At 45.2% G+C, this 144,179-nt stretch overlaps 2 protein-coding genes across 2 annotated transcripts; one reads left to right on the forward strand and one right to left on the reverse strand.

Moving 5' to 3' along the window:
• Window positions 1-38,618: 38,618 nt before the first annotated feature.
• On the reverse strand, window positions 38,619-105,680 carry cubn (cubilin (intrinsic factor-cobalamin receptor); the record flags this gene model as incomplete). Its single annotated transcript, XM_079576273.1, has 68 exons — window positions 38,619-38,726; window positions 39,939-40,174; window positions 41,882-42,047; window positions 42,311-42,492; window positions 42,795-42,939; window positions 43,480-43,688; window positions 44,166-44,328; window positions 44,405-44,604; window positions 47,072-47,289; window positions 47,493-47,622; window positions 48,066-48,248; window positions 49,378-49,527; window positions 49,606-49,762; window positions 49,987-50,174; window positions 54,265-54,490; window positions 56,656-56,777; window positions 56,988-57,137; window positions 58,273-58,476; window positions 58,582-58,753; window positions 60,273-60,457; window positions 61,107-61,247; window positions 61,315-61,530; window positions 62,966-63,144; window positions 64,604-64,778; window positions 64,859-65,024; window positions 65,099-65,286; window positions 66,977-67,123; window positions 68,001-68,198; window positions 69,033-69,225; window positions 69,364-69,545; window positions 70,215-70,420; window positions 71,620-71,752; window positions 71,830-71,958; window positions 72,041-72,151; window positions 72,759-72,875; window positions 73,927-74,083; window positions 74,253-74,434; window positions 74,903-75,071; window positions 75,182-75,363; window positions 75,644-75,803; window positions 75,880-76,070; window positions 76,733-76,889; window positions 77,198-77,379; window positions 78,252-78,412; window positions 78,694-78,779; window positions 78,856-78,959; window positions 79,103-79,233; window positions 79,702-79,927; window positions 81,605-81,770; window positions 83,961-84,136; window positions 84,219-84,375; window positions 85,901-86,091; window positions 87,055-87,217; window positions 88,636-88,817; window positions 89,298-89,532; window positions 91,130-91,248; window positions 91,333-91,525; window positions 91,774-91,898; window positions 93,275-93,370; window positions 93,449-93,580; window positions 95,400-95,568; window positions 96,235-96,361; window positions 99,352-99,455; window positions 102,265-102,366; window positions 102,559-102,597; window positions 102,822-102,917; window positions 102,998-103,127; window positions 105,565-105,680. 68 exons carry the CDS (start codon window positions 105,678-105,680, stop codon window positions 38,619-38,621), a joined length of 10,881 nt encoding a protein of 3,626 aa, XP_079432399.1.
• An 8,769-nt stretch (window positions 105,681-114,449) lies between these two features.
• Window positions 114,450-120,397, forward strand: hccsb (holocytochrome c synthase b). Its single transcript, XM_079576214.1, has 9 exons — window positions 114,450-114,566; window positions 116,150-116,273; window positions 116,774-116,821; window positions 117,282-117,329; window positions 117,951-118,060; window positions 118,235-118,383; window positions 118,475-118,594; window positions 119,183-119,269; window positions 119,807-120,397. Exons 2-9 carry the CDS (start codon window positions 116,171-116,173, stop codon window positions 120,000-120,002), a joined length of 861 nt encoding a protein of 286 aa, XP_079432340.1. The 5' UTR covers window positions 114,450-114,566; window positions 116,150-116,170; the 3' UTR covers window positions 120,003-120,397.
• The last annotated feature ends 23,782 nt before the right edge of the window (window positions 120,398-144,179 follow it).

Consider the following 144,179-nt stretch of genomic DNA (forward strand, 5'->3'; position numbering starts at 1 on the left):
TAAACCCTCCAGCAACCTAAACACTCACTCAGAGCTGCCACTAAACTCCAACAGGGGGTCTGTGAATGGAGCCACTGATGCTCTAAGTCACTGCAGCACATGAAGCTTCGTGGGCCATGTTGTTCATCCATACCTTTATCTCCTGAGCATGTCCTTGAGCTGGTCAGGACGAGGAGCACCTGTTTTTCACATCCCAAATCAGGAGCCATATCAGCCTTCACTGCCAGACCAGAGACTAGTAAAAGTACTGAGCCAACTACTGCTCGATAAGTCTTTCACACAGCAAGAAGGTCGCAGGCTCAATCCCCAGACGGGGCCTTTTTCTCCTTGTATGTCAGGATGGGTTTCCTCCGGGTGCTGCCAGTTGATTCTGACTATTGGCTTGACTGCTCAGCTCACTACTCCTTATGGGACATCCCAGTGACATTGAAGAATGGGTCAAATGCAGAGGACAAGCTTCCCTATGGGGACAATAAAACCTTAAATATTCTGAAGGTGCTTTAAGTAAGTAGCTTTTTATGCGGAGGGAAACAAATAATATTAGTGTGTATTTGACTTTTCAGTGACCCAGCAGCTGCATGAGAGGTTAGCAAGGTACATTTACTTTCTTTTATGATAGACACGACAGACACGACAGACACAACACAGACAGACTGAGCCGAGTGGAAACCAGATCCTTCCTCAGCCGATCACCTTCGCCAACTAGGCCTGATCTAAATATAGACCGGCTAAAAACAGCCCTATGTGGGCCACTAATCAGGACAGAAAAAGAAAAGTATCTTTACACACGCCTCACAGCGCCATCACCTCACAGCGACATCGCCTCAATAAGAATTTTAGGGACCCGGTAAACCGCTGAGCCGTGTGTCAACTGGTAAAGCTGAAGAGACGGTGCCCAGTGTTAAATCCACCACCAAACGTGATGTGACGTCTGATCCAAAAGAAGAGTCCCAAAAGAACCTTGTGCAGCTGCAGCATTGTTATGTCACGGTAAAAACAAAACTGCTCATGTAGATCAGCTGATGGTTCACATGTTTAGGAACTCTTTTGTTATCAAAGTGAATTCCTGAGACACAGTGAAAGCAGAACAAATGAAGATCACAGGCGGAATGTTCAACTGGTTTTCAAACAACCAATAAATACAACAATGTGCAATATCTTGTTTCTTTTCTGTGAACATTTAGACAGCACCGTACAAGTTTGGAGAAATTCTCAATATTTTCACCTTTAATTCTGATAATTGTAGGGATTTTTCCTCAGAATAATTGTGACTCAAAAATTTGGAATGGTGACATCCCTACTAGTTGCAGATATCTGTATAATTAATACAGTATATAAATACGTTCTCTCTGAAATGGATGACCTTCAATAAGCCAATGGATCTTTGACAGCAGTGTGGACGCACAGACAGGAATAACCACTGTCCTGCTCTACTGCTGGGTTTCAGGTGACATCACAGCGTTCTAAAGGCCTAGAATATTTACACAGGTTTTGTTTTTCTTAAGAGATTTTTGATGTTGTACAGAGAGATCACAGACTCAGTAAATGATTTATTTTTTGTAATTCATAAACTTTCTTTTTAGATACTACTTATGAAATTGTATTACCTACAGGGCAGTTCATAGGAACAACTGGCTCCTGCCTCCCCATGGGAGTGTGACATCATCATATTCTAGAACCTGAAAATAACCAATGCTGTATTTCAGTACACAGTGAAGGAGAAGAACCTAAAAAAGAGGATTTTAGACCAGTGTGTTTCATATTTTGCTTCGAATCACAGTTGGTGATGCAAGGTAAGACTATTTGCTGGATGTCTGCTCTTCCCCCCCTCGGATGTTTTTAGGTGATGCAGATTGAATTCTAACATTGCAACAGCATTACAACGCGAGCAAAATGATTGTTGTGACTTCATTTTTCATTTGACACTCCGTATTGAATGTTGAGGGTTCTGTTTGTGGTTAATTACACCACACTAACCCTTACAGCGTCTTGTTATTTTCATTCCAATCAATTAACCATATAGGCACATTCTGTTTTGATGTCATTAGCAACACTAAGAGGCATCGACTTTTTTTCTCTTTACATATTAAATAGGCTATAATTATGTAATAAAAATAATAAATAGAATAAAGATTATGTTTCAATTATGCCACAACTAAAAATACAAATGTAGCATACAGGACCTCCACATATGGTTCATACACTTATGAACTTCTAATAAATGTATCAAAGGTCCAAAAAACAGTGACTAACAAGTTAAATACAGATTATACTGTAAAAATACAATATAAAACACAACTTCTCTTTATGTGAATGATGTCAGCCTTTGGAGCCCTGCAGTGCCTCCAAAAGTCCTCCCAGGGGCTCCCGAACCCTACTTTGGAAACCATCGGACAACCAGATCCCGAATCCCAGCTCCCGCAAATGCACACTATCGTTGTGTCCTTGGGCAAGACACTTCACCCACTTCACTTGCCTCCAGTGTCCGCATACATCGGTGTATGAATGAGAGAGTGAATGGGTGACTGGTTCCTTACTGTAAAGCGCTTTGGGCCTGATAAAGGTAGAAAAGCGCTATATAAGTTGAGTCCATTTACCATTTACGTCAAGGTCTTCAAACATCACGTCCTGTGTACTGCCAGATGTGCGCAAGCTAATGAGAATAAAGCTACTTCCAGGTGAATTATGAAGCGTACCACGTTTGAACCAGAATGTTTAACACTGTTACACTTACTATATCGAGTGCATCAAAGCTAATCAGAGCTACTGTTAGCGAGAGGAACCACCGCCCAGTCAGTGTATCAAAGATAATCAGAGCTACTGTTAGCGAGAGGAACCACCGCCCAGTCAGTGAATCAAAGCTAATCAGACCTACTGTTAGCGAGCGGAACCACTTCCCAGTCACTGCATCAAAGCTAATCAGACCTACTGTTAGCGAGAGGAACCACCGCCCAGTCAATGCATCAAAGCTAATCAGACCTACTGTTAGCGAGAGGAACCACTGCCCAGTCAGTGAATCAAAGCTAATCAGAGCTACTGTTAGCGAGAGCAACCACCTCACAGTCAGTGCATCAAAGCTAATCAGAGCTGCTGTTAGCGAGAGAAACCACCGCTCAGTCAATGCATCAAAGCTAATCAGAGCTACTGTTAGCGAGAGGAACCACCGCCCAGTCAATGCATCAAAGCTAATCAGACCTACTGTTAGCGAGAGGAACCACTGCCCAGTCAGTGAATCAAAGCTAATCAGAGCTACTGTTAGCGAGAGGTACCACCGCCCAGTCAATGCATCAAAGCTAATCAGACCTACTGTTAGCGAGAGGAACCACCGCCCAGTCAATGCATCAAAGCTAATCAGACCTACTGTTAGCGAGAGGAACCACTGCCCAGTCAGTGAATCAAAGCTAATCAGAGCTACTGTTAGCGAGAGGAACCACCGCCCAGTCAATGCATCAAAGCTAATCAGACCTACTGTTAGCGAGAGGAACCACTGCCCAGTCAGTGAATCAAAGCTAATCAGAGCTACTGTTAGCGAGAGGTACCACCGCCCAGTCAATGCATCAAAGCTAATCAGAGCTACTGTTAGCGAGAGGAACCACCGCCCAGTCAATGCATCAAAGCTAATCAGACCTACTGTTAGCGAGAGGAACCACTGCCCAGTCAGTGAATCAAAGCTAATCAGAGCTACTGTTAGCGAGAGGAACCACCGCCCAGTCAGTGAATCAAAGCTAATCAGACCTACTGTTAGCGAGAGGAACCACTGCCCAGTCAGTGAATCAAAGCTAATCAGAGCTACTGTTAGCGAGAGGAACCACCGCCCAGTCAGTGAATCAAAGCTAATCAGAGCTACTGTTAGCGAGAGGAACCACCGCCCAGTCAGTGAATCAAAGCTAATCAGAGCTACTGTTAGCGAGAGGAACCACCGCCCAGTCAGTGAATCAAAGCTAATCAGAGCTACTGTTAGCGAGAGGAACCACTGCACAGTCAGTGAATCAAAGCTAATCAGAGCTGCTGCTAGCGAGAGGAACCACTGCCCAGTCAATGCATCAAAGCTAATCAGACCTACTGTTAGCGAGAGGAACCACCGCCCAGTCAGTGAATCAAAGCTAATCAGAGCTGCTGCTAGCGAGAGGAACCACTGCCCAGTCAATGCATCAAAGCTAATCAGACCTACTGTTAGCGAGAGGAACCCGACCGCATTAGCCACTGTCCAACTACAAGCACGATCGTCCTGAGAACATTACTCAGTGCTTGGGTCTACATGTTACTGTTCCACACTGTCAAACCGCTGCAGCATTTCTCTGACTTTTGAACAAACAGGCAACAAGTCCCCCCCCCCCCCCCCCAAAGAAGCAGCTTCACTCTAACAGCCGTGTGTACAAGAGGTTATATATGAAAAGAAAAGGAAAAAAACTAAACATGGCAACTCTACTTTTGCAGCAATACAGTATTATCTGAATCCATAGATTTAATATACATTTTATTCTAACCAGGTTTAATTTAACACAGAAGTGAGCTTTTTGTTTGAAATATTTAACCAGAATAATATAGATGAAATATCAATATTATCATTGCGGCCATGTCTATGTCTACAGAGGACAAACGTTACTACACCTTGCAGGGACAATGCATTCACCAAAAGTAGACATAGATAATTGTATTGTAATTGTTTCTAAGGCATTTAAATGTGTGTTACAAGGTGGCATAATTGTAAGGAATAAACATGAACACGTTCGATTCAACCTCTACTATAATCAATAAGAGGAGTTTCCATTTTCCATCCCTGGGTAATTCAAGTCTATAAATAGGACTGAAGCCAGAACACAGCCTTGTGGAGAGACCGTCTTCTCTTCACTACATTAACCAAGACGAACCCAGGACTGACTTGCTTCATGGCGTGTTGGAAGCAGAGCCACCAACAACAAAGGACATGGCTTTTGTGAATGGAAAAATGTGTGTGAATGTGTCTGCTCTATTTTCGTCGGTGACAGAGGGGCAGCAGGTGCAGCACAATGACCAACTGTGACTGGGCCAACACAAGACGCACCGGGCAACGGCACCGCGGCTTATCCGTGCTGAGGGAACGCCAGCAGCGGCCATGGGCATGTTAAGGACTAAAGAACAGTCGGGCTGGACTACAAAAACAAGCTTATTGTCCTTAACAATAGGGTATAAATGGTTTAACAAGCAATACACAGCGACACCCAGCAAATGGTCATTGCTGACTACTTTCTGAAAACATGTCTTAAGTAAAGAAATGATTCAGGTACTGACATGACACCTACTGCCGTTTAGAGAGATGACTGTCACCATGACATCAGTGAGAACAGCTGTTGGTCCATGTTGGGTTTCTTCCAAAAGAACAACGCCTGAATCCACAGCTGCCAGGGCTCAAACTCCGCACTCACATGACCTCAGACTTATTTATCAAGCATCAATGTTAGTCACGTAACTGTGATATCAGAGCTGCTCATAGTACAGCTCAGCCTGACAAAGACTATTTGATCAAACAAAACAGGTAAACTACACTTGACTAACGCTTTAAACAATGACAGCAACAGCATTTCACCTTCACCTTTTAAGAATAGTCCAACCAACGACTTGACTAGGGAAGGCAAGACCCCCGACATTCATTTGAGTATGATACAGAGTAATAGTCCCAAACTCTCCATATCTCTCACTTCTCACCTACTCAATCTGAAAGAAAACTTCCCCAAAGCACTTTGCAATCCAAAAGTTGACCACAGCTCTGAGAAAAATCCAAGATTTAGTTCATTTCACTCATTCAGCACCTGAGAAGTCGTACAGAAGGAAAATATTTCAATTCGTAAGTAATTGGCTCCTTTTCTCTCACTGTCAAAAGTCAGAACCAAATCGAGGCTAAATTAATGTAAATTGAGACTAAAACTGCTTTGCTAAACTACTTTTGCGCATATTAAAAATCCCATGTGATTTTGCTTTGGGCTGTTTTAACAAAAAATGGTTCGATCTCAGTCAAATGAAAGACCTCAAATGGAAGACCTAGTAAACATTGCTATAATAAAGTCGCGGTAGCCCAAGTAAAAAACAAACAAACAAGAAGAATCTACAAAATCCAATAAAAGGCAAATTCGGCCACAACCTCCATGTCACAGACCTCAGTGTCGCCGCTCTTGACTTCTGGAACATCCCGGCTTGGCACAGTCCTGGGGAAGGGCAGAGCAGTGGACCTTGAGGGACACAAAGATAGACTGCCCCCCAGCCACAGCCTGGGCCTGTATTTGGGGGGGGAACATGTGTTGTGGGTGAGTGTCCATTGGATTGGGGGTAGGTGTGTTAGGGCGTATTTTTAGTACGGTGCTTTCCCAGAGACATCAGCCGCACTACAGGCCAGATCAATCAAGTGACGAAAAGGACAACTGCTGGTCAGGAGCACATACAGCAGGCGGGCAAGGCCAGGGCAGAGCAGAGCGGGCACGGCCAGGGCAGAGTAGAGCGGGCAAGGTCAGGGCAGAGCAGAGCAGAGCAGAGCGGGCAAGGCCAGGGCAGAGCAGAGCGGGCAAGGCCAGGGCAGGGCAGGGCAAAGCCAGGGCAGGGCAAAGCGGGCAAGGCCAGGGCAGGATCATCTCTGAACAATGAACTGGACTGGTTACACAACGCCAACGGTACAAGAAGGGCTAAAGTCCGAGTTCCTTCTCAGGAGACGGAGGTCCTTCAGAGGAGACAGTAGAGGAGCTGAGCGGCTCCTTCAGAGGAGACAGTAGAGGAGCTGAGCGGCTCCTTCAGAGGAGACAGTAGAGGAGCTGAGCGGCTCCTTCAGAGGAGACAGTAGAGGAGCTGAGCGGCTCCTTCAGAGGAGACAGTAGAGGAGCTGAGCGGCTCCTTCAGAGGAGACAGTAGAGGAGCTGAGCGGCTCCTTCAGAGGAGACTGTAGAGGAGCGGCTCCTTCAGAGGAGACAGTAGAGGAGCTGAGCGGCTCCTTCAGAGGAGACTGTAGAGGAGCGGCTCCTTCAGAGGAGACAGTAGAGGAGCTGAGCGGCTCCTTCAGAGGAGACAGTAGAGGAGCTGCTCCTTCAGAGGAGACAGTAGAGGAGCTGCTCCTTCAGAGGAGACAGTAGAGGAGCTGCTCCTTCAGAGGAGACAGTAGAGGAGCTGCTCCTTCAGAGGAGACAGTAGAGGAGCTGAGCGGCTCCCTCAGAGGAGACAGTAGAGGACCTGAGCGGCTCCTTCAGCCCCACTGCTGTTAAGACTGTAACACTACTATAAAGTGACTCATGGGGAATATCTCTGATGCAAAACCACGTGCAGTCACCTCTATCAGCATCACTTCATGAGTCACCTGCACTATGACTGTAAAGTTTGTGCTGCCAATGTGGATTTTGATTTATAGTTTTCTATTCATTGTAGATACGATACCTACTTACACATTATCCTGATCTCCTGAGTGTTCTTAGAACTGATGTAACAATGCATTTCTCCATTGTGACAGCAATAAAGGTATTATTTTATACATCTCGGTTGGTTCTGTCGGTGAATCCTCCAACGCTAAAGAGTATAGATATATAAATTCTTTATGGAGAATGATTTGTTTTTACAGAGGACATACACTGCCCGACCCCAAATAATAGTTGGCAACATCTTTCACACTGCAAACAATTAATGAAAAGTTCCATATTCAAATTTTGAATATTGTCCACAAACAATTTGAATATTATACTGAGTGAAATGTTGAGGTAAATGAATCAGAGAGAAACAAGAACCAGGTTTAAAAAAATGAACTACTGAGCAGCAGTATACACTCCAGCTTCAGACAATACCTCCCTCTAGTGTTGAAGAGAGGTACTTCTCCAATGTACTGCACTCAGGCATCAGTATCCTACAGAACGTAAAGTAAATTAAAGTCTGCAAGAATGTTTGGAAAGGTATTAGATTGGGATTTTCATGACAAATATCACAGTATATTTGCGATATAAAAAATATAATAAAGTGTGTAGTGCTCACTTTGAAGCACTCCAGGAGCATTTTAACATTTGAGAGAAAACTAAACTTTGAACAACTTAACCAAAATAAGCTAAGAAAATGAAAATCCTGATTGAAGTGGACTTGGCTGACAGGTTCCTCATCACCGCACCCACATGTTGTTCCATAAACACTGGCCACAGATAAACACAACAGAGGAGCTGAAACCTCTATGAGGAGACCTGCTGATACAGCAAAGAATCATCAGAGTGGGAAAGTGTGTATGCAGCTACAGTTAAAGTAAAAAGTACAAGTAAAAAGTACAAATCACAGGTACTTTTAGTTTATTTAAAGAGGGGGTATTATGCTTTTTTCAGCCACATAGCACCAGTCTATAGCACACTACAATGATGACGAAACCTTCTGTTGGTCTGTCAATGCAGTAAATTAAAATAACTGCCTTGTATAAAATTGCTCTTTCAAAATGGCGGTAGCGAATGACTTGAAATAGGCCCCTGTCTCTTTAAGAACCTCTGACCCTTTAGACACGCCCCCTCCACACGCTGTCTGTGGCATCACAACACTCCGCTCATTGTCTCCACAGTATTGAAACTACGATCGGTGCATTTTTATTGTTAGTAAGGACCTACTGTTTATCACTTTGTGAACAATGGCCACACAGGATATTATTTGGAGACGAACCTTCCACACCGGACGCTTGGAAGGGGCTCTTGCCTGAAAACTAACTGCTGTTTGGAGGCTCTCTCTTTGTAACTGCCAAGCCCTATGGATCTCTAACTATACCCCCATGGACGACACCAGGATCTGCAGGAGCCCATACGATTCAAAGACGGACATTATCTGTGCAGGTGGACAATGGTTTTTCGAGGTTACCCGTTAGCTTGTTATAATTGACTACAGCTCATTGTTGATGAAAAGTCTGTAATAAACCACAAATGTGTAAAGCCAGGCTCATTGTGTGATCATCGTAAAGGCTGCTTCGAGTAGTTGCTGCTTTATTGGCGTTATTTGTGCATAATATGCTGCCTGTTTTCAATGAATGTTGCGAAGGTGAAGGTTGTTAGCTTGTCGCGGCTAATAGTGCCTTAGCTCCGGGAGAAAACCACTCGGCTACGACTCACTGTAGATGAAATGTGAGCAATAAACTACGAAATCAACAAGTCCGGCTCAGTGTGTCATCATCGTAAAGGCTGCTTCAAGCAGCTGCCTGTTTTAGTGACGTTTTCAATGCATAATATGCTGCTTGTATTCAGTGAATTTTCCCGTTAGCTTGTCGCGGCTAGCTTGTTAGCTCCGGGAGAAAACCACTCGGCTACGACTCACTGTAGATGAAATGTGAGCAATAAACTTCCAAATCAACAAGCCTGGCTCCGTGTGTGATCATTGTTAAGCGGTTCTTTATGTGTGTGGTGGTTTTATTGACTTTATTTGTGCATATTTCTCGTTTCCACGTGATGACTCGAGGTTTAGCTTAGCATTAGCTTTCTCCGGAGGCTCTGTGCATCATCAAGGCCCAGCGCAGAACCAGACACTGAAATAAGTGTTCTTGTCACCGGGTTTAATCCTGGGTGTTTCGGTAACAGAAACACTGATGTGTGTCTTTGTAAAAGTCTGCTGTGGCTCCGGTTCACAACACATGAAGCTAATCCTCCATGATGACTCTGTTTACATCTTAGGGCTAGACACTATCCTGGAGGTCGAGGGCGTTCCCTGAAGGAATCAGGCGTTTTATCCCTAAAATGGCTGCCATCAGAGTTTTTACAGATTATACGAAAATACGTGAATGTGCCAAGGCAACACTTCAGGCATGTTTTTTATGAGAGAATGACTTAATAACATGATGTAAAGCTTGAAAAAGTCGATTTTGCATAATACCCCCCCTTTAAGTACATTTTTGATGACTTCTTTTTACTTGTACTTTCATTTTTGGTTTAAAAGTATTTTATTTTATGTGACTTCTCTACAATGAACTGGTTAAGTCCCAGTTTAGACTTGGTTTAGTGATTTACTCTTTTAGACCTGGTTTCATTCAAATGATTAATGTGCAGGATTTTTTTAAACTCTTAAATCCTTTTTACATATAAAGCATATTTTACAATGAATACTTTTATATTTTTCTCAAGTAAAAAAACTAAATAAATCAGTTTTTAATTTTACTTAAGTACATTTTTGGTCCTGTATCTGCACTTTAACTTAAGAATAGTGAGTGCTTCTCCCACCACTGACAGCTGGTCAGGTCTGTCAGCCACATTATGTAGCGTGTGCATAGTCAACGCTCACTCCATTAATATTAATTACTCCATTTGAGAGAGAATCCACGCTGCAGCTCAGTCTCCTCCCACAGAGCATGTTTAACAGGACACGCCGCCCTGTGAGGCGGGCCAAGCAGTAGCAAGCCTCCATAGTGCTCAACTGCCTGTCAAAGTCTTGAAAATATATATACCACAAAACAATTATACGCTCCTCAGCGGGAATAAACACTATTTATAGAAGCTATAAAGTCTATAAAGGAGCCAGGCTTTTAAGTTGTGTTTGAAATGTGCAAAGTCCCCAATAGTTTCCATGTATTACTGAATTTTCTGTAGCCGCCCCTGGCCACTAGGGGGTGGTATCGCAGCAATGCCAGCCCCTGCCATGAGGACCACGGGCTCAATCCGAAACCATCAAATTGTAGCCTCTAAGCACTAACACTAGCAACTAACTCCTTAACCTTTCATGGGGTCGACTGTTAGATCTATACAGTTAGGGAACTAGAGCTTCAGCAGCATTTGAACAATCCGTCCGTCCTTAAACAGGGGAAAGGGAAGTGACATCACCAACAGCTGTTTTTCTTCTTCTTTAAAGTTATTGGTGGAGTGCAGGCCAAACAAAAGTGCATGTCGCCCCCTAGTGTACAGTGTCCAACAACAACATAGTGTCCAAACAAAGACATTTAAGGAGAAAAATAAATCCAAATGATCCAAACATTTCCCTTTAGTCTTATTTTATTTCAACAGCTGTTTCATAAAGCTCCATTATGCAAATGATCCATGTGGCTTAAGTTTCTACTAAATAAAAACAAAAGCATTTAATCTGTTTCCTGAGTTTCCTCTTTAACACTGACATGTGACTGAGCTGTGGGGACGACAACATGGATTTATCACTTTTATAAAGTTTGGCTTGTGCAGAATCTTAATTTTTTATTGTTATTATTTTTATTATTAAATGTGCTCCTGTCAATCAACAGTGGTTGCGCATGAATCACTCCAGGGTGGGGCCGAGGGGGGTGGGGGGATTGGCGCAGTGGCTTGTGGGATGGCGCAGTGGCTTGTGGGATGGCACATAGCTCCTAATCACCGGTTAGCATCAGAGGTCCCTATGCTAAAGTGGCTATGATAGTTAGCATCAAGGCTCCTTTTCCTAACTACTTCATAACTGACAGACCAATTCGGAAGCAACTTGCCATGGCGGACGCTGACGCACATCCGGTTTGGCGTAAGAGCTCTTAGCAATCTGATGTTTCAGAAGGAGCCAAAGAGTCCTTTCCTCGCCCATTCATAGTGTGACTGGACGGCCGTGGATCTACTAGCAATGTTTAAGATTTAAAAATTATTACAATAATGCAAAAAAAAATGCAACTGTAATTATATTTATACTTTCAAAAGAGTGAAGACAGGTCCAAGAGATACTGCATTTGTTGCCATTCCATCTCTCACCCCAGTCACAGACGAGGTATGACCTGGTCAGAGCTGGGACTGAACCCAGGACTTGGCTGTAGGACGACGGCTCGACCGCCTGAGCCACGGTCGGCCTGAACACTGGCCCAGTGCCCACTGCCGCCCGTACAGTTGGAGGCTACATAATGAAGCGCCCCCTCCTCGGACAGGGTGCCCCCCCACACACACACACACATCCCAATTCCCAGTTGCTCTCACTGCGGGCCCCTTGTACACTCGGCTTTTACCGTGACCCACTTTTACCACACAACCGCCATTTTTCTGCAATATTTCACCAACATGTCCGTTTAAAACATGCACGACATTGTGCTGGATTATAGGCTGGTCACAATAACGTTTGAAGGTCAACAGAAGGTCAAATAATATTATTGTAAACCATTGTGTGAAACTGAAACTAGCGTTAACACATGAAAGTGTCCCTGGCTCTGATTTAAACACATGAATGTTTGCCTTGACAAATACATGAAGCACAAGACCACACAACTTCAGTGAAAATACATACAAATAAATATCCAATCATTCACAAATATATTGATCATCATTATGGAATGATTGATGCGTTTAAAGTAATTACTGTGACACACTAAACTTAACTAAAGCTACTGAACTTCACTCGGAGATGTGCACAAAATATACGACTAGATTAGCAGTTCATATTCCATCACAGTCATACTGATGTTAGTGACTATAAGCACATAGAGCCTGAAGCCTGTACCTCTCATAGCGGCCGTGCTGGAGGAAGAGTCCAGTCGGAGTCCCATGTGGAGGTAGAATGTGCCGCTGAACTGGTCTGGGCTGACAGAGGGATCCTCCCTTCAGCCCTGGGACGTGTCTAACGGACTAACGGACACCAGGCGGGACAGATGAACTGTTGGCCTCATTCTGTGTCTATTCATACTGTCCTGAAGGCTCTACCTTTAAAGCCGTACAGCGAGACAGGGACTAGGGCTGGGTAGAAAAAAATCAATGTATCGAAACCTGGAATCAAAAAAAATAATTATATCTTTAACTCCAAGTTTTGACGCTGTTGGTCCAGGGACAGCATCTGGTTGTTTATCTCAAACAAATGATACAAATTTAAAAGAAATGGTCTTTTATGGCACAAATTAACAATATTGTTCTGTTTTATGGTTCTGTAACAAAATATTTGTTTGTGTAGGTATCAGAAAAAGCATCGTTCAGGTATCGGTATCGAAAACAAAGTATCGTTAAAGTACCGGTATGGGGAGAATAAAAAATCCTCTAACACGGACAAAGACTAAAATTCTAACTGTTGTACGACCAAAGAAAAGCAGAGTGAGCCTCCACTCGCTGCAATAAGACATCAACAGGTCCAGTATTTTGTCCTCGCACTTGTCCGAATAAACATCACTAACTACTGGAATACATCACCAGAAAGTACTGGGATGTTTCTTGTATCAGAGGATACTGAGGTGAGTGCAGCATTTAGCCATGAACTGGAAGGCCCTGGGTGTGAGCCCATATCCAGGCCTCATTGTTTCCCTGCAGCCTCCTGTCACAGTATTACACAATGTTGTGCTGTAATGTGAGGACAGGAGCCAGAGGGTGGGGCTTCCTCTGCAGACCAGGACATGGAGGCGCAGCAGTCATCCCAGTCACTGTCGGCACCAGGGCCACACGCACTCAGGCCAAAGAGCGGCTTCATCTGACTCTGAACAAAACAGGACCACAGAGGACCACAGAGGGCCACAGAGGGCCACAGTGTTTCCATCTGACTGGGAAAGTCTAAACAGGACAAGTCTAAAAAGGGATAAAGAAACTACAATCAAAATATGAACCAACACGAGGCTCAAGAGGGCCATGGGTGTGAACAAAATTAAACCAGGACTAAACCAGGGTTAAACCAGGACTAAACCAGGACTAAACCAGGACTAAAGCACTGCCGTTGTGTCCTTAGGCAAGACCTATCCTCCTTGCCTGTGCACATTCGTGTATGAATGGGAGTGTGTGGGTGACTGGTTCCTGCTGTGACGCGCTTTGGGTAAAATTTACCATAAAAAGGCTAAAGAGAAAAACTTCTGGGCAATTTTGTTTCAGCTGTTTTAGATCAATATTTGTGTAAGGTGTAAGGTAGTGATAAAGACGTCACATTATGACACCTGGAAAAAGCCGAATGTGCAGTCTTTAATCTAAACTCGGTATCAAAATGTATATTGCGTAGTGATGCACAATAACGGAAATTTTAACCAATATAGATAACTGATAATGACACCGATAATATGTATATATATATATATATATCTGCACTTTATTTTGTGGCAAACGGTTCACAGTTAGGCCCAAAATGTACAAACTCTACCAACAAATATACAAATGTATAAATATAGATCAAATGATGAGATTTTACCTTGGGTTTAGGTCTCCACCTTTTTCTAAAAGCTCAGGGTTTATACTGTCCAATCATCTGAGCAGGTCTGTCTCTGTCTCCGCTCATCTGTGTCACATCTTATTAAATAATAATAATAATAATATTTTTCTTTTTGTTGACATCATATTAATGAATCCAATATGGACAAAATATTTCACTGCGGCGTCGAGAGGCGTGTCTTTGTGTCCTCCCTGCCGTTTGTGCAGTGCTGCTGTAACCTGCCGCTGACATGAGAAGCGATCTGGTAAGTTTGCACTGCATATGATGTAGACACAATGGCACCAAAGCAGGACTCGCTCTCCTGCATTAATCTGTGCATCGTGTGGCAGAAAACACCAACTGTGTGGCTCAGTTCATCAATGTAACACTTCTCTCGCTCATAGCGCTTCGATCGCGGGGCCCTTCGCCTTTATTCTCTCAGAAATACAAGGAGCCGCTCTGTTCGAATGTTAAACTTACTTGAGTGCGGGTCCGCGGTTTGCATTTCCTCGTTTTTCACATTTTGTGGCGGTGAAAATGTTAAAGTGACTTGGACGGAAAAAGTTCCTTCATCTTCGTATTTTACAGCTAAAACAGTGCAGAAGTCGCCATGACAGAACCTAATAATAACATCTGCTGCTGTCATGAATCTGCAGCAGCTCCGGGCTGCAGTAGGAGCCGGGCGGTGAGAGAAAGGCAGCGGGCTGGAGCCGCAGATTCAACGCAATTTGAGCTTCTAAACTTTATTGTCTTGACACCATTTCCAATCCCAGGCCCCTGAGCTGATTCGGCTGTGCTGCCTGCATTGTGCACTGGTCACTGGTCAGCATATCTCAGAGATGGACCTGGGGGGTTTCCTGTAGAGTTGGCAGAGTGTGAGGTCTATTGTGTCAACAGAGCAGCAGCACCGGCCTGAGACAAAACAGACGTCAGAGACTCAGGCTGTGTCCGAATGTCCACCCGAGTCCCTAACACCTCATTCACCGTATCGGCCCACACTATATATAGTAGATATATAGTAGGGTGGCTCAAAATAATGTTCATTTGGAAAAGTCAACCTCCCCATGTGGATCCTTGTTCCTTTTGGGGTAGAAGGTCATGTGATTTTTATTCTTTTTTATTTAAAGATGTTTAGGGGTCGCCCAGTGCAGAGGAAATTTTACCATATTTTAAAAATGGATTAGATGGAAGTTTTCATTTTTATACTCGTTACTGCCACCTCAGGTCTTACGCATAACTGCAGTCTCTATATCAAGCTCATGCATGACGGTCCTTCAGGCCCGAAGTGACAACTTTTTGCCGTTGTGGTAAATAGGTTGGCCTCATTTTACACATTAGGACATTGCACGAGCAAGTAGGGGGTGGAACATACATCATTTTAACATTTTAAGTATAGGCATGAATATGGTAATTTTCACTTGCATGAAAGTTTTATTTTGCAAAAATTGAAATTCTTAATTATGGTCTTCAATTAACCTCGTAAAAATAATTTACTCACAATTTATAACATCTATATGTAAGAACAGAGCTCTGTAAAAACCCGTTTTCAGCGATATATCCTTATGGTTTTCTTATGCTTCAGAGAACTGGACAGTTTGTTCAGATCAGTTGTAATATGACCTGGACACATGGACTTCTGAGGAACTCCAACTTTATTAAACTTTAAAAACAATCAGGTTGACCTTAGTGCTACAAGGTAAAGATCATAAACGTCGCACTCAAACAGATGATTGTCTACATTTTGGAGCTCAGTCTTATTCAGCCTCCCACGATGATCGCTACAATCCACTGAGGGCCCGATCTTGTGTTTCAGAACCCTGACTATAGCGGAACATTTTTGCGCTGAGTAGGAGCGCACTTCGTGATCTCTCAGCTCCTCGACTTAGCACATTTAAGTGGGAAGAACGTGCGGTGAGGACACACTTTTTCCTCCGACCAGATCTGACCCTTAAAGTTATGTGAAGTTGCAGTTACTCAGCAGTCAATGTGTCCAGGTCACATTAAAACCGATCTTAACGATGATGATGAAAACCATTAGGATACAGAGCTGAAAATGTTTTTTTACAAACTAGTTTTTGCATATAGCTGCTATAAACTGAGTAAATTATACCCATTATAACCAAAGTGCATTATAACCATTATAACCAAAGTGCGCTAAAACCATAATAACCAAAATGCATTATAACCATTATAACCAAAGTGCATTATAAGCATTATAACCAAAGTGCATTATAACCATTATAACCAAAGTGCATTATAACCATTATAACCAAAGTGCATTAAAACCATTATAACCAAAGTGCATTATAACCATTATAACCAAAGTGCATTAAAACCATTATAACCAAAGTGCATTAAAACCATAATAACCAAAGTGCATTATAACCATTATAACCAAAGTGCATTAAAACCATTATAACCAAAGTGCATTATAACCATTATAACCAAAGTGCATTATAACCATTATAACCAAAGTGCATTATAACCATTATAACCAAAGTGCATTATAACCATTATAACCAAAGTGCATTAAAACCAAAGTGCATTATAACAGTCTAATGCACGGCTCCTTGTTGTTTAATCCGCTTATTCCATGGTCCCGCAAACGTAAAATTTTATTAAAAATGTTTATTTCATTTACTACACTCACTATATGCCAGACTACCGGGACTATTTTATGTGGGTTTTTAGCCGGTCTTACACTGTCTGAATGTTAATCTCAGATCGAGCCATTCTCTCGCTGCTACGAGGATCTGCGTCAGGCGCAACCAAACATCAGCACAGAATCACAACACAACAGGACTAACCCAGCACTTTTCGGTGGAAGTAAACTTTTACGCTGTTTAACCTGAAGCTAGCTAGCTAGCTACCTGAAGCTCAACTGTTTATGGAAACAGCTGCAGTGGAGTCGCTTACACCTGAGCCCCACGAACTGAAACTTTTATATTTGACTTTACTACTCCCTACTCCCTACCTATTTACTAACCCTAACCCATAGTGTCAAACAAGAAGAGCACCACTTGTAATGTAATGCCTTACAGCCGGATTTTAATTTATAAAACAGCTTTAAAAAAAATTAAAAAAGGAAGCGCTTCCAGGTCAGGGCTGAAAACAAATGCAAAACAAACTCACCCCTGAGTGTCTGAACAGACGTCATGTTTACGCTGAAGGATGTGAAGATGGAGCTCTTTCTAACCTACTCTGGACACGCCTGTTCTTTATTCTTACCTAACGATAATGTCGCAGAGAAAAGCACGTTTGGCTACGAGAGGTGCAGGACTTTTTCAACCTTCCGAAAGTAGAGGCCACTCACCAGAAGTTGGAATTTCTTTCTGGGATTCAGTGACTTTCACCAAAATAGTGTTTTTCTGTGACTGTCTCTGATGGATGTTTGGTGAATCTTCTCAAAGTGGATTTACTTTTATAACCAACACGAGTCCCCAATGTGATGGAGAGGCCAGGACAGAGCGGTGGTGAGTCAAAACGCGTGCTAGCGTGTGCGTTAGCCCGGGTGTTAGCGCGGGTGTTAGCCATTTATGAAGCTGTGTTGCAGATGTCAACTCCTTATAACTGCATCGTGAAGTAACTTCACTTTTTCTGTGATATTTAAATCGAAGCGTCTTGTCTTCCGGGTTTGCAAAATACCCCCAGAAAATACTTATATTTCTCACAAAAAATAGTGCTCTATAGTGATAGAGGTACAATATATCATATAAATGCCTATACTTTACTTTGGGATGGCTAAAATAGCATGATGCAGATCCTGAATCAGTTTTGTTTTGGCCAAAATTTTTTGAAATTAACCACAAAATCCATCTCATTTGTTCCTGTCAGTCAATAATGGTGCGTTCATGTGGTCCTCGGGAACTTGGGTGACGACTTCCCCAGTTGGGGAGTGCACGTGAACGCTCGCTCAACTGGGGGAAATGACTGGGGGACCCGGGTCAAGACGAGCTCCCCGACTTCCACACCTGACGTGGCGGAAACTAGCTGATTTGTTCTTTTATCGTCTAACGTAAGCGTTTTAGTTAAACACTGCTACCCTTTAGCGTTAGCTGTCGGCAGCCTCGTAGTAACAAAATTGTGAAATGTCCAACGTTAATGCTAGAAAAAAGTGAATTTACTTGTTGTTGTTTTTTAAACTAAAGAAACGTTTAGCTATTGAGATGCTAACAATACATTTAAATGATTAGCTCAGCTTAGCGCTAATCACTGAAAAAAGACAGTTTTTATTTGATGATATCAAAATCCCCACTTTCCCACATAAAAACCACATGAACACAAACCCACTGGGGACAATGATGCCACAGCTCCCCAGTCCACTTGAACGCACCATAATTAAGCGTTTATCTGATTCAGCTGTGTTATGCGTTGCTATAGATGCCCGCAGTGGAGGGATATCCCAGTGATTCAACTACCGTACTACGTGTGCGGTTATACGAAAACAATGCAGGCCTGTTAGCACCCACCAGCCAATTCACCCAGACCATGGTGTAATTATGGATAAAGGTTAGCTGCTAACATTAGCAACTTTTCACTGTAACCATTTATATCCAGGTGGTTTATTCATGAAAAATACACAACACAAACAGCTGTTTTCATTCGTTCATGTTGTGTTTAGTTCAAAGACCTGTCTCTGTCTGTTCTCCTCTGACTCTTACAATGCATTGTGGTCTATAGTGGACATTCGGACAGCAGGACAACATGGCGTGACCATGATAGTCACTGTAGGGAACAGTGTAGAGGAGACGGCGCTGAAATACGCAACATGTGGCCTTTACTGTCAATCTTCATTCTAGCAGAGACACATCATGCACATTGTACTCTATATAGTACAGTATAGTATTTTATAAGGCTCAATTATGCAGGATCTGTCCACTTCAAGACGAGCCATGAGTAATGCTATAAAGCTAATGAGTCAAAGCTGTGTACATGGAGGGTGGGTCGTCCAAATCCAAAACACTTGAAAATGACTAATATGTGGTGTGTGAGGAAATCCTATCAGCCTGTTACACAACGCCGAGAGTCCAGTCCAAATGAAAAGTGAGGGAATAGTTGGCCCTCAGACAGAGCACATGAAATAACACTTTACAGAGACGTAGTAAAACTACACACCCTCTGCCCAAGTCCAGAGGAAGCAGCCATCTGTAGAGCGGCACGGTGGTTAGCGCCCGTGCTTCACAGCTAGAAGGTCCTGGGTTTGATCCCTGGGCACTTTCTGTGGAGTTTACATGTTCTCCTCCAGTTTCCCCCAACCACTAAAAACTTAACAAGTACGGCCGATGGCACAGACTGGTAGCCTCGCTTCGGTCAGTCTACCCCAAGGGGCAGCTGTGGCTACAATGTAACTAACCAACTTCTAAAACTGCTGTTAAAGATTGCGGTACTCATTTATTACATTTTAGCTGTCAGAAAAACATCCTTAGTTTTCATTCTCTAATCCAGGGCCTGGCGTGTGTCGTCTGAAGAGATGTTACAATTACGTGTGGCTTAAAACAATGACACGCGCACACGCCGATAAGCTGAGGCTTTTTGTGACCACCCAAACTCACCAAACAGCCGCCCACTGAATAAGTTTGCACACTGCAGTGTTTTTATGTGGCTCTATCGGACTCTGCTGTGGAGTTGTTAAAAGGAACACGGTCCATAAATCAGGGCTGTTTACGCGCTTTCCTCCGGGCGCCATGACAACCATCCACAAACCCCAACGGACAAAGACCAAAGGTAGGGTTCTTTTTTCGACCCACACAGCTGCTTCCAATAGACCCCATACGGCCCCTCAGACGGACCCCAAAACACGGACAGTAACAAGGCACAAAGTGATGTCAGCGCCGTTTTATGTAACGGCCCTGAGAGACGAGAGGGCGGAACCCCCAACTCCTCCAAAACAACTGCCTTTTATTAATCCCATCCCCACGACGTGCTGCGGCGCTCAGGGCTGAGCACTAACGTGCACTGTGGAGGCACATTCTCCTGTGAGATCTCCACTATCTCCCTCTTCAGATGGACACAACGTCATGTTTTGTGATATATGGTGAGGATATCAAGTCACTGGCTCCAGCCGGGACACGGTTTGCAATTGTATGGGACGCCAGAGCACTGGAGGAAACCTACGCCAGCACAGGAACAACATGCAAGCTGCCAACACCACTCACCCTGTCCCGCCAGAACACACGCTTCTCCTCTTCGTTACAAAGACACGGATCTGGGCTCAGGGGGGATTTCCTCGAGTTCCCGATGGCCGTGATTGACAAGCGTATAAACAAATCAGAGAAAATATGATGCATAGACCTGCCACAATAACAAATGTGAAGTTCGATATATTGAGGCAGGAAAGTATCGCGATAAACAATGTTATTGACTCTAACGATACTAGATACTGTCAACTGGTAACTATGGTGACAGGCCTTATGATGCAGGTGTATTTTGTAAACAAGTGACTTGCTGGTTTTACGAAGCATCGGCCGAAGAGTAGACACTAATGATCTACTAAGGAACAAGGAGATTTTAACTGAGAATTCAACATGAGCAGTTTCAATCACTGTTCGTTTACAGAAAGACAAACATAACATACAAGATAGGTTGCAAAACTTCCAACAACAGCAAAACAGATAAAAAAAAATAATGTGCATTCTATAGTTTTCTGAGACTTATCAGACTAAATGTCCTGACTTCTGTCCAACCTTTACAGGAGCAGTGGATACTGAGGGCTATAAAGACCTTGGCTGTCGTTTTATTATGCTTCACATTTATTTAAACTCCAGAGTTAAAGTTGTTAAGTTATGTTTAAATACTGTTAGAGCAAGGGATTCTGGGATTACCATGCGTTCAGGTTCTAGTTTCAGCGATGGTCTGTAATGATATTAGGGCTGTCACGGTATGAAAATTTTACCTCACGGTTATTGTGACCAAAAGAAAGGTGTTCAGAAAGCATTGATAGTCCTACACAAACGGAAATCGTTTCAAAAAAGTTTAACTGTGCTTGTTACATAAAAAAAATACAGACAAAGCCTTTTCACATCAAAGTAAAGGAACTATAACGATGTGTTGTTGATCGTTTCGAGGGTATTACATGGACTATTTATAGCGTCAGAAACGAAGATAAACCGTCTATATCAGGAACATTGTTGTTGTCCTTCCAGTGAGCTTTCGCTTTGCAGATTTAGGAAAATGCCATCATTATTACATTCATAAAACTGCGGTGAGAGTGAATCTATTGCAATCTGCCACTGGGAGCCCCGTAATGCATTGTGCCATCGTGCGGAGGTATCCGGACACGGCTTATGCTGGCGGTGGCGCTGCAGCCGCACTATGAGGCGACTCGTTACATTCTCCCTCAACCCAAAGTCCCACATCAGCATTTCAGCTAAAACGCTAACGTTAGCTTACTGCTATAGAGCTGTGGGAGACGGTCACGCTAACGTTAGCTTACTGCTATAGAGCTGTGGGAGACGGTCACGCTAACGTTAGCTTACTGCTATAGAGCTGTGGGAGACGGTCACGCTAACGTTAGCTTACTGCTATAGAGCTGTGGGAGACGGTGACGCTAACGTTAACTTACTGCTATAGAGCTGTGACGGTCACGCTAACGTTAGCTTACTGCTATAGAGCTGTGGGAGACGGTCACGCTAACGTTAGCTTACTGCTATAGAGCTGTGGGAGACGGTCACGCTAACGTTAGCTTACTGCTATAGAGCTGTGACGGTCACGCTAACGTTAGCTTACTGCTATAGAGCTGTGGGAGACGGTCACGCTAACGTTAGCTTACTGCTATAGAGCTGTGGGAGACGGTCACGCTAACGTTAGCTTACTGCTATAGAGCTGTGGGAGACGGTCACGCTAACGTTAGCTTACTGCTATAGAGCTGTGGGAGACGGTCACGCTAACGTTAGCTTACTGCTATAGAGCTGTGGGAGACGGTCACGCTAACGTTAGCTTACTGCTATAGAGCTGTGGGAGACGGTCACGCTAACGTTAGCTTACTGCTATAGAGCTGTGGGAGACGGTCACGCAGGTGAGTCAGAGGTTCGAAGTATTGCTGCATTTGGAGACACTTTTTCCTGCACGCTCCGCAAACTGAACTCTGAGGCTGACAGATCCTGCGCTGTCGTGTCGGACATGATTCCAGCTTCGAGAAAGCTTTGTTTGGGTTGCAAACAACAAAGTGAAACTGCAGCAGATGAGACGGTGGCTGGTGAGGCTCACCGGGCCTACACCACGGGTGCGGTTATTCACCGAGATAATAATAAAAACACAAAACAAGACTGTCATTTTCACAGTCAAAATTTTTACCGGGGTTTACCGCTACACCGGTTACCGTGACATCACTAAATGATATCATTTATTGCAATATCTTCCAGCCTTGACATACTGAACTTCAAATGCTGTTATTGTGACGGGCCTGTGAGAGAGAGGGACATTCTGCACGTTGATAATGCTCCTACTGTTTGTGGTATTCGAAATAGACTGTCACAGACTGTCAATCTATTCTATGGACTATGCAAAAATAAGTTCAGTCTAACAGTTGCATCCTTTGCCTTCTTCATCCAGTGGATTTTTTGTTGTTGTGGAAATCCAACGTTTCCCAATGTTCCTCAAACATTCCATTAGTAGCTCCAGGTTCAGTGAGCTCACATCCTCGTCAGGTCAACAACGTGCGGCGTCACTAGAAACACGAGCCACCAGACGCTTGTGTTCTGCATTAAGGATTGCCAACTGAGAAAGCAGCTAAAAGTATCCCATGGGGACCAGCTCTGTTAAAGGCGGACGCTCATGAAGAAGCTCATGATGCCCGGTAACAGCAGAAACCCACCCAAAAGTTTCTGGGGAAAAAAACATGCGGGGCAACTGTACTTTCCAATGTTTTTACTACATTATTGCGCCTCTGTGCTCTGTGCTCCCTCCTCCACTCTCTCACTCTCCAAGAACCCTTCTGTTTGTCTTCATATGGACTGCAGGTGGTTAGCACTGGTGCTTCACAGCAAAAAGGTCCCAGGTTTGATCCCTGTCCTTTCTGTGTGGAGTTTGTACTGCATATTCTCCAAATGTCTGCGTATGTTTCCTCTAGGTACCCCGACCACTAAAAAAACATGTACAATAGGGCAAGATGAGTGAGAGTGTGATTGAGGGTGCCAGTGGCGGACGATGGATAGAAATTAGCCCATGGCTACAATCATGTCTACATGCATGAGGCCCATGTGTGTTCATCAACATACAGTGAACCGACCAAATAAACCAAGAGATAAAAAAATGAAGCTCTGCAAAATCCCACCGACCTGCAGAAAGCCTCAAACATCCACCCATTCTGCGGGAATACCTGCTAACCCTGCAGCACAGCCAGACCACCCCAGCCTCCTCACAGAGCATGGGGAAAAGAGCCACAAGGAGAGGGCAAAAGTGTGATAGAGGAGCCAATCACTATTCAACTCAAATGAAAGCAGAAAGAATGAGCGCTGCTGCGGGTCCAGAAGTGTGAAAGCAGTAACCTGGCTAACGCCAGGCTGCCGTGTGCATCGAATCATTTCGAACTGCACAACAGCCTGGGGACCATGGCCGAAATTTTCGCATGGATTTGGGGACCAATCACAGAACGAGGAGGGACGGCGAGACGATGATGAGCTATTCGATATACGGAAGCTTGTAGTTTATTTACGGATTAAAAAAAAAAAAGTTTATTTACGGATCAAACATGACAGCAGCAGACGCGACGCTATTTTTCGATCAAGCTTTAGGCCGTGTTCTAAATAATTTAGCTCAAAAGTTTACAGCGGGTACGTCATACGTCATCTCATACAATGATACGATTGGCTGTGGCTACATACAGACACATATGATAGACATTCGTGCGCCCAATAAACGACTATGGACGATCGTAAACCACACCTCTCCTACGAGAACATGAATTGGTGGTCCCCAGACTAATATCACTTGTGATTTTAGTCTGGGGTTAGCCAGCCTAGGAAAGCAGATAGGTTTAACTACTTTGACTGATTGGTCAAAGAGACAGCCCTGGGGATTCAAATTAGTGTCCGAGATCAGCAAAGGGAGGGACTCTAGAAAGCTATATTTAACATAATATATATATACGCTCAACTAGGCAATATATTCAATTTCAACTCAACACCACTGAACTGGACTTTCACATTTCTAAAAGAGGCCATGTGTTTTAGTTTTCCACATCTCATTATGAAGACACAGCGATTTAGTCAAATATTGTGGCTTCTTGTGATGTGGATATCACATCACCCAAGATCAGGATAAATAATGTTCATTTTTTTCATTCTATTGCGCAGCCTTACACTGAACAAAGTGGATTTTTTTTACTGTGACATTAGGATCACAGCGGAGCAGCTTTGTGGAGCCGTTATTTTGCATAGGGAAATGCTGGTCACATGGGGCCGGTGACATACATTCTGGTTCCCATATAAGGCCTAAAGAGTAAAGAAACACCTCACAGTTAATGAGTGCACCAGGTCAGAGACACGGGTTTAAATCCAGGACTAGGACCTGCAATAGTCTTCAAACTGAAGTCAAAGCCAGGCATAGGTCAGGAAAGCTTCAGTACACTAAACCAGGGCTAAACCAAGACTGTACCAGGACTAAACCAGGGCTAAAAAAGAAAAAAAAGAACTTCAAACCAGGGCAAATTTGGGACTAAAATAGAACTTGAGACAACGTTGTAAACCAGGCAGGATAGGAGAGAGAAAATGTAACCAATGTTGCAAATTATGAGGAAAATCAGGCAAGAGTTCTATTGTATGAAGATAGTTTTGGTATAAGACCTTGGCCTTTAATCTTATGGGTGGAGTTTATTGTTGGACGGGTTCAGTCATATTGTATCGTGACAATATTTGGGACTGAATACGTTTTACTGTCAGGAATTTCCCACCCCTCTAACAAGCCTTCAACATGCTCTGATACTTTCCACTTCGGCTGACAAAAAGAAGCTGCGTAATAATCCTGCACATGATCCATATCGACCCTCAGTCGCAGACGCTTCAGTCCGACTGACTTTCAACTTTGCAAACTTTGAAGCAGAAAAATGTTGAGAAAAGTAACAGCGATCGTTCGGAATGTGGTGTAAAGGACTTTAAAAATGGCACGAGAGCAAGAAGTAAACAACACGTGGAAGTGAAGTGTAATTCAGGAGTGAAGGCGAGAAAGACAGAACTACAACAGGACTACTCCGGGTCTAAACTAGGACTTTTATTGTAACATACATGATCACGGACCTCTGTATTCCAGCGATGCAGAGTGGGCAGAGTGAGCACAGTGCAGCCGCCCGCTTGTCGCTGGAAACAAACGAGGCATTACTGTGGTCCTGCTGCCGGTATACAGTGTCATGTACAGCTGTAACATAATCACCATACCCTCCTCCGACAGACAGACACGGGCAGTGTGTGCACACATTAAACTGGCGCATTGTCCCGCGCACCACGGCTCGGGTTTCAAAGACTCACCACAGCCCTTTTACTTTCCCGCTCGGGGTCAAAGCCACGCTGCGGAACATTTGACCCGGGAACGAGAATGAAATAAAAGTATTTATTTATTTCAGTTTTTTCTTTTTTTTGGGGGGGGGCATCTCCAGCATGACTGAAGGAACCCAGACATTTGCTTTTAATAAGTTTGGTCTTCTTCCAAATGCCATGTTTGGATCACTCGCAGCAGAGAAAGCATAGTTGGCGTCAAACGGAGAGGTAGTGTATGACTTAGCGACGTTTAACCTTGAATCTTCTGCAATGTGGCTTTAAAGGGCAGATTAAAGGGGGGGTATTATGCAAAATCGACTTTTTCAAACTTTACATCATCATTATGTCACTCCCTCATTAAAAACATGGCTGAAGTGTTGCCTTGGCACGTTCACGTATTTTTGAGTAATCTGTAAAAACTCTGATGGCGGCCATTTTAGGGATAGGTTTGCCTGAGTCCTCCTAGGAACGCCCCCACCTCCTGGAGACGCCTCCGAGCTTTCGTCACCAGCCGAGTAACCAACCACTGCCCCTCATTAGAACCCCCTCCCCACTGATGCCACAGACAGCGTGTGGAGGGGGCGTGTCTAAAGGCTCAGAGGTTCTTAAAGAGACAGAGGCCTATTTCAAGACATTCACTACAGCCATTTTGAGAGAGCAATTTTATACAAGGCAGTTATTCTAATTTACTGCATTTACAGACCAACAGAAGGTTTGGTCATCATTGTAGTGTGATATAGACTGGAGCTATGTGACTGACAAAAGCATAATACCCCTTCTTTAAGGAACATACAGTATTTCAATGATGGATTACTGCAGAATAGGAGTCCAAAGACAGCCTATGATAGTCCCATCTCAGTTAGTGGTTTTTCAAACTCTTTTCAAGATGTTTAAATGTTTTTTCTCATCACTCCTTTGTTTGGTGGTTCAAGCCTGTCGGTATTAGGCATAGTTTCCACAACCGGCCTCATTTCATTCAGAAAAGTTTATGAAAAATTGTACAATGTTAGTGAAGCGCGTTATGGTTGCTATGGATTGTAATCTCTCATGTCACACCCTGTGTCCAAGGACCAATAAGCATCACCCAATCTCCAGCATCATGACAAACCTTTAACAAAGTGAGTAAATAAACATAGACCATTCAGTATTTAGTCGATTGTTATGTTCGAACTGTAGCTGCAATACTCTCAAAGTACAGAAAAACATCATTAACCTCTTACCGAGCACATTTTCTCCAGTTTGGCTTTAACCGAATCTAAACGAATCTAAAAAGGGACAAGAAAGCGGCAAAAGATTGACAAAAACGTGCCGGAAAACTGACAATAACACAATGGAAAAGAAACACATAGTACAACTAAAGAGTGATGACAAAACAAAACGTGACGAAAACGCAATAAAAAAGTTGCATCAAAGCGTCAAAAAGGCAATGAAAAAAAGTGATGTTAAAACGACAAACTACAAAAACATGACAAAAATGTGACAAAAACACAGTGACAACGCGACAAAAAAAAAATGAAATATTGCTACACTAAGAATAGTTCCTGTAAAGAAAGGGGCATGTAGTGATAGGCAGGGTAGGAACCTTTGTAAGCCCAGCATGTTCCTGAGGGAAGACAATAAAATGTTCCGCTTTGACTTGAACCTGCCTACCAGTCGAGAAGCTTTTAGATTTGGGTAAAGCCGAACAGGAGAAAATGCGCTTGGTGAAGGCGGGGGTTAAAGCAGCACCATGTAACTTGTTCACCTTAATAAATCCATTCGTAGTCCCTCTGCGGATAATACAGGTGTTAATGGGATGATTGGGGGGGGGGGGGGGGGTCTTTCATCTCCAATCTCAAAAGTGCAAATAAACTGAACTTCCTACATCAGATAAACCCTTAGTTAAAGTGCACGCCTGTTTAACATTCACTGGATGGACTCAGAATCGTAGAAAACGTGCATAAGCGCACCTGTCGTCTCCGCTCACCTGGCCTGCGCTCAAACCCCGCCCCTTCGCTCATCACCTCTCTGAACGCGCCACATGTTGCCACTTAAGTCAGTCCATTTAAGTCTGTGCGACTCTTTAGCAACGACATGTTTTTAAAAGCTACTAAAAGTGTCTTAACATTTAAAAGAAAAAAAAGCACCGCCCGTTTCCATTTGGCGCCTGGTCCCCAAACTCGACTGGAGAGAAATTACACGCAAGGCGGACAGCAAAGTTTCCAGGCTCATAGCGGGTAAAACGCGCTCACCAGCGGGTACAGGAGAGGGCAGCTCCGCGGAGGCTCCAGCGGGGAGGGGAGAGCAGTCCACGCCGCTGTCACGCACTCGTCTGTCGGCGTCTGTCCTCAGAGCTCTGCGCTCCTCCAAACTTCGGTTGTTCTGCCTCCTCCTCCTCCTCCTCCTCCTCCTCTGTCAAGTTTGGATCAAGTTACCTGCGTTTCCGGTGACGGCTGGCTTTTCACAATAAAGCACCAGAGGTGAACGCCAACTCATGACATTTTCTATTTTTTGTCTTTCATGTTTCAAGAAATATCTGTCAGAGATCTGTGGAACTAAAAGTGCATTTTTGCATTAGGCCATATTTAGGGAATCTTATGTCTATAGCACTTTTCAGTAGGCCAAAACGTTTAACACAAGGAAAGAGAAGTTTTCATTCACTCCATAGCCGGTGGTGGTTAGCGATATGTGGTCATAGTTTCCCCTGTGGCACACTGACAGAAGCACGGCTGTCCACATCTGACCACTGACCACCAGCACTAGTGAAACTTGTTAGTTGCATCAAGGCCTGGTTTTAACCCTACCCCCTTTTGAAATCCCCTACAACTCATACATTAAAAAAGATATGCAGCTCAAATTGTATTCACAGAATATTTAGTATATCAACATCAACCGTGCCAAGTTTGAAGCAAATCCAAAAAGGTGAAGTTAAACTGTCGTCCTAAAAGCTGTAACTTCACCATGGAATGTTCTCACAGGCCTATATGGACAAATGCATGAGGATCCACAGCTCTGAGAGGGAACGTGGACACATGTTCTGTTATAGCTGCTGATCCGTTTGAGGTACTGAGCTCGTCTTGGGCTTAATGTGAAGCTAATGAGTCGGGGCAGTTTTCTGTTTACATTTGAAAAGGTAAAGATAAACACAAAAGACAATAATGCACTCATTTGTGAAGCGCTTTTCTTTTCTATGACATTTATTTAGCATTTTTGTAGATATGTTGTTTAATATATGGAAAAAGAAAAAGCTAAAGCCCAAAACTGTCATATTCCTTTGTTCCTCATCATGTCAGCTTTCTTTGTTCTAAATTTCATTAATCTGTGACTCTGTTTGAGACCACAGCACTACTTTGGAGAGAATCACAAAGTTCCGTCTGAGGCCTGTCCCGTTAAAGTGGTGTTTGGGGTCCCACAGCCGAACGGGGCCGAGTTGCAATGGGGGGTCCCCACTGGTAATGACCCAAGATATACTCTATTGAAAGATACTAGTTTGGAAAAGGTAGCAAAAATGAGGAGGAGGACCCCTGAGGTAGGGGGGGCCGGCTCCCGGTCTATACCCACTCACTCCGTCACACCGACTTCCTGGTATTCTCCTGTGGTCTACCGGGCCCTGGCCTGCTTAGGTGCCTCATCTGATGAGATCGGGCAAAGCAATGGCCTTTTAGAAATAAAAAATGCTGTCGCTTGTTACGACACAGAATCATTGTTGCTCTATTTGTTTTTCTAAGTTGGCTGTAAAATTCTATATGGTGCAGTGATGGTTCTATGGTAGCCTATATATTGTTTAATAATAAAAACATGGTTTAAAAAAGTTAGGAGCAAGAAGTTCTTGTTTTGTATTTAATCTACGTATTTCCATTTTTATTCATACCTATTATGGCCTAAACAGAAGGTCAGGTGCTCCACTGACTGGGACAGAACTCTTCTGAAGTACAGACACTGAGGTGCAGTGTGTCTCCAGGCTCGTCGCCACGGAGACGAGCTGGTGGCAAACAAAAATGAGAGGGAGAGGCAGAGAAAGAGATGGGGCGGGAGTTCACAGATAAGGGAGAGAGAGGGGTAGAGAGAAAGCGATGAGGGGGAGAGAAACGTGTGTGAGAGAGAGGGAGAGAGCAGAGAAAGCAAGAGAGAGGTGGTTGGAGAAATTGGACACAGAGGAGACAGAACCTTATATGGAAAACACGTGGCTGAGAGGAGGGAGAAACAGGCTACTTTTGTGGCACCACTATGTTGCAGGTCTGTGGGGAGGGTGGTAATGTGGGGAAGGTGCAGGACGGAGAGGGTGGTTAGTGTGGTGAGTGTGGTGAGGGTGGTGAGTATGGGAAATGTGGTAAATGTGGTAAAAATGGTAAATGGGGTGAGAGTGGTGAGGGTGGTGAGGGTGGTGAATGCGACGAGTATGGGGAGGGTGGTTAATGTGGTGACTGTGGAGAGGGTGGTGAGTGTGGTAAATGTGGTGAGGGCGGGAGGGTGTAAAGAAGCCAAAATGTGCAAACAATAAGACACTAAACCAAAAGCAGTTCATTAAACATGGATTATTTTACTTGTATGAATAGATAGATATATTATCATTGTTTTTATCACATGTTAAAACTCACTCTGGAGGCTGTTTCAAATGCGGTGGTGGTAGACACTCCCAAGGAAATCAACGTAAAGATAATAAAGATTCAAGCTTTAAATTCTGTTGATTGAATAATAATCTGGTTCTGTTCATTACCTTTATGGACAGAATTTCTAGGCGCAGCCAGGGGCCGGAGGGTGTTCGGTTTGGGAACCTCGGGATCTCATCTCTGCTGTTTGCGGATCATGTTGTTCTGTTGGCTTCAACAAATCAGGACCTTCAGCTGCTCTGGGGCGGTTTGCAGCCGAGTGTGTAGCGGCCGGGATGAGGATCAGCACCTCCAAATCCGAGGCCATGGTTCTCCACCGGAAAAAGGTGGCTTCCCCTTAACAGGTCGGTGGGGAGTCCTTACCTCAAGTGGAGGAGTTCAAGTATCTCGGGGTCTTGTTCACGAGTGAGGGACGGATGGAGCGTGAGATCGACAGATGGATCGGTGCGGCGTCAGCAGTGATGCGGTCGCTGTATCGGTCTGTCGTGGTGAAGAGGGAGCTGAGTCGGGGCAAAGCTCTCGATTTACCGATCGATCTACGTTCCCACCCTCACCTATGGTCATGAGATGTGGGTAATGACCGAAAGGACGAGATCACCGATACAAGCGGCCGGAATGAGTTTCCTTCGCAGGGTGGCTGGGCGCACCCTTCGAGATCGGGTGAGGAGTTCAGATACCCGAGAGGAGCTCGGAGTAGAGTCGCTGCTCCTTCTGGTGGGACTATGTCTCCGAGCTGGCCTGGTGTGGCCTCGGGGTCCCCCCAGAACAGCTGGAGGAGGTGTGTGTGGATCGGGAAGTCTGGGCATCTCTGCTGAGACTGCTGCCCCCGCGACCCGGCCCCGGATAAAGAGGAAGAAAATGGATGGATGGATGAATAATAATCCGTAATTATTATGATTTTAAATTAGCATTTTAATCAGAATGTAGCATTGAAGAGAGCGGGGGCTTCGCACATCAGATTCATACCAGGTGCATTGGAGAAGTCGTGCGTGAAGCTCGTAACATGTGAAAAAAGGTCACTCCCGCACACTGTGAAAGTTAAATTATTTCACGATCCACGAATGTAGCAAAAAGAGCTCCAGTTCATTAGCCCTGCTCAAATCTGCAAACTCTATTCATGTCTAAATTTTTAGTTACAATATAATCTCGTGAGCTCAATCTCGTGTCTCGTCTTGTGGGATTTGTGTCTCGACAGTGAGTTTACTTTATCACTGCCCCCAGTAAAACATGTTTCAGTATAATGAAGTTGAACATTAGCTGCCCTGTCTGATGTGCACTGACCTATTCCACATGTCCACTCCATTACAGACTGTCCCCATAAAGCTGTCCCGGACCCCCACACACCAGACTCTCTTCAGCACCTGTTTGGGCCATAGAGACTGAGACAACAGCGCTGCACTAACAGACTCCATCGTCAGGAGCTGCCCAGGACAAGAGGTCGACACAAGGTACATGAATCAGCTTCATCCATAATTGCATTGTGTTCTTTGGAAATATTCATGCTAACAAATAAAATGGACAAAACTAACTTTATCCTGCTGCTAGAAAAAAAAGATTATGTACAGGCTTCTATTAAATCAGGCAGTTAAACCTGTCTTTTCTAGAGTTCCTTTGTTTTCAGCTGATCCTCCAGGGCTGCTGCACCTCTTAGGGTCCCTGTCTGTGAAAAGACTGCAGTGACATAACAGTTTGAAAAGTTGTTGCGGTTTGTGTCTAAGTGAATGAGCTCATTGTGTTCTCTGCACATGTCCCTGTGGTTTGTTCTAATGAAAAACATCTGTATCACGTATCCAGTCTTCTCCTCTACGTCCCAGCCTTCTCCCCTACGTCCCCAGCCTTCTCCTACATCCCCAACCTTCTCCTCTACGTCCCAGCCTTCTCCTCTACATCCCCAACCTTCTCCTCTACACCCCCAGCCTTCTCCTCTACATCCCCAACCTTCTCCTACATCTCCAACCTTCTCCTCTACGTCCCAGCCTTCTCCTCTACATCCCCAACCCTCTCCTACATCCCCAACCTTCTCCTACATCTCCAACCTTCTCCTCTACGTCCCCAGCCTTCTCCTCTACATCCCCAACCTTCTCCTCTACACCCCCAGCCTTCTCCTCTACATCCCCAACCTTCTCCTCTACGTCCCCAACCTTCTCCTCTACACCCCCAGCCTTCTCCTCTACATCCCCAACCTTCTCCTCTACACCCCCAGCCTTCTCCTCTACATCCCCAACCTTCTCCTCTACACCCCCAGCCTTCTCCTCTACATCCCCAACCTTCTCCTACATCCCCAACCTTCTCCTCTACGTCCCAGCCTTCTCCTCTACATCCCCAACCCTCTCCTACATCCCCAACCTTCTCCTACATCCCCAACCTTCTCCTCTACGTCCCCAGCCTTCTCCTCTACATCCCCAACCTTCTCCTCTACACCCCCAGCCTTCTCCTCTACGTCCCCAGCCTTCTCCTCTACATCCCCAACCCTCTCCTACATCCCCAACCTTCTCCTACATCCCCAACCTTCTCCTCTACGTCCCAGCCTTCTCCTCTACATCCCCAACCCTCTCCTACGTCCCCAACCTTCTCCTACATCTCCAACCTTCTCCTCTACGTCCCCAGCCTTCTCCTCTACATCCCCAACCTTCTCCTCTACACCCCCAGCCTTCTCCTCTACATCCCCAACCTTCTCCTCTACGTCCCCAACCTTCTCCTCTACACCCCCAGCCTTCTCCTCTACATCCCCAACCTTCTCCTCTACACCCCCAGCCTTCTCCTCTACATCCCCAACCTTCTCCTCTACACCCCCAGCCTTCTCCTCTACATCCCCAACCTTCTCCTACATCCCCAACCTTCTCCTCTACGTCCCAGCCTTCTCCTCTACATCCCCAACCCTCTCCTACATCCCCAACCTTCTCCTACATCCCCAACCTTCTCCTCTACGTCCCCAGCCTTCTCCTCTACATCCCCAACCTTCTCCTCTACACCCCCAGCCTTCTCCTCTACATCCCCAACCTTCTCCTCTACGTCCCCAACCTTCTCCTCTACGTCCCCAACCTTCTCCTCTACATCCCCAGCCTTCTCCTCTACATCCCCAGCCTTCTCCTCTACATCCCCAACCCTCTCCTACGTCCCCAACCTTCTCCTACATCTCCAACCTTCTCCTCTACGTCCCCAGCCTTCTCCTCTACATCCCCAACCTTCTCCTCTACACCCCCAGCCTTCTCCTCTACATCCCCAACCTTCTCCTCTACGTCCCCAACCTTCTCCTCTACACCCCCAGCCTTCTCCTCTACATCCCCAACCTTCTCCTCTACACCCCCAGCCTTCTCCTCTACATCCCCAACCTTCTCCTCTACACCCCCAGCCTTCTCCTCTACATCCCCAACCTTCTCCTACATCCCCAACCTTCTCCTCTACGTCCCAGCCTTCTCCTCTACATCCCCAACCCTCTCCTACATCCCCAACCTTCTCCTACATCCCCAACCTTCTCCTCTACGTCCCCAGCCTTCTCCTCTACATCCCCAACCTTCTCCTCTACACCCCCAGCCTTCTCCTCTACATCCCCAACCTTCTCCTCTACGTCCCCAGCCTTCTCCTCTACGTCCCCAACCTTCTCCTCTACGTCCCCAACCTTCTCCTCTACATCCCCAGCCTTCTCCTCTACGTCCCCAACCTTCTCCTCTACGTCCCCAACCTTCTCCTCTACGTCCCCAACCTTCTCCTCTACGTCCCCAACCTTCTCCTCTACGTCCCCCACCTTCTCCTCTACGTTCCAGCCTTCTCCTCTACGTCCCCAACCTTCTCCTCTACGTCCCCAGCCTTCTCCTCTACGTCCCCAGCCTTCTCCTCTATGTCCCAGCCTTCTCCTCTACGTCCCCAACCTTCTCCTCTACGTCCCCAACCCTCTCCTACATCCCCAACCTTCTCCTACATCCCCAACCTTCTCCTCTACGTCCCCAGCCTTCTCCTCTACATCCCCAACCTTCTCCTCTACACCCCCAGCCTTCTCCTCTACATCCCCAACCTTCTCCTCTACGTCCCCAACCTTCTCCTCTACGTCCCCAACCTTCTCCTCTACATCCCCAGCCTTCTCCTCTACGTCCCCAACCTTCTCCTCTACGTCCCCAACCTTCTCCTCTACGTCCCCAACCTTCTCCTCTACGTCCCCAACCTTCTCCTCTACGTCCCCCACCTTCTCCTCTACGTTCCAGCCTTCTCCTCTACGTCCCCAACCTTCTCCTCTACGTCCCCAGCCTTCTCCTCTACGTCCCCAGCCTTCTCCTCTATGTCCCAGCCTTCTCCTCTACGTCCCCAACCTTCTCCTCTACGTCCCCAACCCTCTCCTACATCCCCAACCTTCTCCTACATCCCCAACCTTCTCCTCTACGTCCCCAGCCTTCTCCTCTACATCCCCAACCTTCTCCTCTACACCCCCAGCCTTCTCCTCTACATCCCCAACCTTCTCCTCTACGTCCCCAACCTTCTCCTCTACGTCCCCAACCTTCTCCTCTACATCCCCAGCCTTCTCCTCTACGTCCCCAACCTTCTCCTCTATGTCCCCAACCTTCTCCTCTATGTCCCCAACCTTCTCCTCGACATCCCCAGCCTTCTCCTCGACATCCCCAGCCTTCTCCTCTACATCCCCAACCTTCTCCTCTACACCCCCAGCCTTCTCCTCTACATCCCCAACCCTCTCCTACATCCCCAACCTTCTCCTACATCCCCAACCTTCTCCTCTACATCCCCAACCTTCTCCTCTACGTCCCCAACCTTCTCCTCTACGTCCCCAACCTTCTCCTCTATGTCCCCAACCTTCTCCTCTATGTCCCCAACCTTCTCCTCGACATCCCCAGCCTTCTCCTCTACATCCCCAACCTTCTCCTCTACATCCCCAGGATTCTCCTCTACATCCCCAGGATTCTCCTCAACATCCCCAGCCTTCTCCTCTACGTCCAAGCTGTTGTGGATTTTCTTGCTTAATAAAGCTTAAGAGAAGTTTGTCTAGTCAACGTGTGAAGTTTTTTACGCATGCGGAGAGGGTTACCCATAACGCGGGGGTCATGTTTAAGCTCTGGCCTGCTCAGCTTTGGCATCTTCTTTTATAAGGTGAGCACCACAGACAGAGCAGCAGGACAGGGGTCATGCACAACAAAGGGAAGCCCAGAAACACAGAGAAATGGTAATACAGTTGGAGATGTTAATGCAGCCACCAAAAGGCACTTTGCATGGGAATGAAATCACGGTGGCGTTTGGAGGCAGAAGGAGATCTTTGTGCTGTTGGGGAGATGGGCCATTTGGGACCTTTGTCTAAAGGTGCGAGGGCCTCGTCTGGGGTCCAGGAAAGGCCGGTCTCTCTACCTGGTTTAGTCAAAGGCCCAGCAGGGGACCCAGCAACAGGACGCCAGTGTGGTCACCAACTTAACTAACTAAATGTGCCATAACACTAAGCCTACTTCTCTACATCCCCAGCGCGTGTGCGTGCGTGTGTGTAGGTGTGCGTGTGGGTGTGTGTATGTGTGTGTGTGCGTGTGTGTGCGCGTGTGTGCGTGTGTGTGTGTGTGTGTATGTGCGTGCGTGTGTGTGTGTGTGTGTGTGTACGTGAGAACATTCTTTGGGTAATGTAGCTCAGCTGGACACGCTTAGGCCCCTGTGATGCAATGGAGATGTGCTTTTCATCAGGAGTGTGCACGTCACAGAGGGGCGGGGCATCAGCAGGACATGTCAAATATTACACATCCAGACACGCTCTGCAAGTCGGCCACACTGCGTAACCTTCCACAGGGGACACAGACTAAAATGCCAGCCTTGGTTTCCCGCTGGGTGTCAGAGCTGACCCGTTGGCACCAGCTCGTCTCCATGGAGATGTTGCTGCTTTGCTACAGGTAGTTTGGCTTTTACCCAATTCTAAAAGCTTCTTGAAAAAAGCATCAAAAACTAGGATGAAAACACAACAAAGAGACAAAAAGTGACAAGTCAATAAAAGATGAAAAAGCAGCAAAAAAGTGACAAAGGATCAACAAAATAGTTGCAAAAAAGAAGCAACAAAAACGTGCTGGAAAAGCAACAATTTTTAAGAAGACGTTCTTTTAAAAATGCCTCTCTGTCATAAAGGTCAGATTTTTGTAGTGTACGACTAATGTTGTTCTGTGGACAGTTTCCCCCACCTGAGCTGTGTCTCTCTGCAGTTCATCCAGGGTCATCATAGGCTTCTTGGTAACAACTGTGGTCAGTCCTTGTTCGGTCAGTAAGTTTAGGAGGACGGCCGGGTCTTGGTGGTGTCAGTGATGTCAGACTCTTTCCGTTCCTGGATGGTTTATTTAACTGTACTCTGAGATGTTTTTCTAACCTAACTCAGCTTTATACTCCTCAATAACTTGATCCTGGACCTGTCTGGTGTGTTCTTGGACTTCATGAAGCTTCTGCTCCACAATAGTCTCTAACAGACCTGAGACCATCACAGAGCAGCTGTGTTTGAACTGACATTAGACACACAGGTAGACTCTGTTTAGTCATTGGGTCAACATGTGATTATTCAGAAATCATCAGGCAACTTCTGACGGCAAGTGGCTGCACTAAAAGGAAAGGGGGACCAGCACTTTTGCACATCACACTTTTCAGTTTTTTATTTCTAAAAAAAAATCAAAATCATGTATACGTTTCATTTCACTTCACTATTGTGAGTCACTTACTGTGTGTCTTTCACATACAACTTCAATGAAATATATTTATGTTTATGGTCCAGAGTATTGCAAAATGTCGAAACGTTAAAGGGGGGCCCACACTTTTGCACACCACTGTATGTAGCAGGTGAAGCAGCAGGATGGAATCTAACGCAATCAGATGTCAGTCTATTATTAGTACTTAGACTAAAATCAGTTTCAACTACTTTTTAATAGCTGCTGTAAGACTATTGTTATTTATTCAATTTACATCATGCATTATTTATGTCCATAAAGTTGTTGATTTGGTGATAAGTGCTGTTGTTGAGGATGCCCTTCCGTATCGTTTGTTCTGGCCCACTTTAACCCCTGTACTGTTAGTAAAGTGAGACAGTCTGTAGATTTCAAACATCTGTGCACTTTAAAGCCACTGTTGGAATAAAATAAACCGATTTGCATTGAGGTGATCGACTTTTGAGCCGTTCAAATGGTTCCGCCGTTATGGAAACTTTCTCACGCACACATGGCTAAAAGTCATCCAGTTTCTTCATGGCTCTGGGGAATAACCGGGGCACTCTGGATAGAGCTTATGTAAAACTTGGAACAGGAATGTGGGTCAGATTGCCCAAACCTGGGACTGTCCTGGTTAAGGGGAGACACTACAGGCAAAACTTAATTTTTTCAGTTTTCAGGTTTTGGGCCAAATTGGTCTCTGAACATACAAGCTTTCACCCGAAAACCAAAAATATGCCTAATCTTCACAATAACATGTTTAAATATTGCGCTGATTCAATGTTCCCCCATAGACTTATATGGGAGAAAACAATATCAAGGGCCTTTTTCTCAAAACACATTTTTCTGTCATTGTGGCGACACTATGTCCACGTCAGTCGGACCTAAAGACTTCACATTTTCCAGCCTTGGACTGAACAATATTTGGAAGATTTTTTCAGAGGGATTTTTTATTATCTAATCCCTTAAGCCCCATTTATTGAGTTTTGAATGTCAAAAAATAAGGCGAAAGTTACATTTTTACAAATTTTTCCACTAAAAAACAGCTTATTTTAAAACTAAACAAGAAATCCTAAATCCCCTCTGAAAAAGTCTTAGCAACTCATTCATCAATAAAATGAAACCATAAATTTGAATGTAGCTCTATCCATTATTCAGATTTAGAGGAAAAATGTGTAAAAAATTAATTTTCGCCTCATTTTTTGACATTCAAAACTCAATAAATGGGGCTTAGGGATTAAATAATAAAAAATCCCTCTGAAAAAATCTTCCAAATATTGTTCAGTCCAAGGCTGGAAAATGTGAAGTCTTTAGGTCCGACTGACGTGGACATAGTGTCGCCGCAATGACAGAAAAATGTGTTTGGAGAAAAAGGCCCTTGAAATTGTGTTCTCCCATATAAGTCTATGGGGGAACATTGAATCAGTGCAATATTTAAACATGTTATTGTGAAGATTAGGGATATTTTCTGTTTCCGGGTGAAAGCTTATATGTTCAGAGACCAATTTGGCCCAAAACCTGAAAACTGAAAAAATGTAGTTTTGCCTGTAGTGTCTCCCCTTAAACTGGGACATTAGGTCACCCTCCTTTTGGATCCTGTGGGACACATTCATGGTCACAGCCTGTGAAGTGTGGTTTGTAATGAATGTATACGGACGTTTTAACTCTCCGTCGTTCAAGTCCTGATAAATAATTTCACTCTCACCAAATCATGCACATTTTGGATCATTTTATCTCATTTAAAAGTTCATAAATACAAAGTACAACAACATGGCTCCGATCAGAATGAATCTCATTACAAAACAAATGTCATTATTAAAAACAGGCATGAATCATATAAAGTGCAGAGGGTTGTGGGGGCCTCAGCTGCTCCACGTCAGCCTGAACCCTGAAGGCAGCACGGCGGACTGGGCCTCGAACACGAAGAACAGCTGGTGCGAGGAGCCCGTGTACGGAGCGATGTTCGTCTCCTGCAAAACGTCCAGGGATTATCAGAAGGAATCATTCAGCTTTATCAGCAATGTCCCCGTTTTAGAGCTTCTCGTAGCTTTAATGTGATTTGTGGTTGTCAAAGTGAAGCCGTGACCCTGAACCCCAGGCCCCCATTTCCACAGACACTACACTTTTGTTTTGATTAAAAGATTACATTTAGAACAGGCTTGGAATTAAAAAAGCTTGTTTTTTAATTACCTCTGGAACCGCTTTAACTCTTTTAACTTTTGACTAAAACCACAATCTGTGCTGTAATACTGTGCAGCAGTGTTTCCCAACCCGGGGTCTGGCGGGCCCTGGGGATAAGCGTGCACTTAGCAGAACACTGTATGAGTTTGGGAGGAGTTGGACAGTCGGAAAAAAAACACACTTAAAAGAGGAGATTTCTAAATGTAGAAATATGGACAGAAAAGCAGATTATCTTTGTCTCCGCCCTCTCTGTATCCATGGTAACGTAGCCATGTGACCCACCATCAGCTGTAGCCCGGGTTTGGACCTGGTCTGCTGTTAATGAACTGTTACGAAACCTGGGAAATATCTGACTTCATTCAGAAACTTGCCAAAGAGGGTTGTGGTTTGAGCACATCTGGCACACGCGGTCTGTTGGCTGAAGGGCACATCTGGTGAGGTGCTGTGGTGCGTGAAGGTGTTTATGGTTTGATAGTGCTGCGATGCGCTCAGGTGCTAAAGCTGCTGCATTGACGTGTACACACAGATCATAACTGCCATTGATAAATGCTTCTGATATCAGTTTATTTACGAGACAAGCGGAACAGCTCTCTTTGCTGTTTACAAAACTATGTTAACTTTGTTTGCCATCTGTGCTGAAACAGTGTTTATTAGTTCAGGCTGGTGGAATGTTTAAATAGATGTGGAACGTTGCATCATTTGTTGTATAAAAGATCTGTCGTGTTAACAGAGATTTTTTTTATACAGTTGCAGAAAAATCTGTGTTTATAAAATGTCAGGGTTTGTGTAGCCAGGATCTTAGTGGATCACTTCCTGGAGGTATTCAGAGAATTAATGAATGTGAGAAAAAAAATCCTGAATGGAGTGGTTGTTCTCAGTGAATGTTTTTTTTATTTGTGTTGCTGCTCGATAAGACATATATGGAAGGTTGGCCCTGAAGGTCCATCATTTGAGGACCTTGGGTCTATGGTTAAGCCCTACAGAACAGAATGTGTTCTCACCAGTCCACAGTAAGCTGCCACGAAAGGCGAGGAGGCGTCCGGACCGTTGTATAACTTCAGGTAGTTGCTCTCGCAGGAGCCCTCATCGTCGATGCTGATCTGAGCGAACGTGACCGTCACCACTCTGCCTCTCGGAGCGTTGATGACCCACTCACAGTGCGTGCCGTTGGGGTACGTGCCCGGGAAGTTAGGGCTGGCGAAGGAACCGTGGTCACCAAACAGAGTCCCACCACAGCCTGCAGAGAACGTTGAGAATGTTAGAGAACGTTAGAGAACGTTAGAAAACGTTAGAAAACGTTAGAAAACGTTAGAAAACGTTAGAGAACGTTAGAGAACGTTAGAAAACGTTAGAAAACGTTAGAAAACGTTAGAAAACGTTAGAGAACGTTAGAGAACGTTAGAAAACGTTAGAAAACGTTAGAAAACGTTAGAAAACGTTAGAGAACGTTAGAGAACGTTAGAGAACGTTAGAAAACGTTAGAAAACGTTAGAAAACGTTAGAAAACGTTAGAAAACGTTAGAGAACATTAGAAAACGTTAGAAAACGTTAGAAAACGTTAGAGAACGTTAGAGAACGTTAGAGAACGTTAGAGAACGTTAGAAAACGTTAGAAAACGTTAGAGAACGTTAGAGAACGTTAGAGATCGTTAGAAAACGTTAGAAAACGTTAGAAAACGTTAGAAAACGTTAGAAAACGTTAGAAAACGTTAGAGAACGTTAGAGAACGTTAGAAAACGTTAGAAAACGTTAGAAAACGTTAGAAAACGTTAGAGAACATTAGAGAACGTTAGAGATCGTTAGAGATCGTTAGAGATCGTTAGAGATCGTTAGAGAACGTTAGAGAACGTTAGAGAACGTTAGCTCAGGTGAATCCCACAGAACACAGGAGGAGCTGGACTTTAGACGTCTCAGCTCTGGTCCAGAAGGCCTCCCAGTCAGAGTAAAGCAGTGTGTGTATGAGAACACATGGGGGGGATTCGAGAACTGATATTTTACTAAATCATTTCCAAAGACTTCTTTTAACATCGTCATCATCAATGCTGACTCATAGTTTGGGATTTAATCTTCATTTTGACTCGTAAAATATATGTATTTTGTGTTTTCTTACTTAATTCCTTACAATGATTCATGTTTTCATGGGATTTTCTTTGAAAATATAAACATTTTCGCATTGTTTAATTTCTCATAATTCATATCACTACTGAAACATGTCAAACTAACGCAAATTGAGTAAAATCTTTTTTCACAAAATCTCAAGTATAACTGGGTAAACACATTGAGTGCTGCGCTGTTTTGGGGATTTAGCTGTTGAGAGGCAACAATCCGGACCATTTCTCATGATATTTGTAGCACCACAGCGTGTTCACAGCATGTTTCATTCTACGTGTCTCGGTTCCTGAGAAATCTAAGCTAAACAGAGGCTAGTTTGGATCAAAATCACAGATTCTTTTCTGGATTCGGAGATAATTAGTGTTTTATGAAACACTCTTCTTTCTGATGAACTCCTCTCTCCTCTGTGGACGGACACTAACGTTAAGTGAAGAGGCAAATGCCTAAATGTATTTGTTTCAAGTAAATTTTCAACGACAACATTGTTTGAAACATTGCGTCTTGAAACACCGCGTGTTCTCGATCTCTTTTTATGGCGTCCGCATTTAAACAGCCTGGTTCTCGGATTGAAGACTTTAACAGGATGTTTCTCAGCCGTCCTTGGAGCGATTTTGATCATTTAAAAACCCAGAGAAACGTTAAAATCTCAACTGTTTTCATACATGGGAAGCTGCTCTGCTTTGTCAAACGTGCTCCAGAGAGCGAGAGACAAATGTCGGCTTTACAGCTGTTCGCTACGCAACACACTCCCTCGGACTAAAAAAAGAAACCGTAATATATACATAAAATGCCCCGATACAGCCCCATCGGTGACCGTGCATGAGTGGCCTGACCTTGGGGCGAGGAGGTCCAGGTGGCCTCGAAGCCGTCCATGGCTGAGGAGTAGTCGGACTTGAAGCGCAGGTACAGCTGGTTGGACTGAGGGAAGACGGGGCTGGGCACAGAGCTGCCACAGAACTTCCCGAGCAGAGGGGCGTCCGCGGTGCTGCCGTTACGCACCTGGAGACAAGAAAGCCCTTACAAACGGGAAGGAATCCACTACTGACCGCACTGACCGCAGCACTGGACACATGTTTAAGACCAGACACTGCAGGAGAAAAGATTTTAGCACTATGCAACTTTTTATGTGAAAAATAATAATGCACTCTTTGCTTTAATATCAGAACATAAAGTGACAGAAAGCTTGCAATATTTTGTTTTCTCACATTCATTCTCATTTCTCACTATTCACCTCCAGCGTCTCGCCTGAAAGCGTGTATTACCTCCAGGTAGTCGTAGTTGCACTCGGGGTGGTTTTCCACATTGAAGCTGTTGAAGAAGAAGGAGATGATGTGGTTGGCGGGAGCCCGGAGGATGATGGTACAGTCCATGTTGTGGGGGTAGATGTTGGGCCAGCCTGGACTCTTCAGGTACCCATACTCCTGCTCGTAGGTCCTGCTGCAGCCTGCACACACACATACAGGACCAATACAGCCTTAGAAGGGAAGACTGTATCCACCTGTGATCTGACAGGTGAAGACTGTACCCACCTGCGATTTGATAGGTGAAGACTGTACCCACCTGTGATCTGACAGGTGAAGACTGTACCCACCTGCGATTTGATAGGTGAAGACTGTACCCACCTGTGATCTGACAGGTGAAGACTGTACCCACCTGCGATCTGATAGGTGAAGACTGTACCCACCTGCGATCTGATAGGTGAAGACTGTACCCACCTGCGATCTGATAGGTGAAGACTGTACCCACCTGCGATCTGATAGGTGATGCTGAGGCCATTGCCGGTCATGTGGGCGTCTGATTTGAAGTTGACGTGGATGGTTCTGCCGTAGCTGTAGAAGTCTGGAGGATGAGCGTCCTCTGCACAGAACTTGTGGGACTGACCATAGTCTCCCTGGAAAACAGGCACAATGATATTTAATCTACTATATTAGCTGTGATCCAGAAGATCTAAAAGTGTAGGGAACTTTGAGTTTTCTAAAGGCATACTATGAAATATTTTTGACCATTTGAGTCCAGAAACACAAACATTCTTCCGAATGACCAGCGATTTTTGCAGTAAAAAATGGACTTGGATGCGGACCTAGCTTTAATTTAAACTCATATTTGGCTGCCTTTAGTCAACAAAAACGAGCTGGAGGTAATATGAGTTTATATGGTATTGATTGATGAGAAATTGAAACGGAATTTGCACATAGCATATGCAAAAAGGTCTGCATAGAGGAGGTATGGGTTATTTCACATAAAATTAATTTATAGTATAAAAGAAGGTCCTAAGAATAACAAAGCTGTACTACAGGATTGTTTCTGAAGGCAGGATTAATAAAAGGAAAATAATTTATTGTTTTGATCACGTTTTAATGCAAACATTTCCTCGAGCTACATGTTTCCATTTCTTTCCTCCATATTGAGTGCAGTGAGAAGGAGCACCCACCAGAGGCCAGTCCTTCATCTCCAGGTAGTTGGACGAGCAGCTCTGACTGGGCTGGAGCACAAAGATCTGCGTGGCCACACGGATGGTCTCCTGTTGAGGAGCGTCCAGGACCCAGCGACAGGAGGTGAACGGGGGGTAAGCGCTGGGGAAGGATGGGGAGGTCAGCGTCTGCACGTCTGTGGTGGCATTGACCACTCCTCCACACAGCACTGAGGGCAAACACATGGACATAAGGCATGACTAGATGTCTTTAGAAAGGGTTAAGGTTCAAAGTGTTCTGAGAGATACAAGGCTAGTTTCATTACTACCGGTATCGAAAAAATGAAAGTATTAAAAGCAGGTTCCTAATTTTTTTCTCCACATTTTTCATTTTTTGTATTTGGTGCATCTTATGTTGCACCAATGTTGTTCTTGTTTTGCCTTTTTCCCCTCATTTTTGGACCAACTTTTATTTTCTATTTTTAATTCTTACAAAATATTTTTTGCCAAAATTTCCCCCCCAAATTAATCCACATTTCTTGGAAACCTGATATTGTAAATTTGCAGATCTTCCACACATTATGGTTCTGTTTTCTGATTCTAGACGACAAGTATTTTAGTGTAAGTATCAGAAAAAGTATAGTTTAACTATCGATATCGAAAAAATGTCCTGGCACCCAACCGTATGCAGGGCAGAATGGACTCACGTGGCATAGACATGTAGGTAGCGTTGAAGCCTGCTCTCTGCACTGAGCTGTCTGTCTTGAACACCACAGTCAGGAAGTTCCCACTGGACACAAAGAAGGAGGGCACAGAGCTTCCACAGAAGGTCCCCACCAGAGGCCAGTGAGTGCTGTCCCCATCGTACACCTAAGGAGAAGGAGATGCAAGGCCATACTGACGTGCTGACCACTTGATGAGCTGTTGAGTGTGTGTCTGCACGTACCTTCACGTAGTCGTAGCGGCAAGTGGAGGAGCTCTCCAGGTCGAAGGAGGTGAAGCTCAGGTTGACCGCTTTGTTGACGGGCATCTCGATGGTCCAGGTGCAGTCCATCCGCGGCTCGTAGCGTCCATCCAGGTTTGGGTCTGGAGAGCCTAGCATCCCCATAGGCATGGACAAGTAACCTCCGCAACCCTGCGCTGGACCTGGGGAGGGATGAGGACACGGAGGCTGAAGAGCAGCGCAAGTAAAGGTGAACCCGTTCACTGATAATGGCAATACAACCGATTCTGATTCTTAAGTGGACGAGAGTGCAGAATGAGATCGGAGAAATAATGGCAATAACTGTCCTGAATATAGGACAATATTATTGCTCTTTTTCTACAGTTTCAACACAGCATGTTCCATTAAATGTGTTTTTACTTAGGCAATGGTTAGTAGCAAGATTTAAAAATGATCAACAACACTGAAATGATTTTGCAATATAATGTGGCTTCTTGCAGTAAGAATATTATGTCACCGAACTTTGCAGTAACGCAAACCAACATGCCTTTCTCTGGTTAGACACTGACTTCCACTACCATGGTAAATGGTAAATGGTCTCAACTTATATAGCGCTTTTCCACCTACATTAGGCACTCAAAGCGCTTTACCATCACGTCCTTTCTCTGGTTAGACACTGACTTCCACTACCCTCGTGTCCTTTCTCTGGTTAGTCACTGACTTCCACTACCCTCGTGTCCTTTCTCTGGTTTGTCACTGACTTCCACTACCCTCGTGTCCTTTCTCTGGTTAGACACTGACTTCCACTACCCTCGTGTCCTTTCTCTGGTTAGTCACTGACTTCCACTACCCTCGTGTCCTTTCTCTGGTTAGTCACTGACGTCCACTACCCTCGTGTCCTTTCTCTGGTTAGACACTGACTTCCACTACCCTCGTGTCCTTTCTCTGGTTAGACACTGACTTCCACTACCCTCGTGTCCTTTCTCTGGTTAGTCACTCACTTCCACTACCCTCGTGTTCTTTCTCTGGTTAGTCACTGACTTCCACTACCCTCGTGTCCTTTCTCTGGTTAGTCACTGACGTCCACTACCCTCGTGTCCTTTCTCTGGTTAGTCACTGACTTCCACTACCCTCGTGTCCTTTCTCTGGTTAGACACTGACTTCCACTACCCTCGTGTCCTTTCTCTGGTTAGACACTGACTTCCACTACCCTCATGTCCTTTCTCTGGTTAGTCACTGACTTCCACTACCATCACGTCCTTTCTCTGGTTAGACACTGACTTCCACTACCCTCGTGTCCTTTCTCTGGTTAGACACTGACTTCCACTACCCTCGTGTCCTTTCTCTGGTTAGTCACTGACTTCCACTACCCTCGTGTCCTTTCTCTGGTTAGTCACTGACGTCCACTACCCTCGTGTCCTTTCTCTGGTTAGACACTGACTTCCACTACCCTCGTGTCCTTTCTCTGGTTAGACACTGACTTCCACTACCCTCGTGTCCTTTCTCTGGTTAGTCACTGACTTCCACTACCCTCGTGTCCTTTCTCTGGTTAGTCACTGACGTCCACTACCCTCGTGTCCTTTCTCTGGTTAGTCACTGACTTCCACTACCCTCGTGTCCTTTCTCTGGTTTGTCACTGACTTCCACTACCCTCGTGTCCTTTCTCTGGTTAGACACTGACTTCCACTACCCTCGTGTCCTTTCTCTGGTTAGACACTGACTTCCACTACCCTCGTGTCCTTTCTCTGGTTAGTCACTGACTTCCACTACCCTCGTGTCCTTTCTCTGGTTAGTCACTGACTTCCACTACCCTCATGTCCTTTCTCTGGTTAGTCACTGACTTCCACTACCATCACGTCCTTTCTCTGGTTAGTCACTGACTTCCACTACCCTCGTGTCCTTTCTCTGGTTTGTCACTGACTTTCACTACCCTCGTGTCCTTTCTCTGGTTAGACACTGACTTCCACTACCCTCGTGTCCTTTCTCTGGTTAGACACTGACTTCCACTACCCTCGTGTCCTTTCTCTGGTTAGTCACTGACTTCCACTACCCTCGTGTCCTTTCTCTGGTTAGTCACTGACGTCCACTGCCCTCGTGTCCTTTCTCTGGTTAGTCACTGACTTCCACTACCATCACGTCCTTTCTCTGGTTAGTCACTGACTTCCACTACCCTCGTGTCCTTTCTCTGGTTAGTCACTGACTTCCACTACCATCACGTCCTTTCTCTGGTTAGTCACTGACTTCCACTACCCTCGTGTCCTTTCTCTGGTTAGTCACTGACTTCCACTACCCTCGTGTCCTTTCTCTGGTTAGTCACTGACTTCCACTACCCTCGTGTCCTTTCTCTGGTTAGTCACTGACTTCCACTACCCTCGTGTCCTTTCTCTGGTTAGTCACTGACTTCCACTACCCTCATGTCCTTTCTCTGGTTAGTCACTGACTTCCACTACCCTCATGTCCTTTCTCTGGTTAGACACTAACTTCCACTACCCTCGTGTCCTTTCTCTGGTTAGACACTGACTTCCACTACCCTCGTGTCCTTTCTCTGGTTAGTCACTGACGTCCACTACCCTCGTGTCCTTTCTCTGGTTAGTCACTGACTTCCAGTACCCTCGTGTCCTTTCTCTGCATGCTGAAATGTGTGTCTGTCGGCATGTGCCAGAGCAGTACCCAGTGTCTCGCTGTAGGCGGCCCTCCAGCCCTCGCGGCTGACCGAAGAGTCTGTCCTGAACACCAGGTACAGGTGGCTGGTGGAGGACCTGAGGTGGGGGGGCAGCTCAGACCCGCAGAAGGTCCCGAGCAGAGGAGCCAGGGTGTTCGGCCCGTCGTACACCGCCACGTAGTCATAGCGACAGGACGAGGACGACTCCAGGTCGAACCAGTTGAACCTCCGCGCCAACACAAGATAGTATTTAAACACTTTGGAGGCACCACAATGGAGTCTTTACACAATTATGTCAGGCTGCTTCTGGTTCATTCAACTGTGTACTATTTTTTCTGTTGAGTATTGTGACTGAGATTAGGTTTTCATTTAAATTGTATTTCTTGTGCTGTATTTTTGCGTAGCATCGTGCTTGATGCAAGCTCTTACTTGAGGTCTACGACCCGGTTGTCCTGCACCTGGATGTGGTAGGAGCAGTTGATGTTGTGGAGGTAGTCTGTGAGGGACAGGGCTGGGCTGCTTATGGTGCCAGAGGTGCTGTTGAAGAACCCTCCACAGGCTGAAAGACGCACAATATAACTGTTATTGCTAAGTAAATAAATGGAAATAAGGCCTGGGTGCTACCAAAATATTGACTACAGCATCACATCACTGCACCGAGTTAGCCAGAACACACGCTCTTCCCTTTCTTTACAAAGACGTGTATCTGGGATCAGGGGGATTTCTTCAAATTCCAAATGGGAGTGACTGACATGCACATTAATCAGAGAAAAGCCGAATACGACGCAGGCGGCAGGCAGTGCTATTTGTAAAGAAGGAAGTTAGTGTACTTTTAGTGTAAATTGTACCATTAAGTGACGTATCCAGGTATTCAGACTTTAGTTCAAAACATAAATATACTATATAACTTTGTGGATTTAATAGTACCCAGGTCTAGTAGGAAGCAGAATTAATTCATTGATGTTTAGACGAATAGAAGAGGGTGGACGGATCCAAACTCACCAAAGGTATTGTACTCAGCCATGAAGCCCGTGTCACTGACCACAGAGTCCGAGTAGAACTGGAGGCGCATGGGCCCGAGGGTGTAGAAGGGCCCGGGGATGGTGGAGCCGCACACGGTGGCGACAGGAGCACTAGAGCCCTGGGTGAAGATCTTCAGACCGTCAAACCCACACGAGGAGTGATCTGAAAGCAGATGAGAGATGTTTTTTTTTTAGAAAATGTTCATAGTTATTTCCACCCTTTATCAGGTGTGGGCCGAGACACAAAGCCCATGAGACGAGACAGGAGACCGTGTTCACGAGAACGAAATAAATAAATATTGTGTTCTTTGTTTGAACTGAGTAGTTTGTACCTAAATTAACAATCAAGCTGAAAACATAGGGACGGTAATGCAATTTACTTTTCCTCTGACTCCAGTTCTTTCTCAATTCGCTAACTGATTCCAAACAGATTGCCATATTTTATGTCCACGCATGTAGTTTTATAACTGAAAAGGGTTAATACATTGGGTCCTTTTGAAGCATTAAAGTGATATTCTGTACGTTTAAATGGTTTACAAATTTAATAGATGGTGTATAAACGAGCGCCTGGGCCTGAAATGAAATAATAATATTTTCCCTCCCTGAATCCCCGGGCTAAAACGTATAATCAATGAGACGAGCTTTCCTGTCAAATGTCACTCTCACCGTCTCCTCACTTTAATTAACATTTAACAGTTAATAAAATGCTCATTTGACCAAACGTTCTGTATGAGACAAAGATGCACAGAGGATGGGTTACAGTGACCTGGTGGACACTGGACAGGTCTACTCTTCCTTTCTCAAATGTCCCACTGAAATGATCATTTGTTGAACATGTGTACACCCACATGTGTGTAGTGCAGTAGATATGCATGTGACTCTCCCTGATGTGCTGCGTGGATCTGAACAACAGCCTTTGCTTGTAATGAAAGTGGAGCCTGGTGTCGGGAATCTGCTGCAGCTCCGTCTGTAGGATTATTGTTTTTTAACTCTCCTTAAAACATTAAAGTGTACACGCCACTGAGGGCCACAGACAGTGGTCAATGCTGTCAAACACACACAGAAGGTCCTGACTGTTCCCCACACCTTTACTTAGGCTTGGAATCATAATGCCAACAAAAAGTTAGTCTAGTTTTACTTGTGTCAAATGATTAAACTCAATAAGTAAAAAGGACCATCTCTGGCAATATTTGGCAATTCAACAAGAAGCCTGAGGGCCACCAGAAACTAGTCTGAGGGCCACATTTTGACCTTGTTAGATCTCGGAGTGGTTCCTGGGTAGTGTCTCGTACCTTCCACTTGGAAGACTCTGAAGGTGAGCACCACCACGCTCTGCGCTGCTGCGTCGATGTTGTAGTTGCAGTTGGCTCGGTTGGGGTAGTCCGAGGGGTAGTTCGGAGACACCACGTTCCCCCTGGAGCTGGTGAAGTTGGCACCACACCCTGAGGGAAAAGGATGTTATTTACTGACCACAGCCCAGCACACAACATGCTGGAGTGTGGATGTCTGAAGTCTCTTACTGGTGAAGTAGGAAGCAGAGAAGCCCTTGCCGGTGGCCCCGCTGCTCTGGAAGCGTACAGTAATCATGCTCCCAGGGGCCACTACAGGCTGAGGGGTCACAGAGCCACAGGAGGTGGATAAGAGGGCGTTTGAGGCCTGAGTACGGCCTGACCACACCTGCACAGAACACCAGAGTCATGGACTGAAGAAACTTGTTTTCATACACTTTGGACAACTCAGCCTTGGTATTTGTAAACTCAAAACCATCTATATGCATTTAAGCTGCAATAATTAGTTTAGACCTGGCTAATTCTGGTCTTGCAGCAAGAAGAAGTTAGCACTGTCCCTGATAAACCCAAAACATGTATAGTAGGCTGCTGCAGTAGGCCGCCAGACCGTACCTTGACGTAGCTGCTGGCGCAGGTCCCGGAGGTGTCTGGGATCTGGAAGTCTCCGCTGTAGCTCAGCTCCAGGTGGTTGCCCTCGTGAGCGATGATGTGCCACAGACACTCGGAGTTGGCCGGGAAGTTCTGAGGGTAGTTTGGAGACTTGATGATCCCACTGTCAGCGTGGATCACCCCTCCACAGCCTGCGGTACAAACACAGAGGTCAACTGCACCGTTTGACCTCTGCTCCCTCTGATCCTCTCCTCTGCCCCCGCTGATCCTCTCCTCTGCCCCCGCTGATCCTCTCCTCTGCTCCCTCTGATCCTCTCCTCTGCCCCCTCTGACCCTCTCCTCTGCCCCCTCTGATCCTCTCCTCTGCTCCCTCTGATCCTCTGCCCCCTCTGATCCTCTCCTCTGCCCCCTCTGACCCTCTCCTCTGCCCCCTCTGATCCTCTCCTCTGCTCCCTCTGATCCTCTGCTCCCTCTGCTCCTCTCCTCTGCCCCCTCTGACCCTCTCCTCTGCTCCCTCTGATCCTCTCCTCTGCCCCCTCTGCTCCTCTCCTCTACTCCCTCTGATCCTCTCCTCTGCTCCCTCTGATCCTCTCCTCTGCCCCCTCTGATCCTCTCCTCTGCCCCCTCTGATCCTCTCCTCTGCTCCCTCTGATCCTCTCCTCTGCCCCCTCTGACCCTCTCCTCTGCCCCTTCTGATCCTCTCCTCTGCTCCCTCTGATCCTCTGCCCCCTCTGATCCTCTCCTCTGCCCCCTCTGACCCTCTCCTCTGCTCCCTCTGATCCTCTCCTCTGCCCCCGCTGATCCTCTCCTCTGCCCCCTCTGATCCTCTCCTCTGCTCCCTCTGATCCTCTGCCCCCTCTGATCCTCTCCTCTGCCCCCTCTGACCCTTTCCTCTGCCCCCTCTGACCCTCTCCTCTGCCCCCTCTGATCCTCTCCTCTGCCCCCTCTGATCCTCTCCTCTGCCCCCTCTGACCCTCTGCCCCCTCTGCCCCTCTCCTCTGCCCCCTCTGATCCTCTCCTCTGCCCCCTCTGACCCTCTCCTCTGCCCCCTCTGATCCTCTCCTCTGCCCCCTCTGACCCTCTGCCCCCTCTGATCCTCTCCTCTTGCCCCTCTGATCCTCTCCTCTGCCCCCTCTGATCCTCTCCTCTGCTCCCTCTGATCCTCTCCTCTGCCCCCTCTGAGCCTCTCCTCTGCTCCCTCTGATCCTCTCCTCTGCCCCCTCTGATCCTCTCCTCTGCTCCCTCTGATCCTCTCCTCTGCCCCCTCTGATCCTCTCCTCTGCTCCCTCTGAGCCTCTCCTCTGATCCCTCTGATCCTCTCCTCTGCTCCCTCTGATCCTCTCCTCTGCCCCTCTGATCCTCTCCTCTGCCCCTCTGATCCTCTCCTCTGCTCCCTCTGACCCTCTCCTCTGCTCCCTCTGATCCTCTCCTCTGCCCCCTCTGATCCTCTCCTCTGCTCCCTCTGATCCTCCCTGCTCCCTCTGATCCTCTCCTCTGCCCCCTCTGATCCTCTCCTCTGCTCCCTCTGATCCTCTCCTCTGCCCCTCTGATCCTCTCCTCTGCCCCCTCTGATCCTCTCCTCTGCTCCCTCTGATCCTCTCCTCTGCCCCTCTGATACTCTCCTCTGCTCCCTCTGACCCTCTCCTCTGCCCCCTCTGATCCTCTCCTCTGCCCCCTCTGATCCTCTCCTCTGCCCCCTCTGATCCTCTCCTCTGCCCCCTCTGATCCTCTCCTCTGCCCCCTCTGATCCTCTCCTCTGCATCCTCTGACCCTCTCCTCTGCTCCCTCTGATCCTCTCCTCTGCTCCCTCTGATCCTCTCCTCTGCTCCCTCTGATCCTCTCCTCTGCCCCTCTGATCCTCTCCTCTGCCCCCTCTGATCCTCTCCTCTGCCCCTCTGATCCTCTCCTCTGACCCCTCTGATCCTCTCCTCTGCCCCTCTGATACTCTCCTCTGCTCCCTCTGATCCTCTCCTCTGCCCCTCTGATCCTCTCCTCTGCATCCTCTGATCCTCTCCTCTGCCCCCTCTGACCCTCTCCTCTGCCCCCTCTGATCCTCTCCTCTGCTCCCTCTGACCCTTTCCTCTGATCCTCTCCTCTGCTCCCTCTGATTCTCCCTGCTCCCTCTGATCCTCTCCTCTGTCCCCTCTGAACCTCTCCTCTGCTCCCTCTGAACCTCTCCTCTGCTCCCTCTGATCCTCCCTGCTCCCTCTGATCCTCTCCTCTGTCCCCTCTGATCCTCTCCTCTGCTCCCTCTGATCCTCTCCTCTGCTCCCTCTGACCCTCTCCTCTGCTCCCTCTGATCCTCTCCTCTGCTCCCTCTGATCCTCCCTGCTCCCTCTGATCCTCTCCTCTGTCCCCTCTGATCCTCTCCTCTGCTCCCTCTGATCCTCTCCTCTGCCCCCTCTGATCCTCTCCTCTTCCCCCTCTGACCCTCTCCTCTGCAGCCTCTGATCCTCTGTCCCCTCTGATCCTCTCCTCTGCTCCCTCTGATCCTCCCTGCTCCCTCTGATCCTCTCCTCTGTCCCCTCTGATCCTCTCCTCTGCTCCCTCTGATCCTCTCCTCTGCTCCCTCTGATCCTCTCCTCTGCTCCCTCTGCTCCTCTCCTCTGCCCCCTCTGATCCTCTCCTCTGCTCCCTCTGATCCTCTCCTCTGCTCCCTCTGATCCTCTCCTCTGCCCCCTCTGATCCTCTCCTCTGCTCCCTCTGATCCTCTCCTCTGCTCCCTCTGATCCTCTCCTCTGCCCCCTCTGATCCTCTCCTCTGCTCCCTCTGATCCTCTCCTCTGCCCCCTCTGATCCTCTCCTCTGCCCCCTCTGACCCTCTCCTCTGCTCCCTCTGACCCTCTCCTCTGCTCCCTCTGATCCTCTCCTCTGCTCCCTCTGATCCTCTCCTCTGCCCCCTCTGATCCTCTCCTCTGCTCCCTCTGATCCTCTCCTCTGCTCCCTCTGATCCTCTCCTCTGCCCCCTCTGATCCTCTCCTCTGCTCCCTCTGATCCTCTCCTCTGCCCCCTCTGATCCTCTCCTCTGCCCCCTCTGACCCTCTCCTCTGCTCCCTCTGACCCTCTCCTCTGCTCCCTCTGATCCTCTCCTCTGCCCCCTCTGATCCTCTCCTCTTCCCCCTCTGATCCTCTCCTCTGCAGCCTCTGATCCTCTGCTCCCTCTGACCCTCTCCTCTGCTCCCTCTGATCCTCTCCTCTGCCCCCTCTGATCCTCTCCTCTGCTCCCTCTGACCCTCTCCTCTGCTCCCTCTGACCCTCTCCTCTGCTCCCTCTGACCCTCTCCTCTGCCCCCTCTGACCCTCTCCTCTGCTCCCTCTGACCCTCTCCTCTGCTCCCTCTGACCCTCTCCTCTGCCCCCTCTGATCCTCTCCTCTGCCCCCTCTGACCCTCTCCTCTGCTCCCTCTGACCCTCTCCTCTGCCCCCTCTGACCCTCTCCTCTGCCCCCTCTGATCCTCTCCTCTGCCCCCTCTGACCCTCTCCTCTGCTCCCTCTGACCCTCTCCTCTGCCCCCTCTGATCTTCTCCTCTGCCCCCTCTGATCCTCTCCTCTGCTCCCTCTGATCCTCTCCTCTGCTCCCTCTGACCCTCTCCTCTGCTCCCTCTGATCCTCTCCTCTGCTCCCTCTGACCCTCTCCTCTGCCCCCTCTGATTCTCTCCTCTTCCCCCTCTGATCCTCTCCTCTGCTCCCTCTGATCCTCTCCTCTGCTCCCTCTGATCCTCTCCTCTGCTCCCTCTGATCCTCTCCTCTGCCCCCTCTGATCCTCTCCTCTGCCCCCTCTGATCCTCTCCTCTGCCCCCTCTGACCCTCTCCTCTGCCCCCTCTGATCCTCTCCTCTGCCCCCTCTGATCCTCTCCTCTTCCCCCTCTGACCCTCTCCTCTGCTCCCTCTGATCCTCTCCTCTGCCCCCTCTGATCCTCTCCTCTGCTCCCTCTGATCCTCTCCTCTGCTCCCTCTGACCCTCTCCCCTTCATCCTCTGCATAATGTTGCCCTTTCCTTGACATCCTCTGCTCGCATGTCTTCATGTCTTGACCACACCCATACTTTGGTCTTCCTCTCTGCTTTCCATCTATTGGCTACTCTAACCTCAGCGTTCTTCTGCCCGTATACTCAGTATCCCCTCTCTGGACATGTGGAACTCATTCATATGCCACACAGCTCTTCTCCTAACATCATCCTCTCAGACACCATCATCCTTTCTGCTCTGCTGCTCTGGTTCCAAACATACTCAAAAGCACATTGTAGGAAGTAGCAATAGAAAACACCAACAGGAGCCGTCTCACCGGAAGAGTCAGCTGACCACGTGGCCATGAAGCCTCCATGGGACACACTGTGGTCGGCCAAGAAGACCACGGCCAGCTTATTGGAGCCCGACTGGACCGTTCCAGGAGACGTGGTCCCGCAGTACTGTCCGATCACGGGAGAGCCCGCGGAGCCGCCGTTGAAGATGGTGACCGAGTCCCAGCCGCAGGTGGAGTGGGCCTCCAGGCTGAAGTACGTGAACGTGAGCTGACGCAGCAGAACAGGACAATTACTCCACGGGTTACATCAAATATGGATGGAGTGCATGTGACTTCATTTAAAAACAATTTACTTTTAGACAGGCTAAGGCTGGCCACACACCGCAACGTTTAGTTTAATTTCGATCTTCTCACAATTTATTTTTCTTTTAAAAGGCGACTAAAGCCATCTGCTTCTCCTTGGGTTTAGACCTGGTGTTGTCCTGGTTTAGTCTGAGTTTGAGTCCTTACATTGTTGTGACATGCTCCTCTCATGGGTTAGTCCTGGTTTAATCCTGGTTCAGTCTGTCCAGGTTTAGACCTGATATAGACCCAGTTTTCTCTTGGGTTTTTTCTAATCGAGTCCTTGCGTTTTGACCTGGTTTAGTCCTGGTTTCGCCCAGGGCAATACTCGTCTCACTCTGTCCCTGGTTTGGTCCTTTTTAGTTTGGTCCTGGTTTAGACCTTGACTTCAATCTCTGCTTTAGTCTGGTTTACGTCTTAGTTTAGGCCTGGTTTAATCCAGGTTCAGTCCGTGATATTGTACCTGGTGTAGACCTACTTTCTCCTGGTTTAGTTCTGGTTTAATTACAACAGTAGAAGCAGTGAGTGTGGAAAAGTGTCAGTATTTGAGCTCGTTGCTGCATAAAACATGAAAGTAAGTGAATCATGATATGGCGATGACACCAAAAAAGCAGATGGTCGTGGAGGTCAGATCACAATTCGATTTTTATCATCATATCGCCCAACACTAATCCAAACACAAACTCACTTGCCACATTTCAAATCCAAATACACGTACAGTGGCGAGAAAAAGTAAGTACACTGTGTGGAATTTCTTCTGCATAAATTAAATGTGGTCTGATCTTCATCTAAATCACAAGAATGATTAAACAGTGTCTACTTTAACTAATACCACCCAAACATTTACATTTTATCATATTTGTATTGACCATAACATGTAGACTTTCACAGGAGAGCGAGGAATAAGTAAGTACACCCCCTGAATCTTGCTGAACTGCAGCAGTTTTGACGAATGGTCCAAGATTCATCCTGATCATTGTGAGTGTCTGATCTTCAGCTACAGAAGAGCAGTTATTGCTACAAAAGAAGGATCAGCAGATATTTAATACAGGGGTTCACTTACTTATTCCATACTGTTGCGAATGTCTCAGGTTTTTCTCTAAAATATCTTGATAAACTTGTGAATTCATTTTTCTATTGATGATAGCACGTTGTCCAGGCCCTGAGGCATCAAAACAGCCCCACACCATGGTTCTCCTGCTCCAGACTTCACAGTGAGGAGAGGGTTTTGATGTTGGTGCTGTTCCATTTTTCCTCCACACATGACGTTGTGTGTTCCTCCCAAACTATTCAAGTTTGGTTTGCGAAAGAGCTCTTGGATGCTCCACAGCACTACTGGGGAAATACACTGAGGACTGTTGGAACTAAGTTGAACAGTTTGGGAGGAACACACAACGTCATGTGTGGAGGAAAAATGGAACAGCACCAACATCTAAACCCTCTCCTCACTGTGAAGTCTGGAGCAGGAGAACCATGGTGTGGGGCTGTATTAATTTTGCAGAAAAAAAAATTCACAACAGTGTGGAATAAGTAAGTGAACCCCTGTATTAAATAACTGCTTTTCTGTAGTTGCAGATTAGATGAGGATGAATCTTTACAAAACTGCTGCAGCTCAGTGAGATTCAGGCGGTGTACTTACTTCTTCCAATAAGTTATGGTCAGTAAAAATATGATCACATGTAAATGTTTGGGTGGCATTAGTTTAAGCAGATACTGTTTATTCATTGTTTTGATGAAGATCAGACCACATTTAGTCTCCAGTTTAGGCAGAAATGTGATAAATTCCACATGGTGCACTTACTTTTTCTCACCACTGTATCTGACCATAACTGCACCACTGCCCCTCTGTGTCCATGTCTGCTCTTTAAAAACAGTTATTTTGCAGGTTTCTTGTTGACTCATGAAGTGCTGACTCTGACACAGCTTTCTAATTTTGATTCACAAAAACTGAAAAGAAAACGTTGTGGAGCACATTTTAAAACATCTCAGCAGATTAATCATTAAATCCGTTCAGTCAAGAGAACAAAGTCCGTCCCTCAGTTCCGTGTTTGTAGGCTGTAGTACAGAGGAGAGAACATGGCTGATACTCACTGTGATTGTGTGTCCTGGAGGGGCCTCTAAGAGCCAGGCACAGCGGCTGGGGCCGGGGTACACACCAGGGTAGAGAGGGCTGGACACCACCCCCCCTTCACCCATCTGCCAACCTCCACACTCTGAAAGAACCCTCCAGTCAGTCACATGCGTCATCGTTTCTGTCAGTGTAGTGTCTTTGCTAAAACGATGCAGTAAGTGAATAATGTAGAATAAAACTAATGTATATTTCAATTCATTAATAAAACGTGCTGAACTCAAAGAAATCAAACATTTTCTCGTGCTCAACCCACTCATTTCTCTCTAATCAAAGCGTGAAGTAAAGGACTTGCCGGAGAAGGAGTACTGAAGCTTGAAGCCCAGGTCGCCCTGTGACGAGTCGGTCTGGAAGTGCACGTACAGCTGGGGGGTGAACACCACGATGGGGACCGGGGGAATGGTCTGTCCACAGAGCTTAGCCAGCTGCTCTCCACTCCCATCACCTGAACCAATGTCAGACATAAAGAATATATGAATCTCCTCTTCAGCATTTAGAGAGAACAGAGCAACAGTGCAGTGTGCCAACCAATGGCCGCTGGCTGCCCTGCTTTTTCACAACGACACTGGGGGGCGCCATTGCTGTAGTACCTCCATATCACCGCTAGTTCCCCATTGAAAAGCATTGGAGTTGAGACACTTTAAAAACAACTTTAACGCCTGGTTTCTATTTTTTAGAAACTAGATATTCCTCCTGTGATAACGCTGGATTAGTCACAATTTAACCTCTTATCTCACTCCTGAACCGAGCACATTTTCTCCAGTTTGGCTTCACCCAAATAGAAAAGCTTCTTGAAAAAAAGTGTGAAAATGGCAACAAAAATTAGATTAAAATAAGGATGAAAATGCAACAAAAGAGATGAAAAAGTGACGAAACCGCAACAAAAAAGCATCAGAAAAGTGACACAAAGTAATGAAAATGTAGGAAATAAAAGTCATGAAAACGCAGAGTGACAAGTAACGTGTAGGTTAGTTTAATAGGTCTTTTTTTAGGCTTTCAAATGAGGCGTTACACTGGCCTATAGGCTGTGCCCTTTTAGATTTGGTTAAAGCTGAACTAGCGAAAAAACACACTTGGTGAAGGTGGGGGTTAAGAGGTTAAGAAACCAGGCTGGTTTTCGTAAGAAGAATTTTGAAAATCTCGCACTTAATGAGGCTCGGACTGTTAGCATTGGAGCAGCGCGAGCTACACGTCACGCAAGGGCCGAGTCTACGGTGAAGAACCCGCCCGTATGTCCTTTTTAGGAACATGCTTCGTCAGAGCTGGGGAGTGGGAGTCTGTAAATCCGCCATGAATTCCCCCGTGAGCGTGGTCATTATGGTAAAGAGGGAGGAGTGAGGAGAAGCTGTCCATTCATATATACAGTCTATGGTGCCAACAAGACGTGTGTCCCAACACAATTACCAAGGAACATTTAGGGTGAATGAGTATAAAAAAAAAATCCCAAATTCCACATTTTCCCGTTGGCCACTGACCTGCACAGCACCAGAGACATGTTTATTGGAAATGACTTTTGACCATCATTCTGTAGTTTTTTGTTGGTGTGACCTTGACCCATCTCCTCTCTGATTGTTCCTTACCCAGTCTGAACTGGAGGAAGTCCCCCTCGCAGGTCTGGTGGCTCTGCAGGTGGAGGTCCTGGATGATGACCACGATGGAGGAGTTGATATGGTGGTGGTTCTGGATGACCCACTCACAGTTCAGGTTGCTGCTGTAGTTGGAGACCAGGTACCCAGGAGAGGTGATGTTCCCCCCAGACTCACTGCCCAGGATGCCCCCACACACTGGAGACACACAAAGTTTGATTTATGGAGACACATGTAGATGGCTGTGTGGGACAGTGTGGGACAGTGTGGGACAGTGTGGGACAGTGTGGGACAATGTCGTACCTGCGGGCAGGTCAGTAGAGTAGGACGCGCTGAAGCCTCCGTTGGACACCGAAGCGTCTGTTCTGAAGATCACAGTCATGGTGTTCCCTGAGGACTGGACCTGAGTACCAGCCGGGACCGTCCCACAGAACCTCTGCAGGAGAGGGGCGTCCTCAGCCAGCCCATTTCGCACCTGCACAAGGCGAGTAGAGGGTGAGGTTAACAGGCACGCAAATATGAGCTCACTCGGGCTCCAAAGTACACGTTTGGTCTACTCAATATTTACTGGAAAACTTACAAAAGACAGGAGTTCTGCAAGTTTTTAGAGTAAAGAAGTAGATTGAAAAAGGGGAGGAGCTGGGGCGTTTCTAGGGGAGCTGCATGAGGAAGAATATTAGGGGTTATTAGAATATTTAAGTGGCAGAGCGCCCCGCCCCACCATCAGCACACCCCCCCAAGATCCATTATTGTCTGTTTTAGTGCAATTATGTTTCTTTCATACTGTGCCACGTTGCCGTTACCACAGCTCTGTAAGTATTTAGACAGTTGGCATTAGTCACTGGCATTCGTTCCAAACTTTGTTGTGCTGTTTTGGCAGCTTAGGGTTTTATTCAACACATAAGGTAGACCTTATTAAATGACATCTAAAACAGCCTATACAAAACACATTTAAATGATTAATTTGGTCAAAAATCTAGAACAATTAGAAAGTAGGCCTATTACAAATGGATGTTTCACAGTCCTCATGCCACCGCACCCCTGTGAAAAGAGGGGCGGGGCGAATTTGTGAAGATTTTTGTTACTTCGGCTTCCTCCTGTTTTTAAATACTCACTTTAGTCGTGGGAACTTATTTTGGTTAAGGGGATGCTCAGAGGCGTAGCTTGCCGTTAGGCCCCCAACAGGCAAGGGCCCCCGTGAACAGACCCATTTTTTTAATAAACTTGCATCAAACACAGACTTCCTAAGATTTTGGAGCTGCAATTCCAAATGGGGTCATGGTTCCCGATAATGTTAACTTATAATGAGCAGTGGACAAACCTTTTACTCATGTGTCCACCAGATTATATTTCTAAAGTGAGACCAGTTTACTGTGACACTCATTATGACCTAAAGAACATCAGCTTTCTGCCCTGAGGGAAACTTATGCAGAGAACTGCATTATGGGAGTTGTCAGGTGACCAACTCCTGCCCACGAGACGTCCTCTCTCACAGTGTGCAGTACACAGGGCGGCCACCAGAGGGCCCCCTACCGACATTCTTGATTGGGGCCCCTTGGTACCTTTGCTACGCCACCGGGATGCTGAGAGACAGGATTTCCCCCCAAAATATTATTATTTCCTTTTTAATAATATTGCTTGCAATACACAAACTATCCACCAGGGCATGCTGCAGCACCCTCAGCACCCTGGGTTCCCACGGCCTTTTAGTCAGTACTTATGAACAAAATTTCAACGGACAATATCCAGATGGCTATTATACGGTGATCGCCAACTGGTCCCTACTGTTGTTACTGTGAGGCGACTGGACCGCAGGGAGAGGGACAAGTCGGGTCAATTTTCTACACGGTGAACTCAATGTCAATGATCTTCATATTAGAAAATCATTGGTAATGATCTTGTCTCCTTTTATACTCTTGATTTTATGTTTGTAACTGAGACGTGGCTGGACAAAAACATTGATTAGGTCAGTGTGTGGATGACTTCCTCCTCACCTCCACATAGTCGCTGACGCAGTTGGTCCCGGAGCCCTCCAGCCGCAGGTCGTTGATGGTGAAGGTGACTCTGCGCCCGGGGACAGCCACCACCTCCCAGCGGCACACCCGGCTGTGCGGGTACAGGTTCGGGTAGTTCGGGGACGAGATGGTTCCAGACGGGGCGTTCAGTTCTCCACCACACACTGCGGGGAACAAAACAAATCATTAAACCAACTCTCAAGTTTCGAGAAACACTTTTTAAAAGAAAAGCACCATGAACAAGCAAACTTTGGACACTCAGCACTTTTTATTTTACTTTTGTTACTTATTGTTAAAACCCAGCGAGGAGAGGAAAAGGTGTCGAAAGTGTTTGTACTGGTTTAGAACATTTTTGCAACGTAGAATCTGAAAATGGTCAAGCGGATTACAAAAATAAATAAAATCTACTTTCCACTAAATTGGATGATCTTTTTATGTTGGGAATACGTTTGTTAAAGTATGATGTCCCAGATCCAACAGCGTTTTAGCCTCTTCACTATGATGGGATTTAGATGATTTTCACCTGCTATAAAGCCTGGCCCAAACCAGGACTTAAACCAGGTCACAAACTGACACTGTAATTAAAGAAACAGGATACAATTTACTTTCAATCTTTTCAAAGTAATTTTCTTATTATTTACTGATTATATCAAAATCTGATTCTGATATGAATGTAAACCGACCCTGTAATGTCTCGGACGTTTGCTTGACACCATCATTCTTGAATTTGGCTTTTTGTCCATGACCTCTGATTTAAACCGTCTTTTGTTTTTTCTTATTCAGTCTGCCGACAGAAGCAGTTCAGAAGTTTACCTTCCACACTGGCGTCGAACCTCAGGCTGAACCCGGCGGCGTTTCCGCTTGAGTCGCTCACAAACTTGACGTAGGCAAAGCTGTCGGAGGTGTCGAAAGGAGCCGGGAGTGAAGTGCCACAGTGACGGCCCAGCGTCGGCCCTGAGGGAGGAGGAGGAGGTATGTTTAGTCTGTAAAAACCGAGGTGAAAGCGTCTGCGTGTGCTGACCTGAGGTGTTGTACTCCCGGACCTCCACGTAGTCCTGGGAGCACGTCGTTACTTCAGAGCTGACCAGGTTGAGGCTGAGGTAGGTCAGGGTCAGGTAGTGTCCGGTGGGGCCCTCCAGGTACCACTCGCACAGGGAGCCGTCGGGGTAGTTGGACCCTGGGAACCCTGGGCTGTGGATGACCGCGCTCTGCCCGATGAAGCGGCCTCCGCACGTCGCTGTGGACCAGAGTCACACTTTAGACTCAGCTCTCTCATGTTTACACCTTTCCTTTCTATGTTTCTGTTTTCTACTTTATCATTATGTAGAGCCGCATTTTGGAGCAACACTGGATTATGTGGTAACACAAAATGTGTGTCATATCACTTCATTTTGCAATAAAGTTACATTTGTAATAACTTTCTCTTTTTGAGTTTGCATGTTCTCCAGTGTCTGAATGGGTTTGAATGAGGTTTGAATGAGGTGACTCCTCCAGCCAGGTGATTCTGCCCATTAGCCTGGCTCTCCATCTGGATCCCACTGCTCCCCCTGGGTCGCCCCATCGGCATCGAGGGATGGGTCAAATGCAGAGGACACGTGTCAGTTCTATGACCACTAATAAAGCACCGTAACCTTAACCTGGACCTGACACACTCCAAATAGTACACACTGTTACTATGGCAACGGTCAAAGTGCTAATTAATGGTTAAGGTAAATGGCTGCAGGTGAATAGGGGAAAAAATAAACTTAATGATATCAATTTGAAACTTTTGCTTTTACTGATAAAAATATGAGAAAGGAATAAGAAAGATATAGACATAGGAAAGATTTTTTCAGAAAGAATTTTGAATATCTTGTTTCGTTTTTGAATAAGCTATTCTTAAGAGAACCTAATCTAATTTTGCCTTGTGTTTTTGTTTTTTCAAAGCTCAATAAACCAGGGAGGAATTAGATATATAAAAACCCTTTAAAAATAAAAACCCTTTAAAATATTGTTAATCCCAAGACTGTAAAGTTTGGAGTCTGTAGTGACTATGTCATTTAAGAAAACCAACCTTGAAGTTTTGTAGCATGTTTTGTAGCATGTGTAAGAACATGTATGGAGGCTCTCAGAAAGGATATCACCATAATTGTGGGCGCGACAGCGCAGTGGTTTGGGCTCGGGAGCCTTCAGGAGACGTGGATATAAAATAATAATATTTGTGAATGAATGAATGTTACTTCCAGGATATCTGTGCCTCACTAACGACAAAACCTCATATAATAAGCAACATGAAAACTAAGACGTATTTTCACCTGTTCCATGTCTGACCTTCGACCTTGGTTCGAATACTGTGAATGTTTTGATGAATTACTAATGCATTACACACTATTTAGTGTTTTGTTGCCAAAGTTATCACAAAACAAAGTATTACAAAGTGAAAACACTTCAATTCAAGTATCTCCGCCTACTTTAACTATTCCCTCCCACTCCAGGATGCACCGACCAATCAGGAACTCCTGAAATCAAAACACTCTCATACCACATATGGTCAGATGGTCATGTGCAGACTTAAGACCAGGTGGTCTGAGTGAAACAACAGTGTACCTGATCTGTTTCCAATGTGCAAACAGAGTTATCATAACTGTTCCTTTAACATGACCGTCAGCAGGCGCACTCTCACTCTCACTCACAGATGGAGTAGCGGGCCTTGAAGCCTTTGTGCGTCACGCTGGTGTCCGTCCTGAAGCGCAGCGTCATGGAGGAGCCGGTGGAGCGCTGGGTGGAGGGCAGAGTGGTGCCGCAGAGGCGAGAGAGCAGGTCGTCGCTGATGGAGGAACCGTCACGCACTTCCAGGTAATCATACTGACAGCTGCAGGGAGCAGACGGAAGACGTGAGGAAGGACAACCTCGAGGGGAGAAGTTATCTGTGCCCACAGCTCAGGGGTGTGGCTTAATAAACCACTTACTGCTGTAATGAACTCATCATTAGCTGATCCTTCGTTCATTCATAAAGTCATGATGATTGTGCCCCCTGTTCTAAAGTGATGCACTTTCACGCTTTGGACACATTTGTGCAAGAGTAAAAGAAAGAAAAGTGCCATCTTTTTTTAATATATTTACACCATGAATTAGTCTTCATAAAAGTCTTTAAAAAGTTAAGCGTAAATGTAAGCAATATGCAGTGTTTGTGTTGATGTAAGTGAAATGTAATGGACCACAAAACAATCACTTCATTTAAACTCATAATGCACTGTAGACAGTTATAAATGATGAATTATTAGTTATTAATGTCTATGATGTTTGTGTTTTTTGTCCTTGATTATTAGTACAGGGGGCACAATCATCATGAGTTCATTATAGCAGTGAATGTATTATGGCTGCATTATGGTTTAAAACTAGTTTTCTTAAAAATTATGATGAATCATGATATTCATACATAAACTTCACAACTATTATTAGTTGATTAAAAAATCTAAATGTTTTAGTGAATTCATTATGATTCTAAGATCATGATATATTAACAAGATTTTCTCATGAATTCATTACAGTAGTTACTTCATTCATACATACATGAAGTCATTACTCATGATGAGTCATGATATCGTCATACATGAACACATCATGAAATCATGCATTAATTCATGCATGACTTCATGTTCACCTTATTATAAAGTGTTAGCATCTAATCTACTTCTGCCACTGATGAAAAAAATGGGTCAAGGGTCAGATTCACATTGGTCATTTGTCTGATCAGTTTACTCAGCACCTGTTCGTCTTTAAATGACATTCAAACCAAACTCTTTTCTCTGTAGAGAAAGGTTTAGAAAGACTTACAGCGGCAAGCAAAGGTTTAGACACACCAGGTCAATACAAGGTGAAGGGAAGATGAAGGTTTAATTTTGCAAAGCTATGGCATCAGCTGTTACTGCCCAGTGCACCCCCTTTGGCAACAAACACTGACTCGTGAACACTTCTGTAGCGGCACAGAGTGTAGAGGCCATCACTTTTTAAACTTCAGCTGTTTCACAGATAGGTTTGCTTCCAGAATGTGCTAGAATGTAACTGAATCCATTCTTGCCTCTATTAAAATCAGGATGGATGCACCCCTATGTTGAACAGTTAGATAGACCATTTTCATGAATTCAATACCTTAGAGAGCACATCTGTCTAAAATGGTTTCCATTTCAACTATGTTCAACCTGTCTGAAAATAACAGTTTAGGGACTACTTCTTGTTGAAATGGCACACTGACCTGTTATATATGTATCTAAATAAACCCATGAACCTTGTTCTGAGTGTACGATAACGAGTCAAAGGCCGAGTCGTACCTTGTCGTGGGCTCTATGTAGAACTCTCCCTCAAAGTCCAGCTGCACGGCCTCTCCATTGGGCACAGAGATGACCCACACACAGTCGATGTTCTGGGGGTAGTTCTCAGGGTACCCGGGGGAGGTGACGTATCCCGGGACGTCCCCATCATGCAGCTGGATGTGACCTCCACAGGCTGCAAACGGGGCAAAGAAACAGACTCGCTGTAGTAGATGTGAAGCTGCTGCTCGCGCTACAGTTCGTGAAGACGAGTACCCTGGCTGTGCGCTTCGAAGGTGAGCTTGAACCCCGTGGCCTCGTTGGTCGCGTCGGACACAAAGCGGAGGTGCAGGTGGTTGTCGGTGGTCTGGAGCAGAGCAGGAGGCGAGGTCCCGCACAGACGAGCCAGCACCGGCGCAGAGACGTCCGGCCCGTTACGCAGCTGAAGGGAAAAGAAAAAAAGCCAAGTCTTTACGATTCTAGCCTCGGTTACGTTTCTCTGGTGGGGAAGCGTACCTCCAGGAAGTCCCCTGAGCAGTCCGCGTTAAAGCCCTGGATCTGGAAGGGGCTCTGGAAGGTGACGGAGATCCTGAAGCCCTGGCTGACCATGACGTGCCAGCTGCAGTCCGCGTTGGGACGGTAGTTCTGGGGGTAGAGGGGGCTGCTCAGGACGCCCCTGTCCGTGTGCAGCAGGCCTCCGCAACCTCAACAGGTCAGACAACAGCGTTACTCCACACAAAATCAAACATGCCTCATTAAACGTCTGCTCTGAGGATGTTTCTTATTTTAGATTTGCTTTCAAAGGGAAATCTGAGGAAGGAAGGTCACCTGTAGACTAGGCAGCTTAACAGTTTGGCTTGAGATGCGAGTTCACACAAACCAGGGGTGAACAAACTTGTTTCATCGAGGGCCGCGTGTTGAAGTGTTTATTATTCATTCAAGTGGGTGCATTTCAGAGTCTTTTAAACCGTTATCCAAACCTTTTATTGATGCTCTGAGCATTGCAACAGCAGAAGATGACCATCAGAAGTAGTATTAAATAGTGCCTAAAGCTAGAAACGGCCCTGGTGCTTGGCTGGTCCTACAGCTCGAACATAATATTCTACAGTGCGAGAGTCCATCTGGTTTTGCTCCATGGAAGTCTGATTCAGTGTAAAGTGTTCTTAAAGGAACAGGCCAGAACAAACTGAGATATGTTCTTACCTGGGCTTGGACGAGTTGATGCGTACCTGTCTGTCCTCAGTCACTCAAAACGACCAAAGATGTTGTTAGCATTTGGTCTCTCCCAGCATATTCCTATAGCTCCAAACGGGGGTGAAGTTGGAAGTCACCACGCTCTTCCACAGGCACAAAGACCAGACAGGTACACATCAACTCGTCTAAGCTCAGGTAAGAACATATCTCAGTATGGAAAAACGGTGGCCTGCTCCTTTAAAGGGGGGAAGCCACAGACGAAGGCGGCTCTTCTTGTCGTATAGTCCTCATGCAGGAAATGGCCGTTAGATTCTCTGTTGGTTACTTCAGAAGTCCATGTGAGGCCATATCATGATGACTTTGGACTACTGTAGACCTGGAGGGCGGGCCCCACTTGGGGAGGCGCCTGGGACTGCAGGTCCCTGGAGCCTGGCCTGGTCAGAGGGTCAGCTCATAAGAAATATGTTATTTCAGAAAATTAATGGTAAAACGTGATTACATCTGAGTGAGAAATGGCGACAGAGGTCTATATTTTCTATGTATTTATCTATCATTATTTTGTCGGACTGACACAAACATGCACAAGAGGGGCTTCAAGGAAAAAGATTGGGAACCACTAATGTACAGTTTGACCATTTTTACTTCAGTTTATCCCTGATTAGGGCCCAGCTTATTTACTGTATAGTGGATGCACAGAGCAAAGTGGGCTGTTGAAACTTCATATATGACGATAATGTCATGGTCTGCTTTCTGTTGCCCTGTTTTAGTTTGTTTTCTTGTGTTTATGTCCTTGGTGTTTTATTTTGACATGTCTTTTTGGTCTGTTGTGATTTTCTGTTTGACTTCCCTCTCGTTATTGCCTGCCCCGCCCTAATGTGTCTCACCTGTGCCCCGTTTCCTCATGTATTTCTACCCCCTGTGTTGCCCTTGTTCTTTGTCAGTTCATTGTCTTCATGTCCTGCTTTTCTTTTGTTTTTTGTCAATTTCTTGTTTGGATAGATAAGATAAAGTCAAATTACACCACAGTTTACTTCAGCAGTTTTCATTAAGAAGCCCTTGAAGAAAAAGAGTTTGTCCACCCCTGATGCTCTACATGTTTATTCATGTGGATTCCCATTGGCAGAAGTCCTGGGGTCCGTAAACACACATAGACATACAAAAACAAAAACATAACCGACACAGTGTCCGGTCCCCTCTGACCTCTGGAGTAGGAGGCGTTGAAGCCCCTGCCGCTCACGCTGCTGTCAGACGAGAAGTGGATGTACATGGAGTCTCCAGAGGTGTGGAGCGGGCCGGGCGGCTCTCTCCCACAGATGGTGGCCAGGATGGGGGACAGGGCGGTGGCACCTGGGGGCACAGTCAGATCAGCCCAAAGCTGTAGGTACAACTCATGTCCAACAAAGAGTTCAGGGACTATTTTTAGTCACAGAGATTGAGATATAGAGTATTTGAGTGATGAGTTTATAGAGAGCACTTGATGAGTAAGGACTGCTCATTTAACCATCTTGCATGCTGCTAAGAGGAAAGATGCAATCAATCATTTTGTGCTTTTATGGAGCTTCTGCAGTAGAAAACCTACATGAGGTGGCGTGGGATTACGCTGACAAAGGAAAAGTGCTCACTAACACAGAGCGAGACAGATTTGTGACCTGTATTTGAGAGAAAGTTTTGTGTGTATAGAAAATGTTTGATGTCTTTGATATGGTTAAAAACTCTATTTAAAACAACATCCATCCTGACAACTAGGGCTGGGTTACATTATTTTCAATACCCGTGCTTTAAAAATAAGAAAGTTGAGGCTGTGTCTGCAATTTGATTCTTTTGGTATTCTTAGATTTGTCCATTAAATAAAACGGATTCCATTTTTATTCAAATAGAAATGGAACCTCAAAAGTTCCATTTCTATTTGAATAAAAATGGAATCTGTTTTATTTCTATAAAGTCTAAAATTGCAGGCCACTCAGAGCACCACTTGAAGAAGTTCAAATACCCCCAGTGGTTATACATACCACAGTTGGATTTCGAAAAGTGGGAGAAAATGTGGCAAAAACATGGAATAAATGTTTACAAAAATAGGTAAAATATCAGTAATCAACAAAGGGCATAATTTTACAGAAATAAATTGGGTAAGAATGGGCCAGGCTTTCAATACTTTTTTTTAAACCTAAACCTTTTGTTCCCAGTGCCATACTGGTATCTTTTAACAGCACCCAGCCCGACTGACCGTCCCTGATGACCAGGCTGTCGAAGTAGCAGTTGGGGTAGTCCTCCATGTCCAGGTAGAGCAGGTTGAACTCCACCGTGGAGTCGGGGGAGCGGATGAGCCAGGTGCACTCTTGGTCCAAGGGGTAGTTGTCGGGATAGTCCGGAGAGAAGAGGAACTGGGGGCTGTTGGCTGTCATCAGGCTGCCTCCACACGCGCCTGACAAACACATCAACACACAGGGCTGAACGCTCACTCAGGCTTTAGACCTTTAAAAACACGGTCACTGGTCCAAGAGTTCTAGGAGAATGATATGACCAATAATATATTAGCAATATAAGTATCAATAAAGATCACATGTTATTACTATGAGGCTATAAGCCTCCCAACAGTGGAACACAATGCCTGAATCAATTTGTGAGTCTCCCTCATTCGATTCATTTAAAACGAATGAAAAAAAGTGGCTCGTGGAGACACAGACTTGTGAGCACTAGTTATACTGAAATTGCATACTTGGCTCATTTTATATGTATGTATGTATGTATGTATGTATATGTATTATATGTATGTATTATATGTATGTATATATATTGTGTTATGTAAATTACTGTGTGATTGTAATTTCTGTCTTTCCGAGGCTGGCTTTGACATCTGCCAAAGGGACTACCGATGATGACTACTGGGTATGTTTACATTGTAAAATGCTGATTAATGTGCACTGTCCCTTTTCAAATAAATAAATAAATAAATACAATAAATAAATAGGTGTAGCTGATGGGGGGATAGAGGGGTTCAACCCCCCCAATATTCAGATCTAGTCTAAAAGTGTTTTTGTTGTGTGTCGGCCACAGTTACAGCCCACACACCTCAAAGTAGAGTGGTTCCCTGGTAATTTATAATACATACAAATAATACACATTAGCTGCATTTAAGTGTTAAGAGATCCCACAGGGCTGTGGGTGTTTATTTGGTGAAGAATGGTCAAATACTCACGTACATATGGTCATTAAACAGTGATCACATAAAGACCCACAGAGGCAGGGCGCTCCTCACCTGGGGGGATGGTGGGCGGGGGTCCCGAGCTCTGCACGGCACTCCAGTTGATGAGGAAGCCCCGCCCCCCCACCACATTGTCAGACATAAACTGCAGGGTGACGGTGCTGCCCGAGCTGCGCAGAGGGGGAGGGAGGGTCAGGCCGCAGAACGTGGCCAGAGGGTAGTAGTGCACTGAGGGGCCGTCGAACACCTACCAACACACAGCAGACTGTTCAGACACACCGGCACATTTACAAGGATGAGGTAAGAAATACTGTGATGCTAAATATGTCATTTAGACTTCTGACACTGCAGGCACTTATGTCTGGCTAAAGAACTGGTGTCTCACTTTGAGGTAGTCGTAGTAGCAGTCGTACAGGTCCTCGATGTCTATGTCCAGGAAGCGGATCTCCACCACACTGTCCCCGTCCACAGTGATGGTCCACTGATAATGGGAGTTGTAGGGGTAGGTCCGCGGGTACAGGGGGGAGGCAATCTGACCCGACTCCCCACTCACATCGTTACCATACACTGTGAGCACATAGAAGTCAGCTTTAGTTTCATCTATTTAAAGGTTCTATATCAATTTAGCCATGTTGTCATGCTGTGTCCTTATCAAAAACACCCCAGAATGTTTCTTGGCTTCATTCACACAGTTCTAAGCAATCCTCCTGAATCCTGCTCTCTGAGCAGCTGCTCCGCCCTCTGCTGGAAAACCACTGACTTTTGACACCGATGTTCTTTATAAAATGTTACACAGTGTGGCTTTAATATTGGAAATCAGTTTGGTTTAGAGCGCCCTCTTGTGTTTGTGTGAATGTTTTTACCTAATGCTGTGTATGTTTTGTTGTTTTTGGCATATTCCTGACTTGTGTCGCAGCTTTGAAGTTGGAAAATCTGGTCACCCTGACAGTAATCCAACGTGCAATGTTTTATCTAGTCACACAAAGTCTGAGTGGATTTTTTTTGTATGTTACAGCTTTATGATGAAATTTAAATCATTTCAAGCAAAATAACGACTCATCCATTTGCTGTCTGTCAAAGATATAAGCCTATGTCTAGTGAGGGAAGTGAGAGAATAGAACAGACCTTTTTCTGTCTGTAAAGTTCCATAGTGGGGCCTTTACTGTGTCACAGAGAATACTCAGACGCTTTTTGTCAATACTGCTAAAAGCAGACTGGTCAGTGGTCTGGACGTACGGTGTGAGAAGGTGGCCCTGAAGCCCGCTCCGCTGACTGCTCCATCAGACACAAACTTGACCCAGAGCACGTGTCCGATGAGCGAGGTGTAGTTGGAGGGCAGGGAGTTCCCGCAGAAGCGTCCCACCAGGTGACCCGTGGAGTCGCCCTCTCGGATCTCCAGATAATCACTGCTGCAGCCCTGCGCGTCCTGCAGATGGAACATACTGCACACACAAACAGACGTCAGAGCCTTTCATTCGTGTGTCCCGTCTGCAGCTGGGGTCACCATACTCTTCTGATTTAGACTTTTTCATTGATTCATTCGTGCATCCTCCCTGATTGTTTCTGTTTCTACAGCTGAAGTGCACTGCTGCGTATTTCCTGGATTTTGTATCACTGGACCTGTTCTGCATCAATGTTTATCATGGAGGCATCAATGTGCTAGCATGCGATTGGCTAGTGGTGGATGCTGCTGCCAGTGTAACGCCTGTGGTGTGTGAAGGTCTACCAAACAGGGCAAGCCTATAACTTTAAACTTTCTAATGGCTTTTAATGGTTTTTCATTCGAGTATCGTGAACGTTTTATCTTTTAAACTAATCGTTCACGATGCACCTGCTCAGGATTGTGTCCTGCTAATCTTCCGATTTTACAGTGAAGGTAATGCATTGGTTTTATATAGCGCTTTTCTGGACACTCAAAGACGCTTTACATTGCACTATTCGTTCCCTCCATACTCAGTGGTGGTAAGCTAATATTGTAGCCACAGCTGCCCTGGGATAGACTGACGGAAGCGAGGCAACCAGTCTGCACCATCGGCCCCTCCGACCACCACTCACTCACTCACGCATTCCATTCGCTAGGCTTCCTGGTGTTCCCAAACGGTCTCCCATCCCGTCCTGCCAGGCCCTTCCCTGCTGAGCTTCCGAGGTCTGACGGGATTGGGCGGTGTGTGTATTCATTTACTGTAGTGGGACACAACATGTACCCTTTGCTTTAGCCATGGTGAGCCTAATCTATTTCTATAGGTTTGGTATGTGTCCTCCTCACTTGAAATTACAGGACATCTGCGACACATGCCAACAATTAAAACTCTTTTTTTTGTTTGTCCTCAAAGGTAAACAGAATAATTGAATGTCAAAAAACATTTTCAGGACACGTTTTCTTCATCTTTCATTTCATAAATAAAACAATAAGCAATAAACACAAACAAAACTGATAAAGGTCTTGTGTGTCCCAGTTCCTCTGCGTCATGATGGACCAGGACAGATGTGGACAGGCCTGTGGTAGATACAGTTCGACTTTGGAAACAAGTGCTACAATAATAAAAATGTTCTCTCTGTAACTGTTAAAAAAAGGTTAGAGTTGTATATTTTTTACGTAATACTTCCATCTAACAAACACTTCAGTATTCAGCTGACTTACGTGAAGGAGAGCTGGAGGTGGTTTCCGGGAGAACTCCTGATGGTCCACACACACTCCGAGTTGGCGGGGTAAGGGTCGGGGTAGTTTGGACTGTTGAACGCTCCCGTCTCCATGACCATGTCCCCTCCGCAGCCTGAGGACAGCAGGACAAACAGTGATGTCCTCACAGCGCTGAGGAACACTGAAGACAAATGTTCAGCTTGAACTTACTGGACGTAGAGGCCGTGTACGTGGCTCTGAAGCCCTTCCCGGAGACGGACTGGTCAGTCAGGAAGTTGACCACCAGAGCGTTGCTGAAGGAGGTGACCGGGTGAGGAACCTCTGTGCCGCAGTAACGACCTGGACACAAGGCAGTTTCACTAAGATCTTTGGAGCCTTCATGGGGATTAGAGTCTCCTCCATATCTCCGTGTCTGACTCACCGACGGTCGGCGCCTGGTAGTTGTCTCCGTCCCTGATCACCACGGCGTCATGGTCGCAGTCCGAGTGCGACTCCAGCTCGAAGTCCGTGAACGACAAGGTCACGTGGTTGACTGGGCACAAGGAGGCACAGGATATTTCTGCTTTTTATTGTGAGATCTACTTTTGAGTGAGTTGTGCATCTTTACATATTATCTCCATAGGGAGCTTTTTAGAATATTTTCCCCCACTTTTTGTGACAATGTCTACAGGCATTTTGAGCAGCACACAGTCGCATGAGCAAGTGGAGGAAACAAACAAATACAATGCAATAAAGTGAACACATTTGCTGATTTCTTCCATCAATGACATTTACAGAAATAGCATCTGATACTAAAGCTTTAAACAGGGATTATATTTAAAATACTTATAATTGTGTTTATTCAAAGCTATTAACAGCACTGGAAAAAGAATAATCATGAAATCTATGATGGATACTCCCAAATTAAGAGATTAAATCAAAAGTTCGAGCAGGTTTGGTCTCACCTTAAATATTGCCAATGGAACAAGCTTCCAATTTTCTGATCTTAGATGAGCTCAAACGTATTGAAAATCTACATCAAGTTCCTTAATTGGAGCGATTGGAGTTCCAGTGAGGACGGGCAGTCAGTCCCATACAACAGCTGAACATTTTAGTTTGACCAAAACTAAAAAATACGATCATTCTGTGGTAAAACTCACAGGGCTCCATTGCCTTGATGATCCAGCTGCAGTTCAGGTTTGAAACGTACGTCGCAGGGTAACGCGGCGACGCTATAGCCCCGCCCACATTGTCAGTCATGATGGAGGCTCCGCAGGCTAGGCACAAAGAGAAAAATATACTGTAAATGCAAGAGTATATAAGTTTAATAACCCCTTTGTGAATGGCTGATCTCATCGTGAGGTGGGAGGCTAGAGCGGTTGATGCTGGGCAGAGGGTTCGTTGGCGCAGATTGTCAGTCTACCTCCGGGGCAGCAGTGGCCACATACTGTATGTAGCTTACCACCACTTGTGTTGAGTGTGCAGTGACGGAAAAATTAACTACCAGGATGACTTTTTTTTTGGACATTTTTTTTTTTTTAAATGTGTTGCCATTTGGCATTTATTGAAATGTTCAGATTGAAAAGTGCATTAACACAAAATGGTAATAACAATGCCTCCAAACACAAGCAAAACACATAGTATTGCAGCAAAAAGTATTGCGATACCAAACGATATTTTGTCCCAGCCTAATAACCGCGCTTCACCACGAGGAGCACCACCATGAGCCCCGCCCAGCTGTCAGACTGTGCACCACTACTGTAACTATAACTCATGTGCAATAACTCCTATGGAAGCCATCCGCAATAACCTCTGCATCACTTTATCAACCACCTGCACTAGGACTGTAAACTTTGCTAATGTTGACTTTTTGACTTTTATTTTATATATTGTCTGAATTTTAAAACAATTTATATAATATTTTTCCACCTTTAAAGTCTTTTATTCATTGTACTGCACATGAGACAGCCCTGTTTTACTTGTTTGCACATGATCCTGTTCTCCTTTGACTGCACATTTTCCTGCCTGCCCAGTGTTTCTTGAGACCTGGTGTAACGAGTGAATGTCTCCATTGTGAGATCAATCTTATCTCTGCAGCAGTGGCTCATCGCAAAAATCTACTATGTACAACAAACCTACCAATATCTTTTTTTTGTGAGAATAATTCATTCAATAATCACATGCATTTCAGAGGATGGTTATGGAGGCGTCATGTACACCAAGGCCTTATGGAGTCTGGGTATGTTCCTGTCTGGACAGAATGTTGTGCTGGTATTTTTTGAGATTTGCCGCAACATTTAATATTAAAATGTTGAGATGGAGAATTACCCTCAGAGAAGTAGGCTCGGAAGCCCCTGTGGTTTCTGCTGGAGTCCGACCTGAAGCGCACGTAGATGGTGTTGGAGGTGGAGGTGATGGCGGAGGGGAGTGTGCTGCCGCAGATACGAGCCAGGTGAGGAGAGGCCATACTGGGGCCGTCATACACCTGCCAGACATGACACAAATGAGGCGCCACATCAGTCGGTGCTGTGTTTGTTGACTTTTGGAGGATATTTGGCGCAGGAAACAATCAAACTGCTCATTTTATTTGTGCAGTGGGTCCCACAAGGGTCTTTACTGGGCCCACTACTCTTCTCTTTACATGTTTTACTGACCGCCACATAGTCCCAGGTGCAGTTGCTGTGGTATTCGATGTCCAGGTCGGAGAAGTTGAAGAGCACACGGTGGTTAGGGTCCACACTGATGATCCATGAACAGTCCACATTGTTGGGGTAGCTGCTGGGGTATGAAGGCGAGTGGATCTCTCCGGAAGGAGCTGTGATCGGGCCTCCACAGCCTGAAACACATGTGCAGCAATAGTTTTAAAAACATTTGACTGCGGGAAATGATTGAGTTTATTGTCTTCTAGGGTCAAGGTAATAAACATGATGGTCATAAAACAACCTTATACTTGAATTTAAAGGCTTTCTGAAATATATAGGCTTTCAGTTTGCTCTTAAACTGATGTGAGCGTTTTAGAAAGGGAGTAATATGAGCAGCAGTTCGTGTGAGTCAGTCGCTGCAGAGGCGGATCTTGGGATGCATCGCCTGATCTCAGGTAAGGGGCCATGGTCAGGAGTACCTTGCTAGAGGATTGGCCTTATCAAGGATAAGGGAACCCAACCTGACACAGGACCGACAGTTAATTCCAAATAGAACGTTTACTGTCAATAATATGCTCAAAAAAGGTTAATCAAGGTTTTCAATTACCATAATACATTTTTTTCACTTATTGGTATCAACAATGACAGTGATTGGAGCGTACCTCCCGGGACCTCCGCCCAGCTGGCGTTGAAGCCCCTGCCGCTGACGTAGATGTCGGATTTGAAGCGCACAGTGACGGTGTTGCCGGTGCTGGAGATCTGCATAGGGCTAGACGTGGTGCTGCACAGCTTGGCCAGCTGAGGGGCCTGCAGGTCTGGGCCTCCGTACACCTGAGGGATTCCAGCAGAGCTTTCAAAACAGTCCATTCTCTCTTCTCGTAAGTCTACTGTGCCACAAGCTAAATACGGGCCTACAGGCCTAACGCATGTCAGAGGCTTACCTCCAGCACGTCATAGTTGCAGTTCTGGTGGAACTCCACGTCAAACTCGTAGATGGTGATGGTGATGCTGCTGCTCGCGGCTGTGCGGATGTACCACACGCACTCGCGGTTTTCTGGGTATTTGTCTGGGTAACCCGGACTGCTGAAGAAACCCGCCAGTCCATGAAGCTCCCCACCGCAGCCTGCAGAGGAGCACCCAGGACGAAAACAGAGGGTTTAGAGACAAAATGACAACGCACAAATTCAGCACGACTCCACAGATCCTCGCTCACAGATGTGGATGGAATTTGATGATCCGATGTTTCTAAATGTCTTGCCTATAATCCTGTGTATGATGTTCCTAAACTGTAAAATGTATTAAGATGTATTAAGTAATGATACGAATGTGTAAACCCAGCATTACATTTTCTCTTTACCCCAAAAATGTTCCTTTTCAGTCTCGTCTAAAAGTCTCTGTCTCACCGATCTGTGTCCACATCATGTGGAATCCGAGGCGCGACACTGAGCCGTCGCTCCTGAAGACCAGGGTGAGGGCGGAGGAGGAAGAGCTGCCGGCCGGAGGGATGGCGCTGCCGCAGTACGTGCCGATCAGAGGAGCCTGAGTGTCGGCGCCGTTGTACAGCTGAGACACACAAAAGCAGATATCAAGTCAAAGGTTAGAGTCAAACGCTCAGATGACCGCCCATAGGCCTCCGGACCTTGACGTAGTCGTGGGGGCAGTAGCCCGGGCTGCCCTCGAGCTGGAAGGCGCTGAAGGAGTAGCTGATGTTGTTTCCGGAGGTGGCCAGTACTGTCCAGCTGCACAGGCTGTTGTGTGGGTACTCATTGGGGAAGTTCAGAGACTCTAACTCTCCTCTGTACTGGTTCTGTATACGCATGCCACTGCAGTCTGAAACACAAACAGTTAGTTATTACATAGTTTCAATCAAACAAAGGAGAGTCCCAGTGAAATTCCTATTTTACATTCATATTATGCAGGGGAATCCTGGTCATAAAGGAGACCCTATTTTACACGTTTTTAAAGGCAGGGGAAACAAGCTAGTGTTGCAAAATTCCAGGAATTTTTAATGGTGGAAATTTGGTCAGACACAGGCCCCGCCCACCCCTCACACAGTACTGAATTTAACCAATCACAGACTGATGAAACTAAATAATTTTGTAAAACTTTGCCGTTTGTCCCAGTGCTGATTAGAAAGAGGATTAAGCAGAATGAGGTTTAGGCAAGTTGTCATGTTTTGGTTCAAAAACCGAATGAACTATTAGTTAATAAACAAATTAATAGTTCATTAACTGTGAAAAGTGCAAAAATATAATATTATTTCAGTCTTGTGACAGCTTTTACATTTTCAAAATTCCCAAAGTTTCCAGGCTATTGTTTCCATTGAAAGTTTCCAGAAAATGTCCTATGATTTCATTTAGTCATTTGAAATCCCGACACAGGGAGGACGTTCGAACACAAAATGCCCCACACAGTCCTGGTCTTGAGGTTGAGTCTGTTCTTTTGCTGATGTAGTGATGTATAAATGTGAGTATAAATGCGGCGGTTCTCACTGGTGTTGTACGCGGCGAGGAAGCCCCCTGCGCTCACGCTGCTGTCCGTCCTCAGTTTGACGTACAGCTGGTTACTGGACGAGCTGATGGGGCTGGGGGCCTGACTGCCACAGAGATGGGCCAGCTGCGTCGCACTGCTGCTGTCACCGTCGTACACCTGCAGCACGGACATTATATATTTATGTACGTTACTTACATAATTAAAGGAACACAGGATTATCATCTGAAAAATAGTGTCCGGTCTAAGCATCGTCCAGGGTCAGTTTCACTTTCTTTATACTCTGACATTAAAACTAAGATGCTAAGAAAGCTAAAAATCTCAGCATTGGCCACTGCCTGAAAAATCTATGTTTTCACCTGCAGTGTCTCGCCTTAAATGATCAAAAATACTGCAGTCCAGCCTGGCATAGTCAATTGCAGTACTATAATATCTGACACATTAGGTGAGTGAAGAATGGTGCGTACGGCGAGGTAGTCGTAGCTGCAGGAGGTGGAGGTCTCCAGGTGGAAGTCGGAGAAGCTGAGCAGGAGCTGGCTGCCCGGGCTGGTCCTGATGCTCCAGTAGCACTCAGCGTTGGCGTGGTAAGGCAGAGGGTAACCCGGGGAGGAGAAGCCCCCCGAGGCTGAGGTCATGCGGCCTCCACAGCCTGAGGACAGAGAGAACAGCAGCCTGCTCAACACCAGCCCTGCCCAAAATCTAGGAAATGATCAATGTAGCTTTGGTTTAAAAGCCTGGCTCCAAAGAGCTATGACCCATGTGGCAAGACTGGGGTAGGTGAAATGATTGACAGACTCTAGAGCTCTGTGAAAGCCCCGCCCCGTGAGGGCCTTTTTAAGGAACAGGCGTCATAGGAGGAGATTTGGCAGCCATGTTGATTTCACAGACCACACTGGATCATTAATATAAATTGGGCTGAATGGGACCCGCTGATCTCTGTTATGTAGATCTATGATCTAAACATGCATAAAAAGCAACATCTGGCAATGACTGTAAATGAATGCATTTTTTCTTTCAAAATCTTTTTCTTTCATTTTTTTTTCAAAGTACTTGTTTTGTGGCAAAGCTTTGAGCCCCCCCCCCCCAATATGTCCACGGTGGAAACCATTATCTGGCTTAAACAGTGATTAATCTGCATGGACCAACCCAGGGCTATCATGTATTTGTCCTTTTGCAGTAGTGTGGACTTAAATAGTTCCAGGAACTTGAACAGGAGTACTGTACCGAGCTGAAGGACTCATGTTCTAAAACTACATTTGTCCAAGTGAACCCGGGTTGAGACTTTAAAGAAATGACTTCCATGTTGTGAAAGTGCAGCATGTGCTCTTTCTGCATATTGAGGACAAATCCAGGATCCAGTCACTGAGCTGCACTCGCACTAACCACTATCAAGTACCTGATACCTACAAGCAAACGCCTCATTAGAATCTGGATTGTCTTGTTCACTTTACTCCACTTTAGCCATAAGATCTGGCATTTTTAGGACCTTGTTCCTCAAAACAAACCATATCTCCCACTGACCGCTCTGTGTGGCGTCCCAGTGAGCCGTGAACCCCCTCATCGTGACGGAGTAGTCCGAGCGGAATCGAACCCACAACCGGTTGCTATGGGACACCAGCACCGGGGGCCTGCTGGTGCCGCACCACTTCCCGATCAGAGGGGAGGTCTCATAACCGCCGTCTCTGGAAAATCACAGAGACAGACGTCCTTAGTCGACAATATCAGGATTTAAACAGCAATAGAGCATAGAGATGTGACTAGTCAGCAGAATTTGAGATTTAGACAGGTTAGTTCCTCATCCAAATCCATTCTTTGATTTGCCCTTTCTTTGACTTTAAAGGAGAGTCCCACAGAGACATCAGAGACACATTAAGATAACACCAAGTCCCAGGTCTCATCATAGTTTATTATTCTCTATTCTGCTGACACTGTTCATCCAATTGTGTCTCGTCAAAAACCTCACCTGATTTCTACAAAGTCTAAGCTGCAGCTCGGTGGAGTGCCCTCCAGGGCAAAGTCTGTGAAGTTCAACATGATCTGAAGGTTCACCTGTGACACGAGACAGCAGACATTACCCACAGAAGCATCATAAGGAACATTCATTTCTCTGTTATGAAGCCCAAACCTGCACCACGATCTTGAAGACACAGTCCCGCCCGTTGGGGTAGTAGTTGGGGTAGTTGGGAGAGAAAAAAGAGCCAGTCGTTGAGGTGAAGGTCTCACTACAGTCTGAGGATATAATATATAAGAAGATACATGGATAAGGGATTCAAGCTATTACGTGCGGAGAACAGAACAACCAAAGTATCAACGAGCAAAAAGCGGGTGTATAGTGTTGGGAAGCTGATTTGGGCCATGTGTTGTGTGTGCACCTGTGGTGGCGTTGATGGACGCGTATCGGGCAGAGAAGCCCTCAGTGGACATGCTGACGTCCGACACGAAGAGCAGGGTGAGCAGGTTATCAGTGCTGGTGACGGAGGGCGGCACCGCACGGCCACAGTACCTGAGCACAAAGGAACATAGGTTTACACAGGACAGTTTAGACGCCAATATAAAGTCAACAAAACTGAAGGAAGCTCCAACCTGCCGTCTATGCTGCAGTGGGAATGTCCCTTACATTGAAATAACGACATTAAAAAGATAAAATGAATTATCACAGAGCCTAGTCAATAACGTTTTCACTTTATGTCATCCCTTTACATCCCTTTAAACGCCTCTCCTAAACCGTGCAGAGAAATATAACTTATAGTCCACTTCTTCTGTATATGTGGTGCAGACACAGCGCCCCCTTCACATCATCAGGGGAAGTGCATTAGAGGCAAGCCGTGTGGTTTCAAGTTAATGTGCCCGATTCTTTTTCCAGATGAGGGAAAACCAAAGCCCCAACAACAAACGAAAGACATCATACACACATAAACATCCCCATACGGAGTAAACATGGCCGTGCTCCTGTGTGTGAATAAACCAGTACCGTCCCAGTTTGTTCCCCGTCTGCACGGTGCCGTTGTCGTAGAGCTCCACGTAGTCGTAGTTGCAGTTGCTGTGGTACTCCAGGTTGAAGGAGTCGAAGGTGAGGCGGATGAGGTTCCCAGGGGCCACGTTGATGAACCAGGTGCAGTTGGCTCCGTGGGGGTAAGTGTTGGGGTGCCCTGGGCTCACGATCACTCCCGAGGGGCTGGTCATGGTGGCTCCACAACCTGGAACAAAACAGAATGACACATTTTGAAACCTTTCCTCTTAATCCGATTCAGCTGGTGTTTGCAGAGTGAACCAGGAGCTGCCACCGTGTGACACGGACATCAGTCTTTAGGTGTGACAGTTTGGAGTGATCCGAGTGCTGCTTCAGATCATGTGACCCCTGCAAACAAGGCCTATTGTAAGTGATGGGCAGATTATACCTGAATCAGGCTGGATACTTGGTTTGCGACACCAATACTTGAACAATACTTTTTCCGATACCTATACTAAAATATTTGTGATATTGAACCATTAAACAGAACAATAATGTGAATTGACTTCGTAAAAGACTATGGGCCGGTCTTGTGTTTCTAATGCAGACTATAGAGTAGACTTTGGTGCTGACGAGGGACGCGATGTGAGATCTTCCAGATCCAGACCTGGCACATTATGTGGGCTGGACAGCCCATGGCCAATGGCGATGTTATGGAGAGCAACGTTTTACCTCCAACCAGACTCTGCAGCCCGGGAAGGAACAAGGGGGAGGAGAGTGGTTGTGGGGGAATGGGGGTGCTTTTGTTTGGATCTCCCGAGTGCAGACCCACGCCAAAGTGGGACTATATTCCCTTTCTCGTGTTTAACTCAAGGTGGGATAAAAAGTTTTTAGTTGGACCGTTTCCTTTAGCCTATAGTGCTAAAGGAAGAACGCAAGGCAGCGCGATATACTGTAAACAAGGAAAATATGAGACTGCTAAAGGAGAGCAGCGCTCAGTGCTGTGAGTAATAAACCAAGCTTCAGTCGATGCTACTTTTGTATAAGCGACCCCCTCTCGCAGGCAAGATAACCGTCTCATCTGGAGCAAAGCTGTCCTTGTGCCAGGCGGAAGATCGTGCCCTATTTCTTTTACATTTGTATTATTGGTCTCTGGACCAACAACATCAAAACTTGCATCTAAAGATATATACAGTATAAAACAAATTTGGTACTTGCTTTTGACACTTGTATTTTTTAAATGCCGTACTATTATTGTATTGTACCCATCCGTATACCTGTGACCCTGATTCTGTCTTCACAGCTTGGCACAATGTTGTGGCATAATATCCTCGGTAATAAACCGCAGCATCTGGAGGTTTGAAAAATGCAATATCGCAGCTAGTCTAAAAAGAAAATGCATTCAGGATTATGGCCTGCAATAAAGAAAAACAATCACAAAATGAAGTCATTGTTCTAGTAGTGGAACAGAATTAGTTTTATCCTCCTTCAGTATATTGTAAACAATTATGGAAATAATTCTTCTAATTATAGAGCTTTTTTGTATTAACTTCATAAACTTGCTCCGGCGAGTTTTTAAGCATTTCTGTGAAAGTGACCCTAGAAAAGTGATCATGCAAGCTGAAAACGGGCCTATTAACTTACTCTGTGCAGAACTGGGATGCCACAAATGTGTAGGAAAGTTAGGAATGAGTTTGGACACAACTAATATTTTAATTTACTGGCTTTTGCTTTATGAGCCTCGAAGTCAGTGCACATTGGTGTTTCCAAGGCAGAACACAACTGAGATTATAAACGCAACATTCAGGCAGTCAAAGTATCTAATCTTGTGCATGGATGAGGAATTAGAATGACCATTCAGGTATCCCACTGAAATGTGTGCGAGTCAAACAGAGACATTGTATGTAACAGAAAAGTGTGTGACCTTCGATGGCACGGCCATAGTCTGCCAGGAAACCCAGGTTACTGACGGAGGAGTCGGTCTGAAAGCGGATGTGCATGAAGCCCTGAGTGGACTGCAGTCTGGGCGGGATCTGGGTCCCACAGAAGGTCCCGAGCAGAGGGGCACTGGACGAGGAGCCATCCCGTACCTGCACCAAGCACAGATTTGATTTCAGGAATTTCACATTAAGTAATGAAACATTTAACCAGGCTAAAACATGTGCAAAAAAGAAGTGGAAGCTGAGTCGCCCTAACTCTCCATAAATTACATTTCGTTTTTTGACCATAGGCAAGCCAAAGCAGGGATATATGACTGGAAAAGTTTGTAAAAAAAAAAAGGTGGGACATAATTTTGTTTGATTGTATTTTCAAGAATAACACCCTCATCACTTAAAACACATAAAGAAATTAATAGGAAAATGAAGATCGCGATCGATGACTTTTCTGGTAGTCTTAAATATTTTTTTTTATTCTTTAACCAGGCATGTTGCTGTCATGGTACTGCTGTGTTACTGCTGTGTTACTGCCGTGCCACTGCCTTGTTACTGCTGTGTCAATCCTGTTACTGCTGTATTACTGCTGTGTTACTGCTGTGTTACTTCTGTGTTACTGTCGTGTTACTGCCGTGTTACTGCTGTGTTACTGCTGTGTTAGTGCTGTGTTACTGCTGTGTTACTGCTGTGTTAGTGCTGTGTTACTCCTGTGTTACTGCTGTGCCACTGCCTTGTTACTGCTGTGTTAATCCTGTTACTGCTGTGTTACTGCTGTGTTACTGCTGTGTTAGTGCTGTGTTAGTACTGTGTTAGTGCTATGTTAGTGCTATGTTACTGTCGTGTTACTGCTGTGTTAGTGCTGTGTTAGTGCTGTGTTAGTGCTGTGTTAGTGCTGTGTTACTGCCGTGTTACTGCCGTGTTACTGCTGTGTTACTGTCATGTTACTGCCGTGTTACTGCTGTGTTACTACTGTGCCACTGCCTTGTTACTGCTGTGTTAGTGCTGTGTTACTCCTGTGTTACTACTGTGCCACTGCCTTGTTACTGCTGTGTTAATCCTGTTACTGCTGTGTTACTGCTGTGTTACTGCTGTGTTAGTGCTGTGTTAGTACTGTGTTAGTGCTATGTTAGTGCTATGTTACTGTCGTGTTACTGCTGTGTTACTGTCGGGTTACTGTTGTGTTACTGTCGGGTTACTGCTGTGTTACTGCTGTGTAACTGCTGTGTTACTGCTGTGTTTCTGTCATGTTACTGTCGTATTACTGTCATGTCACTGCTGTGTTACTGTCATGTTACTGCTGAGTTACTGTCGTGTTACTGCTGTGTTACTGTCGTGCTACTGTCGTGTTACAGTCGTGTTACTGCTGTGTTACTGTCGGGTTACTGTTGTGTTACTGTCGGGTTACTGCTGTGTTACTGCTGTGTTACTGTCGGGTTACTGCTGTGTTACTGTCGTGTTACTGCTGTGTTACTGTCGGGTTACTGTTGTGTTACTGTCGGGTTACTGCTGTGTTACTGTCGGGTTACTGCTGTGTTACTGTCGGGTTACTGCTGTGTTACTGCTGTGTTACTGTCGTGCTACTGTCGTGTTACAGTCGTGTTACTGCTGTGTTACTGTCGGGTTACTGTTGTGTTACTGTCGGGTTACTGCTGTGTTACTGTCGGGTTACTGCTGTGTTACTGTCGGGTTACTGCTGTGTTACTGTCGGGTTACTGCTGTGTTACTGTCGGGTTACTGCCATGTTACTGCTGTGTTTCTGCCATGTTACTGCTGTGTTAGTGCTGTGTTACTCTTGTGTTACTGCTGTGTTAGTGCTGTGTTACTCTTGTGTTACTGCTGTGTTTCTGCCATGTTACTGCTGTGTTAGTGATGTGTTACTCCTGTGTTACTGCTGTGTTACTGCTGTGTTTCTGCCATGTTACTGCTGTGTTAGTGCTGTGTTACTCTTGTGTTACTGCTGTGTTACTGCTGTGTTACTGCCATGTTACTGCTGTGTTACTGCTGTGTTATTGCCATGTTACTGCTGTGTTACTGCTGTGTTACTGCCATGTTACTGTTGTGTTACTATCGTGTTACTGTTGTGTTACTGTCGTGTTACTGCTGGGTTACTGTTGGGTCACTGCTGTCTTACGGCTGTGTTACTGCCTTGTTACTGATGTGTTAATCAATCAATCAAACTTTATTTATAAAGCACTTTTCATACCAAAAAGTATCACAAAGTGCTTTACAGAATACAACAATATAATATAATATAATATAATATAATATAATATAATATAATATAATATAATATAATATAATATAATATAATATAATATAATATAATATAATATAACACACACTCACCTCCACATAGTCGTATCGGCAGGAGCCTCCCTCCACGCTGAAGTACTGGAAGTTGAGGGTGACCACGTAGCCCTGAGGCTGGCGGATGACCCACTCGCACACCTTGTTATGGGGGTAGGCATTTGGATGGAGGGGTGAGCGGATCTGCCCGGAGCCCGTCATCACTCCCCCACAAGCTGGGCACAAGAAGGCAGGGGCACGTGTAAAAGGCACACGGCATAGCTCAAAATACAGTATCTCAGGAACACTAAAACTCACCCACAGTGTAGATGGCCCTGAAGCCTGCGTGGCTCACTGAACTGTCTGACCTGAAGCGGATCCACAGGGCGTTGGACGAGGACTTGAGCGGAGCGGGCAGGACACTCCCGCAGTACTTCCCGATCAGGGGGGCCGTCTCCTGCTGCCCGTCACGCACCTGAAACACAGCAACCAAGTCAGATCAGATCAGGGACTGGGATTGTGATTATTTCCATCGATTTTAATTCAAAGCACACATTTCCAAACCTCCAGGATCTGAGAGAAGCTTGAACTATGAACTGTTAAAGCAATACGAGAATCCCAGGCAGAACATGTTTGCAGCGCTCTTACAACAGGGTTAGCAGCTTTTATCTTTAAACATTATTTGTGTGGGAATTTTATCAGGGACGATCCAATCAACATAGTTACAATTAAGGTTTGCAGCTGATGCGACACATACAGAGCTTCCTGCTATACAAATTACAATAGAAAACAAGATTTAGATTCCTTTGTACTGTTTGTGTTTGCTAGTTTGCCACCGTATTTGAATTAAGTTGCTGATTGTATATTAGTGATTCCTTAAGTGTCCAAAATCACTGTAGAGCCTTTAGCTACCAAGCTCAGGTTTTATGAGATAAACTCCCAGCTCACGTTAAAGAAGCAGACACAGTCCCTACATTTAAGACTAGGCTCAAAACGTACCTCTGAGAATGAGCTTATGATCAGGTCAGTTCGGTAAAGCTCTAACCCACAGCCTGAAGTAAAGCTGCCTCAGGAGAAACACTGCTGTGGGAAGGACGGTCCACTGAGCGCTATCCTCTAGTTCATCTTACTGCATACAAGGTCTTAATTATGATACAATATTTGTTTTATCTGTTACTTTTCACATGATGTCACCCTCCTCTGTTTCAGATGGCCAGTCATTAGTATCACAGTCCTGTCCGCCTAGGAACCCCTTGCCTACAGGGACTGGACTACAAGAACTGAAGCTCCAACAAGGACTGGACGTTCTGCGAACTTGGCCCGTCTGCTGAGGGACTCCCATCTGCCGTGGGTCTCTATATTCTGTCCGTCCATGGGAGTGGATCTCTCCTTCTGTGGTTCTACCCCTGAGGATTCTCTTTTCTCCCACTGGGTTTTTGGAGTTTTTCCGTTGCCGTCTCAGAGAGTCTAAGGACGGGGGACACCCCTGAAGCTCATAGCCACCTGATGTTGATGCTTATTTGGACATCACCTCTGTTGGACATTATTTTTGCCTGGACAGACACTACATTTGCCGGATCATCACATTGTTTTGTTTCATTGCTTTAATGTTTGTGCAGCCCCGTGAGGCAACTCCTGTTGTCACATTGGGCAATACAAAACAACTGATTGATCATTAATTTGCAAATGTATTCAAAGCTCTATGTTTTTTCACATAATGAAGAAACACATTGAAACCGTTTTTGTTCGATTTAGCATTAACTGTATTAGCTTGAGTAGGTGCTAAATCTAACAAAACAGTTTAAACATTAACTTTAAACAGTTAAGGATGGATCATATGAAGAGAACACATTTCTATACAAGGACAATATCCTCGACCTATGTATAATATTTTAATTACATTATGTATATAATCAAGTCAAATTTCTGTCCGATTTCCTTTTTATTTCTGCATTAGCTTAAAATGTTTTATTTCTTTGTTTTGTCCGACCGTGTCTCACCTCCACGTAGTCGAAGTTGCAGCTGCCGTGGCTCTCCAGGCTCATGTCGGTGAAGTTGAGGAACACCTGCTCTCCCACGGGCAGGCGGACCACGTAGATGCACTGGCGATTGTGGGCGTAGTCGTTGGGCCAGTTCGGAGAGATGATGACGCCTTCGGGGTCTGTGTAGGTGCCACCACAGCCGGGGTCACCTGAAGGTCACATGACGAAGAGAAGAGATTACAGACCAGCAGCGTTAAGCCCAGGGGTCCATTTGTGCTGATGTGATATCACAATGTTATCATGTAAACCTAAGTCTATCTACAAAGGCTGGTGATGAACTAGAGCTGTGGTTTTGGTACTACATCTGCAATGGCCGTCCTCTGGTGCATTTTCACTAAAAGCGGATTCACATTATGTAGTAATAGAAAAAGTGGTAATGCAGAAAGAACGGCTCCGGCTGTGTGGCATGCCGTGAGGGAAAGCAGCATGAGCATATTTCATTTGTATGTGGACCTCTGTGGAAGAGACGCACAGATTCAAACCCAAGACACAAAGGTCAAGTCATTTTCCATGTGGGCTATATTTTTCGACACTCGTGTCGGTTTATTACTGCGCCGTGGAGGTGGTGTAGGTGATGTGGAAGCCGCAGTCAGTTACAGTGCTGTTGCAGTAGTATAAGTAGTAGCAGTAGCAGATGTGAGTTCCAAGTAGTAGTCATACTTAGAGAGGTGGTGCAAGTCCAGGGTTCCCAAAGTGGGGACCCCAGGACCCCTCGAAGGGTCGTGAGACATTAAGGTGGGGGAGTTCTTTTCAATACAATATTTTTTTTAATTCATAAAATGAAATAAATAAATAAAATAAAAAAATTATGTATTTTTGATTGAAAGCAATATACTTAAGTGAAATCACGCCAAATATCAAAACATACTACCAAAATAGGCACCAGAAAACCAGATTTGAAATGTTCTTGTGCCTAAATTTAATATAATAATTATATTTTACAGTGAGGGGTCCCAAGTTGTTGGTCTGGTGATTTGTGATTTTGCGGTCCGAACGGTTTGGGAAGGCCTGGTGTAGGTGATGTGGAAGCTTTAATAGAAATAGTCATAGTAGCAGTAGTAGTAGTAGCAGTAGTAGTAATGGCAGACGTCAGCTCCCAGTAGTAGTCATACTTGGAGAGGTGGTGTAGGTGATGTGGAAGCCGCGGTCAGTCACAACGCTGTCAGAGTGGAAGTGGACCCAGGCGTTGGGGCCCGTGGTCTTCAGAGGAGCAGGGGACGCAGTGGAGCAATACCGGGCCAACACTGGGTCCTCAGGCAGCAGGCCGTCACGAATCTGCAACACAAAGCATACTGATACTGTCGTTCAAACAATACACACAGAGCACACTGTTAGTGTGGTACAAACACACATCACACTGTTAATGTGGTACAAACACACATCACACTGTTAATGTGGTACAAACACACATCACACTGTTAATGTGGTACAAACACATCACACTGATACTGTGGTACAAACACATCACACTGTTAATGTGGTACAAACACACATCACACTGTTACTGTGGTATAAACACACATCACACTGTTACTGTGGTATAAACACACATCACACTGTTACTGTGGTACAAACACACATCACACTGTTACTGTGGTATAAACACACATCACACTGTTACTGTGGTACAAACACACATCACACTGTTACTGTGGTATAAACACACATCACACTGTTACTGTGGTATAAACACACATCACACTGTTACTGTGGTATAAACACACATCACACTGTTACTGTGGTATAAACACTTATCACACTGTTACTGTGGTATAAACACACAGAGCACACTGTTATTGTGGTACACACACACATCACACTGTTACTGTGGTACAAACACACATCACACTGTTACTGTGGTACAAACACACATCACACTGTTACTGTGGTACAAACACACATCACACTGATACTGTGGTATAAACACATCACACTGACACTGTAGCATAAACACACATCACACTGTTACTGTGGTATAAACACACATCACACTGATACTGTGGTACAAACACACATCACACTGATACTGTGGTATAAACACACATCACACTGATACTGTGGTACAAACACACATCACACTGATACTGTTGTACAAACACATCACACTGACACTGTAGCATAAACACACATCACACTGTTACTGTAGCATAAACACACATCACACTGTTACTGTGGTACAAACACACATCACACTGTTACTGTGGTACAAACACACATCACACTGATACTGTGGTATAAACACACATCACACTGTTACTGGGATACAAACACATATCACACTGATACTGTGGTACAACACACAGCACACTGATACTGTGGTACAAACACACATCACACTGTTACTGTGGTACAAACACACATCACACTGATACTGTGGTATAAACACACATCACACTGTTACTGGGATACAAACACATATCACACTGATACTGTGGTACAAACACACAGCACACTGATACTGTGGGATATACACATATCACGCTGATACTGTGGTACAAACACACGGCACACTGATACTGTGGTACAAACACACGGCACACTGATACTGTGGTACAAACACACAGCACACTGATACTGGGATACAAACACCCAGCACACTAAGCGTGAAAGTGGAAGTATTTTCTCAATAAGCAATAATCCAGATCCAAGCCCTGACATGAACATTATAGAGAGAGTTTGTGGTTCGATTGTACCTCCAGATAGTCGTAGTGGCAGTCAGTGTGGTGCTCCAGGCTCAGGACCCCAAAGGCGAAGGTGATGAGCAGGCCCGGGTTCACGGTCACACTCCAGTAGCAGTCCCGGGAGGTGGGGTAGTTACCGGGGTAACCGGGGGAGTTGATGCTGCCATATGGAGCAGTCAGTTCACCTCCACAAACTGAGGGGAGAACACACAAGATGCAAACGCTGATGGAAATCCCTCTGCATTCACAAACTGTGGTCCACTCTGGTCAATGCAATCGCTGAGTTAACCTCCACAAACCTGTTAGCAACAGTATGCTATGTTAGTGACTGCATTCTAATGCTAACGTCAACTAATCAAAGCTGGGCCAGAAATTATGATTGGATCACCTAATAAAATGAAATTAAATACCTCGTTTTTGTTTTGTAGTTTACAAAATGCTGTTAAAGTTAGAATGATCAGATCATAATATGTTTGTTGGATTAATGAACCCCAACATTGATCACTGCGTGAAAAAATGTATATTATCACCTGCTGTGACTCGACTTAATCTTTCCAGACTGACCTCAAAAGTAGCTAAGTGAACGCCAATAGGTGTTGAACAAGGTGAACAAAGTAAAGCCCACTCCTAGTTGTACTAACGGTGGCCTGGATGGTTTACGGGCACTCCCTCACCTGGGTCATGGGACTCCCACACCACGGTGAAGCCGCCCGCTTTGACAGAGTGGTCGGATCGGAACCAGAAGTAGAGTGAGTTGTGGGTGCTGGTCAGTTGGTTGGGATTGTTCTGGCCGCAGTATTTGCCGATCATATAGGCGGACGCGCTCTCCCCGTCATGGATCTGAAGGAAGTCGGCGTTGCAGTTGTAGCTGTTCTCCAGGTCAAAGTACGGGAAGGTGATGTGCAGGATCTACATGGGAGAGCACGGTCAGATTTACTCAAGGACAGACTGTTATTGTAACAGCAATTCTTATTAAAGCGAACACATCACACCATCATTGTTGCTTATATTGATGATATTTCCTTTTATATGACAGACAGTACATAGCTGAAACGAAAAAGTGAGCTAAGACTTGCTTGTAGAACAGCGTGTGTGGAGTAGTGAAAGCAGTCAAAATTAGACCAGCCTACGCGTTTCGACCGCACAAGTCTTCGTCAGGGCATGTAAAAGACCCAAAAAAGAGACGAGAAGAAAAACATGAGGACAAAATATGCCCACGACTGGACACTGGAGGCAAAGTCATTTAAATACAATTTCTATATGCATTAACTAATGAACAGCGTAAGAATATTGGAAATGTATGGGCAGGTGTTAGAGCAAGTGGATACGTTCAAATTTCTGGGAATGAAAAAATGACCTGGAAAGTCCAAATCAAGAAAATGCAGCACAAGTGTAAAAAGCTTAATAACCTCCTTCGGTGTTTGTCGGGGCAGGACTGGGGTGCAGAGAGAGGAGCATTGTTGAATGTGTACCAGTCCCTCATGAGGAGCACACTGGAGACACTGCAGAGTCGCATCTAGTGAAGCTTGATAGAGAGCAGTCTCAAGCCTCTCTAGCCTCTCAGTCTCTCTAGCCCAGTGGCTGCACTGCGAGTTGAGATGGGGAGATGCCCCTTAGGCTGAGACGAGTTAAATAGATGATGAATTATTGGATAAATCTACAGGGGCATACGCAGAGTCATCCAACTAAATGTGTGCTAGTTGCTGGGAGCATCAAAAGGTGGATTGCTGGAGCTTTGGTTGGGTGGGAAGTGCTAAAGTAGAAGCAATGGGGCTAAATCATCTCCAGTTCAGCCACACAGTGCCTCAGTCCCCCCGTGCATGTTTGGTCCCCCGATTGTGGATATGGGGCTGCAGCAGTTACTCAAGCAGAAAGCGAGGAATCCGCCGGAGTTGTGCTGGAACATTTTGAGCGTTATGACGACTATATTGCTATTTTCACAGATGGGTCCAAAGATCCAGTGAGTGGCCGTGCTGGTGCTGCAGTTTTTATTCCGGAGTATCGTGTGAGGATTAAGCAGAGAACATTAGATCAGCTGTCTGTATACACTACTGAGCTTGCTGCTGTTTTAATGGCTCTCAGGTGGGCATAAGAGAAAAATAAAAAAACATTCACAAAATATTGTAATTGCCTGGAATAGCCAAGCAGCAATTTTGAGCATACGGTCCGGGAAGTCATGCAGAGCAGATTTATAAGGCATTTATCAAGTGAAGCTAATTTTCATATGTTTCCATCAAAGGGTTTTTGCGAATCGTGGCTTTGGTCATGGCCCTGGTTTGACTGACATTAATGCCACCTCTTTCTCACATGCACAGCTCGCCTCGACATTGGCCTAGCACGTGTTTCGGAATTGAAGAGTTAAATACTGTATATAGCCCTGCCCTCCATCGAGAATGTAATCAGCCCATTTTAGAAAGTAAACCCAATCTATTTTGATTAGTGAAGTATCTTTCAGGCCCGGATAAAAGCCTTGGAGAGTGAAATGTGTGTGAAGGGATTGTCGGACCTTGTTGGCGTCGGTGTGGATGACCCAGGCACAGCTGAGCATGTGATCGTACTCATCGTGACCGGGGTTGTTGGGGTAACTGAAGGAGCCAGCCGGGCCAGTCAGATAGCCACCGCACTCTGCAAACAAACGTTCATTTCAAATCTCACAGCGTGATCCCCACCGTCTGACACTTTTGTTGGTGGAATGAACCTGTCTCGCACCTTGCTGTGGGGTCTGGCAGAACGGGCCGGTCCACTGGCTGGTGCAGGTGCAGGTGAAGCCGTTGGTTCCGTCCACGCAGGTGCCTCCGTTCTGACAGGGGTTGCTGGAGCATTCGTTGATGTTCTGGTCGCAGTGCACTCCCTTCCACCCAGGGTTGCAGTTGCACTGGTACCCAGGAGCAGTGCTGGTGGACTGGCACACAGAAACATACCGATAATCCGATTATTCATTTACATGCCAATAATAAAGACCGATAACTGCTGCTCCAGAATGTTTTAATGTTGAATCTAATCATTCTCATATTCTGAACAGAAGAATGTTTCCCACAGTACACCTCTTCAGTTGGTCATGTGGTTAAACTAGCCGACAGTTGCCCACACTGCTGTTCGAGTTGTGTTTCTGTCACTGATGCTGGCGTGATGGTAAAGTCCCACACTCACCACACACTGGCCGTTGACACAGGGGTTGTTGGTCTGGCAGACGTTGCTGGTCTGAGTGCATCCGCTTGCCCCAAAGCCGTTCCCAGCGTAACCAGGAGGACAGGTGCAGATGGGCAGGATGGACCCTGAGGAGTGGAAAACACATGCAAACTCACTGAATGTACAATTATCACATCAATACTCGCCACTCTCGGAGACCCATGTCCTATCACCTGTCTGCCACTGTCAGCCAATCACAAGCAGCTTCTCTCAACCAATCTCTCAATGCTGAATTTGTCCCACTAAAAGCGAGTTAATCCACACTGCAGAACAGTAGGGGGCACTGTGCAGGTGTACTGGAAGGTCTGTCCTTTATGTGTTGTTGTACATAGGCCTGTCATGATAACAAATTTGAAGTTCGATATATTGAGACAGGAAAGTATAGCGATAAACAATAACTAACGATACTAGACACTGTCAACTCTCAGGCATAAAAATGACAGTAAATATTATTGTAAAATACCAAACAAGCTGCAATAAACATGAATAGGGGGGAAATGCTAATAAATGTACAGACAACAAATATTGATCTCAAAAATATATTGTATATCTGTTATTTATTGAACGATAAGTCGATAGTACAGCGTACACAGCCCTAGTACAGTGATCTTTATGTTTTGGAAGACACAATGCTTTTATTCACATCACTCATGTAAACTGATTTGTACTTTCTACTTTCAATACTTAAAGGGACTAGACGGAGTTTAAACATGTTAAAATGATGTATTTTCCACCCTCTACTTAGCCCAGACCTGTTCACCACAACAGAAATAATCATGAATATGACGCTTAATATAGAAACTGCAGATACACGCAAGACCTGAGGTGGCAGTAGCGAGTATAAAATTGTCAACTTCCATCTAGTCCCTAGTTCACCTTGACACAGAAGAGGCTATGCAGTGGGTAATCAAAGCCTGACCAGCCCAGGCAACTTTTCAGCATCCGTTAGCCTGCTACATGTATTTATCCTTTAGCTGACAAACATTGCAAATAATTAACAATCCAGTTGTTTACAGCTATTGTCAACCATCTACCACTTGTTGGTGTTCTCTGAGCTAAGTGCTAAATCAAAGGAATTGTTTTGCTTTTTGTGGAGTCGGATAAACCTCCAATATCCACTAAACATCATGATGTTAATGATAAAGAAAACACAGAAATTCTATAAATGTCAGACAGACAAAACATACCATACTTTAGCATCACGCAGTGTTCCCAATTCATTTGTATGGGGAAAGATCACTCGATTTAAACTGGTCCGGGATTCGATGGCTAAACAAATATGCACATTTGTAGGAACAGGCTCAGAAAGCGAAAGGAATTTCTATGATTTCTGTGACCGAACCTTTGTAAATCTCATATTAGGCTGACTTTAGTCAACATCGCCATGGAGACGAGCCGGACACATCCCGCTCCCAGTAAAGTCTGATATCTATAATATAATAACTGCTTGGGTGAGGCGTACCTGGAGTGGACGAGCATGTGGCCAGAGGGTAGCAGCCGCCATTGTTGGTGGCACAGATGTTGGTCTGGGTGCACGTCCTGCCATCGCCCTCGTAACCTGAAGACATGACAGCACACGCTCTCGCTCGTGTCACGCTTTAAAACATGTGTCTCCCGCGCTGTCGCATGTTCTTACCCGGAGGACAGGTCCCGCAGTGGAAGGAGCCCATGGTGTTGAGGCACTGCACCAGGGGAGAGGTGGAGCAGCCGCCATTGTTGCTGCGGCACTCGTCCACGTCCTGGCAGCTGTAGCCGTTCCCCTGCCAGCCTGGGACCAAACCAAAGCATCTTTCTTTACTTCTGACAAAATGAAAGCTTGCAGTTGTAAAGGACATGTTTGCTCTGGTTTAATGTACAGAGAACACAAATAAGGTGGTTTAGAACAAGTTTGCCAAACAACAAATGATTTTCTTGTGGCAAAGCAAATATGCACTAAAGAGAAACAGCAGAAATTTGTCTCAAAACTAAAAACTTTGTATTCTACACATACAACTCGATAGACTAAAGTGACTAGTGAGAGTAAAGGAGTAATGCCAACATAGAAATCTGTCAGTGTTTGGTTTATGCTGCTATAATACTGAATCGTACAACATACCCATGTTATGTAATCCAAAATGCCAGAATGAAGGACTAGACTAGAAACACACCCAGGCTTTACACAGGAGCATTTAAGTCACATTTAATGCTTTTTAATGCCATTGTAATGTCCAACTACTTCATCCTTAATGCTACAAACGGAAACGGAAACATACTTTTTTGTGTAAATGTGTTTTAGATTATTTTTGTATATTTTAATGAACTTTTTATGTTGAGCATTGTTGTTATTTTCCTTTAAAAATGCCACTTTAAATCTTAATTTACTGTTTCTCTAATGACATTTAAGGACGTAATATTTCTCAAAATCCATTTAATGACTTTTAATGTCCCGCGGAAACCCGGATGCCAATTTAAAACTGTGTATATCATGTTGTGAAAGATCCTAATGTAGGAATAAGCTAGCCTGGCATCCAGACTAATCTCCGATGTTTATTAATTAATAAACAGGAGACTAGTCTGGCGACCCTGTCGTAGAAAAGCTACTGCTTGAGGCGGGACTAATAGCAGCCAATGAGAACATAGCGGATGTGACGACAACAGCGACAAGAAAGTTGTATCATTCGGACATTAACAATGACCTGTCGTTTATGTCAGAAAAACCTAAGAACACAAGCATACCAGAGCAGTGGTTGCTTGTGTTGAAAAACTACAAAACAAAGGCGCAACCCGTTCAGGGAGCTGCTCTGATTGGTCGGTAGGCTCCATATCGCTGCGTCACTTCCTAAGCAGGAAGTATTTCACTTTCTTAAAGGGGGGGTAATTTGCAAAATCTACTTTTTCAAGCTTTATATCATGTTATTATGTCATTCCGTCATTAAAAACATACCTGAAGTGTTGCCTTGGCACATTCACGTATTTTTGAGTGATCTGTAAAAACTCTGATGGCGGCCATTTTAGGGATAGGTTTGCCTGAGTCCTCCTAGGAACGCCCCCACCTCCTGGAGACGCCTCCGAGCTTTCGTCACCAGCCGAGTAACCAACCACTGCTCCTCAGCAGAACCCCCTCCCCACTGATGCCACAGACAGCGTGTGGAGGGGGCGTGTCAGAAAGGCTCAGAGGTTCTTAAAGAGACAGAGGCCTATTTCAAGACATTCACTACAGCCATTTTGAGAGAGCAATTTTATACAAGGCAGTTATTTTAATTTACTGCATTTACAGACCAACAGAAGATTTGGTCATCATTGTAGTGTGATATAGACTGGTGCTGTGGGACTGAAAAAAGCATAATACCCCCTCTTTAACTTCGTCATTCTATGCATCTTCTTTTAGCTCATGTAACTGGCAGAGAAAGCTTGGATAAGTGAAAGACTAATTTTCGACACAATTATGACCAATGATATTAGCAGGATGTGTAAATGGAACTAAACTGTACTCCATATATGTGACACTGACAACATTATAATGCTCCAAAAGTCAAATACAGCAGAACAGTCTTCATCATCATCACAGAACAGTCTTCATCATCATGACTAATGAGAAAGTGTGATACCGGCGGGACAGGATCCACAGTAGAAGGAGCCCTCCGTGTTGAAGCACTCCACAGGGGGGTTGGTGGAGCACGGCTTGTTGGCCAGACTGCACTCGTCCACATCCGCCACACAGGCCGGGTTCCCCGGGGGAGAGTCCCAGCCAGAGTCACAGATGCACTGGTAACGGGGCTGCAGAGGGAAAAACACTCAAGTGTCACACGGCTTTTACACTGACTTGTTGTTGGACTACAGCTGTGGGGGGCAAAAAAAAAGTATTGAAACTTCACTGCTGTTTCAGTGTGTGACGTCTGGTGGAAAAAATGTCTCAACCAATACAATCATTTTTGCTTTCACATCTCTCTTATGCTAAAGTCTGTTATGTTATAATCTCACAGTGTCACTCAGTGGCAATTCAACGACACTCATCTGTTCCCCCGACACTAGAGTTTAGAACCAAAACCATTGTTTGCTCATAGTTTGTTATGCCTCTTTTAAAAGCTCTAGGTTTGTACTTTTTTTTTGGTTGCTGGATTTCTTTAACAGACACGTTTGTGAGAAAAGCTGACAATTGCAAGAACCATTAGCTAGCAGCCTGCAGCTCTTGAAAACACTGCAAAAAAGTTATAAATGATTTAGCACTGGGTAATTCAGCACAGACATCTGATTTAGGGAATGCGGCGGTCAGAAAGCTGGGTCTATACATATGCATGTTCACTTTGTGCACGCTCAGGCTTGTTGCTCCTCTCTTATAGGGAACACAGTGAGCGTGAGTACAAGCACAGGGTGTTGAGCTGAAACCAAACTGTTCTTGCTATCGGTGCATGGTATCAGACCTGTCGTATTTGGAGGCGTTACCTGTCCCGGGGTGATGCGGTCTGCGTCGATACACGTCCCATGCACGCACAAGTCTTGTCCCGGATTCCTACAGTCGTCATAGCGCTCTGTGCAGAATGTTCCGGACCACTCCGGAGTACAGCTACACCTGCAAACAGCCCGAAGAGGGACAGGGTTAACCAGGGGGAGACGAATCTGATCTATGTTATGACCACAGATAGAGTCATTAGAGAGAGTCCTTTATAAATCTGATCTATGTTTAAACCAGGGGAGAGAGGGCCCACACATGTGTTTGAGGTGTGTTGGGACATGTTGAGAGTGTGTTGGGGGCATGTTGAGAGTGTGTTGGGGGCATGTTGAGAGTGTGTTGGGGGCATGTTGAGAGTGTGTTGGGACATGTTGAGAGTGTGTTGGGGGCATGTTGAGAGTGTGTTGGGGGCATGTTGAGAGTGTGTTGGGGGCATGTTGAGAGTGTGTTGGGACATGTTGAGAGTGTGTTGGGGGCATGTTGAGAGTGTGTTGGGGGCATGTTGAGAGTGTGTTGGGACATGTTGAGAGTGTGTTGGGGCATGTTGAGAGTGTGCTGGGGGCATGTTGAGCGTGTGTTGGGGCATGTTGAGAGTGTGTTGGGGGCATGTTGAGAGTGTGTTGGGGCATGTTGAGAGTTTGTTGGGGACATGTTGAGAGTGTGTTGGGGACATGTTGAGAGTGTGTTGGGACATGTTGAGAGTGTGTTGGGGCATGTTGAGAGTGTGCTGGGGGCATGTTGAGAGTGTGTTGGGGCATGTTGAGAGTGTGTTGGGGACATGTTGAGCATGTGTTGGGGGCTTGTTGAGAGTGTGTTGGGGACATGTTGAGCATGTGTTGGGGGCTTGTTGAGAGTGTGTTGGGGCATGTTGAGAGTTTGTTGGGGACATGTTGTGAGTGTGTTGGGGGCATGTTGAGCGTGTGTTGGGGCATGTTGAGAGTGTGTTGGGGACATGTTGAGCATGTGTTGGGGGCTTGTTGAGAGTGTGTTGGGGCATGTTGAGAGTTTGTTGGGGACATGTTGAGAGTGTGTTGGGGACATGTTGAGAGTGTGTTGGGGACATGTTGAGAGTGTGTTGGGGTATGTTGAGAGTGTGCTGGGGGCATGTTGAGAGTGTGCTGGGGGCATGTTGAGAGTGTGTTGGGGCATGTTGAGCGTGTGTTGGGGCATGTTGAGAGTGTGTTGGGGCATGTTTAGAGTGTGTTGGGGGCATGTTGAGAGTGTGTTGGGGACATGTTAGGAGCATGTTGAGAGTGTGTTGGGGGCATGTTGAGAGTGTGTTGGGGACATGTTAGGAGTATGTTGAGAGTGTGTTGGGGCATGTCGAGAGTGTGTTGGGGGCATGTTGAGTGTGTTGGGGCATGTTGAGAGTGTATTGGGGCATGCTGAGAGTGTGTTGGGGGCATGTTGAGAGTGTGTTGGGGGTATGTTGAGAGTGTGCTGGGGGCATGTTGAGAGTGTGCTGGGGGCATGTTGAGAGTGTGTTGGGGCATGTTGAGCGTGTGTTGGGGCATGTTGAGAGTGTGTTGGGGCATGTTTAGAGTGTGTTGGGGGCATGTTGAGAGTGTGTTGGGGACATGTTAGGAGCATGTTGAGAGTGTGTTGGGGGCATGTTGAGAGTGTGTTGGGGACATGTTAGGAGTATGTTGAGAGTGTGTTGGGGCATGTCGAGAGTGTGTTGGGGGCATGTTGAGTGTGTTGGGGCATGTTGAGAGTGTATTGGGAGCATGTTGAGAGTGTGTTGGGGGCATGTTGAGTATGTTGGGGCATGTTGAGAGTGTGTTGGGGGCATGTTGAGTGTGTTGGGGCATGTTGAGAGTGTATTGGGAGCATGTTGAGAGTGTGTTGGGGGCATGTTGAGTGTGTTGGGGCATGTTGAGAGTGTGTTGGGGGCATGTTGAGTGTGTTTGGGGCATGTTGAGAGTGTGTTGGGGCATGTCGAGAATTTGTTGGGGCATGTCGAGAGTGTGTTGGGGGCATGTCGAGAGTGTGTTGGGGGCATGTTGAGAGTGTGTTGGGGGCATGTTGAGAGTGTGTTGGGGCATGTCGAGAATTTGTTGGGGCATGTCGAGAGTGTGTTGGGGGCATGTCGAGAGTGTGTTGGGGGCATGTTGTGAGTGTGTTGGGAGCATGTTGAGAGTGTGTTGGGGCATGTTGTGAGTGTGTTGGGGACATGTTGAGAGTGTGTTGGGAGCATGTTGAGAGTGTGTTGGGGGCATGTTGTGAGTGTGTTGGGGGCATGTTGAGAGTGTGTTGGGAGCATGTTGAGAGTGTGTTGGGGCATGTTGAGAGTGTGTTGGGACATGTTGAGAGTGTGTTTTGGGGCATGTTGTGAGTGTGTTGGGGACATGTTGAGAGTGTGTTGGGGACATGTTGAGAGTGTGTTGGGGCATGTTGAGAGTGTGTTGGGGCATGTTGGGGGCATGTTGAGAGTGTGTTTTGGGGCATGTTGAGAGTGTGTTGGGAGCATGTTGAGAGTGTGTTGGGGACATGTTGAGAGTGTGTTGGGAGCATGTTGAGAGTGTGTTTTGGGGCATGTTGTGAGTGTGTTGGGGACATGTTGAGAGTGTGTTGGGGCATGTTGAGAGTGCGTTGGGGCATGTTGAGAGTGTGTTGGGGACATGTTGAGAGTGTGTTGGGGACATGTTGAGAGTGTGTTGGGGGCTTGTTGAGAGTGTGTTGGGGACATGTTGAGAGTGTGTTGGGGCATGTTGAGAGTGTGTTGGGGCTTGTTGAGAGTGTGTTGGGGCATGTTGAGAGTGTGTTGGGGCATGTTGAGAGTGTGTTGGGGCTTGTTGAGAGTGTGTTGGGGCTTGTTGAGAGTGTGTTGGGGCATGTTGAGAGTGTGTTGGGGACATGTTGAGAGTGTGTTGGGGACATGTTGAGAGTGTGTTGGGGACATGTTGAGAGTGTGTTGGGGCATGTTGAGAGTGTGTTGGGGCATGTTGAGAGTGTGTTGGGGCATGTTGAGAGTGTGTTGGGAGCATGTTGAGAGTGTGTTGGGGCTTGTTGAGAGTGTGTTGGGGACATGTTGAGAGTGTGTTGGGAGCATGTCGAGAGTGTGTTGGGGACGTGTTGGGAGCATGTTGAGAGTGTGTTGTGCTACTCACGTGAAGGACCCGGGCGTGTTGACACAGGTGGCTCCATTCTGACATCCTCTTAATGTTCCAGCGTTCGTCTGACACTCGTTCACATCTGTGCCACAGGTTGTGCCCTAACACACAGCAACACCTCAGTAAACAGTGTAAAACATAGTAAAGAAATACTTCTTATTTAATCTAGTATGCAGATTCGGACTTAACACTATGGTAGGGTTAGGGTTCCTGCTTTCATAGGGCTGACTGAGAATAATTTTCTCATTAAAGCAACATACATACGTTGATATCACTTACAGGTTTATGACCAATAAATACATTTTAAAATAAATAAATAAATAAATAATTTAAAAATACTCTTCCTCACCCTCCGCGGGCGGTCTCTTTTTCCTCCAAGCTCGGGTCCTCTACCAGAGGCCTGGGAGCTTGAGGGCTCTGCAAAGTATCTTTGCTGTTCCTAGAACTGCACTTTTCTGGACCGAGATGTTTGATTTCCTGGGATCTGCTGGAGCCACCCCTCCATCTCTCAGCAGCTGGTTCATTTGTGCTGCCAAGCGCTCATGGAGTGCCGTGAGTTTCTTTATATATATACATACACATACATACATTTTCTTCCACTTGTCCGTTTCCGGGTTGTGGGGGCAGCCGTCCAAGCTGTCCAAATCACATTGCACCAGCCGGTATGGCTCCCCCTGCAGGTGGTGGGTCCACAGAAGGACAGCCTCATGGTTCTAACCGGGCCTGTTGGTCTCTCATAAGGGGCTTCTAAACCACTCTTTGTCCGACCCGTCACCTAGGACCTGTTTGCCATGGGAGACCCTAACAGGGGCATGAAGCCCCCAACAACAGAGGCCCCAGGATCATTAGGGTGCTCAAACCCCTCCACCGCGTTAAGGTGGCGGTTCCAGGAGGGGTCTTTATATATTACATATATATATATGTAAATACCAGAGATGCCAAACACCAGCTCCTGGTAGACAGAACAGTCGCTCGAGACTGCAGAACTCTGGAACTGGATTGATTAAGGCCTACGACTTAATGCCACATACTTAGATCATTGAATGCCTGGAGCTATACAACATCAACAGGACGGTTGTGGAAAACCACCCTTGAAGCCAATGGCAAGCCACTTGCACAAGTCTCCATCAAATGTGGCATATTCCAAGGAGACGCTCTGTCCCCAGTGCTGTTCTGCATAGGTCTGAACCCCCTCAGCCAAATAATCAACAAGACTGGCTATGGATACCGACACAGGAACGGGGCCACCATCAGTCACCTCCTCTACATGGATGACATCAAGCTGTACGCTAAGAATGAGCGAGACATCGACTCACTGATCCATACCACCCGGATATACAGTGCAGACATTGGGATGTCATTCGGACTAGAGAAGTGTGGTAGGATGGTGACTCAGAGAGGGAAGGTAATCCACACAGAAGGGGTCTCACTCCCAGAAGGAACAATAGCAGACATTGAGGACAGTTACAAGTACCTCGGAATCCCACAAGCAAATGGCAACCTCGAAGAGGTGACAAGGAAAGCGTCTACGGCCAAATACCTCCAACGAGTAAGGCAGGTCCTAAGAAGCAGCTCAATGGCAAGAACAAGTCCCGGGCAATAAACAGCTACGCCCTGCCAGTAATCAGATACCCTGCAGGAATAATAAGCTGCCAAAGGATGAGATACAGACCACAGATGTTAAGACGCGAAAGCTCCTAACCATGCACGGAGGGTTCCACCCCAAATCCAGCACCCTGAGACTGTACGCTAGCTGTAAGGAAGGAGGCCGAGGACTAGAGAGCGTGAGAGCCACTATCCAGGATGAAACATCCAAGATCCATAAGTACATCAAGGACAAGGCTCCAACAGATGACGTGCTCAGTGAATGTCTCAGACAATGGGGAACAGAAGATGAGGTGCTGGAGGTCCCGTCATGGGAGGACAAGCCCCTACACGGGATTTACCACCGACACATAACTGAAGTGGCGGATATCAAGAAATCCTACCAATGGCTAGACAGAGCCGGACTAAAGGACAGCACAGAGGCTCATCATGGCTGCACAGGAGCAGGCCTTGAGCACCAGAGCCATAGAGGCCCAGATCTACTACACAAGACAAGACCCCAGGTGTAGACTGTGCAAAGAGGCCAATGAGACAATCCAGCACATAACTGCAGGGTGTAAGATGCTGGCAGGGAAAGCTTACATGGAGCGCCATAACCAAGTGGCTGGTATAGTGTACAGGAACATCTGTGCAGAGTATGGGCTGGAAACCCCAAGGTCAAAGTGGGAAACACCTCCAAAGGTGGTAGAGAACGACCGAGCCAAGATCCTGTGGGACTTCCAGATACAGACGGACAGAATGGTAATGAACCAACCGGACATTGTGGTGGTGGACAAAGAGCAGAGGAAAGCCGTTGTGGTCGACATAGCAATACCAAGACTTCAACATCAGGAAAAAGGAACACGAGAAACTAGAGAAATACCAGGGGCTCAGAGAAGAGCTGGAGAAGGGTGAAGGCATCAGTGGTGCCCGTGGTCGTTGGGGCACTCGGGGCAGTGACCCCCAAACTGGAGGAGTGGCTCCAGCAGATCCCAGGAAATACATCAGACATCAAAACTCTCATGCCATTAGAATATATTGAAAATTGTCTGTAAGTCATAATCATCTAAATTATAACAAATAAACACTTGACATATGTCATTTTGCATGTAATGACTCTATATCATATATTAGTTTCACATTTTAAGTTGAACTACAGAAATAAATGAACTTTTTCATGATATTCTAATTGCATGACGAGCACCTGTACATATTGTTTTGTACCAAAATGTTAAGTCAGCGGATTTTGTTTTGAGTTACAAATCGTTTTATTGAAATTAGTTATAAATATAAGTAAGGTCTTATTTTAATCAGGTCCCCACTGACCCCCCAGTTGTCTGGACACATGCAGTGGAAAGAGTTGAGAAGGTTCAGGCATGTTCCTCCGTTCACACAGGGGTTGCTGCTGCAGGAGACCTTCTGCACCGTCTGCAACACACACAAGAACATGTTAGAAAGCCGATGTTCACTAGCTTATTTGTCCAGGGTTCATCCTGGGTAAGCCTTACTTTGGCCCTGCTTTAGTCCTGCTCACTTGTGTTTAAGCTTAATCCTGATATTGGGGGAACTGAGCAAGAAAGCTTTGATGCTCACTGATTCTGTTCCTAAATCAAAGCTTACCGTTTCCACAGTCGTCACTCTGGTCTCAAGTGTTGTGACCTGAAAAGAGGAGGAAAAAACTGCTTAGTGTGCTGACATTTCACCTGGCAAAAACACATCGATATTACGGTAATATCGATCTGGAATAGTTCCCCTTTGTGAGGAGGATGGCCTTTCAGCGGAGCATTTGCCGGTGATTGGCGATGAGTTTGATCAATCTGAAGCACTGCATTAAGCCCTATGTGGCTCATGAAATCTTCAATAATAATAGCCTAGCTTCTTACCTTAGTGGTTAGCTGGTTGAGTTTGTTGGTGACATCAGGGGGGACTGGGCTGCCATTTGTTTTAATGTCGTCAATGTCGGCTTTGTTAGATTTGATCTACAAAATAACAGGGATATCATAATGTCAATGTTAACATATTTATCTTATTATATCTTATTGATGTGGCTCTTCAGTACCTGGCTGATGAGCTGGGTCAGGTCCTCCTCGCCCACCTTGACCCGCCCTGATGCCGAGGGTTTGAAGCAGATGTCTTTATTGTTGCCCGGGGTGAACACAAGGTCCCCGTTGTCTGACAGCATACGAGGCCTGGGGAGAGTCAGGAGAGTTCACTTCAAAACGTATTTCCATTTTGTTTTAGTTTTCTTCTTTTGACGAAAACGTGATTTTGTTTTTGTCACAATTTAGACAAATAATTCACAGTAAATTTAGTTGAGTAAACGTGTATTTAAACATATTTAATCACATTGCTTCATGGAGCTTCTCCCACATGGACAAAACACCAGACTTGTTTCTTTCGTGAGGCTCCTTCAAACTGTGGTGTTCATTTCGTTGACTCAAATATTTTTGTCATACTTTCAGTCAATGCATTCTTTGTGTGACTAAAATTAGACTAAAAAGTAAATAAATGTTATGAATAAAATCTCCAGATATTTTCCTAAACTCATTCGGACTAAATAGAATTTAAAAGAGAGACTATAACATAATTTGATATAACACTCTGAGGTTTCAATGAAAGGGGCCCCCACACATTAGGACCAGAATGGACACTTCCATCATTTGACCACCTGTGAGTGATTCATAGCAGTTTATATTTAACATGTTTTATATTTGCTAAAGATATGACAGTGTTTCCTGAATTTAGTGTTGTGCTTGTGCTACAATAGACACAATTTTCTTGAATCAATAGTCTGACTTGAATCCAACAGGGCTTCCAGTCTCCTGGAGGAAATGTATTTCTTGTTTCGAATTTACCAGGTGTGACTGCTGTTTCCTAAGATATGTAACCAAACCAACTGCCATCCCAAACAAAAATGGACCCACTAACCCACCCAAGTCCTCGGTCCACATCCACATCCACATTGCGGTGACTACTGATTCCCAACACGTTAGTTGGGACTTGCAGCGACCTGGGAGACTGTGTTCTTCATGCACAGCTCTGCTAACCGCTAAGCCAGCAGGTCACCGCCGAGAACGGGGTAGGCCTGTATTGTACACTGAACAAAAATAGAAACTATATATGGTTCACTAATAAATCTGTGTAAGTGAGTGCTTCTTATTTTGCCGAGAGAATCCACCCCCTTCACGGCTGTGGCATATCCAGATGCTGATGCATGAATCTGGCTGTCAACAGTAAAAGGACACACAGAAATATTCAGTTTTACACACAGCACAATCCCACAGAAGTTTTGAGGGAGTGTGTGATTGTCATGCTGACTGCAGGAATGTCCATCAGAGCTGCTGCCCGTGCATTGAATGTTAATATCTCTACCATAAACCGTCTCCAATGGCGTTTCAGCGACTTTGGCCGTACATCCAACCAGCCTCACAACCCACGGGTAACCAGACCAGAACAGACCAGGACCAACACATCCAGCATGTCCACCTGCATGATCGCCTGAGACCAGTCAGCCCGACAGCAACGTTATCTGACTGTTATTTCTGAGTTTATACTGGCTTTCAGCACGCGGCTGAGAGGAACAACGAGGTCACAGACTGCCTCCTTCATGCCCGGTTTGCTGCTGTGCATTTGGGATTACAGTCGACTGTGCAGAGTTGGTTGCAGACCTGCAGACTGTCCCAAGGTGCAGGCTCTCTGTATAGTATCTATAAGTCTTGTTGCAGTTAGAGGACTTTCATGACAGAGAGGGCCTCCGTTATGATGTTTCAATGGAAAGCCACGCCCTCAGGTTCCTGCGGCCCTGCCTTGTTTTTATAGCATCAAAAGTATAAGTAAGTGCTATAAGAAAAGGCCCAAATCTCAGGATTTTTTAAAAATTGATTGATCTTTTAACTTTTTTTTTCAAAATAGCACCAAAGTAAAACTTGATGAGGGTTCAGTTAAGAATGAAAATGAAGTATATGCATTATCAATATATTTAAAACCAAGATAACCAAGATATAAGTAAACAGCATAAAGTGGAGGCCTCTATGTGCAAATGAAATAAGCTTCCAGACTAAATATAACACATTATAATTTCTCCAACTGAGAGCCAAATATTTGACGTGCAGTAACAGTTTATCTTTTATCAGAAGAAAAGGCCTTTTTTTAAACATTAGATTAGACTGTCCCCACAAAGGCAGGATTTAAATAGCCAAGGAGGCTGTTGATCTCACGGATTACTCTTGTAAGAAAGATTTATTTGGTTTATTACATGTTAGGCGTTATAGTTAGCGCTTCTTTTTGTGGAACCCAATGGAGGTTATGCAGATGATATTCCAACGGTGAGCACTTGTGTGTCTCAGCCAGGTTCGATTCGCACCTGCACGGGGCCTTTCTGTGTGGAGTTTGCATGTTCTCCCCGTGTCTGTGTAGGTTTCCTCCGGGTTCTCCGGTTTCCCCTACCACTAAAAACATATACAATAGGTTTCCCTGGGGGCTGGACTCCCCTTAATCTCAGTGGGACTTCCTGGTTAAAGAAAGACTAAACAAATCCAGCATATCAATCCTCTATGGTCTCTGCTCCTGGTCCAGGACTAACCTGCTGGGCTCCTGCGATCAGAACACTGTGACATTGTAACTCACTGGTCTGGGACGGCCGCCCGCTCCGCTCTCCTCTCTGCTCCGCTCCCCACCTCTCCTTGGAGTCCCACCAGGAAAAGCATGAAGAGCATCCACAGAAGCCACAGTCGCCGCTCCATCATGGAAACATCTACTGCTGCCAGTGGCCTGCTGCACTCAGAATGTCTCCTGTGTAGAAGCCGCACTGGAATGACTTTAACAAAGACTTTGACCTGGGCACATTTAAGGCCCTAATGTGAGAAAAGCTGCTTCATCAGAACGGCACATGACGGTGGCAGATGAGTAACCAGGCGTTAGTGTAGAGAGGTGCGTTAGGAAATACAACAGTCTAGTAAAAACTCACCTTAAGCGATGTTTAATAACTGTCATAACATTATAAAACACAGCAATTCTACGTCATAAACTTAACGGCACAAAACTCACCTGCTTTTTACTTGTTTTTAACCATGTTTCCTCATCCAAAACAGATTTGAGTTTCATGCTTGTTGACTCGGACCGAAGGTTAAGGTTGTGCTATCTGTTGGGAAGTTTGAGAGATCCTTTAATGTGACCTGTCAGGAGCAGTGGGCCACAGTTCAGTCTCCAGATCAGTTGTTCAGATTTGAGCCAGATTTAAACTGCTCTAGTTATTACTTCCTCTCACAAACGTAAGGCCTCAGATACATGATGGCAGAGAAACAAACTTGTTTTTCATTCTTATTTCTTTGCACGTCCTGAAATGTTTGGAAACCCTGCCATAGCACATTACATAAGGTGTGGATGATAATGACTACAGTGCACCGCTTTGAGAAACTGGTCACACATTGATCAAAGGAAATTGCGTTTTCACAGTAGCTCAATAATAGTAATCACACAAAAACTATTCAAAGCAATAAACTAATAATAAGAAAATAAAAATGGAATAATTTGTGGAAATAGTGAAATGTGAACTTATGCAAATGAGTGAATCCATTCACGGTGTTACAATACTTTGCCACTGCTTCTGTCTTGCCTTGCTCAGCTTGAGAAATGTGTTAGTAGTGAGGGTCGGGCGGCCCTTTGTAAGATCTGACCCCAAAGAGCAGTGTAACTACTGTAGGCTCCAAAACGGGACTCAGATTTAACCTGAAAATCACAGCAGCCTTCTCTGTTTTCTCCCCACACATCTGAGCGGTTTAGGTGCTTTACAATAACGTAAATGTGATGAATCGCTGTAGCTCGATAAGGAGAGCGCCCGACTTATAAGCAGTAGGTCTATTTTATTTGTGGTTTGTCTAACAGGGCACCACATGCATCGCCGTGATAGCTATTGAGTTTGCTGAGTGAAGGAAACACTAGTAGCAGTTTATTCAGTCAAACACAAACTAGGTTTTTTGGCAGCACTTTTTTGAGGAGGTTTTGGCTGAAGCTAAACTGATTTTATTTTTATTTATTTATTTAATTTTAAGTGGGGCAATGTACATTAATGAACATTAGGACAATGTAAATGTACCCGAAATAGCCAAAAGGCTAATTTTCACTGGTAGTCCCCCTGCCAGATCTCATAATCAAAATGCTACACACGTCAACATGTCTTGCTCCTGTCTTTTTTTCTCTTACATATCACTGTCATAAGCTCAATGTCCAGATTCTCCATTTAGTGTGGCAAAGTAAGAATGTGGATGGAGACAACAGGCTGTTTTATATGGTGCCCTTATAACGCGGTCAGCTGAACGGGCTCATAAAGTCTCTTCCTGGAGAATATAAAACTCAGTGACAGGAGTTAAACAACAGAGGGTCATGTGAATGCACTCCCCAATCAAAGCAGCTGTGTCTTCAGCTTTAGCTCATTCACTTTAATAAAATAAACATTCTCAATACTCCTTCTGCGAGTTCACTGACCAGAGAACACCTTACACAGCTTTATGACCGTATGACCGGATGACCTTGTGTGTGACATTTTGGAAAATGTCACGCCAAAACATTATGTATCATCTGGTATGTCGCAATGTAATTCAAGAACAGCAATACCTGCAATAATCTGCATCAGCCATGTTACAGTTAGACATGTAACAGACATGTTACAGTTAGACATGTAACCGACATGTTACATTTGACATGTAACAGCCATGTTACAGTTAGACATGTAACAGACATGTTACATTTGACATGTAACAGCCATGTTACAGTTAGACATGTAACAGACATGTTACAGTTAGACATGTAACAGCCATGTTACAGTTAGACATGTAACAGATATGTTACATTTGACATGTAACAGCCATGTTACAGTTAGACATGTAACAGACATGTTACATTTGACATGTAACAGCCATGTTACAGTTAGACATGTAACAGATATGTTACATTTGACATGTAACAGCCATGTTACAGTTAGACATGTAACAGACATGTTACATTTGACATGTAACAGCCATGTTACAGTTAGACATGTAACAGACATGTTACAGTTAGACATGTAACAGACATGTTACAGTTAGACATGTAACAGCCATGTTACAGTTAGACATGTAACAGATATGTTACATTTGACATGTAACAGCCATGTTACAGTTAGACATGTAACAGACATGTTACATTTGACATGTAACAGCCATGTTACAGTTAGACATGTAACAGACATGTTACAGTTTGACATGTAACAGACATGCTACAGTTTGACATGTAACAGACATGTTACAGTTTGACATATAACAGACATGTTACAGTTAGACATGTTTTACACCCAGTTTAGATGATTTTGATGGTGAGACTAATATGAGCCACTGTTGTGGCTGTTGTCTGTGAAGGGACTACATTACAATGTCTCCTTATACTGCCCTCTTGTGTTTGCTTGGAATGATTACACATGTCCCGGTGAATGTTCTGTTACACGAAGTCAGGAAGAGCCACTAGGAAGAGCTGATTCCCCAATAATGACCAGTAGGACACTTGCCATGGCCTTTTTGGCAGCTGCCCCTGCCTCTGGAACGACACCTCCAAGGATGTCCAAGGATTACTTATGAAAATCTCCTGTTCAGCTACGAGAAACATAAATATAAAACCAGACATGCAATGGCCAGAAAATTTATCTTGCCAATAGTAAGATCGAATAGCAGGACCTTTGCATAGAGCATGCATGGAATGGACTTCCAGATAGTCTAACGCTAGTGGAGGACAAGAAGAGATTTAATTTTTTACGGAAAAAACTCTTCGAAACGAATATGTAATTCTTTTTTTAATGCAAATATGTACTGTTCTGGTTTTTTTTTCCACTCAAACTTGGCTGTAAATAGGCTACTGCTAAAGTGGCGTTAGCCCACAGTTAGCTTTGCCCGCTAGCCTCTTCTTCTGGTTGTGATCTCCGGGTTGGAGCAGGGAAAGCTGCAGGGAAAGTGTGGTTTTCTGGCCAGAGACACCAATCATCATTAACACTTGTATTACCCTCACAGGGACTTCGGAAAGGATTTACTTAGTTAAACGAGTTACTTGGTTCTGCTTTAAGAGGTTCAGTCGTATTGGATGTAGTTATTATTATCATTTTCTTTTTTTTGTCCACGTTTCCTTTTATTATAATTGTACAATCGATAGGGGTGATAAAGGCGGTGGGTGGCGGTAGTGCACGAGTGAGTTTGCATCCGCCGTTAAAAAACCAAAGAAGAAGAAGAAGAAGATGTAGTTATTATCAATAAACCAGGCGGGGGCGCTGCTGGGTGCGTTGGAGTGCTATTGGAGAAGCTTTCAGCGTGGGGTGGTGGCAGGTGTGGGGAGAGCACTGTGGCACGCTCACGAGTGAATGGTCGGAGAGATGGAAGAGGGAAACGATGAATCAGAAGGAGACATAGTTGGCGATGAAAGTGAAGTGCGAGAGTTTTGGAACACACCGAAGCCGCGGCGTAAGCGTAAAAAGATAAATCAGCAGTCCTTGCAGGATAAAGATGTTCAGAGTGCGGAAGAGGTGGAAAGAGTGACAGAGATTAAAGTTGTGTTGAAACTAGTCAAAGAGGGGGCGTCGTTTGGTAGGTGTAACCCGGTTAAACTCACTTCAGAGATTAACAGGCTCATTGGAGGGGTCAAGGCCGCTAAAACATTGAGGGATGGTTCCTTGTTGGTTATCTGCAACAGTATGGAGGAGAAGGTAAAGGCCCTCAAAGTGGAAAAAATCTTGGGGCAGAGAGTAAGTGGGAGGGAGATGGAAAGTAAAAGATTGGTGAGTGGTGTCATTTCTGGTATTCCACCTGAGATTTCATGTGATGAAATCAAGGCAAACATAAAGGGAGGCAAGGTTGTAGACGTGAGACGGCTGAAAGCGTCGCGGGATGGGCAAAGAGTGGATAGTTTTTCAGTAATGGTAAAACTGGATGAGATGGTTCTTCCGGAAAGAGTATACATTGGATTCATGAGTTATGATGTTCGACAATACATTCCTCCTCCGCTTCGATGCTTTAAATGCCAAAGGTTTGGGCATGTGGCTGCAATATGTAAAGGGAAACAACGGTGTGGGAGATGCGCGGGGGAGCATGAGTATGGCAAGTGTGAGGAAGGGGCAAAAATCAAATGTTGCAATTGTGGAGGAGAGCACAGCTCTGCATATGGGGGATGTGAAGCCTCTAAAAGAGCGGCTGAGGTGCAGAAAGTTAAAGTTACAGTGGGGGTCTCGTATGCGGAAGCTGCAAGGAAGGTACCTGTGGTATCACAGAAGGTGGACGTTGGTGGGGCGAGTAGCAATCGTCCATGTCAGGGTTGTAGTAAAGTAAAGGAGGACACACTGATAGTGGAGAAACGGGCTTTCTTGATGTTCTTGTCTGATGTTGTGAATTGTGCGGCACAGGCAAAAGGAAATACGGAGAGAATTAAAATTATTGTAAGGGCGGCGGATCGGTGCCTGGGCATTTCAAATATTGGATGGGAGTCTATTGTGAAGGAGCTAAATGTGAGAGTGAACCTGCCAGAATCACAACCATGCAGTGGTGGTGCGTCCTGTTGATGTTAATTGTACTCCAGTGGAATGCGAGAAGTCTGATTAGTAATGGGCAGGAATTTAAGAAATATATTTCGGATTTGGTGGAGAAGCCCCATGTTGTGTGTGTTCAAGAGACGTGGCTGAAGCCTCAGTGGGATTTTATTATTCCGGGGTATTCTTCTGTAAGAAATGATAGGCGACAGAGGCAAGGTGGGGGGGTGGTGACGTTTGTGCAGTCCGGTGTAGGGTTTAAGGTAGAGAGAGTGGGGCAGGATGATGAATCGATTGTTGTGCGAGTGTGGGCTGGCGATGAGGAAGTCTTTATTGTAAACTTCTACAATCCTGGTAATAGACTAAGTATTGAGGTGTTAGAGAATGTTGGAGCACAGGCTCAAGGGAGGGTGATTTGGTGTGGAGACTTCAATTCCCATAGTGGGGTGTGGGGCAGCCCTAGTACAGATGCAAATGGTGGTGTGTTGGAAGAGTTTATGGAAAGTAAGTCACTGGTCTGTGTAAATGATGGAAGTGGCACAAGGTATAACTGCATAAATAACTCAGAAAGTGTGTTGGATTTAACCTTTGTGTCCTGTGTGATGGCGAGTAGTGCCACATGGGAGGTACAAAGGAATTGTCCTATGGGAAGTGACCACTTTCCCATCTTTACTAGAGTGGGAGTTCAAGTGAGTGAAGTAGAGGACATTCGACTTCCAAGGTGGAAATTAGATCTGGCGAATTGGGAATTATTTCAGGGGATGGTGAGAAAGATGTGTGAGGGGTTAAGTGGAACAAAGTTTTATGATGTTGATGTATTTAATGATGGGCTTGTATGTGCTGTTATTCAGGCGGCGGAGGCTTCCATTCCGAAGGCAGGTGGAAAAGGAAATAGGAAGAGCGTTCCATGGTGGAATGAGGGATGTAAGGAAGCAGTAAAAAAGAGAAATAAGGCTTTTAAGCGGGTAAGGAAAGTGTTTACCATGGAGTCTCTGAATGAGTATAAGAAGGCTCAGGCTATAGTCAGAAGAACTATAAGAGCAGCTAAAAGGGATTGTTGGAGGCAGTATTGTAACACTATAGGGCGTGAAACGAAGTTATCTGAAGTATGGGGTGTCATCAGGAAAATGAATGGCATAAGAAGAGGTAGTGGGGTTTCGATCCTTCAAAGTGATGGAGTGACGGCGGTTAGAAATGAAGAGAAGGCGGAGTTGTTAGTGAACACCTTTGTCAAAGTGCATAGTTCAGAGAAGCTTTCGGATGCAGCTAAAAGGAGTAGAGATATTACCTTGGCGGAGAATCCAGGAGTCTTCAACAAGAAAAGGGTGTCTGGGGACTGGTTGGATAAGCCAATCTCTTTATTTGAATTAAAAAGAGCCCTGTCTTCAGTAAAGCAGTCCACTCCAGGCAAGGATGGCATTTGTTACTCGATGTTGGCAAGGATGGGTGATGAGTCTCTGGAAGTAGTGCTGAGGCTGTTTAACTTAGTGTGGGAGACTGGGAGGATTCCTTCTGCGTGGAAGCATTCGGTTATTGTTCCCATTTTGAAGCCGGGTAAAAATGCTGCTGATCCATCGAGTTATAGGCCTATAGCTCTTACTTCTCAGTTAGGAAAGACCATGGAGAGAATAGTTACGGAGAGGATGTCATATTTGTTGGAGAGTAAAAACCTGTTCAGTCCGTTTCAAAGCGGCTTTCGGAAGGGAAGAAGTACCATGGACGCGATTTTGTGTTTAGAGTCGGAAATAAGAAAGGCTCAGGCAAATAAGGAAATGGTAGTGGCAGTTTTCTTTGATATAGAAAAGGCCTATGACATGTTGTGGAAAGAAGGGTTACTGATAAAGTTGGCAAAGCTTGGAGTCGGGGGAAGAATGTATAATTGGGTGCTTAATTTTTTAGTTAACAGGAAAATCGAGGTCAGGGTGGGAGCAGCGCACTCTAGCAGTCAGGATGTAGAAAATGGAACTCCCCAAGGCAGTGTATGTAGTCCAGTGCTGTTTGATATAATGATAAATGACATTTTTGAGGAGGTAGGGGGGAGTATTGGAAAGTCTCTCTACGCTGATGATGGGGCTCTCTGGATGCGGGGGCGGAATTTGAAGTATCTTCAAAGGAAAATGCAAGAAGCGGTTGGAGCGGTGGAGGAATGGGCGAACAGGTGGGCTGTTAGAATGTCAGTGGCAAAGACGCAGGTTATCTGCTTTTCTAGACGGCACAGAGAAGTGACGCTAAATTTATATGGGGAAAAATTGGAGCAAGTTAATGCAGTGAGATTTTTGGGAAACGTGTTTGATGAAAAGCTGACATGGAAGCAGCACATAGAGTCTGTGCAAAGTAAGTGTAAGAAAGTGAACAATTTACTAAGATGCCTGGCTGGCCAGGATTGGGGAGCGGCAAGAGGGGCGTTGGTAAGGGTGTACCAGGCTCTATTGAGATCGTCTCTGGATTACGGGTGTATAGCATACATGGCAGCGGCAGAGACGCATTTGAAGAAGCTTGACAGGGAGCAGGCACAAGGTTTAAGGACATGCTGTGGAGCATTTAGGTCCTCCCCTGTAGATGCTCTTCAGGTGGAGATGGGGGAGCTCCCCCTACGATTGAGACGGGTAAAGCTGATGCTTGCATACTGGATCAACCTTCAAGGACATGGCACCACTCACCCCACAAAGGGAGTGTTGGTAGACTGTTGGGAACATCAGGAGGTTACGTCTTTTAGTTTTGGATGGGTGGGGGATGTAAAAGCACAAGATTTTGGTCTGACTCAGTTTGAGTATTGTCCCACGGTCCCATGCTCGCCGGTCCCTCCATGGGTGTTTTCTGCTCCGAATGTGGACCTGTCCCTGCAGCAGGCTTTGAGGAATAGAAAGAGGGGTACCCCTGAGTGGGTTGTGGTTCAAAGGATGTTGGACAGGTACGAGGATAGTGTAGTTCTTTATACAGACGGTTCCAAGGACCCATGCAGTGGAAGGACAGGTGCAGCAGTGAGCATACCATGTTTTACGGTTGGAGTGAGAAAGAGGCTGTCTGATCATCTTGCTGTTTATACAGCTGAGTTAGTCGCAATTGCGCTAGCCCTGAACTGTATTGGTAGTTGTGGGGAAGGGTTGAGGAAAGCGGTGATTGCTTCAGACAGCCAAGCGGTTCTATTGAGCATTAAAACAGGGAAGTCCTGTAGAATGGACATATTAAATAAAGTGTACTACATACTGTTGCAGTTAAATAACAAAAATGTAAAGGTTTTCTTCATTTGGGTTCCTGCCCATGTTGGAGTGGACGGGAATGAGGAAGCTGATATATTGGCTAAACAGGCAGTAAGGTCAGAAGAGATTGATATTCATGTCCCACTTAGTCGAGCAGAAGGGAAGTCGCTCATTAATTCCAAAATTTTACAGTTGTGGCAGGAGTGTTGGGATATTAGTGATACCGGGCGACATCTGTATAGTATCCAAGCGACAGTTGCACATAAGAAAATTGTAGATGGAAAGCGGAGGGAAGAAATTGTTATGTCGCGATTGAGGATTGGTCACACAGGCCTGAATTATTCTCTTTGGAGGATTGGGAAACATCAGTCAGGGTTGTGTGATGGTTGTGGCCAGCCTGAAACGGTTAAACATGTGTTAGTGGAGTGTCATCAATATGCAGAGCGGAGGAGTAGATTGTGTTCAGTTCTTGATAAAGAGAAAAAGGTGCTGTCAATTTGCAATCTTCTTGGAGATGGCAGTAAAACAATTAAGAAAGAGCTCTTGCGTTATTTAGTCGATACTAAGTTGATGTATAGAATATAAAAGCATAATCAGTGTCTACTGATTCAGCGTGAGTTTCCCTCTGACCATACTTGATGACTCGCACTCCAGCCCAGTAAGTGGCGGTAATGCCCCGACGCTGGTGGCCAACTGCCAATAAATCTAACAGAAGAAGAAGAAGAAGGGGCGCTGCTGCTCCCTGCGGCGGCGGCAGCTGAACGAACACAGTCACAGAAGAAGAGCCTGTTGCGAAACATCCGTTCGGTAACAGCGGCTCCGGAGCGGCAAACGCCACACTGACATTGGACAAGTGAGGCTCAGACCCCCGGAGATCCGGACACAGCTGCCAGGTAAGAGCTCAGTCCTCTCTGATGAACTCTGAGCACCCGGCTCCACTGCAGAGGAGCCCGGGCTGACACATGACGCGGCTCACGGGCTCACGGGCGGGCAGAGGAGGCAGAGGAGGCTAGGCTAGGCTAACACGGAGCAGTCAAGGAGAACCGTGGGGGAAAGACACTTGTTAAATGAGGCTATGACAGGACTCGGACTGTGCGGAAGGGCCAGGACTTGGTTCAGATTGTTACTGCTCATGTTTGTTGTGAATAACCTTCGTTGTGCTGATATAAGCTGTTCCAAGGTGACCATCGCTGTGTCCTCGGGTGAACCACGGGACGAACTGTGTCCCCATAGTCAGACTATGGGGATCACGAGCATGTTGTTGTTTATATAGACATCAAACTGGACTCATAATGGGAGACCAGCAAAGTGGTGTTATGTAATGAAAGCATGTCATGAAACTGAGGGTCCTCACACAGAGGTTTCTTTTATATTAATGGTGCGTGTTGGTGCTCATGCATTTTAACCAATAGGTACATCTTTTTTCCCAGTGTCAACTCAACGAAAATGGCTCAGACCTTGTTTAGAACGGAGACCCAGATTAGCCCTGGTTTAACCCTGGTTTAGTCCAGGTTTAACCCTGGTTTAGTCCAGGTTTAGACCTGGTTTAGACCTGGTTTAGTCTTGGTTTAGACCTGGTTTAGTCCTGGTTTAGACCTGGTTTAGTCCAGGTTTAGACACAGATTAGTCCTGGTTTAGTCCTGGTTTAGTCTTGGTTTAGACCTGGTTTAGTCCTGGTTTAGTCCTGGTTTAGACCTGGTTTAGTCCTGGTTTAGTCCTGGTTTAGTCTTGGTTTAGACCTGGTTTAGTCCTGGTTTAGACCTGGTTTAGTCTTGGTTTAGTCTTGGTTTAGTCCTGGTTTAGTCTTGGTTTAGTCTTGGTTTAGTCCTGGTTTAGTCCTGGTTTAGTCCTGGTTTAGTCTTGGTTTAGTCTTGGTTTAGACCTGGTTTAGTCTTGGTTTAGTCTTGGTTTAGTCCTGGTTTAGTCCTGGTTTAGTCTTGGTTTAGACCTGGTTTAGTCAAGGTTAAAAAGTAATCTGATAAAGCCTTGCATGTGAGGAAGTATGCAAAGAGAGATGGAGCTAATTTGACAGCCCGCACTGAGCAGTGTTTTTCTCCTTATGCCCAGGGGCCCTTAACTTGCTGGGCCCCTGGGCGGCATAGCCCCTGTAAGCCCCTGCCTAAATCCGGCCTTGCCCATACAACCACTGGGTCATTGATATATGAAATACTCATTAATACATGTGTTGTACTATATCCTATATTCTCTTGAGCACATTTATTCCACTCGCCTCAAGAACAGGGCGAGGAACATCCGCTCTGACAGCACTCACCCAGGACACTGCCTTTTTGACCCCTGAGAACCCTGGACGTCTCAGGGTTCTCAGGGCCCAGAAGGAGAGACTGAGAAGGAGCTCTCAAAATGACTTTCATTGACAAAAAAAGACCAATTCTATAAGAGGGTGATTAGTTCAAATTCTTTAAAAAGGTTGCGTGTTAATTTACCCATCTATTTGCCTGCCTTGTGTTTCTTGCAGTGTTGTTGACCGCAGTCTACCATGGGAGCGTCCCTGTCCACCCCCTCGTCCACAGTGAAAGCAGAGGCCATGGCTGTCCCTCCACAGGGCTGTCCCATGCACCAGCAGCCCCCCCCTTTCACAGGTAGCAGCGTTTATCCCACCGTCATTTTGTTGTTACGAAGTATGTGAGAGATGCCATCCAGCTGCACCAACTACATTTCTAAAAAAAAAAGTATTGCATTATATAGGCTGCACTTGTTTATATACATTTTGTGCTTTCAAGCTAAAATAGTCATATTCATATACTCTTGCTGAATATTTCAAGCAGTACCTCATGCCCCTAGAAAAGACAGTTAGGCCGTTAGCCTGTTAGCTTCTTCTTCATGATTCTATTAGTGTGTATTGGTGACTCTAACCCAGAGGCAGCGAAGTTGCAAGTGTGTTTTTTCTGGCCAGAGACACAAGGGGGAGATGAAAGACCCCCCATTTTCCCTTCAACACTTGTATAACCCCTAGAGGGACTACGGAAAGGATTTATTAAGATAAACAAGTTATTTAGTAGTCCTGGAGTACCCCCAGGTCCCCGTACCCCTGGTTGGGAAACAATGCCGTACACGCTCTAAACTCTGTGTGTGGTTTCAGCCCCTCCTCCGTCAGAATGCCCCATGCACCAGCCCCAGCCTGTCAGAGGTAAGTGCTGTCACTGTCTTGGCCAAAATCATTGTAATAATTGATATTAACACGATAATTGTCGACGTTTTTAAAAATGTCACTGAAACTCACAGAAATGACAGCTGTTTGTGCAGAAACAATCTGTTTCATTATACATTGTTGAAAGTGAAAGCAAAGAGATAGATAGCTTAATGAAGAGAGGAGAATACATTTGTCCAAATTAGAAAATAAATAAATAAAATCATCTTAAAATAACATAAACAAACCATGGCTTGGCATTAAGCATTTGAGGTTCTACTGTGCACCAGATGATATGAAATGATTTTCTGAAATATATTTTGACAAAGCATTAGCGCTCTAATTTTTCTAATTTCCCAGTTTCCCAGACCATGTAGTAAAACCGCTGTCAGATGAGTTATATGTACTGTATGTCCTGTGGTATAAAGTAATACTGCTGTCATGTCCCGGTCTTTCCCAGTGTCCCCTCCATCGGAGTGTCCCATGCACCAGGCCCAGCCTGTCACAGGTCAGTTTCACTCTGTAGTTATGGACTAATGTTTGCCATGATATTTTACACATATTGATAAGTATTCAGATGTAGTCATGGGAAGATATTTCTCCTGCCACACTTAAAGGGACACTGCGTAACATTTTGGCCTATAGTGTTGCCATTAGTGCAAAACATGCTCCTATTGACCAGCTTGACACAGATATACTATATACATACTATTACGGCAGGGAATAATCAAAGAATGGATTTGGATGAGGACCTAACCTATTTTAATTTCAAATTCTACTGACTTTTGTCACATCTCCTTGTATACGAGCTGGAGACGTACCCACTCCTGGTAAAGTTACAGTCATGTCTTAGGCAAAAACACTTATGAGGTATTTTTCCAATGATGAAATGATCTATCTTAGCAAAAATGCTAGTATTTTATTTTTATTAAAAAAGTAAAATTCTACGCGGTGTGCCTTTACAGTTAAAAATATTCGATTGTTTTACTATATTTATCCAAATGTGTGTGTTGAACCTGTTTGTAACTCAGAAGAAGAAGAAGATGGAGCTTGATGAGATGTACTGTGGACCTGCAGAAGGCCTTTGTGGAGCCGTATGTTTGGTGACCCTGGTGTGTCTGTGTTGCAGTGTCTCCGCCCTCCGAGTGCCCCATGCACCAGGCCCCCTCTGGCCCCGCCCATCAGGAGCGCGCCTATGAATTTGTGAAAGGAGCCAGTGACATCGACCCGACCAACATGGTAAATGCACCCAAAGATTGTTAGCAATGTCCGTTACTTGACCCCCTCATTATGCGGCGGACGCGCCTTGATGGAGTGCTTGGTGCAGTGCGTTTAAGAAGTGCATGCAGCTCATCTACCATGAAAGCTTTGAGTCGACCTAAACTGTAAAAACACCTGTCTGTGTTCTCCCAGATGCCTCCTCCGAACCAGACCCCCGCCCCAGACCAGCCCTTCTCCCTGTCTGTGCAGCGGGAGGAGTCCAACATCCCCCGTCACGGCTCTGAGAACAAGTGGGTCTACCCCTCGGAGCAGATGTTCTGGAACGCCATGCTGCGCAAAGGGTTCGTCTGCCCCCTCCATGACCCTCACACACCTTTCCCCCGCCCCACATTAAAACGCAGAGCGAGATGTGAGACATGGTGTGTCCTGCAGGTGGCGCTGGAGAGAAGACGACCTGGCTCAAGAAGACATGGGAAACATCATTAAAATCCACAACCGGAACAACGAGCAGGCCTGGGAGGAGATTCTGAAGTGGGAGGCCCTGCACGCTGAGTGAGTGCCCCCTCTGTCTGGGTCCTCCCCTTCAGAGCTAGAATGGAGATTACAAACCAGGCATCTCTTCTTAGGAAAGGATCAAGAAAGATCTAACATGAGTTACAGCATGATTAGTGGTTACACTGTAGCACCGTGGGCAGAGAGCTGAAATTCTTCTGAAATGTTGGTGATAAATAAGAAGTCGTTTCCCTGTAGCCTGATCTTACAGCTCCACAGGCCCGTCTCTCCCATAGGGTTTACATTAGTGATGCACCCATCCAATACTGGTATTGGATATTGGAGCCGATACTGGAAAAATGCAATATCGGGTATCAATTCCAAATATCGGCTATTGAATTTTGTTCTGTATTTTTGACTGCCGCAATAGCATGCTAATGCTGGTGGCAACTAATGAAGGCAGGGACAGAAACTCTGATTAGATTAGTAGACGAAAAAACTAAAATGGGCCAGTGCTGGAGCGGCCAAGTGTTAGAGATCCTTGTTAAATGCTGTATGCTACACTGACATCATTGTTCTTTAGTATAAAGTATAATTGCTTGTTGTGTCCAGTACATGGATGTAATGTCTCATGTCCTGTGGTCACAGGGAGTGCCCGTGCGGCCCTATGCTGAAGAGGTTTGGAGGGAAGGCCAAGGAGTTCTCGCCCAGGGCTCGCTTTCGCCACTGGATGGGGTCAGTATCTGTTTGACTCAAACCTGTAGAGAAGTGCAGGGAGCGAGACGAGTGAGAGGAGTGAGAGGAGTGAAGGAAGAGAGTCCTGTCTGCAGAGAAGAGCAGTCTGGGACTGCGCTTAAAATAAATGTGAAAACTCTTGGTAAAACAGCTGGATTTGCGACTTGGACACTTGGGTTTCATGTGACAGTGACTCGACTTGTAACATATTGAATTGACTTGGACATGAGCAAGTCCCGTCTGACTCAAACAATGAGGGCTTGAGTGTGACTTGGACCAGAAACTCCTGACGGGACGACACCTCTGGTCCACAGGGCTTTGACCAAACCGTTCCCATGTGTAAACCATCAGGACTAAACAAACGAAACAATCTTGGACTAAAGTGGACCTAAACCTGGACTAAACAATGACAAACCAGGATCTTTATTGAAGCTAGACCGGGACTTGATTAAAAGGGCCACATTATGTCACATGGTTGTACTAGTTCTATTTGACTCCATTCAGTTTGGAGTAATCCGGTTTCCTAAACTCCCGCAGGTACGAGCTGCCCTTTGACCGCCATGACTGGATCGTTGACCGCTGCGGGCAGGAAGTGCGTTACATCATCGACTACTACGACGGGGAAATCAAAGAGAATTACCAGTTCTCCATCCTGGACGTGCGGCCCGCGTTCGACTCACTGGGGGCTGTGTGGGACCGCATGAAGGTGGCCTGGTGGCGCTGGAGCTCCTAACCCCGTAACCCTGTCAGGGGCAGTCGGGGCAGGACCTATCGACCTTTCTCTGCTTGTGTGAGGACTTCTGAAGGACAGGCTGAGGCGTGTAGCTCGCTGCAGTGATCCGCTCATCACCATAGCAACGATTCCTTTGGTAATACTGTATCTGCACAGTCACATGGTAAGGAACCAGCCAGAAAGATGTGGCTCATACATACTCTGTCAAAAGAACCATTTGGCATGTGGTGTTTTATTTAGCGCTCAAATGGTTTTTGAACGACTACAGTGTCTTGGTCAACCCAAAATGTGAATATACCTCGTAGTATGCAACTTAAAGGCCCGGTTACAGCGTTCTTGGGAAAATATCTGAAAACATCCATTGTTATCATTATCCAATGGTGTACAAACTCAATGAAAAACAAAAAATGACAAATCCCACATTTTGATCAGTTTAGACAAATGACGATAACACTTGAACGGTTCTTGATCTGTTTATGATCAACTTGCATCTTCCTAAAGCCTGGTTCACATGGGAACATTTGAAATTGTCTGCAGATTTTTCAAACCTTAGAAATCCCACACATGGCGATAAAAATGGTGTATATTTTATGGAATATTTTTAGCTTTGATGGAAAGTTTTAAAGGCCGTAATTAAAAACAATAAAGACGCTGCTCTGTCTGACCGCACAGGGCTCTCCCTCTCTAAAAGCTATACGGATTTCTTTAAAAAAAAATGCTTATAATGATCAAATCATGATCGATAAGAAAAGCTCCTGATGGATTTTTTACAGTCCTATCCTTCTAAAGGAAAGAGAAAAATGAGCCTTATCGAAAGCGCTGAAAAAAGTCACAGGTTGAACAGTTTTGCACATCACACACAAACCCTTTCACTCACGAACATTCCCCGGTCAGACAGGGAAATCTCACAAAACCTCCAGAGAATGAGCGTGACTTCAGAGGAAACAAACATGGCCGACGAAGAGGCAGTGCGTCTCGGATTGGGTTAGTATCTGGTGTAATCCCCGAGAACCGGCATCAGTGAAGCTTGTTTAGCTCGTCCTACTAAGTCCTTACTAATGCGTGAGCCCAAACTAGAAGAGATTCAGATTCAGAAGAGTTGAAGGCCCTGCCAGTGTGTGCTAACAGGCGAAGTGCTTTAATATAGTGAACAGAGATTTCAAATCAGTCTCATTTCCTATGGTATTTATTTGAAGGCGTGATTACAATGATTGTACTGTATAATCCAAATAAAGCTGTATCTTTTGCTTCTCTGTATGTGTGTCTTCTGTGCCGCTGGCCTTTCTCCGCTCCGGATTTTCTCTGAGAAGAGTTCGAGTAGGAAATGCCTCCAAATATAAGTGTTTAAGCACTCAGTGATTCACATTGATCAATTACTTGATTACAAAACTATTTAGATTAAGTAGGCTGAGGTAACACACCCAGGTCGAGGATATTTCCATTGATCAGGTTAATGAAGAGTGTAAATGTTCTAAGTGCTTATGACAGGTTTGAATGCTTTGGAAAATGTGACTTATTTAAATAGAGAACATCTGTAGTAAGTAAAAGTTATCATTTTATTTCAGGAAAATGGTAACTAAGAGCATTTAAAAGAAGAAAGCTGGGTTATTGTCTTGGCAAAATCCAGAATAGAATTGTGTTAACTATGTTTTGCCATATTCACTTCAAAGTGGCAAAAGCTTAAAGCGGATGTTTGTGTTTCATGCGCCTTATTTTTCAGACTGATTACTTTGTTACTGCGTTTTCTGAAACATAAATCAGACTTAAACACTCAGTATTCACAGTCCTCAAGTATTTTTTTTACACTTACTTGTGTAATTGTTGCCGTAGCTACTTTTTAATTCTATTTGAGTAAAAATGATTTCAAAGTGACATCACTCTTATCTGAGTTTGAGAATACTTAGAAATGGTCACGATGTATATTCACGTTGAGTTGCATAACATAGATGCATAAAAGCAGCATATGATTAAAACGATATTTAGGCTACACTTTTAAGAAATTAAACACCACTAAATAGGAATGAAAAGCGGTTTTGATCTTTTCTTTCTTAATGTTATGATTATGAAACTGAAATGTAATGCTGGAGTGTTGTGATGATGAAGAAAGTAGCTGTATTCTGAAACCAAAGAGTAACTGTACCTGAACACAGTTACCCAAAATGAGTATCCTACATGGTTTAAGCCAAAAATAAGGCCTGAAAAGTCCTTAAAAAGCATCACATTTCAACTCAAAAGTGGCAATAAACTATTATATTTGCATAAGTTCTTTTGCATTTTGGTGTTTTGTTAAACACGTACAGCTGCAGTTTTGACAGAAACTTTCCAAACATTGTTTTAGCTCGTTTCTTATTGTGTCTAATTTGCTTTTCAATATTTTCTTTGATGGAATGTTTGCAAATCTCAATAGATAAAATATGCACTGATTATTTATGATTGTGGCATTAAAATATAGTGCTTGGGCATTAAAGAGCATCATTGGCCTTGCTGCTGTCTGTGGAAACCCTGTTCTAAATACATGTATTCAGTATGACACAGAGTATGTCATGAAGCACGGGGGGAGCGCCTCCTGCTGGTGGACAGTGGTGATGATACCTCGCCGATATAATAGGTTTTTTTAAATATTAAACAGTGGCCTCTGGTGGCTAGAACAATGCATTACAATGCATGTTTTTGCCTGTGACAGTATTAGAGCATATTGTTTACATCCACCGTGTGTGGAGTGAATCAAGAACAAATGTGATACTGTGTGAAGCGCTTTGGGTGTTCTGTGAAAAGTTCTATACAAATAACATTCCTTTCCAAGTAAGTACTATTTACTTATTGACTTAATAAGTACATTTGACTTATGCATACTTAATAATTCCACTTAATTATTTGTATGCATATTACACACTTTTTGAAGTGTTCATAAAGAGCAGCTCAAATCTGGGACAGTCTCATGAGGATGTGACATTTTAACCGTGCATACTATAACACTTTGATCTTTGAAGCCTCTTTGCTTTGAATGTAATGAATCAGTGATTATAAGGATGTTTCCTGATTGACTTTAACTGCTTTTTGTAATTGTGTATGAATTGTGCTCTTCAAATGGCCAGGTCTATGGTCTTCTGCTCCTGCACCTTTAACCATGACCAGCAGAGGGTGCTGTTACTCCAGCACAGGCCTGCTCCTCCTGAGGGCCTGGTTGAGGTCAGTGCTGTCATCATTTAGGACGGGACTAAGTGTGACCTCTAGCTGGGACTCCCGCTTTTTCAGGTCGCCCCCCCATACCACCGTGAATAAGTTTGTATGAGCGGAGTCTAGACCACAGACTTTTTAAAGATAGACCAACCTCCTTTACATCAGTAACATGGAGTATCACACTTCCATAATTGTATCTGTATCACTAGTGTTGGTGCGCTACATTGTTCTATACTATATCTACGTATATGATATTTCTTCTGTCTCACGAACAGAACAATCGTTAATAGTTTATACTATATCTGTGTTACTGACTGGCCCACACTCGGATGTGAAAAAAGAACAGAAAGTGAAAGTGTTGGTTATGTGAGTTTTGGTTAAATGATACGTTCATGACACAGCCCGGCCGAGGTGTTGCTCTTCTGTCTGGCGCTGTGGACTGTAGAAAATGTCCCGTTTATTTGCGCACTATTGAGCTCAAAGAGTATGCGAGCTCTGTTCCCATCGTGTGAGAGCTCATTTGGAGCTATACAAACATTTTGAAGAGAAAGAAGTCTTTTATATTGAAATCGATAATACAGGGGTCCCCAACTAAATCAGCTCCAGGTCCGCAAACTTTTCTTTCGTAACTTTTGACCAGTCATTGTTCTTGAAAATGTAAAAGTGTGAACACATTTACAAAGCAGAACTGATTTATGAATCAAACATGTTGCCATCTTATTTCAATGTTACTCAAATTGTTTAGATCATTTTTAATTCAGCCTTAGAAATTAAGTATATTGAGAGGATGAAAAGCCTCTGGAGGTCCGGATCTGGACCCAGGTCCGCCATTTAGGGACCCCGTGACAATAATTGCCTCTCTCGCTGACCTTTGTGAAGCTGTAGGTCCCCGTCGACCGAACATGAACTGTTTTTACAGTGCCTCTCGAAAGTATTCATACACCTTGAACTTTTGCACATTTTGTCATGTTTACAACCCTAAACATAAAGATTTTATTTTGATTTTTTTACTGAACGTTCACACACAAGAAACAGACAACTGTGAAGTGAAAGCAAAATGATACATGATTCTGTTATTTTTTCAAAAAAAAGAAAAGTGAAAAGTGGGGCGTGCATAAGTATTCATACAGCATTTTCTGAGTGCATTAAATTGCCTTTATAACATTCCTAATGACTCCAGAATGTTCACACCTTGGCCTAACGGTTAAATAGAGGCACCTGTGTGTAATCTACTCTCAGTATAATTTCAGCTGTTCTTTTAGGCCCTCAGAGCTGTGGTCGGAGTGTATTGGTCACTAAACAACATCATGAAGGTCAAGGAGCACCAGAGAGGTCAGGGATAAAGCTGTGGAGAAGTTTAAAGCAGCGTTAAGTTATACAAAGATTTCTCAAGATTTAAACATCTCACGGAGCAACTGTTCAATCCATTGTTCAGAAATGGAAAGAGTAAAGCACCACTGCCAACTTACCAAGACACGGCTGTTCACGTAAACTAACAAACCGAACAAGGAGAGCACTGGTAAGAAATACAACCAAGTTCCCCAAGATAACTCTGGAGGAGCTGTGAAGTCCTGCTGCTGAGCTGGGGGAAACTGTACATGGGACAACTATAAGTCGTATCTACACAAATCTGGCCTTCATGGACGAGTGGAAGAAGAAAGACATTATTGAAAGAAGGCCATAAGAAATCCTGTTTGAACTTTGCTAGAAGTCACATGGAGGACACAGCTCCATGTGGAAGAAGGAGCTTTGGTCAGATGAGAGAAAAATGTAACTTTTTGGCCCAAATGCAAAATGTTATGTATGGAGCAAACCTAACACTGCTCATCGTCCTGAGTGCACCATCCCCAGTGTCAAATATACGGGGGGGAGCATCATGCTGTGGGGCTGCTTTTCCTCAGCGGGGACTGGGGAGATTGTAAGAATAGTTGGGAAGATGGATGGAGCCAAATACAGGGACATTTTGGAGGAAAACCTGCTGGAGTCACAAGAGAACTGAGGCTGGGGCGGAGATTCACCTTCCAGCAGGACAATGACCCTAAACACAAAGATAAATCTACAATGGAATGGTTCAATAAAAACATATTAATGTGTTAGAATGGCCCAGTCAAAGTCCTGACCTAAATCCTATTGAAAATCTGTGGAATAATCTGAAAACTGCTGTTCACAAACGCTCTCCTTCTAAGGTGACAGAGCTTGAGTTGTTTTGTAAAGATCAATGGGCTAAAATGTCAGTCTCTACATGTGCAAATCTTGTAGAGTCAGACCCCAAAAGACTTGTGCTGTTATTGCAGCAAAAGGGGGTTCCACAAAGTATTCATTCATGCTGTATGAATACTTATGCACGCCCCACTTTTCACTTTTCTATTTAAAAAAAAAAAACAGAATCATGTATCATTTAGCTTTCACTTCACAGTTGTCTGTTACTTGTGTGTGAACGTTCAGTAAAAAAAATCAAAATAAAATCTTTATTTTTAGGGTTGTAAACATGACAAAATGTGCAAAAGTTCAAGGTGTATGAATACTTTCGAGAGGCACTGTATACAGCCTTTTCTGGGCCTGGCAATCTTCTGCCTGGGAAAGTACTGGCCCCCGGGTTTTCTCCAGGCCCAAAGCCCGTCCAAGAGGCCCTATAACAGTGCCCCGGGTACTCTCCTGTCTGAAGCACAAGGGGAGTGTCTGCGGGTCGCCTTGTCGGTCCCGCCTGTCCTGAGTAAATGTGAGACAGTGAACGTGTGTTGAATGTAGATTAAAAGGCCAGAGAAATGTGATGTGTTGAAGACTTCCAGCGTTACGGCTAAAAAGTAATTTGATCTAGAAGAAATAGTGAGAGACTATCTGAGTATCCCGTCGCTCTCTTCTGTCAAAAGCTCAGGCGTCTCCCATCACACACCTCTGCTCCATTCTCTCATTAAACCGTGAGCGGAGGGGCTCGGCCGGGCCCTGTGCGCTGCATCGATCGACTCCGGCGCGGTCTTAGCAGCAGCGATGTGCCAAAGATAGATCCGAACAGGCCTTAGGCAGCGGGCTTTTCATTAGGAGCGGCGCAGAGGGCAGCCGGGCTAAGAGGCTGATAATCAGGGCTGATGGAGCGGCTGTGTTTGGCTGAGGGCAGGGCGGACGGAACAAAATAAAGTCACTCATCACCTTTAGGAGAGGCCTTATCAGCAGCTGGGCAGGCTCATCTCTCCAAATGTGACAGGAATCACTGCGGGATTACCACCCACTTCAAGTGCTAACACACAGCGCCGCCGGGAAAAAGCTCATTTTATTGGGGAGCTAATCCGTAATGACGGGCCTCTATCAGATCCTGCGCGTTATCGGACGTGTTAGAGCGAAGCTGATCTGTGCCGGAGCATGATGGGAGTTAGTGAGGGATTAGGCCGACGTGGAAGCAGCTGACCGGGGCCGCGTCACTCACGGAGTCTGACAGATGATGGGAGTCCTGATGCACCACCTGAGGAAACAACACTTCCGCTGGTTTGTTTGTGTGCTCCTCTGATGACCAGGAACCAGGTCATCATACGCTAAAACTAAAACTACTTTGAAAGAAAAAACAAACAAGATTAAGACAGCAGAAAATAAACTTACGAAATGCTATAATAAAATTAACCAAAGATAAATAATAAACCAAAGTCTCTTGTTTTGTGATTCGTTCATGTCACTTTACTTTTGACATAGATTTGTAGGACTATTCAATTTGTTGTTGCACAGCTTCAGTGCAAATTTATGTCAGGTTAGGCTGAAAGCTTGGAATAAATGAGTAGATTCCAAAAGACTCTATCACGTACAGCTGTATGTATCTAGCAGAGTAGGAACTACAAAAGACTTTGGTAAAGTTGACACACTGACAATTTAATGCAATGTATGGCCTGACACCTCGGTTCACTTAAAACTGGAGCAGGTAGTTCCCGTTCTCAGACGCTCGGCCTCATGAGACCAGGAGAGAACGAGGATGTACTCAGAACTTTAGAAAGCTCCAGTCGCCTGAAAAAGCCACAACAGCCACAACAGCCAGGGAAGTAGTAGCCTGGTTTTACCAGACACTCACACTCATTGTGTTTCGTACAAGGGTCTGGAACTTCTCAATTGAGTTCCATGGGAGGTGAACGACTTAGAAACCACTGGATCTGATTTTTGCTAGCGTTTGGTCGTGATGTATGTAATCCGCCCGAGTGAGTGAAGCAGCCATCATAACTCTGTCATAACTCTATCATGACTCTATCATGACTCTATCATAACTCTATCATAACTCTATCATGACTCTATCATAACTCTGTCATAACTCTATCATGACTCTATCATAACTCTATCATGACTCTATCATGACTCTATCATAACTCTATCATAACTCTATCATAGCTCTATCATAACTCTATCATGACTATCATGACTCTATCATGACTCTATCATGACTCTATCATGACTCTATCATGACTCTATCATAACTCTGTCATAACTCTATCATAACTCTATCATGACTCTGTCATAACTCTATCATGACTCTATCATAACTCTGTCATAACTCTATCATGACTCTATCATAACTCTATCATGACTCTATCATGACTCTATCATGACTCTATCATAACTCTATCATGACTCTATCATGACTCTATCATAACTCTATCATAACTCTATCATAACTCTATCATGACTCTATCATAACTCTATCATAACTCTTGGGGACATTCCTTGCACATCCCAAGGCTTCATTTTTAATTTCTGGATATTTTGGAGCTGAGCCAGATCGGATTGAAGAGCTTCCATTTCTTTCGTATCCGCTGCCATTACCAAACTACAACCAGCAAATGTGGCGCAAATGCTTGACGTCACCTAGAAGCCCCGCCTCCCCCGCTCGCTGATTGGTAGGTTTAAATTCAACCGACGTAACGCGGCCACTGAGATCAGACCCAGACGTACATGTAGGGAAACAGATTGACTGTTGTGTTTCCTGGAGACTATTGAATGCAACCATAGCATCGCTAAAGCCGAAGTTGGCATCTTGCGTGCGGCAGTGCTTTCGCCGGTCACCTGAGGGCGTCGCTTAGAGAAAAAAAAGGTCAGCGGAGGCGTAGTGTGCTACAAACAACGCTGACTACAACTTACACTTCCTCTTCTCTACATTGACATCAGTCTTGTGCATCTTATTCAGTTTTCGCAGGGCAAACCACAAACTATTCATCCCACAGTGAGTGAAACACTGTCCACCTCCTGAATATATGGAAGGTCCCGTTCTAACACTTGTATTAGCAAACTTGGCAAACTCCACGCCGCAGAAACATGATCAAAACAAAAGCATGTACACCCGTCATATGCCCCACACCCACTGAAGTGGAAAGTATTGCAGTCTAGTACGGTGTGTAGGAGGAAGATCTTGGGGAGGGGCGGAGTCTGAGGGAATAAAGTTTGTAGTTTGTCCTGTGAGAGCTTGAAAAGGCTGAATGAAGTACATGTTAATGTAAAGATAAGGAGAGAAGGAGATGCCTCAGTCGACCCAGTCTTTGTAAGCCACGCCCCCATGCCCTGGCCACGCTGTTCATGCGCCAGGTGGAAGATCTGGCCCAACATATCAATAAGCCAAATCAGCATTGTAACACGCATGCTCGGTAATGTTCCGGTCAAAGTTCACACCTACCCACGGTGTCAACAAAGCCCATTAAAACCAGACTATCATAGAACAACAGGCTATTTAGAGACTATTACATCGCTTACAGTGGTTTTACAGCGATGTGCCAAGTTCGCATTCATTCTCCCTGCAGTGTGACTGTCCACGTGGGCTTACTCAGTCTGTGGAAGAGTTTTGCCCGATTCAACAGTGCAATAAAGGAACCTCACAGTGTTGTATATGGAGCCACCATACACACTCATCACATTTCCTACTGAAAGAAAAGATCCAGAACGTTGTGACGCGAATGGATTAAATTAGTAAGTTAGACACATAGCTAACTAGTAATGCTGCTAGTAACCAATATGTCTTTTTACTTAATACAACAGTTTGTTTTGATTTATTTATTGGTTTAGCAAAAAGGGCCACGAGTTCTTTTTCTCTTCCCAGTAACACTGTCCCCGTTTCTTACAGAATTCTTTTAAAACATCGATATATATATATTCAATATCTGTGTCACACTCGGTCATGTTAACAATCTGGGATGTGATCTGGGTAGGTCTGACCTTTAACCTGGACCAGCATGCTTTGCGTTCGGTGAGATGCCCAAGCTGCTTTTTAATCCCAATATAAATATAAACTAAACTAAAAACAATTGCTGGGTTTCAGGCAACACCACCACATTCTAAAGGCCTATAATATTTATACAGGTGGGGTGCAGGTCCAATCATTTTGTTTTTGAAGAGATTTTTGGTGTTCATAGAGAACAAGGACCCAGTCATTGTTATTATTGATCATTTTTGTAAGTCATACTTTTTTTTTATGCATTTAATGGGAACAACTGGCTCCTCCCCCACATGGAAGTGTGACATCCTCACATTTTAGAACCAACACTCAAAACACTACTCAATATATCACCAAGGTCTGCTCTGACTATGACAGTGTTTTGTCATTAAAAAACACAAATGCTTTATCAGTTGATAATCTGGTGGTAAGAGGGAGGAGCAGAGGCAGGACGCTCCCTGACGCCGCTGTTACAATCACTGCTCATGCTCAAATGTTGTGTCCACACGCAGGCGAGGAGGAGGCGCAGATGTGCACCTGCAGGAGCTGGGATTAAAAACCTCCTTGTTCTGAGACAAACAGCTGAAAACCTCAGCACACGTCACTGTTCACGGGAAACAACATCACCATACGGTCCTTTTCATTTCAAGTTTAATAATTCTACAAAATTCTAACTTCAACAACTAACATTTTGTGGTGAGACAGAGCACTGGCCCTTCACCCTGTGTACACTTTAAAGGGACTATAAGGAGTTTAAAAATGTTAAAATTAAGTATTTTCCTCCCCCTACATGTTCCAGCCATGTCCTAATGTGTAGAATGAGCTCAGACCTGTTCACCACAACTGCCTCTAAAATCCTGTACGGTCACTCAAAAATGTGTCACTTCGGCCCGAATTGCCGTCATGCACGAGCTTAATATAGAAGGTGCAGTTACACATATGGCCTGAGGTGGCAGTAGTGAGTATAAAATGGCGAACTTGCTTCCAGCCCCTTTAATATGAAAAAAGTGTGTACACCCCTGTGATAAAAGATATCCACAGAAACTCATAACAGTAAAGGTTCATTTGAAAAGTACTTCATCTCAAAATATCTCACAATAAACATGAAATGCAATGAAACTCATCACAACGTTGAATAAAAAAAGGTTTTTATTACATTAGAGAAAATAGGAAAAAATGCCAATACATGCCATGATAATACCATTGAAGTTTGATATATTGAAGCAGGAAAATATCGCGATAAACAATATAAGTGCAGTAAATCCCTTGTTCTAAAAGTACACAACACAGTAAAACACACGAGTTGCAATACAAATGAAAGTAAAGTGCTTATTTGTCAACCAATGAAACAATTTGCTTCAGGTATTAACAGAAATAAGGAAACATGTAAATAAATGTACTGATGGTAAATAATGAACCTAAAAATATATAGTTTTTCTGTCATTTATTGAACGATCGGCTGATAGAGTAATTACGTCAGTGATCTCAATACCTTCCCCAGCCCCTGCAGTCCCAGGCACTGTCCTCTTGTGTGGACACAGGCGTCGACTGCATCAACATCTTCTGCTCAAGTGGAAGAAGCGGCGCTTGCCAAATGGAGTCGTGCGGACAGATAGATGGAGAATGAAAACATGCTTAAATGCGGACAGCTGCCACAGGTGCGATTCAGCCGCGGTGCTGGACGCTCTGTTCCCGGGATAATAGCAGTGCAGAGGCAGGGAAAGAACGATGTGCTGTGTCCTGAGCGCAGATGACCATGACACAGTTGGGCAAAGCATGTCTGCACACAATGGACCAAGTCTCCAGGCAGGGGTTGTACAGATGTGATCACTGGGATGGAGCGCTCACTTGTAGATGTTTTAGAATGGACATGTTTAGTACAGTGCCTCTCGAAAGTATTCATACACCTTGAACATTTGCACATTTTGTCATGTTTACAACCCTAAACATAAAGATTTTATTTTGATTTTTTTACTGAACGTTCACACACAAGAAACATACAACTGTGAAGTGAAAGCAAAATGATACATGATTCTGTTATTTTTCAAAAAATAGAAAAGTGAAACGTGGAGCGTGCATAAGTATTCATACAGCATTTTCTGAGTGCATTAAATTGCCTTTAAAACATTCCTAATGACTCCAGAATGTTCACTCCTTGGCCTAACGGTTAAATAGAGGCCACCTGTGTTTAATCTACTCTCAGTATAATTTCAGCTGTTCTTTTAGGCCCTCAGAGCTGTGGTCGGAGTGTATTGGTCACTAAACAACATCATGAAGGTCATGATGTTGACCTTCATGACCTTCATGATGACGAGTCCTGAAAAATGTAACTTTTTGGCCCAGATGCAAAACGTTATGTATGGAGTAAACCTGACACTGCTCATCGTCCTGAGTGCACCATCCCCAGTGTCAAATATACGGGGGGAGCATCATGCTGTGGGGCTGCTTTTCCTCAGCGGGGACTGGGGAGATTGTAAGAATAGTTGTGAAGATGGATGGAGCCAAATACAGAGACATTTTGGAGGAAAACCTGCTGGAGTCAGCAAGAGAACTGAGGCTGGGGCGGAGATTCACCTTCAGCAGGACAATGACCCTAAACACAAAGATAAATCTACAATGGAATGGTTCAATAAAAACATATTAATGTGTTAGAATGGCCCAGTCAAAGTCCTGACCTAAATCCTATTGAAAATCTTTGGAATGATGTGAAAACTGCTGTTCACAAACGCTCTCCTTCTAATGTGACAGAGCTGGAGTTGTTTTGTAAAGAGGAATGGGCTAAAATGTCAGTCTCTAGTGCAAATCTTGTAGAGTCAAACCCCAAGACTTGTGCTGTTATTGCAGTAAAAGGGGGTTCACAAAGTATTCATGCATGCTGTATGAATACTTAGGCAAACCCCACTTTTCGGTTTTCTATTTTTTGAAAAATAACAGAATCATGTATCATTTTGCTTTCACTTCACAGTTGTCGGTTACTTGTATGTGAACGTTCAGTAAACAAATAAAAATAAAATCTTTATGTTAAGGGTTGTAAACATGACAAAATGTGCAAAAGTTCAAGGTATGAATACTTTCGAGAGGCACTGTATGTGCTGGGATTATCATTTCGAACTGCCCCCTTTGCTCTCAGAGGTTTAGCTCATTCGGAAAATCCATGTCTGCATCCGCTCGAGTGTGATCTGTCTTTTCAGGTAGGGCTGCCACTCCCAAATCTGGGCCTGAATGTGTCCCTTTTTAGGCGCCTTTCCACATAACACACTTGTGTCCTGCATGCCTCGGTCTATGTACGCGCCTTATCATTTATGTGTTTCCACAACACTACACAACCGCAGTAGCCTGGCTTTAGCCATCCGTAAACTCTGGTCAATTATCATTTCCCTACATGTACGTCTGGGTCTGATCTCAGTGGCTGCGTTACATCGATTGAATATCTACCTACCATTCAGCAAGCGGGGGAGGCGGGGCTTGTGGTGACGTCAAGCATTTGCGCTGATTTGCTGGTTGTAGTTTGGTAATGGCGGCGGATACGAAAGAAATGGAAGCTCTTCAATCTGTTCTGGCTCGGCTCCAAAATATCCAGAAATTAAAATTGAAGCCTTGGAATGTACAAGGAATGTCCCCAAGAGTTATGATAGAGTTATGATAGAGTTATGATAGAGTTATGATAGAGTTATGATAGAGCTATGATAGAGCTATGATAGAGTTATGATAGAGTTATGATAGAGTTATGATAGAGTTATGATAGAGCTATGATAGAGCTATGATAGAGTTATGATAGAGTTATGATAGAGCTATGATAGAGTTATGATAGAGTTATGATAGAGTTATGATAGAGTTATGATAGAGCTATGATAGAGTTATGATAGAGTTATGATAGAGCTATGATAGAGTTATGATAGAGGTATGATAGAGTTATGATAGAGTTATGATAGAGTTATGATAGAGCTATGATAGAGCTATGATAGAGTTATGATAGAGTTATGATAGAGTTATGATAGAGCTATGATAGAGTTATGATAGAGTTATGATAGAGCTATGATAGAGTTATGATAGAGTTATGATAGAGTTATGATAGAGTTATGATAGAGTTATGATAGAGCTATGATAGAGCTATGATAGAGTTATGATAGAGGAAAGATGTGGCTAAAAGACAACTATGAAGGTAAGCAACATGCTAATGTTAAGTTCTGCTAACAGTGGCTAAATGCTAATATCGGCAAAATCCCTTTTTAGAAGGTGTGGTGAAATACTAAATCCACATGTCCTCGTGTTAATCGAGAGGCCTGTCTGCTCTTTCGTTTGCCAAACAGCCAGAGGTTGGTCCTAAACCTATACCTGGCCAGACCGGTTTGGCCCTGGCCTTGGCAGTCGAAAAGCTCGCCCAACTGGGTTGACCAGGCACTGGGCTGTGTAGTGTCTGCCAGTGGAAAAGCCCCTTTCTTGAATTATGGGTACGATTTCCCAGAAGACTCAGAACCACAACGGCTTTCCTCTGCTCTTTGTCCACCACCACAATGTCCGGTTGGTTCATTACCATTCTGTCCGTCTGTATCTGGAAGTCCCACAGGATCTTGGCTCGGTCATTCTCTACCACCTTTGGAGGTGTTTCCCACTTCCAGCCCATACTCTGCACAGATGTTCCTGTACACTATACCAGCCACTTGGTTATGGCGCTCCATGTAAGCTTTCCCTGCAGCATCTTACACCCTGCAGTTATGTAAAGCTGGATTGTCTCATTGGCCTCTTTGCACAGTCTACACCTGGGCTCTTGTCTGGTGTGATAGATCTGGGCCTCTATTGCTCTGGTGCTCAAGGCCTGCTCCTGTGCAGCCATGATGAGTGTCTCTGTGCTGTCCTTTAGTCCGGCTCTGTCTAGCCATTGGTAGGATTTCTTCAGTTATGTTTCGGTGGTACATCCCGTGTAGGGGCTTGTCCTCCCAGGGCGGGACCTCTCGCACCTCATCTTCTGTTCCCCATTGTCTGAGACATTCACTGAGCATCTGTTGGAGCCTTGTCCTTGATGTACTTTATAGTCTGAACATATAACCACCAACACTACGTAAAGTCTGAACATATCATTGAAATAAATATTTTCAAATAAATCACTTAAAACCTCTACCCTAGGAAGTTGTGCCATTAATCATTTCTACATCAGCAGCCCCAGGACAAAGTGGCTAATGCAGCTCAGTCTCCTCCTGAAGAGCATGTTCCTCAAAAGGGCAAAAAGGTAGGAAGCTCTACCTACGCAGGGGCAGGCAGAGCTTCCACAGTTATTCAGGACTTGTCAATTAAAGGGCAAAACTCAAACTTAAAAAAATCCACAGAACAATAATTAGTGTGGTTAAAAATGTGACACTCCTGTCAACAGGAAACTCTATTCTTTGGAGTCATGGGGTGGTATCACAACAATATCATCACAACGCCATGAGGACCAAACACCCTTCCACATTAGGTGTGTTTAAGATCAAATGCTCCTCGGACACACCACGGCCACGAGAACCAAGAGGAGCCTCAGATCACGCAGCATCCCATATTTAATAGAGTCTGTGCATACATTTATTTTGAAAGTTTGTGAATTTCTGTTTCTCCCAAACACCACAGACAAACACCTCATCATCAGAGCAAAGAGTAGACTCTTACAGTTTACAGGGTTAAACTGAAGAAGAAACTTCCACTCAAACACATTTCTGCAGACAAAAAGTAGAATATGGGGGGGGCTGAATGAAGTACCTGATGAGGAGAGAGCAGTCACACCACGCCTCAGGCGACTGCTTCTTTTTGCGTGCAAGATGTCACACTAGTCTACGGCAACGCTAATGCCAAGTGGAAGATGGAGCCCCCAGTCTCCTGAACATTTCAAACAAACAAGATAATGTTTACACAAAGTAGGATTGCCAACAAAAAGCTAGACACCATTTAAACTACAACCAATATAGTTCGGCTTCAGAGAGAGAAATGCAACAAGCACCAGTCTTTCACTCAGTGGAGCTGAGAGAACGGTACTGTAATTGTTGATTCAAGGTAAAAAAAAAAAAAAGTGGAGGATGGGACTGCAGCTGTGTGAGCCAGACAGTCCCATTTCATCTCCCATTACTTCAGTCAGAAGACAATTACATCCAGGATCCAGGAGAACTGTTTGTACAGCCCGTAGACACACGATAATCTTCATTTTCAGGCAAACTTACATAGAAATGAAAATTCATTGAATTTTACCTTGATAATAAGAAAACAGATTAAGTAGGAATTTAAAGAATGATCAATCTGGCACATGCAGTTTAACCTCAGACCTTTTTCCTTGTGTTGTCGACACTTTTTTCACTTTCTTTTTCATCTAAATTTTTTATTGCGTTTTCATCTTCCTTTTCTTCTTGTTTTTGTTGCTATTTTGATGCTTTTTTCAAGAAGCTTTTCGATTTGGATAAAGACAAACCGGAGAAAATGTGCTCAGTTAAATTCAAATGAAGAGGCACCAGATGTTTTTTTGTTTTTTTCAGAATACAATGAGAGACGGCTTTGGCTGAACAGACGACACATAATGTGGCCTGCCCCCCCGGCTGTGTTATAGTCCAGTGACTTGTGTCAGTCTCCCTGAATGACAGCTCTATTTATTCCCACGCAGAGGCGACGCTGCTGTCAGGGCCCAACATAAGACGTGGATTTAATAAGAACTTTATACAGATGAGCTCAACCTTTCTCATTGTCCTGTCACAGCTGAAGAGCCGGCTGTCTGTCTTCCACGCGCTCCATCTACTCACTTATTTTAATCAAAAGCAGAGTGCCAGAGCAGCTGACAGGAGCAGAACCGGAGACGAACTGGGGACATGGGCGAATGTCCACACTGTGTGGGATACAGCGGTCACGCCTTTTTGAAGAGGTGTCCGAACGACCAGAGAGAAAACAGTATGAGCTCAATAACAATATCAATGACCTCATGACTGACTTACTGCCTGGAGAGATTTAGACTTTCATTGTCAATTCAGTTTTGCGTTTCAGTTTGGTCTTTTTTCAGGTGTAGACATGGTTTAAACCCAGTCTAGACATGAATGTCCAGTGGAGGTTTATTTGACCCCTGTACAGACCCGGTTTAGTCCTGAACTGATCTGGATCTAGACCTTGTGCTACTTGAAAGTGACGTTTTTTCTTAGGAGGTGGCACTTGCAGGAGGTTTGAGAAGCATTGGGCGACAGTGGCACAGTTGGTCGAGCGGGTCGAGGGTCGTGCCCTTGGGCATGGCGCTTCACATTCATACATTGGTGCGTGAATAAGACAGTGAATGGGTGAGTGCTTCCTTGATGTAAAGCTCTTTGGGTTAAAGTGTAAATGGAGACCATTTACCATTTTAGAGATTATAAATAGAGTAGAATATGGATTAGAGCGTTACATGAACATTTAGTTTTTCTGAACCAATGTATCTATGTAACTTTAGTCTCTTTATGAGTAAACTGAATGTATACAGTGTTGTCTACAGTGTTTATCTTTCATAAATTCATTGGGACCTGGAGGCCATCTCTTAAATGACGCTCAAAGTCAGGAGGAGAAGCCACAATTGAAACAACCTGTGATGACACTGCCAACTCTCAAGACCCAACAGAACAAATCTCTGATTTTGAAGTAGCAAAATGCTTTTTATTTGAAGAAAATGGCTTCAATATTCACAGAACGAAGCTGAAAGCCAATCATCGCCACTCTCACAGAGTTAAGGGAGTGAAGGCACAGAGTGAAGGGTGAATGTGCAGAGTGAGGAGAGTGAAGGTGCAGAGTGAGGAGAGTGAAGGTGCAGAGTGAGGAGAGTGAAGGTGCAGAGTGAGGAGAGTGAAGGTGCAGAGTGAGGAGAGTGAAGGTGCAGAGTGAAGAGAGTGAAGGTGCAGAGTGAGGAGAGTGAAGGTGCAGAGTGAGGAGAGTGAAGGTGCAGAGTGAAGAGAGTGAAGGTGCAGAGTGAGGAGAGTGAAGGTGCAGAGTGAGGAGAGTGAAGGTGCAGAGTGAAGAGAGTGAAGGTATAGAGTGAGGAGAGTGAAGGTGCAGAGTGAGGAGAGTGAATGTATAGAGTGAGGAGAGTGAAGGTATAGAGTGAGGAGAGTGAAGGTGCAGAGTGAGGAGAGTGAAGGTGCAGAGTGAGGAGAGTGAAGGTGCAGAGTGAGGAGAGTGAAGGTATAGAGTGAGGAGAGTGAAGGTGCAGAGTGAGGAGAGTGAATGTATAGAGTGAGGAGAGTGAAGGTGCAGAGTGAGGAGAGTGAAGGTACAGAGTGAGGAGAGTGAAGGTGCAGAGTGAAGAGAGTGAAGGTGCAGAGTGAGGAGAGTGAAGGTGCAGAGTGAGGAGAGTGAAGGTGCAGAGTGAGGAGAGTGAAGGTGCAGAGTGAGGAGAGTGAAGGTGCAGAGTGAGGAGAGTGAAGGTGCAGAGTGAGGAGAGTGAAGGTGCAGAGTGAGGAGAGTGAAGGTGCAGAGTGAGGAGAGTGAAGGTGAAGAGTGAAGAGAGTGAAGGTGCAGAGTGAGGAGAGTGAAGGTGCAGAGTGAGGAGAGTGAAGGTGCAGAGTGAGGAGAGTGAATGTGCAGAGTGAGGAGAGTGAAGGTGCAGAGGGGAGTGGGTGGGGAGGAGTGTATGTGGTGTGTTTGGAGTGTTTGTGGTGTGTGGGGAGTGTGGGGAGTGTGTGAGGAGTGTGTGAGGAGTGTGTGAGGAGTGTGGAGGAGTGTGTGGGGAGTGTGGGGAGTGTGTGGGGAGTGTTGGGAGTGTGGAGGAGTGTGTGAGGAGTGTGGAGGTGAGTGGGGAGTGTGTGTGGTGTGTGGAGGAGTGTGTGTGGAGTGTGGGGAGGGTGGAGGAGTGTGTGTGGAGGAGTGTGGAGGAGTGTGTGTGGAGGAGTGTGGAGGAGTGTGTGGAGGAGTGTGTGTGGTGTGTGTGGAGTGTGTGTGGAGTGTGTGTGGAGAGTGTGTGGAGTGTGTGTGGAGTGTGTGTGGAGTGTGTGGAGTGTGGAGGAGTGTGTGGGAGTGTGGAGGAGTGTGTGGAGTGTGGAGGAGTGTTTGTGGAGTGTGTGGAATGTGGAGGAGTGTGTGTGGAGGAGTGTGTGGGGAGTGTGTGGAGTGTGGAGGAGTGTGTGTGGAGTGTGTGGAGTGTGGAGGAGTGTGTGTGGAGTGTGTGGAGTGTGGAGGAGTGTGTGTGGAGTGTGTGGAGTGTGGAGGAGTGTGTGTGGAGGAGTGTGTGGGGAGCGTGGAGTGTGGAGGAGTGTGTGTGGAGGAGTGTGTGGGGAGTGTGTGTGGAGGAGTGTGTGGGGAGTGTGTGGAGTGTGTGGAGTGTGGAGGAATGTGTGTGGAGGAGTGTGTGGGGAGCGTGGAGGGGTGTGTGTGGTGCGTGGGGGTATGTGGGGAGCGTGGAGGGGGGGGGGTGTGGTGCGTGGGGGATGGGCTGTGTGTTGGGATGCCATCACTACAAGGCTCATGGGTCATTTTGCCTGTTATTTTTGAGCATCATCATAAAGCCCATGTCAGATGGACAATTACCACAGCATATGTCCACACGCACAGACGCACTGATGGCTCGTGCACACACTCACACACACACACACACACTGAGCGCACCCCATGGCTGGAGAAATGGCCGCGGCTCCTCCTCTGGGCCCCTCTTAAGTGGGTGATTATGTGGAATGGCGGTGTAATGACGTGTTTCCTCGCACTAATGTTCCATCAGATGTTCTGGCCCTGACACAGACTGGGTAATGGACACTGCCTCCGCCACAGGAGCAGCCCAGTCAGGGACATGACCATGTTCCGGCTGTCTCATGTTCACTGCCACACTCAAAGAATAAATGACTGAATATTGAAAGTCAGTAAGCTGTTGGGCAGCAGGTGGTTGAGGTAGTTCTTAACTAAAGCCCTATTTGTGCAAAAAATAATGATCTCAAGACGTCTGTTAATCATTTACATGTGTCCCCAGAAATGAGGGACAGATAATATCACTTGTTACAATCACTGTAATCACCATATAAAATGACAGAAAACGTTTTCATATAAAGTTTCATTGTACGAAAGAGTAAAAGTTAGTTATGGAATTGTTACAATGAAAATGGATTGGAATTATTCAAATTCTGTGATTTTTTTTTGTCTGTCTGATGGAGTTGACAATAATGACAGGAAATATGCTAGTTTTGAAAAATATATCTGCAACCTGTTCTTTTATATAATTGTACAGCGCAGACCTTTCTTTTTGGAAAAACTCTATTAAAGAAATATCGAAGGCTTTTAAAAAATATGAGCCAGAAAAAGCTAACTCTCAAGAATCTCCAATACACACACAGACAAAAATGAATTGCCTAAAGTTCAGGGGCAGGACCATGCTTCAACCAACCCATTTTCCACTCTTTCCTTTGCCTTTCCACGCCTCTGATTACCCGGATGCATGTTTGTACCAGCCACGCCCATTCAGCAATGTTTGTCTAAGGTATATACACACGAAGACAAAGTGTTTCTAATTTCAGAAACATTCTCTGTAAACACGGAGCCAGCTCAGTAATGTGTGCGTCCCCATGAAGCCATTCATCTACGTGCACATGATGTTATTCATCTACCACGCCTGTGTGTGGCGCTGTGACGCTTCCACAGGTAATAGAACAAAGTAGATTGTAGATTTGTGGAATGTAAACAGTGAAAATGAAATGCATTCATGTATTTACGTTGTACAGAAGAGACAAAGAGATGACAGATTCTTCAGATGTAATGGGACTAAAGCTGAAAACTGTCCGAGCGACCAGACTTTAACTGTGAGTAAAACACTGACTGAATAGAGGCTAACTTAGCCATGTTTTTACTACTTGTCACCTGTGGCTCACAGACGGCAGTGGAACATAGAGGAGTGGAGGAAAACTCAATATAAGATCAGTCGATTATGGATTAAAGACACAATGCTGGCACAGAGATGTCATCGTCCTAACAAAAGTTGCGGAGACGCCGTAACAACGGAGCCACGTAAACAGCTTTTTGAGATCTTCCCACTCTGGGACCCAGTTTGGAAAATGTTCATTTAAAGACCCCCAAAACGTCGGTTTCGTATGGATGATACACTGGGTTGATAAAATATTTTTACGTTTAGTTCTGAAACTGTTGACCCCACCTTCCCTCCCTATATGTCCATGTATTTATTTGACCTTTATTGACCAGGTAAAAAAAAACTCATTGAGATTTACAATCCCTTTCAGCGATGATTCTTCTGCTCCAAGGTAGAATCCTGAAGAGCTGGTTACAAACCTAAGACGGAGCCCGCACATAGTCTCACCCAGCGGTCATCATCATCTTACCTTTAATTAATTCTTCTTCTGTTGTGACGTGGTCTTTGCAAGTGAATTGCCCATCACTAATTTCAATTTGGTATCTAGCCCACTTCACGCTGTTCACACAGTAAGTGATCGTCCTCCGTGGAATCATTAGAAAATATGTTTCTCTCAAGGTAATCTTAAAAGGAAAGGAATTCGGGTAGGAAGTCCAGGCCAGCAGGAAGTAGCATACCCACGCTGTGCAACATACCAGGATGTGTCAGAACTCCCCTGTGCTCCTGAGTCCTGCTGCCTTTGATCGGCGCCTTCTTTCTGATGTCTTCATGTGTGGAGCGGCTCTAATCTTCTGCTGGACGTGGCCTTTCTGTCCAACATCAGTGTGATTGTGACTTTGATGTGCTGTGCCGTACACTGTGATGTGTGGATGACAGATACTTGGAGCACAGACTGAGCAGCTCCACACTCACCGACGCCAGCACGGGTCCCTGTCTACAACACTTTCATGTTTAACATTTAGTCCCGTTTTAAAAAGGCGAATATTTTGCTGAAATGACTTTGCTCAGCCGCGGTGTGGCAGAGCACATCAGCGTAACCGCGTCTGTCAAACTTTAAGATCCCAATATAATTTAGGCCTGCTGGTTTCAGGCTTGTATGGCTATGTGCACATGGGCAGGCACAGAATGGGGTGGCGGTAAAGTATGTGTTTGGGAGTTTATATTTAGACCCCTGGAGAAGTAGCCAGTGTCACCTGTAATCACATCACATGAAGAAAACTCTCTCTTCCCTCCCACTCAACAAGTTAAAGCAATTAGAGCGCGGTCACCTGATGAGAGCGTGGGAGGACTGCAAAAATAGAACCAGCACAACAGGAGCTGTTCCATGGCAGAGTTCTGACACGGCTCGTGCGACTCCCCACCAAAGGAACAAGGGCTGTGGTTAAACCTCCTCAAACCTCCACGTCCGTGTGGTGCTGAGCTGTGACTGTAGTTTTCCCTCAGAGGGTTCATAGGTGTAAATGCAGTGGACCTTTTCCATCATAAACTATTGATATTGAAAAATCACATCGCCTGAGTCACAAGCACCACGGGCCGGAGCATGAGCGGGTCCGACTACGCATTTTACAGGACTTTCCCTGCACTTTTCTGTGAAAATAAACCCCGCTACCATGCAGCACTTGTCTCAGCTGAACACACGCCTTCAGAAGCCTGAAACTGCTACGACAGAACTGTGATCGCTCTCTTTAACAATCGCAGAGTGGAGATGAGGGCAGCTCACGATTTTACCATCCCCATGTCGTGAAATGTGACATCTAAAAACCTTTTAAGACAAAACTAAAATTGCGCAGTGCACACCCGCCATATGGACAGCGTATGGACATGGGGTGGATCGTCATGGTAACAGTGAATATAAACATTTGATCACACAGAAATAATATTTACTCTGGATTTTATTTTCTGCAGCAATCTCCCATTAATTATATTTTTTTTCCATACACAATAAAGGCTTATTCTAAAGGCTCTTTATGGATCTTTATATGAGGAATAACAAAACTTTTTATTTGTGCGTATTTGACAAATAAAAAATGACCCAGCTGCTTCATGAGTGGTTTGCGTCTTTACAATCAATCATTAATAATAATAATAATAATACATTCTATTTGTATAGCGCTTTTCAAGACACTCAAAGACACTTTACAGAAAACAAGAATAAAATCACACATAAAATTAGCACATTCAAATAGAGGGCAGTTGCTCGACATTAAAAGCCTTTTTAAAGAGGTGAGTTTTGAGTTCTTTCTTGAAGGTGTCAGAACAGGCACGGAGCGGTGGGGGCAGTGAGTTCCAGGGTGTGGGGGCGGCGATGGAGAAGGCTCTGTCTCCCCAGGTTCGGCGCTTGGTCTTGCAGGGGAGGGACAGGAGGTTGGCGGAGGAGCAGAGCGAGGGAGATGGAGTGCGATGGTGGAGGAGGTCGGTGAGGTCTGGAGGGGCCACATTATGGAGGGCTTTGAAAGTGATGAGGAGGAGGAGGACCTGGAACTGGATGTGAGGGACGGGGAGCCAGTGGAGGTTCTGAAGGACAGGGGTGATGTGTTCACGGGAGCAAGTGTGCGTGAGGAGGCGGGCAGCGGAGTTCTGGATGTACCGGAGTTTATTGAGGGTTTTGGATAGTGAGCTGTAGAGGGCGCTGTTGCAGGAGTCGATTCTGGATGTGATGAAGGCAGGAATCAGAGTCTCAGCGGCAGAGAAAATGAGGGATGGGTGGAGTCGTGAAATGTTTTTGAGATGGAAGAAAGCAGTCCGGGTTATTTGCTTGACGTGGGGTTCGAAGGAAAGAGCGGGGTCGAGGAGAACACCGAGGTTGCGGATGAGTGGGGAAGGAGTGACGGTGGTGCTGTCCAAATTGAGGCAGAAGTCTTGAGCAGATTTGGTGATGTTTTTTGGGCCGAATCAATCAATCAATCAATCAATTGTTCTGTATATCCCACTATCACAACAGGAGTTGCCTCACAGGGCACCAAAACAATGAAATAGAAACATAAACAAAACAGTGTAGTAACAGACATAAAGTCCAAATAAGTGTCAGCAGCAGGTGGGGACTTAGACTCTCCTGAAAACTCAAAAACCCAGGGGGAGAAAAGAGAAACCTCGGGAAGAACCCCATAGAAGGAGTTCCTGAATAAGGTGTTCAGAGATGAGGCTAAAGGCTAACCATGGTAGAATGCTAATGTCTGGAGCAGCTTAAAGAATGACTGGGGCTCTGATGACATGACAAACTATAAAGTCACAGAGAGAGGTTTTCTGTTTCCTCTTGGATGTGTTCATTTAGTCTTCAGTCTTTGGTAAATCTTGCTGGAGTTGGACTGACAGCACTGCTACATCTTTGCCTTTAAACATTACCGTTTCCATTTGCTGTATCTGGTTCTGGGTTGTGCACACATTGGTCTAAACAGGGACCTCCCTCATCCCAGACCCCTCCTTCAGCTTCTTGTACCAAAGTCACACAACCGCAAAAATTCACTGGATGGTGGTCCTCTAGTATCCATAGCAACCACTGCATGTTTGTCTAAATTGTCTGTCATGGCTGTGCCCGAATGTCCACCCTAACCGCTCAGTTCCTAACTATATAGTGGAGTAGACGTTAGCAACTTTTCTTTCAGGTTTATCCATAATCACAACTAAATATAAAACAAAAAACTTTCCCGTCTCTTCATCCAGTCGTTGTGTCCAGTTCAAAGACCGGTCGCTGTAGGCTGCTTGTTTTATCACTCAGGGTTTGACATTAGCACCCTCCAAACCCGCCAAATGTGGGTGGTTTTGGGCTGTGGTATGAAGCCGCCTCCCTCACTAGCCACAGTGGCGGGTCATACTGTCCCCCAATTCATTTTCCTTCAGTGTCTCCTCATTGACATCTGAACATTGTCTCGTCTTGTTGTTGCACCGGGTCTGCATCTGTCGTGCACCCCTCGGCTTTTTTCAGACACTACAGTCATTTTGATAAGGGGCATAAGTGCGGAAAGCAATGGATGAAAGTGCAGGCAGCAGTTAATGAACGCAATGAGGAACAGAGAGA

Source organism: Gobius niger (assembly GCF_951799975.1).
Source record: "Gobius niger genome assembly, chromosome: 18".
NCBI classification, from domain to species: Eukaryota; Metazoa; Chordata; class Actinopteri; order Gobiiformes; family Gobiidae; genus Gobius; species Gobius niger.

Bases quoted from the DNA above. Each gene is read 5' to 3' on its own strand.
- hccsb (XM_079576214.1), top strand. From the start codon at position 116,171: ATGGGAGCGTCCCTGTCCACCCCCTCGTCCACAGTGAAAGCAGAGGCC. The intron at 117,330-117,950 runs GTCAGTTTCACT...TCTGTGTTGCAG, and splicing joins CCAGGCCCAGCCTGTCACAG to TGTCTCCGCCCTCCGAGTGC. The intron at 118,384-118,474 runs GTTCGTCTGCCC...TGTGTCCTGCAG, and splicing joins AACGCCATGCTGCGCAAAGG to GTGGCGCTGGAGAGAAGACG.